This window comes from Ixodes scapularis, unplaced genomic scaffold, assembly GCF_016920785.2.
Source record: "Ixodes scapularis isolate PalLabHiFi unplaced genomic scaffold, ASM1692078v2 PGA_scaffold3__209_contigs__length_174095766, whole genome shotgun sequence".
Taxonomy (NCBI): Eukaryota; Metazoa; Arthropoda; class Arachnida; order Ixodida; family Ixodidae; genus Ixodes; species Ixodes scapularis.
The window spans coordinates 137244670-137388848 of NW_024609868.1; the positions used below are offsets into that span (position 1 = coordinate 137244670).

Here is a 144179-nt window from a genome sequence, read left to right on the forward strand (position 1 = left end):
CTTCGTGAACACTAAAAGTGATACTCTTGAAACTGACCACGCCTAACCAGACGTGCCCAAATCAAAATCGTAAACATATCAAGGGGGGACACACAATCCGTGAAATGAAATTGTATTTGATACCGCGATATACACTGTTGACATGTGTTGTCTTAGTTCTTACAGTAACCGAATTTATGCTGAGCGCTTCTTTTCAAGAATACTTAAGTCAATAATGTAGCCTCACAATCCCATGAATAAGCATCTTAGCGTCGTATTTTTTCAGACGAATCCTCCCAGCCACCTTTTACTAGGGCTTTGAATGATCGTTATACACCTGCGTTGCTGCCAATTTCGCGTATACTTTGTTGTTTCCGCCAGCGCGGAGGGTCTATGGCTACGGGGTTTCATCTGGTGTCAATACTGGGCTCTGAGCGCCGATAAATGCGCTTATATCACCCTCATTTTCCACGTTTCAAGCCGTAAGCTGACAGTACTGTGGGAGCTACTGGCTCGTTTGACCAATCAGCAGCCTTCCTTTCATCACCTCGTCCCGCTTTTTCCGTGCATAAGGGGAGAGAGCGGGCTCACACGGTGAAACAACAACGACGACGTCGCTTTCTCCGCATTGTCAGCTTAGGCTTGGGCTGAATGTGTGAGCCACGAAGAGGTTTTCGTGCAAAGCGTTTGACTCAATAGCCTCTTTGTTTGCATAGCCTGATCAGAAGTCGGCCACAAAGCAGCCCAATGCTGCGACGGAAGGTAACCAATTATCCGTGGCCTTGTATGGCCACTGATAATGAGTTCTGTTATTGTCACATGTGTGTTTGGCTTCTCCTGGCATATAATATATACCAGTATATTATATACTGGTATATAATATATACCAGTGTGTAATATATCTATGCATAACTATTCATTTTATGTTCATTGAATGTGAGCGAATCAAGTGTCCGTGTGCAGCTCGACTGGTCCTGAGAACCTTAGAATGATCCGCTATACTCAAGCCCGCAGGAAATGCACAGGAATCAACGTACACGCAAATAGAAAAAAAATCGGCTAGCAGAACTTTAGTCATATTTAATTATTCGCCTAAAATATAACATCAAAACTGATTTTGTTTGACATAGTACTACTGATATCATTAAGATTTCCTAACAATTGATACGCGAGTGGAACGAAAAAGGAGCTTCTTGCGACATTTTAAGTTTTTTTACAGCTGTAGTGTGTTGAGTTCACTAACTGGTAAACACGAGAATAGTTTGGTTTCAGCTGGCGAGTTTGCGCTTGTCAGCTGAAATTAGGCGATCAGAGCATAAGCGATCGCGATTAATTTGCCTTCAAGAATGCATAAATGGGAGGAGCACTCATAGAGTGGTAAGAAGTGTACTTGAACAAAAAAATATTGGCAGCAACTTTTACCTTTCAAATACTATAATGCAATGCATTACACGGAATTGATGAGTCACGTTCTCTATATTCCCCGCACAATTTAGCGGGAAAATTTAATGGTTGTATTGGTCACGTGACATCAGGTCACGTGACGTTGATTTCAAATGACCAAGGCATTGGTGTATAGGTCACGTGACGTTAATTCCTCACTAACTTTAGCGGAGAAACTGGATTTGTGTCTATGTCACAAAACGTGAATTTTCCCGCTAAATTTTGCGGGTAAATAAATTGGTGTATTGGTGTCGTGACGTCAATGTCCCTCTAAATTTAGCGAGGAAACTGAATTGATATTTTCTCCACAAGACGAAAATGTGCTCGCTAAATTTAGCGGGGAAACCGATTTGACGTATAAACCAACTTATGTTTACAATCAAACAGCAGCAACCTCTAGCGGAGGCAAGGGGAGCCGCGTCCGTTTAGAGATGGCGGCGTGCACTATACCCTCTTTATTTAATAAACCTACATTTATCGATGGTGGTACCAAGGATCTCATCTCGCAGTTCTTGAGACACAGAAACACTACCGTCAAAATTATGAAAGTTGTAAAAAATGAAGGCACGGAAAATAACAAAATTTACGGAAAGTCAACAGGAGTTCTTTGAAAGAAGTCTTGTTACCGTCCCCGTGTTCGCTGTTTTATTCTTTCGAGTATTCGCACCTATTTACCAACACGCTCGTTTTCAGTTATTACAGCTAATATTCCATACTTCATCAGCTATGACGTTTCAACATATATTTAAATCTTCTTTTGTTATCGCCGTCTCTTTTGTGTTTGAAGCTAAACCTACTATTATTACTTGCACATTTTATTTCTTTCCGTGTTTTTTCTACTTTCACTGATAAAAAATAGTTATTGGGCTCGAAAATGCTTAAAACTGTCAATATCAGGAAATCAAGTTTTAATGCGAATTCATAGTTCAAAATAAAAAAAAAGCATAATTTTAACGTGATAGATTTTATTCTGACTAAAAGCCTAACGCAAAGCTTAAGTACCATTAAGCGTAAACTCCAGAACAAAGAGGCAAACTTAATATTTGTATCAGATAAAGTTATCTTTTTTTTTAGTTTTCATGTCATATGTTTCACTCGATGTTTCGGTGCCAAAGGCTAGATTAATCCTTTGGAAATTATTTATAAAGATGAGAACGTAAATGTTTTGTTTAATTATCCAGATGTGACTGTGTAATATTGTAATGATAGGCTGTACATCTTAACGAAGGAGAATAGCACTCAGCAAGCGGAATGTTTGCGTAGTTAGGTACATGTGTTAGCATTCGAAAAACCTTATTGAGACACTGCAACTCTGAAATTGTCATATTAGTATTTTGTTTACATAAAACTGAAGCACAGTATGCCATGCATTCTATTTTCACTTTTATACTCGTCGCAATTCTTCCACATTTTTTTTTAATGCGGCGAATGCAGACTTTTGTAGCAATCTTTTTTTTTTTCCTGTATAGCACCTATAATTGGAGAGTATGACCGGTGGTAAAATCTATAGTTACAGGTGAATTAAGATGAGTAAGGCCCCAGAGCAACTTATTGCCGGCTTAAAGCCAATGGTTTACGAAATTAACCGATAAAAATTCTGAAGAAGGAATCAAGAAGCAAGAAAACTGCACAAAAGTGAACACGGCTTGTGTTTTATACGCTTCATGTGGGCATAATGACATAAACACACGTCAATATGAGAAATGAAAGGGATATCAGAGTAGGAGGAGGCCCTTACATTTTATTTCTGGAACTGCAATAAGCGTACCATGCCGCTCCGCTTCTCTACTAACTCAAGTGATGATATTTAGAGGAAATAAACAAAACACACCAAAATTGGCTCAACTTAAGAAAAGTTTTTGGCAAATCTTATCTTCAATTTTGCGAACCACGGCTTGCAGGAAAAAAATATAAATTATTTTTTTAACTGTGGTTACGGTTCATCCAGAATTTAAATTAAGTTGATCGCTCCGGTGGTGCATGAATGAAGCAAGTTAAAATTAAGTAGGCCATAAGAATCACTCCTTTAGAATAATAAAAATAGCACAAAAAATACAATTCACACTTTGAAACACAAGTAAAATAATAATGTTGGTTTCGTTTGTCGTGCCTTCAAGTATTTGCAATATATTGGGATTCGCAGTCTTTCCGCTTCTCGAGTGCTACAGAGGTGTATAGCCCAAAGGAGACATTTTGTGAAGCTTCGAGAATGAGATTCCTGTGAGGTGTAACAAAGCGAGGAAATAGACAAGCCTGCCTTTGAGCGTCTCCAGGGAAATATTTCTAAGCTCCCTGAAGTGTGAGACGGCTGGCAGAACCGTAAAAGAGAACAGATTGTCTCTCGCAGCTGGGAGACGCGCAAGAATCGATTTAATACTCAGTCGGACACGTAAAGTTGCAGGACGATCCATCTCATTCTCTACGAGTCGGTCTTGCTTTTGTTGGTGCCTTCAAAAAGCAAGAAGCTCAATGAGAGCAAGGCGAAGTGGTCGGCAATTGAAAGTGAGGCGTATGCGATCGTGTGGGCGCTCGGAAAACTTGACACCCTGGCCTTTTGGAGCGAAAATAAAGGTCGCCACGGATCACAATTCTTTGACGTATCTCACCCGGTCGGCTTCCTCCAGTGCCCGTTTGACACGTTGGTTTCTGGTATTGCAGAGATATGACATTAAAACCATTCATATTCGGGGATCTTTTAACAAGTGTGCCGACGCTTTGTCGAGATTGGACAGGCACAACTAAGGTGTGAGGTGTGTATATGGGTAACGCTTGAGTGGGTAAATTTTATTGGAAATGATATAGAATCTTTTGTATTATGAACGCTGTGCTTCAGCCATATTCACTGCGAATAACAATCTACAAAGTAAATGTTTAATCATATGACCTCCGAATGTGCACGAGCTTGGAATGTACAGGACTGGGTTCTACACGTGTGTGCTTATTCGGGAGAGGTCTGGACATTCTTACTTTTGCGTGGCATTGTTTCTTGAGGTTTAGTGACGCGTGTCATTGTGAAGAATGTGATCAGTGCAATATGTACAGACGTATTCTAAGTGTATTATGTATTCAGAGTCGATACCTGGTACCTTTCGTCGCGTTTTTTGTTTTTCGTTTGAGTGTTTTACAGGAAAATGTTACTACTACATCGAGTGCCTCCGCAACATTCGTGGTGGGGAGGAGTTAGGTACAGGCATATTATTCATTCTTTTTTTTTTTGGTCGGTTTGAGTCAAAGCGCCGCTGCGACGTCAGAAGGATCACCCCGGGCGGCGGGTGAAGACGGCGGCCTGGCCAGGAATGGGGGAGTGTCGCGGGAATCTCGCTTTCAGGGTTGCCTCAAGCGGGCGACTGTCTAATTGGGGATCCGGGACGATGGGACGCACTCCCACGGGTGGCTGCCGTATGGGGCTTCTGGGGTAGTAAACGGTGCCGAACATGTCGGCTTTGCTTTCACTGTATGAGCGGGCCGGGTTCGTGGGTGCGCCCATCTTCACGGCGCCTTCTTGTAATGACCGTCGAAAAAAACGCCGGGTCTTTGTGTGTTTTATTTTGGTTATTTGTTTGATACGACAGCATGTTGTTGTTCTGCTTGTGTGCTTTTAGGACCAACGGTCTACCAGAAAGGAAATCGCGTGGGAAACTAGGTGATTGGTTCGGACGATTGGGAGAGGGAACCTCTAAAACGGAAGGGCGAATGATGAGAAGGGTATTTTTGAGACGGATCGAGCTGGGTGGCGGTTAGGTTCCTTGTCAGGGGTTTGGAGGACAGAAAGTGCCGGGTGGCGACGTCTGGTCGCGCCCACTACTGTGAACGTACCATGATAAATAAATCTATCTAAGCCAAAGTCTAATACCACCTGAATGAACTTCCCTTCGCAACGTGTTCGCCATCAGGCCCCTTGTTGCAAGTGGCCGAACATCATCTACAACGACGACCCATTCGTAACTTATGTGGTATGCAAATTTGTTTTTTTTTTGACGCACGCACACTTGACGTAACATTGCTGAAGTCCTCTCGCAGTGAGGGTTTGGGTGTTTTCACATTGCTTGCCAAGATAAAGGCCGCAAAAGGTTTTAGAGCTGCTTACCTGCCGTCCGCAAGACCCGCGTTTATCATCACGATCTTTTATCATAACAAAATACCTTTTCTGTTATTTGTGCTGTATCGAAAACGTCAATCAAATGCCGTTGTGAGATTGCGTAATGCGTAACCTTCAATTAAGTAAGCCTAGGGTAAGACGTACCGGTTTCGTTCACTGCAAATGTATTTTTAAGCTTATTATTTGTATGGGGATAAGCTGATCTAAGAACTCTATCTGACGATTTTTTGGACGGGGCCGACGTCAGCCTCTATTGAATTATGGAGAATGTTAATTACGTTCGAGGTATTCCTAAAAATCAGCAAACCAGACTTAAATCTTCTTGTTCTTTACAAAAAAAGTTATTTGTGATATTGCGGTCATCTCTCATACAAAAAGTAACTCAACTCAAGAAGGAAATTATTGATATGTATTGTTAATAAAAGATCCTAGTTTTAAATATTTTCAGACTTCAGCACGAAAACTTGCAGGTCTGAGAGCATACCCGCCACGAGTTATCTGTTTTTGAATCTTACGTTCAAGTAATCTAAAATATTGCCACACGCGCATGGCAGAGAGGGAACGTTTCTGGTTCCTTCGAAAATTTTCATATTTACACTTAATCCGAGCGTAATTGATAAGAAAGCCAACATGACCTTGCCGGGTCAGTATCCCGGGTGTTCGAAAAACAGAGCGCTGCAACCCCTGGAGGTGGCGTTGCCGCAGAGCAACGGCGCAAAACTTCCTCCACGATCGTCGATTGTTCCCCACTCTAATGCAGCCAGGCATCGGAACGACGCTTGTGGATACGTGCCGATAAACCTCACCGTCATCATCGACGTTAGCTCGTGGACACCTGCGCAGACTGATGGGAACCTCTCCAGCCGCGTTCTGAGTGTTACGAGGTCGTGGGTGACTCACAAATTCGAACCGCCGGAGGGCACGTGATTACGCAAATCGAAGGTGCACTGCTCGAGTCGAGATCCATGGTGAAATCTGCGAATTGAAACTCTTCGTTCTACAAGACTGTGCAAGAGACGTAATTCACGGGATGAACTTTCTGTTTGAATACGGCGCAGACCTCGACGTCGGAGCAAACAGTGTGCACAGCGAAAACATGTCCCTGATCCTGATGAGGGTAGAACGACACCAGCCGCTCTTAGAATGATGGGGGTCATGTGAACCTGCCGCTGCTATTCAGCCTTTTCGTAGTTCAAAAGAGCCTGCAGTCACATTTAAGAGTCATGTGGTGTGCATAAATTTTGAATATAAAGTTGCACCTGGACTAGGCGTTTTTTATGAGTGGAGTAATGCCGCGTTTGTGGCCGAGGGGAACGCTTCTTCATCCTTCTAGAAGAATCGTGTTTACTCTTGCCTAGGGTGACCAGACGTCCCGTTTTGGGCGGAAAGTCCCGTTTTTGAGGCCCACTTCTGCCGTCCCGTCTTTTCATTCCAATACCGAATCATGTCCCGTTTTCGCAGGCGCACTCCTATTGAAAATAATTCTAAAGGGGCCATCTGCCTTGAAAGATTATGGGACCTCACCGGCCTTCAAAACCCTTCAGAAATACCCCACAGAAAAACCCTTCAAGGATACCCCATAGAAAAACGCTTGAGCCCCACAGCCCTTCAACCCGTCAGACCCTTTAGCCCATCAACCCTTTAGACGCCCAAATGACTGTTAACTATAGACAAAAATGCAGTTCAAAACATTATTGAAAATTTATTTTAATGAATGAATGAAATTGGGTTTTTTTGGCACATCAGCAACAAAGGCCATAGTGCGCCAAAACTATGATAAAGAAATAGAAAGGACATGTTGACCACATAGTCAGCTCTCGTAGAGCAGCGCAACAATTTAGAGACGGTGTATAAGGCCAATATTCTTCAAGAACTCATAAACCTGTTTATGTGGTATGAGAGGTTCTTCCCCAAGCTAAAGCATCAGGTGAAATGGATCATGCTCATGGTAAAACAATGCAAAATGTTTGTGACGTTCACCTTCAAATTTCGGGCAGACTAAGAGAATATGTAGAATAGTTAGGGGTTCTGAGCAGAGATCACACTCGGGTGCCTCTTCCCCCCTTAGAAGATGTCCATGGGTGAGATGTGTATGTCCAATCTGTATTCGACACAAAATAACCTCGTAAAAACGCTCACGATGCATGCAACTTTTCCACTCAGTTAGAGTTCTTTTGATGACGTGAAGCTTATTGTGAGTGTCCGTGTCCCATTCCTCTTGCCAGTTCTTTGTTATCTGCCTTCGTAATTTTGCTCTATAATCAGCAGCTGGTATCGGAAAAATGTCAACATTGCGATCAGCCGAAGTTGCGGCAGCCTGATCGGCCTCTTCATTACCAGCTATGCCCATGTGGCTGGGTACCCAGCAGAACTCAATGGCTAGTTTCCGCTCCAGTGCCTTAAGCACTCGTCGGTGTAAATCTGTTACAAGAGGGTTCTTTTTCCTTCCTACAGATTTAAGGGCTCTTATTGCACTAAGCGAGTCGGTGAAAACTACCGTTTTAAGGAATTTATATTTTAAAATGTGCTCAACTGCCATTATTAAACCATAGAGCTCAGCTGTGAACACTGTGGCATCTCTATTTATTCTTCGAACAATCTGAATGGAATCCGAAACAAAAGCACATCCGACATAGTCTGCAGTCTTTGTGCCATCTGTAAACAAGCTACGGTAATTTTCATAACTGGCATGCATTTCGAGAAATGCTTGTCTTATGACATCTGCAGACACTACTTTCGTCTTATATTTGGTCAATGAGAGATTTCAGTTTATATCATTCTTCTTCCAAGGGGCGAGTGGTTGCTGGAGTTCAACAAAAGGACCAGGTGCTTCAAGGCTATGCTGTTCAGTCAGTGTTTTTATGCGTAAAGCAAAAGGTTTTGTGACAGATGGTCTATTCTGAAAGGTGCGTTGATATTGTATATTTTGTATGATGGAGTGGACAGGATTGTTTGGCGAAGAGCGAATTCGCAAAGAGTGCTGAACACTAAGAAACAGCCTGCGCCTCTCAAGAGACCATTCATTTGCTTCTGCATATAAACTAGGAACCGGTGATGTACGAAATGCCCCCGTTGCAAGCCGAATACCATGGTGGTGAACGGGGTCCAACATCTTGAGAGTTGTTGCTTTGGCGGACCCATACACGATACACCTATAGTCCAGAGTTGAGCGTACAACTGCTCTGTAAATGCGCAAGAGACAGACCCGATCTGCACCCCAGGACTAGTGCAAAAGAACTCTCATAATATTTAGCTTTTCCTGGCATCTCAATCTGAGCGATTTAATATGTGAACTCAAAGTAAGCTTTTTATCAAAGGTGACGCCGAGAAACCTATGTTCGGCTCTAACTGACAGCACTGCCCCTGCCAAATGCAGCGAGGGGTTCGGAAATAGGCCTCTTCTCTGGGAGAAACAGACAACAACAGTCTTTGCTGTCGAAAAACTTGAACCCGTTTTGATCGGCCCACTTCGTCATTCTATTGATAGTCATCTGCAATTGGCGCTCACAAATGGAGAGATTACATGACGCGTACGAGATCTGCACGTCGTCGACATATAACGACTGCATAACATTTGGTGGTATCACCCGTGACAATGAATCGATTTTGAAGAGAAACAATGTCACACTGAGAACACAGCCCTGAGGGACACCATTCTCCTGAACAAAAGAAGCAGAAAGTGTAGTTCCTAAACGCACTTGGAAGGTTCTATCTTTTAAAAAGTTGGCAATGCAGTTGAACATTCTTCCCCGTATGCCAACATGCACAAGATCCTGTAAAATGCCATACCGCCAGGTGGTATCATAGTCCTTCTCGAGATCAAAAAACACAGAAAGGTAAAACTGTCTGTTAACAAAAGCTTCTCTGATCCCAGTTTCAAGGCGGACAAGGTGATCAGTTGTAGACCTCGAAGCGCGAAAACCACATTGAAAACGACTTTAAAGGCTGTTGCTTTCTAAAATAAAAATGAGCCTGTTGTTTACAAGTCTCTCAAAAGTCTTTCCCAGACAACTAGTCAACGCAATAGGGCGGTAACTATACTCCGCGACAACTTTTCTTGGCAATGCAGTGGAAGGTACATGCCCGCGTCCCCTCTCCCGTTTTGAGTGAACGCGGGCTCTCCTCCTCCCCCATTTCCGGGGTAAGGAGGAGAGCACGCGCACACTCAAAATGGGAGTGTGGACGCGGGCCTGTACCTTCCACTGCATTGCCAAGAAAAGTTGTCGCGGAGTATAGATGCATTAGATCTGTGTTTTCTTGGTTTTAAAAAGGTGATATAATGGCTTTTTTCCACTGATTGGGTAGCTGCCTTCTCTCCATACACGATTAAAAAATTTAAGAAGAAAATCAAACGATGAATCAGCGAGATGGGATAGCATGCTGTAATGTACTCTATCGGAACCTGGGGCTGAAGGCTTTGATGATGCAAGAGCGTGACGCAGCTCAGCAACTGTAAAAAGCTGGTTGTACCCTTCATTGTTGCTGCCAGCAGTAACAAGCCTAACCTTCTCTGACCTTGCCTTGTGGCTTAAAAAGTTGGTGCTGTAATTTCGACATCCTGATATACCTTGAAAATGCCTGCCCAGAGTGTTAGCCTGCTCTTCCAGTGAGGAGGGGGTATCGCCGTCTGGTGATGAAATTAAGGGAATTGAATACTGACGGTAGCCCCCGTCTATTTTCCTGACCCTGTCCCTGACAACCTTGACACGTGTGGAGCTATTGATGGAGGAGGTATACCCAATCCAGGACTTCTTTTTTGCCCGCTTTCAGACATAGCGTGCGAAAGCACGCTTCTGCTTAAAGGACAAGACATTCAGAGCTGTTGGATATCGGCGCAGAATTCCCCAGAATTTATTTTTTGTTTTCTTTGCTTCACGACACTCATCGTTCCACCAAGGCTTAGGATGTTTAGGTAAATACCCTGTCGTTTGCGAAATCGAAACCCGTGCTGCCTCTATTAAGATTGTTGTGATGTGGTTACTTCATCGACAGAAAGCGTGTCAAGAAGGTCGTGGGGAACACAGCAGTCTTTTGAAAAAAAAAACCAGCTTGCGGTTTTTAGCCTCCACCGGGGAGGACACGGCTGCAATCTCGGCAGAGGTTGCGTTGGGGCCAGGTGAACCAGGAAGTGATCACTCCCATAAGGGTTATCAATCACATTCCACTGAAAAAAGGTAAATATATCCGGGGAATAAATGGAAAGATCGATACAGGAAAAAGATCGGTCAAATGAGCTGAAATATGTTGGTTCACCGGTGTTAAGCACACAGACTTCCCTTGATGAGACGAAACGTTCAATCACTTTTCCCCGACTGTCAAACCGTTGACTCCCCCAAAATGGGTTATGAGCATTAAAATTCTCAAGTATAAAAAAGGGTTCTGACAATTGATCAGCCAACTGTTCAAGATCTCCTGCTGATAAAGCAAATGAAGGGGGTATGTACAATGAGCAAGCAGTAACCAACCGATCAAGTAAAATACGTGCTGCAACAGCCTCTAGAGGGGTGGCTAGAGTTACTTTACAGGCTGCGACATCACTCTTCACAACAATGGCAACTCCTCCTGAAGAGCAAGAGGAGGTTACACGGTCGTTTCTGAAAAGTTTAAATGACTTTAAAAAATTGGTATTTTGATGGTTTTAAGTTTGTTTCCTGAAGGCAGAGTGCTACTGCCTCATGTTTCTGCAGGAGAAAATTTACATCATCTAAATTGTGAAAAAGTCCTCTGCAATTCCATTGCATAAGGCCCCTGGTCATAAAAACCGAGAACAAAGGGATTGTGAATTATGGGCCAGTGATTCTGGATATTGTCTTTTTTGGATCATTTCTCTTGGGTGGGTGTTGAGGCCCCCCTTGAGAGAAGGCACCTTCCGTCTGTGACGAAGTAACCTCCATTTCCTCTACTGATTCCTCCGAGCCTTTCGTACGGTTCGGGGCATGTCCACCTTTCTTTGGTGGGTTCTGCGACCCACCCTGAGAGGAGGTACTCCGCGTCTGCGACGGTGTGGCCTCCATCTCCTCTGTTGGTGTAACAGAGCCTTTACTATGGCTCGGTAAAGCAGCTGCGTGTGCAGCCGAGATGGAACGCCCAGGGAGTTGGAGTCTCAACCTGGGACCTGGGGACTTAAGTGGTTGCGCAAGCTCCGAGAAGGACACTTGCGTTCCCACAGTTGCCGTAGGCGGTGCAGGTCCCCTGCGCACCGCCTCGACAAACGAGCCTCTCTAAAACCCAGAGAGGCGTCGCTTCGCTTCGGTGTAGGAGATACCCTCTTTCACTTTCATGGTTAAAATTTCTTTTTCTTTCTTGAAATGATCGCAAGATGTGGAATATGGCGGGTGATTCTCTTTACAGTTGACACACCTTGGATCTTCGTGGCAATCATCATCGGTATGCTTGTTGCGCCCACATTTCGCGCATGTCTCCCGACCACGGCAGGAACGCGAGCCGTGCCCAAACCGCTGTCAGCGGAAGCAGCGGATAGGTTTGGCACATGAGGGCGGACCCTGCAATTTAAATATCCTGCTTTAACAGAGGCTGGTATGCTATTTAGTTCAAAAGTGAGGATGATGTGCTTTGTAGGGATTTCCTTTCCATCCCTTCGGATGGTGATACGTTTGGCAGCGACAACGGCCTGGCCGTGCATACCTTCAAGAATTTCTTCCACGGGACAGTCCATCAGGTCATCCTCGGAAATAACACCACGGACAGTGTTCAATGAACGGTAAACAAAACCGTTACCTTTGTTTCCTGATTATGGTTAAGGCAGTGCAAAGCCACTGCCTGGTTTTTTTCGAAAACTTCTACTAAGAGGTCACCAGTAAACATCTTTTTGCAGTTGAACTTTTCCCCTAACAGACCTTTCAGCACCTTTGCAACAAGGAAGGGTGATATCTTAGACAGTGGCTTGGATGTGTCTTCAGCATGAACTACAAAAAATTCGGTGATATAGTCGGGTTTGTTTCGTGACTCCAAAAGAGGGAAATTTTCTTCGTTGCGGACCTTTTTGAGACCCGATCAGAGGTTTTTTTTTGCTTGGTACCCATACAGATGGGAAGGAAAGTTCAGTGCCCGGGTGCACCGCGCACCACGGAGCCCAACAAGGGGGTAGGTAATGTGCCATAGCAAGAGGGCTTGGCTGACACAATTACGCTACCAGTGCTGCCCGGGCACTATACCCTAGTGTGGTTGCAGGGACAGGTCCTGTTTCCACTCAAGGTTGGCCCTTGCCGCCTAAGAAGGTGAAAAAGGAAGGAAGAGAGTATAGATGAAAAGAGAAAGAGGTGGGAGGAAAAGTAAAAGAAGGAAGAAGAGGGTAGAAGAGGCGACTGACTGAATCATCCTGGTCGGGCCAAGCCAGGACACCCGTCTACGAGAAGCAGGGGCCGAAGCGGTGTATTGCCTCGCCCGGGGGCCCCGAAGGGTCCAAACATACCCCAGGCTCAGCTCAACCACCAGGGTCCCCTTTTCCCCGGACATGGGCATGCCACGCACAGCCAGACGTGGGTGGGCGAACCCACATGGCTCGGGGCTCGTAGCGACGCCACTCACCAAGCACCTACTAAAGTAGGTGCCTCCTGCGTGCGGGTATGGTGGCTCACGTGGCTGGGGTCCGTGATGACGCTACTCACCAAGCACCTAGCACCTAAGGTGCAGGCGCCCCCTGCGGGGCTCGGGGTCCGTGGAGACGCCACTCTCCAGACACCTGCTTTCACAGGTGCCCCTGCGGGGAAAATTTATTGAAGACATTTAGCTTTACATGCATGTTATAACTCGAAAAGGCAATAAAAAGCAATGTTTGTTCAAACCCGGCGCAAGGAGCTGTAAACGAAAGAGATATAAGCAAATAGGGACAACTGACTTGTTTATCACAAAGAAAAATACATTTCAAAGTTCTCACAATGCCGCTAGGTATATTCATTATGTACGGTAGTTCAGCTAATAAAACAGAGCAGGTGCACCTGACGGACACATACACAGTCTCAGTAAGCACGTTTAGCAAAAACCACTAACTCGCAAGCAGCACCCGCCACCGTTGAGAAATCCTGAGCACAGTCACGGTTTCCTCCGTGATGACGTCGCGCCGGAGTCTTCGGCGTATTTTTCGCTTGCTGGATGCTGCTGAAGCCGGACAGACGAAGAGGCGCAAAGAACAGGGCCCGACAGCGGCCGTCATACACCGTCTCAGTACCAAAGTACCATAATCCCGGTGCGCAGGCACAACATGCGGTGGGACGCTGACCCCGACTGCCAGGCTTTGCAACGAGTAAGCCGACACCGGCCACCACCTCCTTCAATCCGCTGAACCAGCGCTGGCTGAACACGATGGCGCTCGAGCGGTGCTGAAGGCGGCCAACGCCGAATTGTGGTTCACCTGCGTAACCAAAGAAGAATCTGCACGGATCAAAACAGACCAAGGGGCGAGCTCTCAATGCCATGCTTACCTTCCTGGAGGAAAGTGGTCCGCATCCGCGGCGGCGGCGGCGGTAACAAGCTAACCACCCACGAGCCGAGAGAAAATGTCTACACTGGCTTCCCCACTGATTACTCTCTCCCGCCGCTGGAGACGCGTCCCTGCCTCCTCTCCCAATTTCCGGGCGGAGAGAGGAGCAGTGTGGGTTTCTTTTTGGGAAACGTCCCCCGTGGAGGAACCGGTTCCCGGAACGAGTCGCTCCCGCGTCCCTGGGAAACGCACTGCTCTCGGCTTCTCCTTTTATTTGTTATTCATTGTTGCACGGATCTCGCCTCGAGCGGACAGGATTGCGTTTGCCTCAAAACGCCGTTCGGCCAACACCACTCGGCCGCAGGTCGTCAATTCTCCACATGGGGCGGTCGCCCTCAGTGGTCTCCTTTGTGACCGAACACCCGGGCAGTGACAGACGGGTCCAGGAGCCCATTCGTATTTGATAGAAGAGCAGTAATGTAAAAATCTGACCGTACACACATACGATCGGTATTTTCCAAATACTTATTTTTTTTCCCGTCGCGAACAATAAGCAGCTATGTTCTAATTGGGTGAAATGTGTTTTCTCCACCTAAGCCGTGGCCCCACAGACATCTGAAGAAGCCTGAAGGTTTCCCCGACCCCATTAGAGAAGTTCTTGACAGGCTTTCGGACATTTCAAGGCACTGTAAAGGCACTTCAGACATTTCAGGAGAGCCTCTGACGGGGCCACCCAACCCACCAGAAAATATCGGTGCCCCCTTTAAACATCTCAGGAATTCCTGAAGTCCCCTTCACACCTTTTAAAAAATTGCTGAAGTCCCCTCAGCGCGATTTTGAATAGGGACATACTTTCGAAATTGGCACACCGCGAGTAGAAGGAAAGCGAAACTATCCCTATTCGTTACAAGTATATTTTCCAAAAATAAAATTAGGTACTTTGAAATATTTTTGATAGATTAAAATTTAGAACTGTTCTTGCCCACAAATACATTTTCTCTCGCGAAGACGGGTCTGTAGAAATATATATTTTATTTAGCATGGATGTAGAATCACGTAGGCATAGCACGCATGTGGAATTTCATTACATTTTTTCTCCCAACCTCAAACTTCAGTACGCCGCTGCCGCCCCCCCCCCCCCTTTTCCGCTGGGATGTCCCGTTTTCTGCCTTGAAGAATATGGTCACCCTACTCTTACAACGAGTGTAATAGATAAGAAACTCAACATGACCATTAGGTGTCATTTACCCGAGTGTTCAATGCTCGAACACTCTAAGCAGAATGTTCGAGATACCGCGTGCAGTAGACAAGAAACTCAGCGTGTCTTTGCCGAGTCACTCGGACACTCTCCTGCTTACGGAAGTCACGCCGACACGACAAAGCTCAGTGTTGTCGGCCTTGGCGCTCGCTGCAGCTTTCCTGATATTCCTTCGTTATTTTTTTCTGCCACAATCTTATCCATTACACCTTCATCTTTAGTTCTAGGTTTGTTGATTGTGTTGCATCTCCGACGACATCAGTCAGTTATACCAAGTCGCACTCTCGATCAGTATCAGATAGATCCTGCAAAGGCTTCCTTCAACATAAAAAACATGATGTTCTTCTGTGAATCTTAAAATAATGCAATACTTGCTTTCCTTATTCATAAAACATTCCCGCGGTAATGAATATATATAGCATGCCCTTGCGTATGGCAAAAAATGTTGATATTGACGACGGTACATTCCGTGATTCCGAACGATGGTTGATACGACGACCTCAAATATTTATTCGGAATGTATCACCTTGGTGCGCAACATTTGCTGATGGACAATAGAATAAATACTAAATAAAAACTGACCACCCCTAGACATTCAATAAATTTAAAGGAAACGAAACGGGAAGAGGAAAAAACCTCCCCCCTCCCTCCCACCTCCCCCACACGCCACAACCGCCGTCATCCCCCATATCACGAAAATACCCGACACCTCTGAGCGCCTGCTTCTGTATTTGGGGGAATGAGTTTGAGGCCCTTTTTGGTGGCGTGCCGGAAGCCAAAACATTACCTCACGGGTTGTATTCGACATGCGGGCCGCGGGTTGCCGACTCGTGCTTTAGAATGTAATACCGGCAACTTCCCATAATCAAAAGCGAATAAAGCTTTCTGTGGAGTAATGGTCACCGTCAATTATCGGACTTGGCTCCTGTCGCCCGCGAGTGAGTCATCATACAGAACGTTTTATTGTGGGCAGCACCATCTCGAATACAGTAGCGCCATCTCTTTGGCATTATGTTTGACAGCCGCGCTGAACTGGGTGAAAGTCCCCCTGTGTTCGCCGCTGATGTACTGGGTGCAATAAAACGCTAGTAATATTTACCGCAGGGTGGGGCTTGTGTGTTGTTGAATGCGCTCACGTCTTTAAACACTCTATAACTGCTTCTTGCTTTGTAATATGGTTCCGTCGGTGCGGCGATGTGTGTAACAGCGGCAGCAAACGCGGTGGCAGAGAACGCACGGCCAATCGAAATTGGAGTTTATTACTTAAGACTGCTACATCAGTTAACAACAAATAAATTTGCGGTTCCCGTGAGGTCCTTCGTGATTGTAGGTGCAGTGCACCGGGAGAGTTTTGGTTGTTCGATGTCCATCACAACAAGGAAACAAAAACGTGCAAAATAAGAGCATCGCAGACATGATCGTAGAATACTTTTAGAATACCTTAGCTTATTAGTTCATTTAGTTTTAACATTCTACTAATATAACTATCTTCCGATACCACTAGATCTGTTCATATTATGGTGTAGATTACAAGATGAGGTATAATTTATAGCAATTACATGCCATAACTAAAAAAGATAAGCTCGTTTCGAATACCAGAGGAAACGTTGGAAGTTACCTTTGTTTACGACATTGGTGCCTTGTGGTGCAAATGTTTGATGGGCATGGGATGAAAGCCTATAACGAAAGAAAACGCAGATAAAGCGCAGTGTTCTTATTGAATGATAATAAAAAACCGCTAACATGCAAAATAGCAAGTAAAAACCCGGTGAAGCGGTGCGGTTCCGCGATCTGTACAACATAAATAGTTTTGATCGTTATGGTAAACCTGGGGAGCACCGAATTTGTCGTGTTGGCATCAAGTGAGTGCTATATTTTGCTAGGCCTGGTTGCGGGAAGGTTTAGAAGTTTTCAGTTTTGCAGCAAGCACAAGCCACTGTTGTGTACTTTGGGTTTATTATAGTGATAAAGTCGGTGTGTAAATGCTTCAGGACCATTGTGTCACGATCATGCTTTAATAAGACAATTCAAAGGGCTCTACCTCTTTGCTGGCTGCGTGCAATGCGTTGAATTTTTCCCATGTAGCACATAGCTTTGGGAGAGGATTTGGTTTTTGTCTCAAATTTTGGCTTTCAGGAGCCCTGATCAGCCAAAGTAGAGGCAAAGTCTGACCTTCTATGGCAAGAATTTGGGTGGCTTGGTCCTAATTCGCCAAGCAAGTGGCAAGTTTAGGTTTCCCTTCCAAGTAGTTTGGCTCTCATACAGCACCTCTGGACAAACTCGCTACACAAGTCTAGAATCATGGTTACCGCATAGTAATTCGGTTGTCATCTGCCATCTTTGGGCCCAAATCGCCATACAAGTGCCAAAGTTAGGCTACGCTTCTTGATAGTTCGTCTGTCATTTGGCATCTTTGGGCCGAAACCTCCATTGAGTATGAGCTAATTTCACTGCCTGATAGTTCGACTGTTATCTGACATCTCTGGGCCTAAATTGTCAAACAAGTGCCAAATGTAGGCTTTACATCCTGGTACTTCGGTTGTTATTTGGAATTTGGACTCAAATTGCCTGACAAGGGCCAGGGTTAGGCTTCCTGCCTGAATGTTCGTGGGTTATTTGACGTCTTTGGTCGTAAATTACCAAACGAATGTCAGAGTAAGGCTTCGTTGTCTGGTAGTTCGGTAAGCAACTGGCATAGCTGGGCCGTACATCCCAAACAGATGCCAGATTTAAGCACTAAAGGAGGTTAATGCTTGTGCTGATTTATTCATGTCTAGATTGTCTGCGACTTGATTAAATACAAATTGAGTTTAATTTTGCCGGCAACGTTTCATGCTATTTTATTTTTGGTGCCTCCAGGCACGTAGCCAGGGGGGCGGCCCATGGGGCCGGCCCCCCCGCCCCTCCGAAGTCTGCGATATCGGTGGGACCTCCTCTCCCTCCTCCCCTGCATACAGCATTTTGTCATGGGCGGGCCCCCCCCCCCCCCCCCCCCCCCCCCGAAACAATATCCTGGCTTTGCCTGGGTGTCTCGTGATTTCTCCGCTCCAAAGGTTTGCGGAATGGTTGGCATCGGCTGGACCGGAAAACGGTGATTTTGGAAGCATTAGATCTGAAAGGTTTTTTTGTTCGCGCGTAGTAGCACACGTCAATGTCCGGTCGGACAGTTAGACACTCTAACATACGCTCCTCGAGACTGGTTCGACTTTACCACAAGTGTAGCCATTGAGCGAGAGCTGCGCGAGACTTACGTGCGCAGATGTCGTCAACACGTGTCATTATTAGGCGACGCTCCGTAAACGCGAGGATAGCTCTTTGAGTGTCTTGTGTTGTGATTGATCGCTGTGAAAGCCTGTCAATAAGAAGAAAAAAAATGCGGCTGCGGCCTTCTGGTGTTGAGCTCGCTTCACACTCAGCGGATCAGTGATCGATTCCTCGGGGTTGTATATTTTGTTTCTCAATTAAAAGTTTGGACTCTGCTAGTTGGTTTACTATGCTCTGGGGGACTTAGAACCCGAAAAATCACGGACGAGTAAAATAACACATACAACATGAGCTGGCGCTAGCTGCCAACTGGTATAATCGAGGCAGTCAAGCTTGCACTCATGCGTGAACATTCTATCCTTTCTTGCCAACCTCTTGCGAACAAAACATCCTATAAACGCTAGGGTTATGCGAATAGTGGTTCGAATCGAAAAGCACTTAGTGATTCATAGCCTTGACAGTGCAAGGGAAAGTAAACACAGTCGGTTCTTTCAACAGAGCAGAAGCTAGGGGTGACGCTGCACTATTCAATTCGAACCACTATTCGCACACCCCCAATAAACACAAACAACCGATGACAAGTTTTCAAACATTTGTATTGGTTCAACGCGTCGACAAAAAAAAATCTAGAAGAGGAACTTTTATGTTATATATTAAATCGAAATCATGCTGACGCAGTTGTCACCCAAGGACTTTATCAAATACGCTTCAACTATTTCCCTCTCAGTCTTGCTTTTGCTCTCTTAATAAATGTGGTTAATTATCAACGGGGATCACACCCGCGTCGTATTTAGTGCACTTCAATATGTTCCCCCGATTTGTTAAGAACCGCTATACGACATTCACGAGCCCTTTCGTTAAAACACCGCCCAGTCTCTCCAATGAACACGCGCCGCATGTAGGCGCTATCTCGCCAACAACATTCGATGCAAAATCTGTGCACCGATAAACGCGCTTCTTCCAGCATTGAACGAGCTTCTGACTAGTCGTCCTATGACAAACTTTCACCAGCTTGCATGGAGCGGTAAAGACAACGATGCCATCGCGATTAATTTCTATTTGCTTGAGACTGTATGACACCTTGTGGAAATGAGTTGTCGCACAGCCTCAAGAGAGTAGCAATTACGTACGATGAAAATGTTGTTTTCTCCGCTCTGTGCAAACAGGCGAATATTTATCCTGTGATGAGGAGACAGAAGCGTGCTCAATGCTCGAAGAAGCGCGTCATTCAGTACACAGCTTTTGCTTCTAATGCTGTTTACAATATACCGCTAACATGCGGGCGCGTGTACATGGGACAGACTGGACGGTATTTAAATTCAAGAGCGCCTGAACAAAGTCTAGCGGTTAGTAACAAATAGGGGGAAATACTGCAGTACACTGCGTGCGGGACGGGTGTGATTTCTTTGAAAGTTAACCAAATTTATTAAAGGAAAAGAACAAGGCTGAAACTGAAATAGTTGAAGGTTATCTTATAAAGTCTACAGGTGACAACTGCGTCAGTGCTCCTATGATTTTACTAAATGACGGAGAAGTTTCTCCTTTAGATGGTGTCGTGTAGACGCATTGAACCTTTACAAACATCTGAATTGTCCTCGGTTCACATTAACTAAAGAGCGGGTTGGCAGCAATGACTGGCAACAGATAGAATAAAACAAACTCCGGGCAAGGGACAACGAATATGCAACGAACAGAAATGTTCCTTGTCCCTTGTTCGGAGACTGTTTTACTCTTTCTGTTGACAGTCACTGTCCTCGGTTGTCTCTGTTTATACGTGTAGGACGCTTTCATCGCAAGAAGTTAGCAATATAGGCAAGCGTGTTCACGCATGTGTGCTGGGTTGACTGCCTCAATTCAAATGAGATGGAAGTTAGTGCCAGTTTCTGTTTTATGTGTTCCTTCCTCGTCCGTGTTTTTTGCAGTTTTTCATCCTCCAGATTGTTTTAGAGCGCAGCACTTAGGCGACCGTTCCCGCATTGAGCGGCGTCGGTGAAACGGCGCGCGTTGCATTATGGGGCGTCACAGTTTCCCACCTAAATTTAGCGGGGAACTGAATTGGTCTTCAGGTCAGGTGACGACAGTTTTGCCGCTAAATTTAACGGGGAAACTTAGTGCGCAGTGTTGCATCATGGGGTGTCACATATTTACAGACCAATTAAGTTTCCCGCTAAATCTAGCGGGGAATTGAATTGATGTTGAGGTCACGTCACGTCAAATTTCACGCTAAATCTAGCGAAGTAACTGAATTTGTTCATAGGTGACGTGACATGAAGTCACGTGACGTCATTTTCCCCGCTACGTTTAGCGCGGGAATTGAATTGGTGTTGAGGTCACGTGGCCTCAAATTTCCAGCTAAATTTAGCGGGAAAGCTGAGGGATGAGGCGAGGGTATAGAAAAGGAAGAAGAGAGGGTGCGCAGGAGAAGAAGGTGAGGGTACGGGGAGGAGTAGGGAAACGTACGTCAGAAAAGGAGGGGAGGATACGGAGGAGGAGTTTACGAAGGTGGAAGAGGACACGGAAGAGGAGGAGGATGCAAAACCATTATGTGAGAAGCGTATTCTATACTTGTGGCGTATATATACAGTAGTGAACAAAAAGATATGATATTTCGTTTCTTTTACAGAAGCATTGCTCGACGTCTTGTGAATAGCCAATAATATTTTGTTGTGGTATGGTGCACCATATTGCAGCCTTTTTAGCCACCAGGGGTCGGTTGATGCGACACCGGTAGGTGTCGCAACAACCGACCGTTGGTGGCAACATCTACAATTTTCTGAATTCCATGCATCGTCGGTGCCAAGCGGTGATCGATGCAAAGGGTTTCCCTACAAAGTGCTGATCAGCTTAAGCTTATATCTAGGCATAGGGTTTTACGCGGTGTCCTATTTAGTCACAACAGCCAGTATATTGACGACATCCCCTTGCACTGCTGTTACCAGGTTTGCATTAAATATCGATTACAAAAAATTGATTAATATTTAATTAAGCATCAGCTTCTACTCTATAAATACGTTAATGTAGTGTTCCATTACAATTTTTATACCTGTATCACAGTTCGAAGAAACGCTCCCCATGTAAAACCGAAATATCATATCTTTGTGTTCACTACTGTATATATATATGTTTTTCTTTCTCTAATTGTTTAGCACGACGGTTTATTGCAAAATCAAAATACCTCAAGAGCTGCGCTCTAATTTCGCATTACACAGATTTGTAAGCGTGTCTATTTTTTTTTTCTATAGTTGTTTAGCATTTGGCGATATCACCCTGGGGGGTGACGTATGACGATCGCGCTTTGAATGCTTGCTTCATTGTGTTTGTTCAGGAGCGCGTGAAAGTGAATTCTTCTGGTAAACCATTAAAAAGCCAAACTTTGGCGTGCCTTTCGGTTTTCCTTTGCATTTCTGGGACATCTTTGCACTAAACCGGCGAAACAAAGAAAGGTTTTACTGTGGCAATTTCCAAAATTCCCCAAGTAGGATTTACTTCCGCAGTTATTGCTAAAGTGTGACACTATACCTGTGCAAAGGTGGACAAAAAAAAAATACATTGCCATGCTCCTGCATCGCCAAACTATAGCTGTAAACAGGAATAGTGTCTTGGCACTAACAAGCGCCATATAGCAATTAGGCCCAAGTGAGGTCCTTACATTTGCTACAGTTTTGCCAGGTTAAGCGTTTCCCTGTCGTGCAACCTGGGTTAGTGTTCTTTGGTTGTGAAAAGCCTTCTGTAGTAACGAAAGTAATTGCAGGGCGAGGAAGTTCATCGACCCCTTACGCTCTCTACTGACTGCTGTCTGAAGGTTTGACGCCATACGGCTGCTGCGCTATTCTGTGACACGTTACTAAACCCTGTGATGTCGTGAGCCCACGTGGGGAGATGCGCTTTGTAATTTGGCTGCCACATCTCTGCGGTGACGGTTGCCTTCGGGTTATGCAGATTGTTTGCCTTCGGGTTATGCAGATTGTTTGCCTTTTCATTCGGACATAATTTTAGAAAAAACGGGGCTTGGAGGGGGGGGGGGGGGGCTTTGAAAATAAGATGAGTCCCGTTTTTATAATGAGTTTATCAGACTCGGCGAACATTAGTCGAGGCTTGTCGTCATGGTAAGTTGGCTAATTAAGTAAAATCTATAATTTACTTGTTAATTATATTGGTCTTAGGGATCATGTTCAATTATTATTGAAGTCCAGCGCAACTAAACATCATAAGAAAATTTAATAGTTTTATTGATATTAATTGACCAACCATGAAGACTTAGACCGTTATAATGATTGCTCGCAGAAAGAGCGCTGCAAGCCCTGCACGCAATGAAGCCAGGAAGAGCGACATAGTTGCTTGAAACATGTCGCCATGAGCCTGTTCTTGGGGGTTACGCCAGCGACACAAGGGACGACGGTACTGAAGCCGACAACGTCCCTCTACCAAGCATCATTTTGGACTGGGTTTGCGATTTTAATTTTTTCGCCCAATTGTTAAAGCGGGCTAAAAAGAGTGATTATGTCTTGACGAATATATAAAAAATGCAGTAAAATTTTATAAATTATTTAAATTTGCTCGATCTCCAATAGTAAATGTCATCAATAGTGCATCCAAAACGTTATTTAACATAATATAGTATTTAGCAACCTACGATGACAATTATACCCAGATTTAATCTATGCCGGGCCTGATATATACATGGTAAAACACGCGGTTTCACCCCGTGTTTTTTTTATCTGTTTGGATTTAAATTAAACTTCACGTACAGTGTGTCACAAAAAAAAATTACGGGCTTTTTTCACAGCAAAAGTAAACTAGGCATCGCCGAACGCTCATTCTCCGCCCAAAGATAGAGCTAGAGGCCAAAACCAGATGCCAAAGTTTCAGCCGGATCCGCTACCTTATTTAAAAGTTATAAGTGGTTTTCTGAAAATTTCCATAGAAAAATAGAGTCATCTTTTGCCCGTTTTCGGTTTCTGGTGCCAAACCGCCACATGTATTCGAAAACTCCGTCGGACTCCATTTTCCCATTCAAATTTTCAGAAAATAACATAACTTTTGAATAGGTATCGGATCGGGCTGAAACCTTGGCATCTGGTTGCGACCTCTAGCGCTACCTTTGGGTGGAGAATGAGCGTTCGGCGATGCCTAGTTTATTTTTGCCTTCCAACTAAGCATAGAACTTTGTTGTGGCAAAGGGAGCCACACGGCATTGCGTTGCCCGCTTTGCAGGTGTCGCTTCTCCGCAGTGCAGAACTTACAGGGGAGAAGCGCATTAACTGGAAGCAGCAAACAAACCAAAACATAACATAGCCAAGGTACCCTCGGTTATTGACACGAAACTCAACTTAAAGAAGCATAATGTTGAACTTTTAAAAAGGCAACTTAGCGATTTGGAACGTGTAGTAGAGTCTGATTTACTGGTTTCAGTACTGGGAAACAGAAATGAGGTTTTGATGTATTGTTTCCTCAAGTACCTCGTTGTTGGTGAAATATACAAGTATCCAGCAAGGTGAGCAGTTGGCCCAACATGACTGACGATTCTAAGACCGTTCGAATCCTTGTTTTGTGTTTTTTTTATCAAGTTTTGTTTGGCGGCAGCTAACCAAACAGAAAAATCTTTATATAACAACTCCCACATTTAAAAGTCAAGCAGATACCCCCAAAACAGCACAAGTTTAGATTTAATTACCCTAACGATCATCCGATGGTTGTAATTACATAAAGAGTGAGTGAATCAACATGACATGCAATTTGTGTATAGACCAACACGCTGGTTGCAAACAGGCCCGCGTTTGTCCACACAAGGTGTGGGCACTGCGCGATCGCAGGAACGATTCGCGTGAGGTGAAGCTTTTGAGCATGCACCGTGGCTGCAACAGCGCCACCGCAGATGCGTGACGTCAGAGGCGTGTGTAGGTCTATAGAAAACTATACCGGGTGTTTCAGCGAATGGTTTCCGAAATTCCTAAAAATAGGTTAATTGCAAAAAAAAAGAAAACAGTTTTCGAATAGAACATTCCGGCCACCGGGGGACGTTCCCTAGCAAAAATAACGGTTTGAAATTAGTCCGGAAAGTGAAATCAGGACTAAAATCATACCGGAGTCACACCGGAAAGGTGTGAATGCAAATCTGGTACACATGAGGCATTGTGCCAAGTCCCGTGAAGATCGGAACAGAAGCTGCTGGCGGCGTCGGGGCGGGTGGCGATGGAGTCGTCTTCGGCAGGTCGGCGTCGGTTATCGAATCGACAAAGTGGACGGCCCCTTGAACGACGATTGCAGCGCAGCCTAGCAGAGGAGTGTCCACTTCACCGACGACGTACAGCTTCTGGTGTACTGTCCGACCTCGCCATGCCAGGGTAGCCGCGAACGTACCAAGAAGGTTGAGACGGCAGCGTCCCGGACCGACGAGTTGCTCGCTCGTGGGTTGGCCCAACGAGGCAGGACATTCCGGAAAAGAGCGGGGGACGACAGAAACGTCCGCGCCGGAATTCACCTTAAACTGTAGGGGGTAGCTGTTGCCTCTTACGACGACGTGCCGGCCGGACGCTTGCGATGATTCCACGGAGTCCAGTTTGATATGGCTGAGCCGTTTCGTTCTGGAGCTGCAAACTGAAGCGAAACATCTCTTTTTTCAGCAATGGTTGCATGTAGCCCTCCTGGCTGGACACCCAGAACGTGATTGCGGTGCGTTGCCGCAGTAGTCACACGACGCTTTCGACCCACGAGGGTCAAAAGCGAGAAGTTCGAGAAGGTTCTCGAACTTTGGAGGCAGGCGCCATCTTCGTTGACTTTCTTGACGCAGCGTCAACGTTGAGGTGACTCGGCTGCGAAGTCGTTGCTTGAAGTTTGTGGGCCGCTACCTAATCGACGCCCGCTTGGGACGTGCCTCGCTCGCTCCCCAAGAAGTCACTCACACAGTGTCCGTTTTCAGAATCGTTTAATTAAACTCACTCGTTGGTGGTCAGCGTCCTATCCTCGTCCTCCTCGTCGTCGTCCTCGTCGTCGTCGTCACGCACTGTCCGGTCCGCAGGTTCAGAAGCGACCCTCTTTGTCCCGCTTCCCTTTTTATATCCTCGCCCCCACCAATCACGTGCCCACCACGACTCGTCCACGTGTACAGGAACGCCCTTGCCACGGTCCCCGCACGATCCCCGAGGGGGGATGACGAGCCGTATGGCGGCGCTCCCCCGTCCAAGGATCCGGGTGAGCAGGGAACGAGCGGTTTGGCCTTGGCAGGGCGCGGGAAGAACGTGCGAAGGGGCAGGGAGATGCGGGAAAGACGGGACTTTAGGGTGGCGCGGCCGGACGGATTCCCACACGTTTCTTCTCGTTTTCCGCGTCCTCGTGTTTTCCAGCCAGCAGGAGCGCTTCTTGGAGCGTCAATCTCGGATTCCGGCAAAGTTGGTCTGAGAGGTGCGAGTCGTGCAGCCCGACGACGAACCGGTCTCGTACGATGCGGTCTCCCACCTCCGGTTCCGGGCAGTTGCACTTTTTGACGAGGCTAGGCGACGCCGTGAAGAACGCGTCAACGGTCGTGCCCGCCAACTGCGTGCGCTTGTGGAAGCGAATTGACTCATACACCCCGTTGACGGGGTGCACAATGTAGCGCGTGAGCTTGGCTGCGACGTCGGCGTACGAGCGAGAGGTGTCGTTGTCCGGCATCATGGACGAAAGGACCACGCGAGCTTGGGGACCCATGCAGTATAGGAGGGTGCGTACTTTGGTTTCTTCAGACGCGGCGGACCGGCCCGATGCAAAGGAGTATTCTTCGAATTGCTGGAACCAGACAGGCCACAGGCTGGCTTCGTCAAATGTGAACGGCGGCGGGGCCGTAGCGAGAAGGCAGCGGCTCATGGCAGGAGCGGCGAGACAGTGTGAGTTTCCTGGCTGTCCGGCATCTTGGCTTCTGACACCATGAAGAAGGTCCAAGCGCGCAAGGAACATGCGCGAGCAGCCGAGGCGGCCGAGAGTGAGCAGACTTGGAAGCCACGTGTGTCTGTTGAGAAAAACCCCAGGTTTATTCAGCACATCGCTTAAATACGCCATTGCAAAACCCGAAGGTGGCGCCACAATTCATACTTGTCCGGTCGCTACACTAGCGTCCTCTACAAAGAGAATTTGAAAAATCCTGGGCACCTTTAGATTATCCCGAAGGATGCAGGTGAATTTATGTAAGCAGTTATTCTGTTTTGTGAGCAGCGCCCTGTATGTACACAAAATTAGTTTGGACAACTATCGACCGATTTCCATTCTGCCAATTTTTTTCAAAATATTTGAAAGTGTAATTTATACTAGATTAGAAGAATTTTTTTAAGTATAATGTAATAAATGAGGCACAGTATGGATTTAAAAAGCAAAAATCTACAGAACAAGCTCTACTTTACATAAACGTCTAAATTATCCCGAATATTAAAGATAAATTTTATACATTAGGTTTGTTTTTAGACTTTACACAGGCTTTCGACACAATTGAGCACAATATCTTACTGATTAAGCTTCAATATTATAAAATGCGTGGCGTGGCATTAAAACTAATTGAAAGTTACTTAAAGAATCGGTATCAATATGTGCATTTAGATAAATCAGACTCTGATAAGTTAGAGGTATGACACGGAGTGCCCCAGAGATCTATTCTAGGCCCTCTGCTATTTCTTAGCTATGTAAATGATATGGCAAACATGGAGGATTCCTCAGAACTAATTATGTGCGCAGATGACACTAACGCGTTCTTTAAAGCACGGTCTAAAGATGCATTACAAGTATTGACCAATGAATATTTGGAGAAGCTGGCGAATTGGCTTAAACTTAACAAATTACAACTTAATGCTAAAAAGACTAAATACATAATACTTCGTTCAAATGGCAAGCAAGACCAAACTTCTATATTTATTAATTTTGATGGAATACCTTAAGAGCAGGTCAAAGATCAAAAATTCTTTGGCATATGGTTCAATGAAGATCTCAGCTGGTCGACACATATACAAAAACTTTGTTCTGAACTATCTAAATCAATAGGATATATATATAGGATTCATAAACTACTACCTTGATGGTTAAAGAGGATTTATATTATTCTTTATGTTACTCGAAAATATTATACGGTGCACTGGAATGGGGTACCACAACTATGACGAACTACAATAAAAAAATGGTCCTTCAAAAACGAATACTTCGCATGCTCGAATATTTTCAGGGTAACTGGCGAGACTTGCGTAAGGATCCACTGTTTAAAAACTACACTATGCTAAAGGCTAATAAAATATAATACTTTAAATTACTTCAGGTTATCAAAACAAGAAACTATACCTTATCCCGAAGAATTTTAGCTCAGAACATGCACTGAGAAAAAAACATCTGGAGAAAACCCAAGGTAAGAACCAATTATGGCAATTAACAATTGGATTATCAAGTTTTCTTATTGTTAAACAAAATTAAAAAAGGTAAACTTTCAGTGTTCTATTCCAATGTTTAAAATAAATATTAAAGAACTCCTGGCGGAGAGTGATATCTTTTATGCAGGAGGAACGTAATGTGAAAATGTCCTTTTTGATGTAACTAGTACTCTTTTTTCAATCTTGTTAAATGTGGTACAAGAGTTTATTATGAATTTGTTTGGTTCTGCATGCGCATTTGCAGATGTCCTGTTTTGCGCTGTACTGTAAAGGAAGGTAGAGGCCTCGTCAAGCTACAATGGCAGCTTTTTTCTTCATCTCCCTTCCTCCTTTTGTTTGGAGAGAAATAAAACTATAAAAAAAACAATAAAAACAATATTTGCCCGCGATAAAAAAAATATTCAACTTCTTCCCCAGCATTCAGCTCCAGAACGGCCATTTTGCACGATTGTATGCCGCAATGTATTTGAAAAAAAAAATTATAGCCTGTGAAAACATTTCATTTGATCATTACGCTTGCATTTTTGCTGCAGTGGATAAAGGAAAAAAATTCATGGTTTGTTCTAACTAAAATGTTGTGGTTGCCTCGGATACGCATTGTTAATGAATGCCGATAACTTCCTGCAAGCACCACCAAAATTGGCGGACAGCATCTTCTGCAACCACTACGCATGCGCAGAGGCGACCCTGGTAAGGGTCCATTTGGACATTGAACAGTACCGTGAAATGCTTGAAACATATCAGCCCGCAGTTTCTGACGCAAAAAACGTTAGGCCCCCTGACAGCTAGGTCTCCTCTTTTTAAGGAGCCGATGCTTGCTTACTGCATTATATATTTTTCTTTCAATCACATCCTCGAGATTAATTATTGAGAGTATATAATTATGTGTGGTACGCATAATTTCATAACTTTCTTTTTGGTCGACAATCTCAGACAGACAAGCTTTACTTAGGTGCACTCGACGATTAAGAACGATAAGGTATAATGAGTAAACTGCGGCGTGTTGCATGACCCATTGGCTGAGGCTTCAGAAATTCTCCGATCAGCAGATTCCGCTCTGACTAACTGAAATACAGTGTAAGCTAACACAGTATATTCAAAACTGGGACACTGATTCGCTTTTGAGATCCTGTTCTAAAAGCCCAATAGAATTGAAAAAAACATGATTTATACACTAATTCTAAGGTGAATTAAATGGACTTTAAGAGCCGAGCTAGCTGTATCGAGCGATGTCTACCACAGTCTCCTTTATTTTGTAAATCTTGTAGATCAAATTATGTTGAATGCCCTATGCCTGGTTCCAACAAGCTGTTTATCCGGCTATATTTTGCTACAAACGAGGACATCTGATAGACTTTGATGAAGATAATTACTAAAGACTAGTGAACAAAAGGAGATCGGCAACTCCATCAAACCTGGATTCATATTCCCCGCATCTGCATCCATAAGCCATTTTTCGCTAAATCCGAAACAGATGTGAATTTTGAAATTTTATATTGAAAGATCGAACAACAATTTTGAGGCACGCATGCTATATAAGTAAAACACGTAAAATGCCAAGTTATAAACACTATAAATTATAGTGTTTATAGCAACACTATAAAATATCAACGCCGAGATGACTCAATTATTGTATATTTGAATATTGGATGACCTATGAAACAATTGCAATATGAAAGACAGCCGCCGTGGAAGGCTAAAATAATTCACACCTGTAAAATGAGACCGAACCAACTTAGAATTATTCGTTTACAATTTTGGCGTTTCCTTCCTGCAATTTCAAAACGGGATGCCAAAATAGGAAGGTTTGGTAAATTATTGCGGTGTCATGGATAAGGATACCCAATAATCTGCTTGCTCCTTTGAACATGCATCGTTTCGTTATCTGGTATCGCTGTCAGGCCCCCTAAACGGTCTAATAAAACTCCCTGTAGCACAGAATCTGTCTGATTTTTAAATTATGTGAGAGGAAGGCGACAACTTGGTACGGAATGTCGTTATGTTCATTTATTTGCATAAATTGCCTTAGCCTGGCACGGCGGCTATCTTCAAAATTGCAATTGCAACATAAACCATAAAAACTGTAAATCAAAAAGTAATTATTGAAGTTCAGGTAATTAGTCATATTTTATTTCGAATTCCTTTTTGAACACAGTCTACAAGAAAGAATGTCGAGCTGGCCGAATAAATCACCGGCGGAGAGGCTATAGAGACGCCTTGGCAACTTTTTTTACGAAAACTGGATCTAGCAAAAAGGGGCATAATGTAGACTTCCAAGCACCTGAGAAGAAAGAAAAATAGTACAATATTACGTTCTCAGAAATCACATCTGTCTACCAATGTGTCTCCCCAAAATACGTAATGACGCACCAGTTCACTTGGCTTCCATGGTCCCCGGCTGTTGCTAAGCGCCTTCCCAAAATCCTGCCGCGCCATTCGCGTGTTCGCAGTGCCGCGAATGAGAACCTGTAAAGCATTTTAAGAAACGATAAGGAGAGTTTAACTCAAGAGTTTCTTCTTTGAATCACGCCTAATTATACTCACATGTTTTTTACGGATTGTAGTTTCATTTTATATATTTTGTGACAACCAGCCCTGCAGATGCATCACAGAAAGTTTCAATGAACGCACATGAAAGCACAAAACTACACTTCTTGAATACATCTATGCAGGCGAAATTCTTTCGTACATTAGGGGGAACCTAACCAATGCAAGGGAACGAGTAGTATAACATTTTAGTTTTCAGCTTCCCCCGTCCCCCCCCCCCCCCCCCCCCCCCACCATACACAAACACCTTCTCGAAGAAGACACAATGAAAACACGGAAATAGGGCAGGAAGTGAAAACACAGGAATCAAAGTGTAGATTGGCCTGCCGTCTTTAAAATCCACGCTAGAACGGGTTCGTGGGGTTGCGCCGAAAAATGCGTCATCGAAGCATGTCTCGTCGACATTGCTATGTTTCGTCGAAATATTTATTAAACCGGATACTCTTCCAACGTTTCGGTGTCAAATTGCTTTTTCACTAGGTGAACTATATTTGGCTTCACATCGCTTGCTCGAAGTAAACGACAAGTACATATATTGCGTACACCATATAGAAAAAGACACCAGAGCCCAGGTGGCTGACACAGCAAAAGCCAATCCGGGAAAAAACTCGATATAGGGAGGGGTACGACGACCTCCTGCGGCCGCATACACTCACCGTGGGGCGATCCCGGGCAGCAGAGCCTGCAGGAAGTGGGAGGCCCATAGCCGTCGTGCGCGGCAGTGATAAGGGCCCTGAAGGCGTACCGCCGAAACAGTGGCGCATGGCGACCGAATCATCGTTCCGAACTGATGTGCAACGTCACTAGCGACATAAGTTGGCGGAACGTCGGAAATACTGACGATAAAACAAACTGGGCCTCGTTTTTCTCCCAGGCCTAAGAAACAATCTGGCGATGAAACGTCATTCCCCGAGTCAATTATTACCGCGCGTGTGTCTTAGCGTTAACAATTAACCTAAAACTTCGAGCGCCGATGAAAAAAAAGAAATAAATAAACGGCGTGAATTTGTTCTACTGCTCCGTCTAAGGCTTTGCTCGCTCGGTTTGCACCTACGGAAGAGCCTCCCTCAACCTGGAGTGGCCTCCGTTCTTGGATTCCACTGTAACACCTGGGCCTCCATCTACCGCATCATGCAGATATCGAGGAAAGAAATATCCCTAGAGCTCCACCTTCTGGGGAGGGTCCTTCCCAGCCGCATGACAAACTTGTTTGGCCCTGGCGTCCGCTCGCACCCTTCGTACCTGTTCATCGTCGACGCCGCTTCTCGCCTCATTGAAGCTTCATGGAAAGAAATGATTGCTGCAGTGACTGCCACCTGTCCTAGGCTGAACGAGACGAAGTTTGAATCGCCAGTCCTGTTGTGAAACACTGCTATCTCGTCCGACACCATGGAACTGCTCTCCAAAGGCCCCAAGTTCGCCCCAGACCTTCCTACTAAGAAGATTGATCAACCCGCCTCAGTACATCAAGTTGCCGCCGCCATCCCAGAACCACAGATACAAGATTTTCTCGGCTCCGCCATCCGCGCCGTGTGCTTCCACCCACCCCCCAAGCCAGGAAAGATCTCTACTCGCCGCTGTTGAAGAGCTTCGTCAAGAACACCTAAAGCTGTTAGAATCCGATAAGACGGGTGTGTTTGTTGTGTTAGAGGAGGGAGATTTTGGAGATAAGGTGAACGCCGCCTCTTCAAAGAATTTTCTCAAACTGAAATCGCGACCGTCCGGGACCCTCAGGTCAAGAGCTAAACAGCTCTGCTCGTCTTTGAACCTGTCGTCCCTAAAAACCGCCATTAGTAGTCCAGCGAAGCAATACCTTTCAGCTTTCTTCACTGCAAAAACACATAACACTGGAGTTCCCCTCCAAAGTATTGTGTCGGAAAAGGGTTGTTGGCAGAAGCAGCTCGGGCTCTTTCTACAAAAGCATCTGTCCTGCATCCACCTCCCTCAACCCTTGAGAGTGTCTAACTCAATAGAACTCATCTCTCTCATCAGTTCCCCAACATTTCTTCTCCTTGCCCCACTCTATCTTTTCACTTGACATGGAAGACATGTATTTCAATCTAGACCCTACCGCATTGCTTGCCTCGATCTCCGACGCCATCTTTGAGCACGGAGCTGTGGATTTTCCGAATTCCTCCGGTGTCTCCGTTGCTGGATTCGTGGACCTGATTCATCTATATCTCCAGTCCACCTTAGTTGAACAAGAGAGAGGAATCTACCGCCAAAAAAAAAGGAGTTTGCGTCGGTTCATGCCCCGCCCCTGTTTTCTGCGAATTATTCCTTTTATTCACTGACAGAGCTATAAAAGCACAACTGGACATCTCCGCGCCTGGCTGCCATGTTTTCAGATATGTAGACAATTACCTAATCATTCATCCTGCTGGAACTTCTCCAGATAGCATTACAGCTGTTTTTTCCGCTTGTTCGTCAGGCCTTACATTCACGAAGGAAGAACCATCGAATGAAGGTCTTGAGTACCTAGATTTGCGGCTTCATGTCAGTGCCACTGGACTCTGCTGGGCCTTTCAACAAAGGTATGCTAAACCTGTCTTACCATTTTCTAGCGCCCATTCGAAGTCGGTAAAACATGGTATCATCAAATCGTTGTTTTCTTCATCCTTCACGAAGTCTTGCTGTCATCTTCCAGAAGATAGCTTCAAATTGCAGCACATGAGGCTCGTCAGGGCAGGGTTTCCCGTCGACCTTCTCCGATCAGTAATAAAGGATGATTCGCGGGCCTATCGCCAGTCACCAGCCACAAAAAAGAAAGCCCGATTCGCCGTCATTCCTTACGTACACAATTTAGCCCACATTATAAAATCCACTGCCTCAAAGTTTGACACGAAAGTCGTCTTCTCGTGCCGCATGCGTCTTAAACAACTCAGTCAACAAGTGAACAACAACCGGATTCCGACTGGCTTCACTGATAAACACGAAAAGAAATTCATCCCAAGCAAAGAGAAGGAAGTGTACTCCATCCCCCTGGAGCTGCGGCCATCAATACATAGGACAGGCTGGCAGATGCACCAATCACAGACTCCGCGAACATCACAACGAAGTTTCTAAGGCCTCTTCAGATTCTTATCATCCCATAGTCATACATGCCCGTTCGTGTTTGCGTTGTCATCCCGTCTTTGATGAAACAAAAATGCTGGGGGGCATGACAGCAGATTCGGCAGGGAAATCATAGAATCATTCGCCATGACCACAGCAAAAAACAACGTGTCAAACCCTTCCCTCCTGTTGAAGAAAACTGAGGTTTAATTTTTAAAATCCGAGATAAGCCCACCACCCTGACTTGCACTTCGCGTTTCTTATCTTTCCTTCTCCCCCTTCTCCTCCTGGGTATAGTTGGTTGCTCGCTGTTGAAAGTTTACTCGTCAGTTGCTAGTTGAAAGATGTGGTTGGTGTTGCCCCTGTTTTAATTGCTTTGTTCTTTCTTCATTCATGAGTTTGTTCTACTTCCCAACTAAGTTGTCGATGTCGCAAACCGAATCCCGGCCGTTGCCAACGTCAAATCGACGGCGCAAACAGAGGACGGCGACGCTCTTCTCTGACGGTTGACCCATGGTACCTACTTGCACGCGCGGCAGAACATTCGAGTGATGGAACTGATTAGAATATCTCACAGAAAAAGTACTCGCGGTTATGCTGGCTTTACTAGTCTGAACCTGTCTTCCAAAAATGCGCAGACAATGAATCGGCGTCTTCGCGCTCACCGGCGCTACGACGCCATGTTGGTTTGATGAAACGAGTGTTCCTCTTCACTTGTTGCATTTGTTCGCGTTTCAACAGTCCAAACCAACGTTACTGAAACCCTTAGTTGGGAAAATGATCCCTGAAGCTTGGGCCACTGGCGTCCACCAAGACCGAGCTAAATACGATAACAGCGCCACCCTTTAGCGACGAGTTGAAACATGAAAGTTGCTTTACATAGCTACTGCTAGATGGCCCTGCGAGGTGGCGCCACCGACCCTTGCCCGATTCGACGTGCAGCCGTGCACTTCCCGGAGTGGACGCTGCGGGAGAAGTGGCGGGGTTGCAATCGCCATTAGCTCGGTTCTCGAGTACGGAGTGGAGCCACTTTTTTAAAGCAGACTGTAATGCAGTATCCCAACTGTTTGGTTCTAGTAACCTAGGTTCAAACTAAAGCGATTTCCGTTTTCCCAAAATTTATCTTAACTTTAAGTATTACTTTGGTAAAGTAATATTGTAACGTGAGCAGCATAAAACTGTGTAATACTGGCCATTTTAATTACTTTTAATGCTCTAAATGAAAGGCTGCCACAATCGAGCCACATCCAATCCAGACAGCTAGTCGGTCGAAGCCGTATAGGGGCGTAGGTGTGCACCCGTCGATCTTTTGGGAGAAGGATTCGAATGATAGGACTACAAGAACAGCATTTGAATGGCCGCCATGTGTCTCTGCCTGGAAATGGATGTGAGCAGGACACACACACACACACATATACCCTTTTTTTTTCTTAAAGCGCGTCTGTTGTCTGCCTAAACCGAAGGGGCCCAGGACCGCTGGCAAAGCGGTTGTCTTGGAGAGGATATCGAAACATAGAAAGGCGGCAAAAGTGAGCATTTCTTTGAGCTTTGTGAAATGGTGCACGAGCCTACATTTAGCGAAATCGGTAGATTTAGTGGTTTTTGCTGATTCTCGACAAGTCTCTAATTGAAAGAGTGCGCTAAAATTCATTAACGGTAATTAATTGAATATAATGATTCACATTATCATTCTGTACTTTATTTACCTACATAAAGAGGCCCTTGCGGAGGCACCAAAAGCACAGTTTTTTTGTTTTTTTTTGTGCGATGCGTTGTTTTCGCGAAATCGAATTTGACGGGGTTGTGACATATTCTGTATTGGTAACCTTTCCGATGCGAACTTGACTTTCTGCAGGGCATTCGATGTATCCGAGCATTCGGAAAGCTGTTCCTTCAGGGCAGCACCGTTTTGTTGCGTAATAGAAGTAATGATTCTAGATTCCAACTAAAATCTGGAATCTCTCTCCTGCCAGTAGCATATTCATTTTCACTATGGTTCTCACCTGCGTGGATGCAATTCCGCGATCTTTGCACTAGACTTTGCACGCCGTCGCAGAAAAATGTGATTGGCTGTTCACCAAACTAGGGCCGCACAAGAGGAGCAGCAGTTGCAGCATGTCTCACCGCACCCACCTAACAGCCCGGACCTCGCGTCATCAGATTACGGTTGTTTTCTAAAATAAAAAAAAAATTAAAATTTTTTTGAGCATACACGTTTCACAACCTACGATGAGTTTACCAATGCAGTTTGCGTTCGCTGTCATAAACAGCCGAACTCATTCTACAATGGCATGCAGCGATTAGTTCACCGGTGGAGGAAATGCATCCTCGCTTGTTGGGAATATATTTAGAAGTGACATGCTCCTGACGAAGAAGAAATCCCAAATTGTGATTTGAATGTTACATACATATTTCCATCATTAAATACAAAATTTACAGCCAAGGAAGAAAAAAAACGGCACACATGCGTTAATCCACAGTACAGGGAAAGCGAGGGCTGCGACACGTCACGGAAAAGTTGTTGGGCATCGGCGTCACGTTCACGCACCGTAAGGCAACACTTTTGATCAATCACTTGGGAAGCTCCACGGAAGAGCGGCGTTCGAAATCGGTTCTTCTCTGTTGCTTCCACGCGATCCAATACGGTCGAATAGCGTTCCTAGCGCCACTAGTGCCGACGCCTCCATGGGCAACGTAGGACCGTTTTCGAACCTCGTTCTCTTTGCGACGAATTTTTCGCCTACTTTTTGTTTACCATAAAAGGCACGATAGAATTCCTTTCCATCGCAGGTAATGTGCATCCACCCTTGGGCGGACTGATCGTTTAGGAAGTGCCACTTGAGCGCACGTGCCACGAAACGTTGCCAGGCGTTCTAGGAAGCTTGTCGACCTACTTTAATATAGTAACGTTGCCGTGATGTGCCTGAACAAATGCGTTCGGGACAAAACAGTCATCTTACCATTTTGTTTCAAACGCTATTGCTTTTTTTTTTTTTATGAAGCGCGTGAAAGCGAGTTTTCCGTCACGAGCTCTTGGCATTTGCAGTGCTACAACAGCATTTAGTTATGGGATTTTTTTTTCTTGAGAAAGCAGGTGCAAGGGTCATCGAAAACTACAAAAGTTCAAGTATCATACGGTTCGTTAACGCTGAGACGTTGCGCTTGGAGTTTACTCTCGGCTTTCCTTCACAGCGGATTAAAATGGCTGGCACCGACGGAGCGGTTATAAACGACCTGCTTCGGTGGGGGTTCTACTGATCTAGAAAAAAAAAAAAAGTTAAAGTTTTGTTATTTATTCTGTCTTATTTTGCCGCTGGTTGTATTGCAACAAACGCCACTTTACGACGTGAAGCAACACTTCTGCAGAATGCAGGAATTTCGTTATATACTGCAAAAACTCCGCGTCCTCAAAAATCTGGAATCGGCAGGTGCGTCTAAGATGATCCACGTATGGATTCTCAGAGTGCACACGTAAGCAGCGAAGCAATGTTTGTTTTCTAGAAAAAAGCCCAAGGTGAAGGGAGGGCGGTGCTTGTATTAAACTTGGCAAACACAGAAGACGACATAACGCTGCGTTGGGTGACGTACGATGTCCCCAACTTTAAAGCAAAAAAAAAAGAAAAAAAAGCACGAGCGATATGGTAAGGTTTTCGGAATAATCAGGGACTGCTTTTCCGACCGGTGATTTGAAGCCGTGGATTTGAACACGCGACTTGAGCGCATGACTTTCAATAAACGAGCGACCATCGACGACACCCCTCATAAAATTCAGCTGGAGTCAGGCAAAGTCTTGGTCCTGGTGCCAAGGAGAGCTCCCCTGTTCCTGTGGTGCAGGAGATATCCGGCGGGACTGCCGTGTTCCGCGTTGTGCCCGTTGAAATGGTTTTGAGCACACAACTGAAGAATGCGCGAATAGGTTTGCTTCCGTGGCACGAGATCACGGGGCTCAGGAGGACTCTGAAATATTCATAAATGCAACAGAGTCGGAGGAAGCCGTGCAAGAAATTTCACTGTAACCATTTATTAAGCCTTATGAAGATTTCGTGAGTCATTCCGTTGAAATGCCCACCCAGGTGCTTTTTTTCTTTTTTTTGCTGAAAGTTTTTTGAGCTTACTGTTTTGAAAGGCGTTACTGACGATCGGAGCCGTGTCATAATTTTTTATTTCACACAGCGAAGCGGATTAGTGCTAGTGTTATGTTTACATGCCCCAAATGAAGTTAACAATGTGCAACGTTTTTTATAGATTCTTTGTAGTCATATATGCAGTTTGACAGACTTCTCGCATTATTTGAAGATTTTAATTGCCTTTGTAGCGCATATGATATAGCGACTTTTTGGAGGCATTTCGTTGGAAATGCTGAAGTATTAATTTACTTTGTACTAACTTTAATTTAGAGAATAATGCCATTCTTTAGGGCGCTCAGAACGCATTTTGTTTTACTCAATATCAGCCGTCCTCCCACGCGCGATTATATATAATTAATGTGTCTGAAGCGATAAAATGTGGCGTAATAATAAACCACGTGAAACCGCTCTTCCATTGTGACCACTGTCTTGTCCCGATGACGTTGGATGGTGGAAAAATCAAGACACCAAAGTTTCAATGAGTGCTATAGAAATTAAACGTAAACTTCTTGAGAGATGAGATATTTCGCAAAGGGGTGCAAGAAGCCGTTGAAGCGCTTTGCGCGAATACTGCGCTGAGATGTATTGAGCAGTGGGAATCCGTTAAGCAAGAAATTCAATGAGGAACAATAGAAAGGTCATCCATTTTAAAGTTCAGAATAAACTAGAAGAAAGAATGAGGACGCAAAAACAGCCCGGTCTGTATTTTAGTGGATAAAAGAATACACGCGCAATGAAACAGCTTCCACGAATAACGCTATCGGTCTATGATAGTCCGAGCAAAAGCGCAGAAGTTCCATTTGGGGGAACAACCCACTAGTCGCTCTGCGGCCGACTATAAAAGTACGCTCTTGATCAAGAAATTTCTGGCATTAAATATGCCGTTATCACCGTCATTAAAGATATGAGCGGGAGGTCAGAGCGCAAACGAGCTGTTGATGTTTGAGCATTATCGGCTAAAATTAAGCTGGTACTAGAAGGGACGTAAAAGCAGAAACTCTCAACCACGGCCACGTGACCACGGCTGAATTTTATCCGCTCACAAAATAATAGAAGTGAAAAAGTGGAAGAAAAAGGAAGACAGGGCGATTCTCCCTTCTCCTTTTTTTCTTTCTTCTTTTCACTTTTATTTTTTTGTTTGTGGAGCATGAAGCCTTTATAAGAAGAGTCATTTGTCAAATAAAATCTAGCTGTGTTTGAAAAATGGTGTTTGCCTGTCCCTTCTCGTCCGAGTCGCAGGGGTTTAGTCAATAATGATAAAGATATCATCGAACTTACAATCAACGAACATTACAACCAACATTTTGGTGGACGCGATATGCCGCAGAACATAGAGACACCAGGAAGCTGCTTCGGAACACACCGAAGCTATCGACTGAGGAAATAGAGTGGTTGCAGAACCCGCCAGCATGAGAGAAGTAGATAGCACGATTGATGACTCAGCGCCGAATAAAATGCCTCGGGCCGGATTTTTTTGGAGGAGAGTTCTATCGAAAAATCAAAAACCATCTGTCGTTATTTATTCCTGAGGTCATGCGCAGAACTAACGAACTTAAGACGTTGTGCCTGTATTTTTTTTTTTATCTCACACACTTCCAATTCAAAAACCAATTCCCTCGAGTTTACGACCGCGTGTCACTGGGTTTAGGCACATAGCCTTCTCTAATGCCGATGATAAGATTTTGCGACTATTTTACCTCTATGAATACAACGTGTAATCTGCGGACTAGTCGGTAGACACCACACATGTGGTACTAGAAGCAGGTCGATTCAGAAGAACATATATGTGGCACGAAATATACTGAAACTCTGGTCAGCTGTAAGATATCCTGTGGCAATGCTGCAAATCATTATATAGAGGGCATTTGACAGGGCTTGCCAATATGATAGCCGCCTCGGTGGCTCCGAGGCGAGAGCGCTGGCCTACGGTTCCCCATGTGGCGGGTTCGAATACCGGCCGAGGTGCCCGCAATCTGACGGAGGCTTATTGCGGAGGAGGCGCCGTGTAACCGAGCTTTCAGCTGCACGTCAAAAGATCCCCAGGTTGTCCAAATTAATCCTCAGCCCTCCGCTGGGGCGTGCCAGATGCCCGTCGTTGGTTTGGCACGTAAAACCCCCCAAATTTGATTTGCCAATATGCTATTTGTGACATTTTGGATTGTGCTAACGTGGGACAAATGAAAACAGAAAAAGCTAAAATGTACAAAGTTGCACGAAAATACTTGTTTTTAATAGTTGACAGATTCACATCATTAAAAATGTTTTTATGTGGCGCGGCAAGGCTGCCCAATATCAGCTATATTGTTTTCACTCTAACTGAAACTGTTTTGTTGGAGCGTTATTCTTTCAGACCGAGTTAAATGTGTCTTTTCTTTGTTGGCGATATTCCATCAAAGTGTTTAGCGTATGCAGACACCAGCGCTGCGTTCTGTACTCACAAAAAGTGTGTCACAGGTGCTAAGCGACGGTGTACCGATTCTTGTAAAGAAACAGGAGCTGTTGTCAATGTGGTTAAATGTAGCGAATGGTACATAGTCTTGCTAGTTGGAACTTGGACATAATTCATAAATTTCTTAACGCTTTGCGATGGCAATGTATGCCGAGTACACACCCTGGCGCCCCGTTACGATCCATGCAAACTAACACTGAGTACTCGGAGATTGTTTTCAATAATTTCAAGGTGCGGGCTATCAAATGATGTGGGTGCGACCTGTCAATATTTACTAAAGCCACAGTTGGAAATGTTTTTTTTTTGTTTTACTGATAAATTTTGATATGTACTGCTGCTCATATATTGTGCGCGAACCATTATTCAAAAAATTGTTCCATGCCATAATAGAGAAGATCAGGAAAGAACCAATGAGATGTGATAACCTTTTTCGGCGAATTTCAAACGGAGGACTGGATTTGTTTCACCTGTACGTCCGGCACATTATTTCGCCGTTTTTTTTTTTTCTTTTTTTCTTAGGGTTGACACGCATTTTTTTCGAATTATGCTTCAAACTATAGCAACACGTGCCATGCGGTCGATTTTGGTGTTTCTGATTATTGCAACTGCTCCTAACTGTAAAAAAAAAAAAAAAAAAAAATCTTGGTGGATTCTGCGGGTATGAAATAAAGTTAACTCAACACCTGCCCGAAAAGTCAGCGAATCTAATTGTATGCATTAAATTAAAAAAAAACAACAAAAAAAAAAACACGCTCTGGCGAACCATTGTTGTAGCACCTGTATTTCGCACGCAGCGGACCCAGATTTGATTCCCGTTCGCGGAGGGCTATCGTTTTCCAGAATTTGGTAACATTTACGACGGACGCCCTACTACGTCAACTACAACAGCAGATGTCACAACGCATACAATTACAACATCAACAACGGATGTCATTTCAAGTGGTCGTTAGTTCCGTTAACAGCTATCGCTGTAAAATTCAATAAACACTTCTCGTAAGTATAATCTACGCAATCGGTGAGGTGTTCCAATATCATTCGACCATTAACGTCTTTGCTTACTGGTGTTTGGTGTCATGTTGTAACTACACCTTTTTAGAGGGGTTAGTACTACACACAAATCATATACTTTGACTCTGATAAAAAGTCGGGGTTTTGAGCTTTCTTTTTTGCTTATTTTAACGTTGAATGCATTTGTGACGCGGCCATCATGGTTAAACACTAGACGTAAGTTGGAAACACAAAAGCGGTACAGCCTAGATAACGCTATATACATCCCCACGGCATAAGGGTTGTACCTCCCCGCGATTGGCAAGCCTAAGCGTTAAGGCTTTGTTATACTTCGACGCTGTGCGTCGCAAACCGGGCGTGGCCCAGCAAACACAGATACTGATTGGTCGAGTTCCTGCTCGCCCGCCTATTAAATGCGTACATTCTGCTCTACGCTGCGTTCACTGCACTCAACGTTGGAGTATACCAGCCCCCTAAACGTGCTCATAACGGCGTTTAGAAGCAAAAGGTGTGCAGTTCAATTAAACGTAGATCAATACGAGCTGAAGGAAGAGATCAAGCTTGAGTTATCGGGTCCTAGGCGATTGTATAATCTCATAATTACGACCATTTTTGCTTTGTTTTTGTCTCCTCGACATTCAAATCTCATGTAAGTAGTTGTTATAAAAAGTTAATTTCACACGGACTGGCACCGTGCCAGTTCTCTCCCAGAATGCATTGTCCTCGCGGTCTGCCGCACAAAAAAAAAAAGAAAAAAATGGCAAACAAACTTTACGAGGATACCGAGTTCAATCTGATGGTGTCTGCCTCTTAGTTATATAAATATCACAAACGTGAAACCGAAACTAAAGTTATGGTGTTTTTCAAAGGAGGAGCGGGAACGCAGTAATGCCGCCGCCACAAACTGTAAATTTATTTGCGATGACTTCAAACAACTTGACTGTCTCATAGATATTTTCAAAGGGCGTAAGTCTTTGCAACCGTCTGACTACAAAACATCAGTAACGGAGTATCAAGAGTTGAGCGATCATTCTGTTTTTGACCATCTACACAGGCAAAAATTGTCCATAATTTGTGCGCAAATACTTAATCAGTTTCAGGCATGAGCCTTTTAAAAGATACGGCTTAAAACTTGACGTTGCAATCTTCAACAATACGTTTCGCGTTAGTTTCAATTTTGATCTGCATACATAGCGGGATCAGTCGTATTTTTTCTCTGATGAGATCGGCGAGAACGAGAGCTTTCTGAAGCAAAATACGACGGTGCGCGATAGCTGGCATGTGAAAATGTGGAACATCGTGATTTTAACCATTCCTTGGGTAAAATCACCATGCTTACCTTTCTGGGCTGCTGATTAGACGCGTAAAATATCTATACTGTGCAAACTTTGTCAAAAAATGTGGGCCAACATTTCACCCGCGCACGGATGTTGAGAGATTTGTCGGGACCGCTGATGTTTCCTTGCCGACCCTTGCTTTACTCACAAGGTAAAGTCTCGCGTCTGTACGGCAACAAAGCAACTTAAAACTGGAAAATGAGGTGCGGGTTTTGAATTTTTTTTTCGTGAAACAGCAGACGCTTTCAGTCCAAGCTTGCGTTCAAGATCGTCGCCCGCATGATGATTTCCTAGCAAAAAAGTGCACATTTTGTTCGGTCTCTCTTGGTGTAAGTGAGGACTCGTAGCAGACGAACCTCCCTCGTCTGCTCTCGCTCCTCGCCTGGGAAGTGCATAACGAGTTTGCGATCTACCGCTCGCTCGATTCCCTCGCGCAGTGTTCCGAAATTTACTCGATCTTATTCCAAGGTACGGGTTTTGTACCTTGGCGTTCCTAAACCTACCCGCGTCCGGCGCTTTTTAATTTGTGTTGTCACGTGACACAACCCGCAAGAGTAACTCGGATCCATTTTGGTAAGGTTTGGAACACAGCCTCGATGTACAGAGTGTATGCAGGCGTGGAGTGCCGGCGTCGAAACGAACTCCGAGTTTGCTGCCACTCTTGGAGTGCCGGCCAGAACGACCTCGTTTCACAATGCGAGTGGGCACACGTGTGCTCGCGGAGGCACGAGCGCAGTCCAACCAACATTTATTAAGCAGTGCGCTTCCGCCTGAGAAGTCACGGGACAATTGCGGGTTCACATTAAAATTACTGGATCCTGGCAACGTCCCGGCAAGCCTCCTTTTTGTTGCCATTTTAGTTGGTGGAATTAGCAGTTTCTTCTTGACATTTTCATTCTTGGTGAGCCGATCAAAAGTTTCGGTGAGAAGTGGCGTGATGAAAAAAAATCAATTAAATTTTCATTTTATCTTTATTTACCCCCGTGTCACAACTGGGCGATAATATCAAGGGAAAAAATCTGCAGAAGTGCAGCTTGACGATGCCCCTACTGGGGCCCTAAACTCGTCAAACGCAAAGTTGGAGCAGAAAGTTTGTGGAGCGCGCTGATTGGACGCCAGCGACAAAAGCGCAAAGTCATCGACGTAATAGTCCAATTGCTGCACTCTGCAAACTTCGGCCCCAACTTTGTACATGATGGAGAAAACAGCTCAGAAAACACGGACTCTTCGTAGTTCGTGTTTTCTGAGCTGTTTTCCCCATCATGTATAACGTCAATCAACTGGCCCAGCTCTCCACCTTATTACCCCAACTTTGTGTTTGACAAGTTTAGAGCCCCAGTTAGGTTTGTCGACAAAATAAATTCATACTTATAAAAGGGAAACACCACTTGGGGATATATAGTTAAGACAGTCATCGGCAAGTTAATAGTTTGCGTATTGTTTTCTTATTAATCGCATCAATACAAACATTTTAATATTTTAAGCATGAAAATACATTTTGAAGCGTGTGCTGAAACTTGGAAGTTAAATCACGTGAAAATATGTTTCTTAAATACTGAGATTTTGTTATCCAGGCACCGGCGGAACAAGCCAACACCATCCCACCACCACCACATACGGCTTCGGTGATGGCGGAATTGAAAAATAGTTTTCATCTCTTGAAATACAAAAAGGTCATAATACCATTGTAAGAAATCTGAGGAAATAAGCATGATTGATGAGTTGATTGCAGCACAGTGTCCAATACGTTTATCTTGGTGACGAACCCTTTCAGTTCGATGATTCTCCATGGCTATATTGGCGCGACTGGTTCATAACGACCTTCTATATCTTTGAAGATTTGAATGGAAACAAATGACGATTCCTATGGCAACTAAGATGGATCAGCCTATCAGCTTGAGATGTTTGGTAGTATGTATATTAGTATATGTTCGTGTCCTGGTAGCAGGTAGGTCAGGAATGGCAGGCAGGCAGGATCTAGCTACTTTAGTCTTGGTACATAATAATTGCTTCAAGATTTACCGACTCTGCATATGACGACATTGCGAGGAAAGAGCACAATACTATCGCATTTGTGTTCTTCTCTATAGAACTTGACTTTTATACAGTATGCAAAATTATTGCGTCCAGTCACCCCACAATTATAAGTATCCGCGCACGTTTTCGTTTTAATGGCCCGGTGCCTTCGATGCAAGAAGTCAATGGCTGCGTTAAGTAGAGACTTCACGACTACGAATCGAGACACTCTGTCGGAGTCCCCACTAAACGGGCCTTTAGAGCATTTACGGATGCAGTTCGCGCACGCTATGTGAATTTCAGGGCTTTCCTTTGGTTTTTGTTTTTATTGGGGAACAATGCAAGATGGCCGGCAAGCCGACAAATCAGAACACAGAACACGCTAATCTAACGCTGAAGCTACTCAAGCGTAAGATTTTGTCGTTGTTGGCTTTTATACCTTTGAAATTGGGACTGAAACGAATGCAAATTCTCAGAGGCCCGCTGGAATTTAATTGACTATTCATATTGCCTATAAAGGTAACGTTTGGAGCTCTGTTTTGCCTATTCGCCACTTTATTTCAAACTTAAAAGAAAACAGATGGTGTAGTTTAGTACATGTAGTGCGTTCCGCATCGGATTACAGAAGCTGCGTTGCTTTCTCAACTAAGCGGCTGTGGAATCATTTAGTGAAACTTCCCGAGAAGCAAAGAACGATTCCAATAAATGGTGCGAATAAACGAAAAAAACGAACGCTGCGTTCTTAAGGTTTTGTTTGCCATAAACACACATCACACGAATAAGATTGAAAGAACACAATAAACTTGGTAGACATCAGCAAGGGGAAGTAACAAACAGCTCTTAGAAAGCTATCCGAGCTTACACGTAGCAACTCCAAAGAAAAAATCGGCATTAGGACACGGACGATTAATTTCAAGTTTCACAAGATTACAGACACATTCGCAGTTTATCACAAAGCCTTGCAATTATATGAATGATATTTCGTTGTTTCTGCGATGATACATCCATTATGAAGTCCGCCGGTTTATCGGATAAATTTGCCGCACGGTCCAGCGGTGGCGAAAGTACTGCCCAAAACAAGCGCGAGGCGGCGCGATCGGCGTCTGCTCTCGACGGGATTGGCCGAAACTGTGTCACCTTTCCTGAAGTAGAACTTTCTTAAACTATGAGCCGAAAGTCTGAGAAAGAAGCTCGGGAGTTTGAGTCGAGGCGGGAGCACCGGAAGTTCGCGTGGCGCGTTTAGTGGGTGGAGTGACTCGAGTCATGATTCCCAGTGTCTACTTTTCTCACCCAATGCCGTAAATAGAACTGCGCTGCAACGCCCATAATTCGTTGATCTTTTTGAGATAGCGACATGCTCACTAATTCAATCATAACACGTTAATAAGCCGTGACATTAGCTTTTATTCATTATGTGGTTTTGTGTCTTACCCCACACATGATATGTAGCAGTGTTCGGCAGAAAAAACAAAAATGTCTTTGGAAAAACAAATACTGGGGTACATGAAAGCAGTGGCTAAAATACTGAGACTCAAATATATCCGTAAAAATGTATTGCGATACGTATCGGAATTGCATTTGAAGAGGAGTCAACAAGTCTTTGGAAATACAAATGCAGGTCTACATTTTAGTAAGGGCAGAAATACAGATACCTAATGTGCAATACATGTTTCGAATTCGTTTGACACACCAACTGAGATTAAGTTTGAAGTTTGAAGTGAAACTTTTTGAACCCGAAATTGCTTTTCCCCAGGCTTCGCACTTCGCCTTAAAAGTAGTGGTTCCTGACGAAGAGGAGTTTTCAATGGGCTCAAAAAACGTTCCATCAATGATTGACTGCGGTCTCTTCCCCGACATCCTGTCTATCTGACGAGCGATGTGAAAAGTTTTCGACCTCTTAATAAATTCTATCTCACTCTAAATCTAATTAAAACGTCGTCATGCTCCTGTCCAATAATGGCGCCCCTGTTGACAGTGATCACGTGACGTCACGGTGGAAGGAACTGGTACTCTTGTATCTGTAGGTGCGGCTTCGAACATGAAATTTTATCCACGTTGATGTATGAGTGGACAATACGTAATTTCGTAGTAGGTGACCTCGTTAAAGATCTTGTAGGCAGCTGTATTTGGAATTTTCGAGAATAGTGGAACACCTGATGCATCCTCGAACCGGGGTCTTTTTGTTGCGGTTCATAAAACGGTATGGTAGCATCCCTGTTTTGACGGCCCTTCCTGCCGACCCGCCGATGCTGTGACGCATGGATGCAGTCCTCAAGTTTTGCCTACCGTCCTCCAAACAAAAACACTTGTGGATTGCGACCTGTAACTGCCGGCACAGGTGCGAGGTCTCCAAGAAAGAGCACGCTCAAAAAGAGTCGCAGGTGTACGAAGTCTGGGTCGGCACTGCGAGGCCACGTCTGGCCCCCTGGTATCGATCAGCAGAGCAGCGGGTCATGTTCACGTCGACTGACGACGTACCCTTGAGCCATGCAAACAGCTTCTCGAATCCAACGCTTGCTAAAATTTTTAGGGTCGTCATCTATCACAGGCGCAATACACCCGTCTTAACTAATTTCGAATTACAGCTGTCAGCCTTTGCTTATTCCTTGCCGTACCTCCAGCACAAGCCCTTTTCCGTGCGCAACAGGAGGTCTAAGTAAAAATTTAGCCTTGAAGGCTACTTCGCTTTGTGAACGTGGAATCCTGGCATTTGTAGACTATATAATTTGAACTGTCTCTCCAACAATAACTGGAATGCACAAATCAAAATATCGACTACATAGCGAAGGACAACGGCTTTTTCACTTGGAAAAGACCGCACAACTCTGTCAAAGTGAACATCCATCTCGTTTAAAAAAATCTCGGACAACACTGGCGCAATTGACCATATCGGTACACACCACCTTTATTTGTATGAAATGAGAACCGTGAAATTTTACTACAGCAGACTCTCAATAAACTAGGAAATGCTCAAACACCTGTTTACATCAATCCCAAAGGCTGACTGAAACTTCACTAGATTACCATCACACCACGTTTAGACCCCTATTAAAAGCTCCGACTTATTCATTGAGTAGTAAAACTTCTTGGTGTCTTAAGTGGTCACATGACACATTCTTGCATAGTGCCGATTCAATATTTTAATGAATTTCCAGATATTTCTTAGTGACAACGCACTCTTGAACACCACTCCTGTCAGCATTTTGGGATAAAAACTGCCACCTTCTGCCAAGCTACATTTTCATTCAAAGCCACTCTCAAGGGAAAACCAGCCTTATAATCCTTCAACAAAACTTTGAATTTTAAGGTTGCCTGTGACATTTCCCCTGATTCCATTCCCACCATCGGAACATCACACGCCTTCAGTACTGCTAGCACCTTCTTTTTTGCAGGTTTCATGTCCCCCTCATACGGTTTAAAAAGTCTATAAACCGCTTCAAAAGCTCTTGCTCCAAACATACCATTGTCCAGGGAAACAAACTTTCCTGATCTGTCTGTTTGAAACAAGGTGAGCTCCTTCTGTTCTACCCCATTCTTTACATTCCTGAACCTACAATTTACCCTGTCCTTCAAAATAGACTGATCTACTAACCCAGAAACTTACCTTATCGAATCATTAAGAATACATTTTTCTTTTATTCTGGTCAAAGATTTTTCTGGCAATTTCGAACACATCAGATGCGATGTCCACTCTAGAAGGTCTCATGTTAACGGAGAACTTCGATCTCTTAGCGAGACAACTTCCGCTTTATTGTCCAGCCGCTTTCCCGACAAGTTGAGAGGCTTTTCTTGGCGATGAATTCTAATATTTTCTGGGATGCATGCACTTCGCTTTGTGATGAACGCTGACGCTTTCCTTCTCATTTTTTTTCCAGTGCAAGATTAAAAGTTAATGCTGCCCCGGAACACATAGTGATAACCAATATTGTGCCAACCTAAAGAGTGCAGTTACCAATTTCAAATTGTGTCAGGTTTATGTATTGTGTCTGGTTAGACAATATATTTTAGTTTATGGAAAGTTAGATATCTTTTTTAATTTTATACCAGCTCTGACTCACACGCCCAAAATAGCTTTGGTGAGCAAGAACAGAAATAGTAAAATTAAAAGAATATGACAGAAATGTATATATAAGACGAGTTACTATATTTACTCTGAAGAGAAAGTGGGATGTCCGGTTTTTAGTATATCAGGTTTTTGTTACAAGCGGCAGTCGTTAAATTATGCTTTAAGTAAGACACCTTGGTTAATATCTCATCATGTTGTAGAGATTTTCTGTGGAACACAATGCTTTCGAGATAGAATTTTCAGTGCAAATATCAACCTTGTGGTTATCTTTGTGCCAAATCGAAATCATTTGAGATGCATATTTGATGTAGTACGGAATATTGCAATCATCCAAGTTTAGAAAGTTGTCTCAAAATAATTGCTTTCCTTTTGTCATGTCTGGGCGCGCGCCGCCGATAACAGAATATCGTAGTGCGGCGTATGCGCCACTAAATGATAAAAAGCGGTGCTCCGCTGGCTACCGCCTTCTTTTGCTCAGTTACCCCCCATCCATGAGCATGGTGGAATAAACCTGTCCTTTCACCTTTGGAAACCTGCTTGTTCCTCGCTTCTGGCCGACACACAACAACTGGCGACGAGGTTAGGATAAGGACCGTCGGCCGAGAAAAGCAGGTGTTTCCGCAGAGGCGGGCGTAGCATCGACAGCCATCATGAGCGAAGAAGCCAGGACGCACTTCGCCGGTCGAATAGGTTATCTGGAACCGTTCGACGAGTCTTCCAGCGACTGGGCTTCTTACGACGAAAGGTTAACGTGGTTCCTGATCGTCAACGGAGTTCCAGAAAGCGACAAAGTTCACGCCTTCCTCAGCATCATCGGTCCGAAGACCTACGCGCTACTGAAGTCCCTGACTGCTCCGGAGCTGCCTTCAACGAAGAGCTTCGAGTACCTCAAGAAAACCCTCGGCGACCACCTGTCACCCAAGCCGTCAATCATCGGTGAGCGAGCCAAGTTTCACCGGAGAGCGCAACATGAAGGCGAGTCCATTTCCGAGTACGTCGCCGAACTTTGAAAACTGTCGCAAACGTGCCACTATGGAAGCGTTTTGGACGAGTCACTCCGCGACCGCTTCATGTGCGGATTATTAAGGGAAGACATACAGCGCGTGCTGTTCACGGAAGACAGCAAGCTAACGTTCCAGAAAGCGGTGGAACGCGCCCAAGCCATGGAAGCTGCGAAGCAAAGCGCGGCTGAGGCTCGCGTCGGCAACTCAAGCGTCACCGACGTGCACAAGGTGCAAGCAGGAAATGAGCAGCAGAGGGACAGCTGCTATCGCTGCGGGTCGTCACGGCACCGCAGTCAAGAGTGCCCTCATCGGCAGAGCGTATGCCACAAGTGCGGCAAGAGAGGTCACATCCAAAGGGTTTGCCGAAGCGGGACTGACGTAGGGGGCAAGAAACGTCCGCCAGGAAAAAGGGTAAAAACGCTGGAAGTTGAAGGAAGACTCTCCGTCGTACACGGCGTGTCTTCGCCCAGCCTTACACCAGTGACGGTGCAGATGGTGATCAACGAATCTGCGGTTGAAATGGAACTAGACACAGGAGCAGCGGTAACTGTAATGTCTGCTGAACAGTTTCACCAGTCTTTTCCGTCTGTGAAACTGACGCCAACTGTAGTCAGGCTTCGCACCTACACGGGAGCCCTGGTTCGACTTCAAGGCGTTGCGACAGTCAATGTGCAACATGGCGAGGCGTCAGTACAGCTGACACTGTACGTCGTCGATGGAGCCGGGCCGCCACTACTGGGCCGGGAGTGGCTTCGAGCGATACAACTCGACTGGAACAAGATCTGGGAGCTGAATCACCTCTCAAGGTCAGACGTTTTTGCTTCTAAACGTAAAAAACAGAAGCTTGACTCTTTGCTGTCAAAGTACGAGCCATTGTTCAACGATGAGCTCGGAACTATAACTGAAGAACGAGCAGAACTTTTCTTCAAACCGAACGAGAAACCGAAATTTCTAAAAGCGAGAAACGTTCCGTTCGCGTTGCAAACGCTGTTGAGGTGGAGTTGTCGAAAATGGAAAATATGGGCATTATCACTCCGGTGACTACAGCAGAATACGCCACGCCTGTCGTGCCGATTATCAAAAAGGACGGGGGCATTCGTCTTTGCGGCGATTATAAGACCACTGTCAACCCGTGTCTTGATATTGACCGTTATCCACTTCCAAAGGTTGATGGTCTATTCGCGGCTCTATCAGGAGGCGAACTCTTTTCGAAGATAAATCTTAACCGAGCTTATCAGCAGGTGGTGATGCCCGAGTCGCCAAAACGCTACTTCACGCTGAACACGCACAAGGGGCTGTTCATTGTAAACAGACTTCCTTTTGGAATCTCGTCAGCGCCCGGAATTTTTCAAAGAATAATGGACACCATGCTGAAAGGCTTGAGCGGCGTTTGTTGTTATCTATATGACATTTTAGTCACGGGCAAGGCTACGGAAGAACACATGGCCAACCTTGAAGCAGTGTTGAAGCGTCTGCTTGAACGAGGAGTTCGAGTCAAGAAAGAAAAATGTTTGTTTTTTCAGCCTGAGCTTCGCTATCTAGGTCACAGGATCAGCGCTGACGGCATCTCGACGTCGTCTGACAAGGTGGAGGCGGTGCTCCAGGCTCCCGAGCCCAAAACAAAGCAGCAGCTCCAGTCTTTTTTGGGTGTCGTCAATTACTACGCCAAGTTCGTGCCCCGTCTTGCAACGACAGCCCAACCGTTTTACAGATCGCTGCGCAAGGACGAGCCATGGTGTTGGGACCAGCTTTGCCAGGAAGCCTTCAACACCATCAAGGCCGAGCTGGCGTCGCCTCCCACCTTGGCACACTACGACCCCGACAAACCGCCAAAGTTAGCGTGTGACGCTTCTCAGTACGGGGTAGGTGCTGTAATTTTTCACGTTTACGCAGATGGCAGCGCTAAACCCATCGCTTACGCTTTGCGTACGCTATCGAACGCTGAAAAAGGGTACAGTCAGCTCGAAAAAGAGGCACTAGCCATTATTTTTGGACTTAAGAAATTCCACTCGTATCTTTATGGTCGGCTCTTCACTTTGGTCACAGACCACAAACCACTCCAGACCATTTTAGGTTTGTAAACTGGAATTCCAACCATTGCCGCTGCGCGATTGCAGCGTTGGACAGTCACATTGTCGGCCTACACCTACGATCTTATCTTCAAGAGATCAAGCGAGAATGCCGAAGCAGATTTTTGCTCGCGTCTTCCACTACCGACTGTTGGAAACAAGACTAAAGAAAACGAGGAATCATTCTACTCATTGCGACTGCAATCACTGCCGGTATCTAACAGTGATATAGCACGTGCAACAGCGCGAGATCCAGTTTTGTGCCAAGTGAAAGAATTCACAAGCGCAGGCTGGCCCGCGTCTGTCTCTGACGAGAAACTAAAGCCTTTCTTCGACAGACGCAACGAGTTGACCATTCATCAGGGCTGCATCATGCACGGAATGCGAGTTGTCGTCCCAGGGAAACTGCAATCCCTGCTGCTGGATGAACTTCACGAGGGCCATCCGGGTATTGTGCGCAGCAAGGAGCTCGCGCGCAGTTACGTTTGGTGGCCGGGCATCGAGGCGGACCTGGAGCGCAGCGTAAAAAACTGCGTAAGTTGTCAAGAGCAACGTAGTGCGCCTGCCAAGGCACCCCTCCATCCGTGATCATGGCCCACAACGCCGTGGCAACGTGTTCACATAGACTTTGCTGGACCTTTTCTTCAGTCTATGTTCCTTGTTGTGGCAGATGCCCACTCCAAGTGGCCAGAAGTATTCATGATGCGCTCAACCACGACGGAGAGCACGGTTAACACTTTGAGAGAACTTTTCTCTCGTTTTGGCAACCCTGAAACTATCGTGTCAGACAATGGTACTCAGTTCACGTCACGGGAGTTTAAACAGTTCACACAGGAAATTGGCTCCCGTCACGTCCTGACAGCTGCCTACCATCCAAGTTCAAATGGTTCAGCCGAACGCTTTGTACAGACCCTCAAGAACGCCCTCCGTAAAACAAAGCAGAGTGCGCCTTTGCTTATGAAGTTGCAGATGTTTCTGCAGAGCTACCGCAACACGGCTCACGCCACAACGAACGAGTCACCCGCCAATTTGTTTTTGGGGCGACGTTTGCGCAGTCGCCTAAACGTTGTAAAGCCTTCTGTGGGGGAAAGGGTAGCCCGAAAACAGTTCATGCAGACTGCAAGCCGGCGTGGGCACGATCGTGACTTTGCCGTTGGTGATCATGTGCTCATCCGTAACTACTGTGGCAAACCCAAGTGGGTGCCTGGAGTGATTCTTGCGCAGCATGGCCCTGTTCCCTACCAAGTACGCGCCACCACCTCCAGAGGCAGCTTCACCTGGCGTCGGCACAAGGACCAGCTGCTAAGAACTCCAAGCCTTGCCGACGAGGACGCTGACCAGGAAGGCACAGAGTTCTTGTTGGTTCAACCGAGCGACAACGCACCCCAACCATCGTCCTCGTCATCTACTGGCGGAACTGTCCCAGCCGAAGCAGCACAAGCGCCTGCTGCCCGACGGTATCCGGCAAGAACCCGGAAAGCTCCCGAAAGATTTCAAGCCGGATCTTAACCTTTTTTGAGCGTGTTCAAATAAAGAGGGAGGAAATGTCATGTCTGGGCGCGCGCCGCCGATAACAGAATATCGTAGTACGGCGCATGCGCCACTAAATTATAAAAAGCGGTGCTCCGCTGGCTACCGCCTTCTTTTGCTCAGTTACCCCCCATCCATGAGCATGATGGAATAAACCTGTCCTTTCACCTTTGGAAACCTGCTTGTTCCTCGCTTCTGGCCGACACACAACACCTTTCTTTGCCACGTCTCCCAAATTCGAATTGCGAGATTGACTTTAAATATATTACACTCCATCGATCTTCACTATCTTCACGATCTTCACCATAGGCTGATTGCAAAGCCTGGTCTAGACAGTCACAAGTTTTTACCGAATTCAATAAAATTACGTGTCCATACATTCATATTACTTTCCTCCACGTTTACGAAGTTGTATCCGAATTCTAGATCACCCTTCTTCACCACGTGTCCCAAATTCAAAGTGATAAAAAATTAGCATAAATATATTAACTCGATATAAAGAAATGTCCCTAAAATCAGGCTGATTGCAAAGCCTGTACCTGACAGTCGTGAATTTTTATCGGATAAAATACAATTACGTGTTTCAACGTCCAAGGAATATTGTCACGAAGGAACAGGCGAGGAAACAAAGAATAACTGGAGGAAACCGAAGCGTTTAATGGGACGAACTTGTGCCCAAGAATAAAAAAAAAGTAAACAGAAGATAACAGAAGAGCGCCGCCGGCCTTGAAGTCGGCGTAACAGCAGAGTCGAACGCTGGGCCGAGACTGACGCAGGTCGCCACGCGGAGCCCCTTTTGTACACGCGGTGGCTTCTGGAACAATCGACCTAGAAGATGCGGCAACTAGAACATTCGCACCTCGAACAAGCAAAAGAGTTCTCGAATTCACCAGAACATTAAACTAGAAGGATATTGTCACGGATGACAAGTGACGAGGCGGGGAAGGACTGAGTAAACTGAACGTTTAATGGGGCGAACTTGTGCCCTAAAATCAAAGGAGAAAGAAAGATAACGACAGAGCGTCGCGGGCGCCGAAGGCGGCGAAGCAGCATAATCGAACGCTGAAGCGAAAAACTGACTCCGCTCGCCTGGCGGAATCCCTTATGTACCCTCGTGGGTTTCTGGATCGTTCGGCGTAGGGTGCGCACAGGTCCTGGAAACCCTTGAAAACCCTTGAATTTAAAAATTGGGTTTTCAAGGCCCTTGAAAGTCCTGGATTTTTTGCTAGACCTTGAAAACCCTTGAATTTGAAAATTTGGTTTGCAGGGCCCTTGAAAGCCCTTGATTTTTTTGGCTAGACCTTGAAAATCTGTGAATGGCTATCTATTAAAACAAATTCGGGTATGTATTGTTTATTTTTATTATGCTTATCGTTTTTGTTTCGTTTTGGTCTAAGTTATCTCTATTTGTTTAGATTTAGCCGATATTCATTGGATGGTTGGCCACATTGGAGCAGACCGAATCCAATCTCATCCGGGCACTGTTTCCGCCATTGGCCTCATGTTTTGTCGTCGGTCGTTGCAAAATGCCCGGCAAAAGCAAGTTTCAAGGTGCGTGGCTGTGCAGTGATGAATATAAGGACTGGGTGGCGCCAGATACGACAAATCAGCATCGTGCAAGATGCAAGCCGTGCGGAAAAACTTTCGATGTCGCCGCAATGGGCGAATCGGCATTGAAGAGCCATATAAAGAGCGCTAAACATACCGGCATCATGAAGATCGCAGCCAACAGCTTGGTGCACAATTACCTGGCTCCGGGCACGTGTGAACGATCCGCTGTCCCGCCTCCACCGCAGTTGCCAAACATAAACGCTGCTTGCAAGACGCACGAGTTGGTGACAAACGCCGAAGTGTTGTGGATTCTGAAGGTCGTCACATCCTACTGTTCTTACCGCTCATCATCACAATCGGGCAAGTTGTTCCAACACATGTTCCCAGACAGTGAGGTGGCAAAAGCGTTTTCTTGCGGAGAAAAGAAATGCGCCTATGTGACGTGCCATGGACTGAGACCTTTCTTTCTAACGGCCTTGCAGCGGGAAATCGACCAGTGTGAGCACTACGTGGTGCTTTTTGACGAGTCTTCAAACGACTATTTGCATCGCAAACAAATGGATGTGCACGTAAGGTGTTGGGACTCGTCTCACAAGGTGACAACAAGGTACTACAACTTGGTGTTTATGGGGCACTCCACGGCCGAGGACATACAAGAAAAGCTGTTGAGCGCACTCGAACCTTTGCCTCTTGAGAAGATCCTTCAGATATCGGTGGATGGTCCCAATGTCAACTTGAAGTTCTTTAAGAACTTCCAAGTGCACCTGCAAGAAGCGTACCAAGTTCTGTGTGTGGACATTGGCACCTGTGGCCTCCACACAATGCACAACGCCTACAGGGCAGGCGTTGCATCAAGTAGGTGGGGATTAGATTGCTTACTGTCTAGTCTGAGCGCACTGTTTGAGAGCTCTCCAGCAAGGAGGGAAGACTTTACAACAGTCACTGGGCAGGAAACATCTCCCCTAAAGTTTGTTCCTCACCGCTGGGTAGAGAACGTCGCGGTAATTGAGAGAGCCTTGTTGTTGTGGTGCGACATCAAAAAGTTTGTTGAGGCTGCAAGAAGCAAAGAAGTAAACCTGCCAAAATGTGGATCTTTTCAGAACTTGGTTGAGTTCTGCAGCGACTCTTTGGTGCCGGCAAAGCTCAACTTTGCACTGGGTGTTGCCATGGCACTCAAGCCATTCCTAACAGAGTATCAAACAGATAGACCGATGGTCTTCTTCCTTGCAAGAGATTTGGAAACTGTTGTCCGGAAACTGCTAACAAGGTTTCTGAAGTGCTCAGTCTTGTCAGCATCAAAAGGACTCACCGGCCTCCTGAGGGTGGACATTGAGAACCCGGACAATCATACTCCAATTGAAAAGGTTGATGTAGGCCATACAGCTGAGCAGATCGTCAAGAAAACCAAAGCCAGTTTGAAGGACGTGTTTCAGTTCCGGATGGAATGTAAACAGTTCCTGATCGCCGTGGCAAAGAAAGTCCTAGAGAGAAGCCCCTTGAAATTCCCAGTGGTTAGCGGCCTCTCCTCATTGGACCCACGACAGATGTGTTCAAGGCCAGATGAGTGCCTTCCTGGTTTTAGAAAAGTGTTGGACGTCCTCATCACCGCAGGGAGGATGACTGATCACCAACGAGACACGGTACTGGCACAGTACACCGAGTTCTTGCAGGAACAGAAACATCACCTGCGACTCTTTGAAAAGAGCGTGAACAGGATAGATGAGTATTTCTCTGAGCTCATGAAGTTTAATCCATCGTATACAGAGCTCTGGAAAGTAGTTAAACTCTTGCCTGTCCTAAGCCATGGACAGGCAACTGTGGAGCGAGGGTTTAGTGTAAACCGCCAGCTTTCGGTAGAGAATCTGAAGGACCTTTCCTACGTCTCTCAACGGATTGTGTGTGATGCAGTGGAAAAGGCAGGTGGTGTCCTCAACATCCCACTTACGAAAGAACTGAGGACTGCTGTGTCAGCTGCGAGACAGCAGTACAGTGCATATTTGGAAGCAGAAAAAAAGAAGCAGCGTGAAGATGTGAAGCAGGCAAAAAAGCGCTGCATTGATGAAGAGATAGACACCATGAAAGCAAGAAAGAGGAAACTTGAAGCAACTATAGCTGATCTCACAGCCTCAGCAGATGCCTATGCAGAAAAAGCAGAAAAAGCAAATGACCTCACATACATTGTAAAATCAAATAGTCTTAGGAAAACTGCAAAAAGCAAGGGCGAGGAGCTGCTTAGCATCAGCCAACAAATACAGGAAAAGCTGCAGGAGCTTCCCTGAAGTTACCACAAGTGGTTTTGCAAACAATATTTATTTTGGCTTAGTGCAATGCAAACAAGTTTGCAAGAAATATTTTTTTCTTTTTGTTTAGTGCAATAAAAATGATACCTACGATCTTTTGACATGAGTGCTTTATTGAAATCTGTCATGTGTGGCACCGAGTTAGGTCCTTGAAAATACTCCCACAGGGCCTCGAAATTCCTTGAATATCCTTGAATATCTTTCTTTGAATCCCGTACGAACCCTGGTAGAAGGTTCGGCGCGTAGAACATTCTAACCTCGAATCAGCAAGACGGTTCTCGAATTCACCAGAACATCACATTACAGCGTCAACAAAAATGTGTAGCCGCGGCCACGATTTGAACCCTGGCCTTCTGCGTGGAAGGGAAGCGCGATTACCGTTAGGCCACACAGCGCTGCATACTTGGCCAGCTGCGCGCGCGGCAATATGTAAACAAAAGCGTATCTCCCGGGAATAAAACCCTGACTCTTCGTATGGTAGTCAAGTATGATAAACGTTGGGCCACGGCCACACTGCCTACTTGGCTAGCTTTGCGCGCGGCAATATTCCTTCTCCGAACGTGCTTTTGAAGCTCTCTTACCATTGAAGCTTAGCGGCCACCGTTAAAAAGATCAGTAAAATTGTCATAGTAAAACATCTGATATTTAGTGCTTGCTTTTTGTGAGTAACGGGTTTCAAACTGTTCATTGCGAAACTTGATAGGTATGGGGAAGATTTGTCCTTCGACTCGAATATTATTTTTGAAAATATACTTTATTTACATGTAAAGCAGAAAAGTTACAGTTGAAATTATCTTGAACTGTTCGTGTTAGATTCAATGGTTTACCTTTGACTATCGATTAATACTGTGTATTATTTTGTTGTAATAGAAAGTCTAGTAACCGTGGCTGCAATTGCTCACGGGTATTGCAATTGAGCAATTGCTCACTATACCCTTGAGCAATTGCTCACGGGTATAGTATTAAAAAATGCACCATTCTACCTTATGGGATTCCTAAATGTAGTATTTTGGTAATGGTTCTTACCTGCGGGTTACAGTACAAAGTCTGTTGGTCCTTCTTCGACAAGTGCAGTACGCTCTAGACATCGTCGCCCGATCGGTCCCTCAAAAATCGCACGATGGTTTAAACGGTGACGAGAGTCTTACTGTTCCTGGTGCTACAGCGGGCACGCGGCGGCCCCTGCTCGTCGTTGGCGGCCGTCCCTGAACCGGTCACGTCGTCTCTGGCTTGGTCCTCACCACAGGGGTTGGGAGCATCGTCCATGCACGGCTGGTGTTGAGCTCGTCCCTCGTGCACAGTTCCCTTTCGCCCGCCACGCGCTTTCTCCCGTGCGACGCAGCCGTTCGACACAGGCTCCGGAGCCCGGACTGGGAGAGGTCGAAGAATCAGCGAGCGAAGTAGATGGAACTGGGGCAGCCTCGATTCTGGGTATGACGGTGGAACCGAGACGACTGGTGTGGTGACAGGATGTTCGGGGGGATCGGCCGGCTGGAAAGCGCCCAAAGCGGCAGGCGCTAGGGGGTCAGGACTATCCGTCTGCAACAGCTGCAGTTCTGCGACCATGTTCTTAGGGGGTGACCTTGCCTCCAGCAGTTCGTGATGGAGCCGTGACGCCTCTAACCGTCACAACACCTACGTATTTGTATATACGTTGTTGAGGGTTATTTCGAATTGAGAAGCCTTGTGAATATTAACAGTTTTAGTTACAGGATCAGGTTTGAAAAAACAGGGCGAATAGCTCACGGACAAGAAGGAGAGAGCACACAGGACGAGGCGCTGACTATCAACTATATATTCAGAAGACAAACAGAGAAATTCACGCGAGGACGACTTCTTTGTCCTCTTCCACCAGTCATCCGCCATTAAGCACGCAACATTGTAAATCATATCAAATTAAAACACACCAGTAGATTAAGGTGCAACCCCACCGTGCATTACGTTTTGGTGCTTTTCCGACGGCTTATAACTTTCTTTCTATGTATCTTACAATTATAAAGTTAGTGTCAATTTAAAGAGCAGTTTTTCAACAAAGCTTTAATGTCTTGATATCACGATTATTCTTAGTTGTTAGTTAATTATTTGGATTCTAATAGACCACGGTCTCTAATATTGAAAAAATTATTTCTCGAGTTATAACGTCCCATCGTCCACGATATTTTACGTAAGCGTTCGGTTAGATGTAATAAATTAAAAAAAGTAAGCAACGAACTTTACAGATAATGTATATTTTAAAATAAAAAATAAAGTTTAAAATTGTAATATTTTATGGCGCTATAAAAGCGGAATCACGTCAACTAATCAAAATAACGAGACATTAAATTATGAAGCATCCTTCGATATTACATTTTCCAGAACTTCCATATCGATATATTACACGTTAAGAATGTTATAAGACCTCAAACTTTTCCCATTCAGTTACGGCGAATTGTAGTTTCTTTATATAAAGTACAGATGGCGACACGTGTTCAAGAACAGCTTGATGTGCATTTTCCGTCGTGTGCCGCTTGGAACGCCACCTGAAGGACAGAAAAAGCGCCAGACGTCACGGTGTCAGATGCCTGGATGCCTGCAGTGAGCGAGCCCGAGATGTGAAAACAACAAGCGCGAGGCTGCGGGTGCACCACAGCTACTTTTGCGCGCGTTCTACTCTGCATCGGTACACATGCCCGACGCGATCCAGATGAAATGGGCGCGATGAAATGCATTCTGTCATTTCAGATTCCGCCACGTATGCGAAAACATTTTAATGTTTTCATCACTTGCATAAATCATTTACGATATCAAACTATGCTTGTCGGAATGGTTCGATTATATTTTGTTTCGAAAACCACCTCGGTGTGGCAATGACATTAAAATGTCTCCGTTCCTCTCAGCCAACGTCGGGTTTAAATACCGTCGGGTTTAATATCGGCCGAGGTGCCCGCAATCCGACGGAGGCCAATCTGAGATCTCGGTTGCACATCAAAAGATCTACGGTTACTCAAAATAAACCCGCAATAACTTTTTTTTTATTTGGGCGTGTTAAGTGCTTTTTGTGAGTTTGGCTTGTGAAACCCTAAGATCTGAATGTTTGCTTTGCTTTACCTTAGTTCGGAGCGCAACCAACGCTACGGGCTGATGAAGCCACTGAAGCAGCGCCAAGACCGCGCAGTTAAGCTGTTCGTTCTCTTTCTGTGCCTATGCGGTCGGGCTAAACTAGACCCACTAAATACGCTACGCTTTATACAGATATGGATGCTTAAAATGATGGTTGTCAGTTATCTGAAGCTTTATCTGAAATCGCAGAAAACACTTTTGCGTCCTCCACAAATGTTTAAACAGTTGGCGACAAAGCAAAGCAATATTACGTGAGCTTCCTGACACCAAAACTATTGCTGAGGAAGTCGCACTTTTGAATCATGACGACCGGCAGTTGCATGTGATTTATACTAACCACCAACATGGCGGCGCCCAAAACAATATCTGGGGAAAAATTTCCGATACTCTAAGTGTAGCTCATTTGGTCTAGCTCACAGGATAAATCAAGTGGGGTGGGGGATCGTTGGCCAAGTTAGAGCCACTCTAGGCCAAGTGTGTTGTGGCACCGCAGATCAGAGCATGCACGTGGAGAAATACTCGAGTGCGAGCTCCGTTCAAAGCACGGAGCTCCCGCTGCAGATCGTGTAGGGACTAAATCGCCTCGATGTATTTGCGTTTGTCTTTCAAATAACCTCAAAGGTGCCAGTCCACGAGGCCCGTGTCTCGACCGGCCCTTGGACACAAATGGCGACGCAGCAGTAATACATTCGAGTTGCTCGTGTGGCACGCGTGCCACACGGGCACCTTGAATATTATTTACAACGAATGACATTCGTGTGATCAACGAATCGGCTCGCGATCTGTCGCGCGTGGAACGCCCCACGCTCGGAGTGTCGCGTGCTGATTGTCCGATCCTTCAAATGTCATTCGTTGTAAATGGAATTCGAGTTGCCCGTGTGGCACGGGCACCGTGGGCACGGGTATATAATGACTGACCCTTGAAAGCGAATGGCGGCGGAGCGCCCGCGCGTGGCACGTGTCTTGCGCGTTTTCACAATAATGGTTGGCGGTATTTGTAAAAAACGCCTTCATCAAGGGGCTTTAGCAAGGACCCTCGGTTCAGTCGCCCATCTGCATCGTACTGTCGTGCGATCGTGTATCACATATACGCGTAATGCACGTTAAAGACCCCGAGCTAATAGTTGCACTGCACTTTTTATAACCTTCATCAGGTAACAATGTCGTCCTACGAAATTGCTGCTCTCTAAAAAAACTAACGACTAATTTTGAATGCGCCGTTACATCGCATTTTTAATGTGTGTTCGCGTTCTTTTTTATTTTTATTTTTTGTCTACATATTTGATTATGTGGCTCTTACTTATAATGAAACAGACTATAGTTGTCAGACTTCTGGAAAAATAATATATAACTAAGAAAATGGCACGTGAACGTAAAAGTAAAAAAAAGAAAAACGCATTGGCGCACTTAATAAAAATAATTGAAATAATAGAATTGATTATAATTGTGTTTTCAAAGGTTTGAGCGCCCCAAACGCTATAAAAGCTTTGGATGGTGCGCTTGTTCAGTGGAAGTGTAGTTCAGGACAGTATGCTCGCACTTGTTTGTTCCGCTTCGCTCGCAGGATAAAACCAAATACTTTATTGGTAATGTATTTAGTGAAACAAAGCTTACCTTCTGTATTTGTGCAATGCCCTCAGTTTTAGCGTGATTACACGCTTGCGTATCATTATTGTTTTCGTTTCCCACAGCGATTTAGTTCGTGCTCTTTTGTGTGCTACATGAATTATTAGAGACCAAGGTAACCCAAGAGCATTCTTTTTCGCAATTTCTAAAAAAAAAAAAAAAAAAAAAAAAAAAACTTGCCACGTGTGCCACAACAAATAGAAAATATTCTAAGCTTCACATATGACCGCTTGCCTGACTAAACATTGTTGTTTGTCAAGGACAATTGCGATCGTATGAAATCACGTGGGAAAAACTCGTTCTAAGCACGCGACCGTTGGCATGCAGTGAATACTCATAATCGGCGCCGAGATGATTGGTGGCCGTCAGCAGGTGGAATTTTTCTACCAACTCAGAGTTAGAATGTTTCCTTCTCTCTGTTGTAAGCAATCAGGAGACACTTACACCAAATCTGAGGTTAATAAATTACTATGAGCATTCAAACACAATGGCCTAAGCAGTATATGTGTACAAGCTTTAGCTTTTGATGCACCCTTAACTTTCGACACGCTCGACGCTAGTGTAAAACGTAGGGCTGTTTCGCTCTTAATCAGCGTACCATGTGCGTGCTTACACTATATTTTATACAACGTCAAAGTCTACCCGCTTGCATCGTTTTTCATTTTTGCACACCACTACTTGCGCGCATGAATCACCAAATTAAGACTGGAACAGGATGTCATAAAAATAATTTACAGGTTGTTTTTTTTTTACCGCGAAAATAAATTACTTATTGCCTAACGCTCATTCTCCGCCCAAAGGTAGCGAAAGGTCACAACCAGATGCCAAAGTTTTATCTCGAACGGACACCTTATTCCAAAGTTATAATTGATTTTCTGACAATTCCAATGGGAAAAATGGAGCCCATTTTCGCCTGTTGTTCGTTTCTGGTGCTATAGAGCCCCATGTATTCGAAAACTCCGTCGGCCGCTATTTCCCCATTCAACTTTTCAGAAAATCACTTATAATTTTTGAAGAAGGTATCGTATTGGCCTGAAACTATGGCATCTGGTTGTACCTCTAGCGCTACCTATGGGCGGAGAATGAGCGTTCGGCTATGCCTAGTTTATTCTTGCGGTAAAAAGAAACCCTGTATTTTTTTCTTTTGCGACACCCTGCAAGTTGCTTAAACTATGTGCAAAAGCTATCAACAGACCCAGAATCTTTGCCTGGTCAGTCATTGCATTTATCACCAAATTCGCATCAAAATTAATAATTATTCTTTATTGCTGTGAGTTTATTTCTAACCTCGGCATTTTTTATTATGACCCCGCACAAGTCCTACTTTGGGTTTACCAAACTCAACATCTAAACCTGAGTGTCATTTTTTGTGTTTTCCAGTCTCGTGGTTTGGGTCAAAATAAACACCCAGCTACCTAAATGAGGCACCTGACCGCCCAAAAATGGTCTTTTCTTTTAGGTAGTTAATTCCTCAAGCTAGAATTTTGGAAACCAGACTATGACGTCATCATGTTTTGCTGGAAATCCACAAAGATCCTAACACATGCACGATAAAAGGGCCGGCCCGTCATATTGCCGCCCGCAGAGCCGAGAAAGCAACGCTCGGTCACGGACTTCTGGAAGATTCGCGTTCATTCTTGCACCAGACGGAACTTTCGCCCTATTTTCTTGTGCTCGAAAGTGCCAGTTCATCCTCGCCCCGAACGCGCGACGCTCGAACCTTCTTTGTCGAACTTTCAAGATGGTGACATGACGCACTCTAGATAAGCAGCTGCCAGCGACCTTGTCGAATCAGTCTCGCTCTCACTCTTTGTTACGCTGCCGAATCGCCGCCTGCTTTTCTGCTGCCTCGACGCTCTTTGTTTACTTTTTTTGTGTGTGGAACAAGTTCGCCGATTAAACCTTTATTTTTCAGTTCACTGTTCGTCCTCTCGTCACCTTCATTCGTATCAGTATAAATCTGATCCCATTGTAATATGTGTCATTGGCCTCTGAAATCTCCGATAACGGCGCACAGGCAATTTTATATTTTTCAACGCGTCGGTAGTTTTGTTGTGCATGTCTCTCGCCATTTGGTTCCGATTTTTGCGTTTTCTTCTGCCTACATTTGCTGGAGACGTGAGCGCGGAGCGTGGCAACTGGCCCCCTGCACGGGAACTGGCGCAGCCGTGCGCGTTCCAAAGAAAGCTCGTGCAGAGAAAACCAAGCAAGGGACCAGGGACGTCAAATTCTGGATATAGAAGAATATCCAACTGTATCGAAGCGCCACCACACACGATTTCTCGCATTGATGTACAGGCCTGGAAGGCGATCTCACCGCCATCTGTTGGTTCAGAATCACACTAACCAGGGGTGGGGTTGCACCTTAAAGCACACCAGCACAAGTATAAGTCATCGCGTCTTCGTCCTCCTTTCTTCTTTCTTCGATCTTCATTCTCGATCTTCAATTCTCTGGCCAACCTATTTAAAAAAAAAAAAACTATCGTACTGTTCACTGGGCTAATGGATGGTTGCCTCACGCACCTGAGTTTTCGTTTTGCTATATGGTAAGCTTCTATTACCTCCCTCGATAGCTGGTCTTTGTGTTTAAACAGCACGTTTGTGTCACTAAATCTTGGCTCACATCAACAAACGTGCTTTTTGAACACAAAGAGCAGCTATCGAGGGAGGTAGTGGAAGCTTACCACATAGCAAAACGAAAACTCAGGTGCGTGAGCCAACCATCCATTAGCCTAGTGGACAGTGAGATAGTTTTTTTGGACATGGGTTGACCAGAGAAGATCGAAGAAAGAAGAAAGGAGGAAGAAGACGCGATGACTTATACTTGTGCTGGTGAGCTTTACTGTACTGGTGTGTTTAATTTGATATGATTTACAATGTTGCGTGCTTAATGGCGAATGACTGTTGGAAGAGGACAAAGAAGAAGTCGTCCTCGCGTGAATTTCTCTGTTTGTCTTCTGAATATATAGTTGATAGTCAGCGCCTCGTCCTGTGTGTTCTCTCCCTTGTCCGTGTGTTATGTGCGCTGTTTTTCAAAATGGATTCATACTAACTCGCCCATCTTTCCATTCTATTTACAGGATCAGAATAAAAAGAGAAAGAAAACCTCGAAAACAATAAATCAAATATATAATATTATTTAAGACAAATTTAAGAAGGAACGACATTGGCGCAGGTTAAGATAAATAGTCTGTGGACAATAGGAGTTCAAAAAAGATGTATGGATATAAGGTTACTGGAGTTTGCTCCCTCATGGTCTACCATGCTTTGACTTTATCTGCAGTCTTTGGGAAGTATGTCTTTGTAATTAAAGAATTGAACGTGTAGGTGATCTAAATTGACTTAGAACGAGAGAAACACACAAGAGGACGTCCTCTTGTGTGTTTCTTTCGCTTTAAGTGAATGTCTCCGTAGTTCCCGCTAACTACATAAAAATTAAATTAGCTTCAATTATAAACAAGCATTCACCCCTAGAATACAACAATAGTTATCTATTGTACATGCCATTTTTAGAGCGCAGCTCTTAGGCGCCCGTTCCCGGCTTGAGCAGCGTCGCCGGCGGCGTAACCGTGAGGTTACATGACCCCCGTGAGGTCACGTGACCCCATAAGGTCACGTGACCCGCTTGAATCACGTGACCACGGTGAGGTAACGTTACTTCCGTGAGGTCAAGTGACCCCCGTGAGTTCACGTGACCCCCATAAGGTAACGTGCCCCCGTGAGGTCACGTGACCCCCGTGAAGTCACGTGCCCCCGTGAGTTCACGTGACCCCCGCGAACTCACGTGACCCCAGTACCGTCACGCGACCCCCTCGAGGTCACGTCGCCCCGGTGACGTCACGTGACCCCCGTGAGGTCACATGACCTCCGTAAGGTCACGTGACCCCCGTGAGGTCACGCGACCCCGTGAAGTCACGTGGCCCCGTGAGGCCACGAGGATCACGTGACCTCATGGTTACGCCGACGGCGACGCCGCTCGAAGGGAGGTGTAGAGGGCAGGGTGAGGAGGTGAGAAGGAGGAAGGAGGGGTGTACCCTCCCCTCAGTACCCTTCCCTCTTACTCCTCAAGAGCTGTGCTCTCATTTGGCGTTACAGGGAGTTGTAAACGGCTTTCATTTTTTTTAATTCCACAAAAACACCCACGAACATACATGTATACATATCTGACAGTATAAAAATATCTCCTCAAGCTGGTTCACGACTGCGAATCGAATAAGAATGGGGCATTCCATAGTATCCTTGGGTCGCAATCGCATGTTCTTCCACTACCTAAACTGCAAACCTTGGTGGTAGTTTTTTTTTTTTAGATTAGTTGGCATTGCTCCAGTCATCTCGAGCTCTTCTACTACTCCCGGTGCTTTCGGTTTCTCAACTGGGTGACCAACAGTCGGTCCTTGACTTTCGTCAGGTTCTACTGCTGCCAGATCACGCGTTCTTGATCAGAAACAGTACTCTTTATCGTGTTTCTAATGGTTTTCCGCCAGCTCTGGATTTCTAGTTTTCCCGGTCGTCATTTTTCTTTTTCTATTCACATCGAGCACTTTCCTCTCCCTAGTGGGAACACTCCTGACGCAACAGGCACCATCAAAGCACTCTTCAAGCTCCTGATATGCACCTTGCCCCTTAGAAAACAGTGGACGTATATGACATTCCTCACTTCACGGCAATTACTTCGATTTAACCAAGATTATTCTACCATAAAAATTTGTCTTCAGGTGTGTCAATCGTAGAGAAACATTCTGTCCCACTAATTTAGGTAGCTTCCCACATGCTGCTCCATGAGTCAGTGTATTTTTTTTCAGAAATATTGACTTTAATTTTAGGGTGTATCGTATTTCATCAATGGTGGCTAACATAAGATATGCAGCAAATAAGTATCACGTCCGTATAGTGTAGTCACACAGACGTTGCGTTTTTCGTTTTCTTATAAAAACAAGCGGTTTATTTCGACGATACCCGTTCGTCACCGAGACGGGTACCTACCTTCCGAATCTCGTTCATCTCGAGTCTACCTCCCCTTCTTCTTCGTTGTCCACACACAGCCTATCTAGGTGACGTCACACGCCGATGATACCACATCGCGTGGACCGGTTGCGGCATGCGTTCGCGGTTCTCGCGCACACGTGCCGACGGCTCCTGTCGTTGACAACACGGCCATCCTCCATCCCAGTCGCCCCGGCTGTGTCTTCTCATCGCTGGAACTTGGAACGTTTCGGCGAAGTGATCATCCAACTCACGCTACCTCTTGCTGAGGTTCTACGTCTGCTATATCTGTGTCGCTCTCCGCTCCCGTTGACAGGCCGTCGTCGCTGCTCTCGGTGCTACTCTCAGCGCTGGCCGTGAAGCGCTTCATCTGGTCAACAGCGGCAACACCTTCGTAGAAACGTTGCGCCCGTTGGGTCTCCGGTAGATCTTTCACTTTATACCTATCGGGAGTTACCTTTTCTACAACGATATACGGGCCTCGGTATTTAGGGCGAAGCTTCCGCAACTCGCCCGTTGCGATATCCATTTCTTCAGGTACCGATGCAGGAGCCCTACTGAGCGCGTCGATGTGCTTCATCTTTGTTGCCTTCGCGCACCCCAATTTCGATAGGGATGTAGCGAAGCAGTCGCGGTAGTCATTAATCGGGGTGACGAGGGCTTTCTTTTGCGAGTCAGAAATAGATGGACTGACATCTGCGTCCTCTGCTCCAATCAAGGTTGTCGGCTTTCTTTCGCTGTAGTTTACGTACGCGACGAGGTTGGTGTTAGCGTCTTCTTCCGTGCACCATGTTCCTCTAGCGATCTGTTCGTTTTCAGCGAGGACCAACGGCGTAGCCGATACGTTAGTTACGGGGATATACAGTTCTTCCAGTTCGTCTTTTCTCAAAACACAAGTCGGGATGTAATACCCACGCGATTCGTGGATACTGCTATCAATAAAGATGTCTCCGTGGGTTCTCTGTGTCCCTTCTCCGGAGCGGAGCGCGATAATCCCGACGTAGCTTGGAGGGATTACGACCGCTTCTTTGACCCATAGGCTTACGCGTCGTGGAGGCAGGACCGGTATCTTAAGATTGGCCAAAGTCCCGTCCTCATCATCAGACGTGTCACGCTCTTCGAAAATGCGTAGGGTGTTCTTGCGACGTACCACCGTAATATGCGGTTGTTCACTAAAAGGCTGTCTGACAAGCAGCGGAACAACCTGCACTGCGTCGCGCACCACGTACACCTTGACATTGGCCTTGGCTTGGTCGACCGTCAATGTTGCTTGGAAACTGCCTAAAGGCGTCGTTTTTCCAGAGCCAAACCCGTTGATTGTGAATGGACGATCCAACGGTTCGTAGGTCACGTTCATCAGCTGCGCTTCGCTTTCTCGTAACGTTACGCACTGGCTTCCCATGTCGACGAAAGCTTTGATTGGCTTGTCGTTTAGAATCGCCTGCATGAAATACTTCTCGTTTGGCGTCATGCAGCCGTACGTCTGGTTACCTTGTTGGGTTAGAACGGCTGCTTTGTTGCCAATCGTGTTCGTTGAGTTTATTTCTTGAAAGCAGTCTTTCGTCTCGTGCCCAGATTTCCCACAATTGGTGCATCTTGGTTTTCGCTGAGGTTTCGGGCATGCGGCCGAGAAGTGTCCGTATGTCGAGCAATTAAAACAAAGTGGCTCGCCTTTTTCGTTGAATCTTTTTCGTGGAGCCCTGGTCGTCGGCTCGTTGTTGTCTAAACCGTGATTTTCACGTTGACCAGTCGGCGGTTGATGGAGGGTTTTGGCCCGAGTCTGTTTGATCACATCGACTCGTTCATGCAGTCGCTTCATGCACCGAAGCAGCTCGTCTGGGGTGGCGTAATCTCGCACGCTCAGAGACCGCACTAAATCTTCGTCTTCTAGTCCAGTGATCAGGTACTCGATGCACGTCCCGTCATCCAGGTTGCTGCGTCGTGCTTTCGCCAGCTTGTCATAAAAGTACCCTTCGATGGTCTCGTGGCGCCCTTTCTTTCTTTTCTCCATGTCCCTAAAGACGTGTTGAAAACTCGATGCCGACGGAAAGGCTTTTTTCATTTCCACTTTCCACTCGTGCCAGGTTCGTTGAACAGAGGTCAAACCGTCATACCATGTTTTTGCGACGCCGTGAAGCTTAGTGAGAGCAAAGCAGGTCGTTTGTCGATCACTCCATTCATAGGCCGCAGCTAGATTGTCAACCTTGTTGAGCCACGCTTCCACCGTAAGTTGGGTGTCCGATGAAAGATCATATACTGGCACCAACTGGGCGCTTGTTGTAGCCAGCCGTCCGTCCATGGCGCTCGAAGCCTCCGTTGGTGGGTGGCGTTGTGGCGACTGCGTCGTTTGAAAAAGCTGGGCCGCTCCTTCCAAGGCCTCGCGTACCGCAGTTCGTATCGCGGCCTGCATGAGCACTTGAAAGTCAAGGGCTCCGGACGTTGCACCGTCAGGAGCTAGGCCGTGGTCGTTCGACGTCGCGGTGTCCCCGGCTTCCGTCGTCAAATTGTCGTGTTGGCGATCGTCGTGATCCGAGTGTCCGTCACGCACCTCCGCACTGCGAAGCATATCTGTGGTCGTCGGATCATCCTCTCGTGGGGTCCCCTGCCCTTGTCCTCCTGTCGTTAGCTTACGTCTTCTCGACATCGGGATTTACGTGGACGAAGCTCTCGTCGAGGATCTCGGGTAAAGCAAGGATTCGTAGAGCGCTACTTACGTTGTAGCATTCAATCCGAACGGCTTCTCACGTCGGGGCCTCTCGATCCCACTTCTGAGCTTTTCTGTAGTCACACAGACGTTGCGTTTTTCGTTTTCTTATAAAAACAAGCGGTTTATTTGGACGATACCCGTTCGTCACCGAGACGGGTACCTACCTTCCGAATCTCGTTCATCTCGAGTCTACCTCCCCTTCTTCTTCGTTGTCCACACACAGCCTATCTAGGTGACGTCACACGACGATGATACCACATCGCGTGGACCGGTTGCGGCATGCGTTCGCGATTCGCGCGCACACGTGCCGACGGCTCCTGTCGTTGACAACAATAGTAAGTATAATACCGTATAATTATTGCTGCCATGTTTGGCAGTGCTCTATGCGAACATACATTACGTTATACGTTGTCGCAATCTTTCTAGTCAGCACGAGTATATTGGGATAGCGTTTATACTAAATCTGAGTAAGTCGCTCCACCGCTCCGTAGCAATGGGTGTGATATGCGGATGTCTGGAGCTTTCGAGTTTGTATCAGTTGGCATGCATTCCTGAACAACCTCGATTTAAACTTAGCGCATTGATCTGTCAAGGCGATAAGTTGAAATCTCTGGAATTGCTATGGTCTCTTCATATTTGCTAAGATGATCACCGAATACCAGAAGGTAGGAATTTCCTTCCCTCGTTTTAATGCGGAAACATTAACAGTCCCATGGAGAGTACCCGGCATTGTCTTTAATCGCGAAAAACCGCATTTAACTTTCGGCTGCCGACGTACAAAAAACCCTCTTCCTGGCACTGCGGCCCGCGCGCCAGTAAAAAGGACGAGGTGCCGCGCGCCGGTCCGCCTCTCGTGTCACGCGTAAGGCGTGGCCGGACTGGGAGGAGAGGGAGTCCCAAATTCCCCCTCTCGTTCCCTGTGCACTACTCTATCATCTGTTCTACTCTGCTTTCAGCCAGGTATACCGCCGTTCGGCCGGCCTCTCTGGAGGACAGGGGGCGCTCTGATTGTAGGAATGCGCTGCGTGTACGAATTAGTAGCGCAAAACTATTGATAGTAAAAAAACTATCGATAGTACTACCGATAGTCGACTATAAGAAAACAATCGATAGTACTATCGGAAAATTATCGTTAATCAACTATCGGAAAACTATCGATAGTCGACTATCATAAACCTACCGAAAGTACAGTCGACGGTTTACTATCGACAGTTTTGCGGCACTAATAGTTTGCTTCGCTCCCTCTTTTTTCTGGCTTTATTTTTTTTCAAATGGGGCACCAACTAGCCCAAGGACTTAATATGCCAACTTTGGTTCAGCTTCCAGTGATGACGAAGACGGTAGTCCGGGCGAAAAGAGGAGGAAGGGAGGCGATCGGCGGTGCGTCAACTGTGTTCGTTCAGTAATGCAAAACGATCGATAGTGTCGATAGTCGCCAGATATCTGACTATCGATAGTAAAAAAACTATCGACAGTACTATCGATCGTCGACTATTCAAAAACTATCGATAGTACAATCGATAGTCGAGTAGCGAAAAGCTACTATAGTACTATCGATAGTCGACTGTCGAAAAATTATCGATAGGCGAATACTGAAAAACTATCGATAGTAGTACTATCGCTAGTCGACTGTCGAAAACTATCGATACTACTATCGATAGTCGACTATCGAAACACTATCGATAGTACTATCGATAGTCGACTGTCGAGAAACTATCGATAGTCGACTACTGAAAGATTATCGATAGTAGTGCTATCGATAGTTGACTGTCGAAAAACAATCGATAGTGCTATCGATAGTCGATTATCGATAGTTCTGCGACACTATTGATAGCTTTGGGAAAAAAACTATCGAGAGTATCGATAGTCAATTAATCGATAGTTTGGAAACACTAGTACGAATGCTTTCGCATTCCTACACGTAAACAGTCCTAAATGTCCTCCAGCAGTTTTACTTCCCATCGAAGGTTCGGGAAAAAAGCTGAAAAATAAAGTTGACGAGCTCTCTCCTCCCTAAGAATAATAAAATTAAAGATCGTAAAAGCCTAGAGTGCACACCGTACAGTACGAAAAAAAAACTGCACAGGAAAAAAACCAACCTACAACACATTTAAAAATAAAACAATATACAGATTACAATGCAACAACTCAAATGATGACTTCAAATGCTAATCAAAACTCAAACGCTGAAATCGTTATATACGGATATTCGCGTAAAAACAAAATGACCTCACTTTTTGTTTTTCGATATGGTTTTACAATACTGTTTCGTCTCCTCTGAAATTGTCTTCCATCTCTTCGAAGATTTACTGCTCACAGAAACGCTTTCGAGCTAATAAGGTCGCTTTCACCCTTTAATATAAGAATGCCTTCACGCGGAAGGATATTGATGCCATGATTTCGCGCATTATCCTGACCACAAATTTCCGCAACTGGAAACATCACATGATCCGAATATGCAAAACAAAAATGTAGGAGCGTCCTATCGTGAGAGGACTCTCCAAATAGGTGTGACAAAAACGCTGTTTTGTTATAATTTAATTCTCCGTCTCTGTCGTCCTGTAGTGGGCTGGTGAAAAATAAGAAATTAAAAAAAGGAGGAAGAAGAGAAAGGAACATAGGGAGCAGAAAAACTGGTTGGGCAGAAGTTGGAAAGACAACCTCCAGGAAGCCCATAGGCGTCGCCACTGACCCTGGCAAGTCGAGGTGTAACCAGCGATGGAGAGGGTATCCTTCGCGACGACGAAACATAACATCCTTCCCGACGACGGCCAAAAAAGTCAAAGGATAGCCGACCCTTAGTGAGGCGAACTACAGTGACCTTAGATTCACCCACCTTGCACTCCCGTTGTCCACAGACTGAATGTTTATCTCTCCCAGTGTAAATAGCTGTCCTTCTTAATTTATCTTAAGTCTCTTAACGTGCTCTTTTAGTTTAGACTTTTTTTCTGATTTTCTGTTTAAATCTGTTCATATTAACAAAGCTTCACAATTTGAAATTACCCTCTACGACATATATTCTTATACGCCCATGTTGTGACGGTCAGAATCATCAAAAATACTGGCAGCGGAGGGGCATTTAAAATACCTTCGACCTGCAATAGTAGTATGAGCAACCCTCTTTCTTGTGAGCCTTGTAAAAATAAACCAGTGTACCTTTCAAACTTTTCTAACAGTGGCGGGAAAAGAATGTCGAAATCCCCGGGTGCAACTGTTTTGGATTTGCAGGTATGGTGCCTTTATTTTTCGGAAATGTTAGAGCAACCTGGTTGAATTATTTTAATTGCTTGAACAAGTCACACACATGGGTTGGTCTAAGAACAAGGAGCAAATATAAATTACCTAGTATAAAATGATAGGCCGGGACTCTGAGTTCGCGTGGCCCGAAAAGTGAATGATAGTTGTCTTATTATTTAAGGACTTCAAGCATTTACTCTGTGAGATTCAGTATAAAGTCACGAGGCGGTGGACTGAAGAGGTTTTAGGGAGTTCGTGAGGAAGAAATTGAGTTTGTCAGGGCTTTTACGACCCGTGTGCAATTAATGGTACGATAAACTTTGGTTCCTTACAAAGGTAAACGAGAAAAAGAGAAAAGGAATGCTTAATATTTATTGTTTGGAGGTCAAGTACTTACACAATACGTGCATAGTTTCAGAGATCCGGTGAGATGTCTTATGGTGAGTTCCACTCGGAGATCTGGAGCGCATTCCAGCATCCGCAAGGGAGGCGAAATTTCGCTCCGTGGGACCCGCTTCGTATTGACGAGGAGAAGATGGACTCGCATTTTCGAAGCGACTCCCTCCCCTTCCTGCTCCCTCTTAGGCCGTTCAAAAAAGCCGTTGCCCGAACTTGACAAGTCCACCGACGTCTCAGCCGACCGATCGTTCCGACGACCAGTGACAGCTGTCACTGCTTGACTGCAGAAATAACACGCGACAGGACGGGCGAAGTTATACGTACCACGGAGGCCGTGTCACAAGTAACGAAGAAGACGTCCGCGTTCGGCACTGTCACATACCTTTCGGTCGCCTCGAAGCGGCGGGGCACGCACGGCGATTGCAATCGGCGGAGTTCAGATTTCTGGTACCAGTTTAATAAACACAGAGGTAACAAACCACCACTGGCACGGCGTTGCATAATATATTCTTGCTTTGTTGAACAAGAAAACGACGGCGGGATGCAGTGTAAAAAAGCAAGCAATCAGTGGCGGCAAAATTAACAGGCCTACACTTGCATCTGCATCTTCTGATTTTCTGCCGTTATCTTTCTCGTTCTTCCTCTCATGGTCACAGATGTTAGCGCTCACGATTTGCCATGTTTCAGTCTTGGCTTTGCATCCCTGATCTACGCTAGGTGGAAGCATTCGAGCCGTCACAATCCCGCGTGAAAGCCCTGACACATCCGAACAGATTCAGCTCGACCGACTCGACACCGCGGACGACGCGGACGGTTGGCCCACCGACCACGTCGCGCGCGCGACACCCTCCGAGTTAAAGAAAATGACGTAGCGCGCTCTGTCAACATCCGCCAAGATCCCTAAAATGGCGCGAATCAAGTTCGGCGGGGTTGGAGGCCCTCCATAAAGCGAACGCTGCCAGAGGTCTACGAGCGGAAAGATGACCAGCTCAAGCCAGATCTGCCAGCGGAACATGCGCGCTCCCAAATGAGCGCTTTTGGAGCGCTCGAGATCTGCGAACGGAATCCACAAATATTTTGTCAAAAGATCCCAAAAGTTTTAGGGATGTCATTCTTGCACATAAAATAAGGAATGACCAACAAGTTATATCAAACCAGGAGGTATGCGCAGTGGCTGGAAATTACTCCGAATTCTAAGAAGTTCTAAGCCGTCTCGAAAGAAATGAAACAATGCTGGTAGATAATAGAAACACGAGATACTAAAAACTTAAGTACTTCTTATGCACAGAGAACTTACCTTCCCAGGTATTTCAGTTGTGAGCAGCTAGGTTAGATTGCAAGAAACTGTCACACCTTTGAGTTTTGAAGTGGCGGAAGCCCGTGTTAAGGACGGAGACAGAAGGAAGATAAGCAAGTCCCTTATTGGTGTCCGGAAAATTACAACGGTCCATTCCGGACAATCCCAACGAGAGTAAAGCCAATTCATAAGATGGTTGAGCTAAGTTATGTGGCGAGAGCAGTCTAATTGTTGAAGGCCAAGTAGGAATATTACTTACCAACGTAATGATCCAGATTATATGTAAAGTAATCCTTATCAGAAAATCTTTGTTACGAGGGCTTTAAGACGATGTTCCTCTGAATGTTTTAAATGCGCATGCCCCCACGCAATTGATTAGAATTACGGCAAAATCGTTGAACCTTTTGGGCTTTTTTAGATTTATTTCACGGTAGGAAGCACGACTTTTCAACTTCCTTGTTGTTTGCATGCGCGGATGGTGTCATGTGTCCGGTTACTGGCATTTTTGAAAACGATGTTCGAAAAAATGGTATTTATATTCTGTTGTCTGAATGTGTTCTTAAACTGAAATGTTAAGGAGTCCCTATTTATAACCCGAAGAAGGAGTACAGACACCATAAACTATTTGGTGTGCCACCTCAGAGAGTTTACGATATACTTTATTTTTTTTTTTCGAAACAATGCGCGAGATAACCGATGTCGGAGGCATTGGCTCTTTCAAGATAAAACAGTCTGAGGCGCACAACAAAAGAGGATGTTTTAGAGATTTGTGAATGAGCCACACACGATATCTTCCTAAATAATGTGATTGATCGAATCAGCAGTGAGGGAGAGGTACCACAGCCTGACATTGCAGAAACTTGATGCCTAAAAAAGCGGGTCGCCGTTGTTTGCCTCGTAGCTCGCCAAATTGATTATATGCGGTTTATACCTTAAAGGCAAAGCTTAAGCGTCCTCCACATTTTTTCGCGTGACCCACTTCTTGTTTAAATGTTTTCACTAGTCCTAAAAGGTAAAAAAGGAGTCGGACTTCGCCAATAGATGATGGTGAGTTATATGTGTTGTGTAAGGTTGGCTTCCTTCACAAAGCGTAGTATAAAGTGAAGTAGGTTTTTTTGTGCTTGGGTTAGCCATCCTGTTGTCGCCAGTCTTCCCCGCACATGAATTTGCTGGCTGAGGGGATTTCGTTAAGAATCTTCTTGCACATCGGTGTGGTGGGTTGGCACTCCCGGAAGAGGCGTCTCGCGCAGGCGGGGACCTGTTGTGGTGCGTGGCAGGTGGTTTACCTCCGCAGTTCCTGCACTTCAGGGATGTTGCCCCAGTCTCCGGAGTAACTTTAGTTGCTGGGGCACGCGTCGGCTTGATGTCCAATGTGATGGCCATTGTAGCATATGAGGGGTTTTGGGCGGTACTCGTGGACCTTGCATGCAAGCGCGCATCCCTCGACATATTTCAGCAGGGTCTTGCCCTCGAAAGTGATAAGGACGTTAGGCCTGCCCGGTTCGATGATATCGGTGTACAAAATATTGTAGGTTCTACATCACAGGCCTGTCTTGAGAAAGTTGTTCCTTTCGCATGGGTCGAGCTTGAAGCAGGCTAATTCCTTGCAGTAGTTTCTCTCCTGGGTATTGATGGTTTGGAATTTCATGGGTCGCTCCGGTTTCCGGTTTTCCAAGAACCGGACCTGGGCCGTGTCGGGATCAGTCATGATGGCTTCTGCGGTACTCGCCTTGGCGTTGAACTTCACTGCAACCTCTTCTGTTTTTGAAATTCCCGCCTGGGCCGCCGCTTGTTGCAATTGCTTCGCGGTAAACTCTTTCACGTTGCGCCGGCACGTCGGCAGGAACACGAATCCGTGCTTCACTGCCGTCGAGGCTGCTGCGCTCATTGCTTCATTCCCTCGTCTCCCCGAATCGGCCTACAGTGCGTCGATGCTTGCGAAGGAGAAACCAGTATTCTTGTAGATTCCGTTTTATCTTATCAATCAGCTAGCCACCTCGGTGGCCTCACTGTCTAGCGCTTGCTTCGGGAATCCTACCGTTACAATTGCACCCTTTTTTCTATACAAGGAGGCGTGATACCCCGCACCTTCGGGTTCCTGGCCCCGATCTCATATCTTCATGTTCTCGATCGAAGCCCTGTCGGTCACGCTTTTTTCTTCTTGTGTGGCCCTAGCTCAGCGTGGTTGTTTTTACCGCTTCCGTTCTTCATTTAACGATTCTTCTTCGGGTCCCTTCAAAAGGTCAAGGGCGGCCAAAATGTCGTGACGGTGCCTTGAGGATTCCTCTATTTCGATCTTCACGCTCATCATGCTTATGATTATAGCCTTGTTGGTTAGGCACATGCAAATAAAATAATCACTCACGTTCAGGGCGTTGGGGCTGGGGCTTTTTGGGGATTTGGCCTGAGTTTGGGAGTATCCGGAGAGGGGTCCGGGCTCTTATTCCATCTTGCGGCGTAGTGCGGGATAGTCCGGTGCCGTCCGTGAAAGATGGTGACGCTGTTGATGCTGTGCTTGGTTAGGCGTCTTGGTACTCACTGCTTGGCGGTGCCGGGCTGCGGAACTCGTCTCGGTTGGGCGGTTCTCCCAAAAGTGGGAGGTGCTGTGGTTCATTTTCAGGTGCGGATCGGGGGAACCCACCACGCTGCGTTTCCCCAGTGGGTTGGTGGACGAGAACCGGCGTGCCAAGGCTTCGAGGAGAGCTTTTGTAAGTTGTGAACGTGACTCGACGGGAGCGCTCCGCAACCACGCTTACTCTCTCCCGAACGCCAGAAGCGGAATCCGTATATTCCTGCATCCGGTTGCGTCAAGGAACCAAGATAAGAAATTTAAAAAGACGTTTCTAATGGCGCACGTTTTGCTCTGAATTCTCTTTGCGACAGCTCATGGCTTGAATCTACTCTAATTGTAACAGTCACTAATACGCAGTCTTCTTTCCAGCATGATAAGCTAAGCATTTTCGTAACTGATAGCAAAAAATTTATTCTAGTACTAACCCAAACGCTGGTAAAGCCCGAACCTAATGACAACGAAGTGCTTGATGATAATATAAATTTTATTATATATCTCCATGATCTAAAATATGAAAAGGGTGGAGGAGTTCTGATTGTGACAAATAAAAACTTTCGTTCAAACATTGTTCACGTCAATAAATCTCTGGATATACTTTCCATTTCGCAAATGAAACCGTTACTATGCGTCTTCTTGACGGATGTTATAGGCCACCTGACTACGACTGGAATTTTCGTAATGCATAAAAAAGTCTTATATATTTTTAAAACAAACTGACTTTTCCAGCGCATTTTTTGTTGCTTTTTGATAACTTGTATTATTCCAGTGTAGATTGGTCAACTTTAAGTAATAATATTATTGCCGAGCGCAGCTGACCAAGTAGGCAGCGCGCTCCTGGCCTTGCGGTTATCGCGCTTGCCTTCCACGCAAAAAGCCAAGGTTCGATGCCTTGCCGCGGGTACACATTTTCGTTGACACTGTGATGTTCTGGTAAAATCAAGAAGCGTTTTGACGATTCAATGTTCGAATGTTCTATGCGCCGAAAGTGCTACGCCGATTGTTCCCGAAGCCCACGCGTGTGCAAAAGAGGCTCCGCGTGGGGAAAGCCGCAGTCAGTCTTCCGCTAGCACCGGATTCTGCCTCTGCGCGGACATCGTCACTCGCTTACGACACCTGTTCTTTTAACCCTTCGTGTTGGGCACAAGTTGGCCCCATTACACGTTTCCCCTTCGTGTTTAATTTTTGCTATTTTTGTCACCACCTTAACATTTCTGGTAGAAGTGTGTGGTAGCACCTCAAGTCTCTTCACTGTACACCTCCGAGGACCAGTTCGGCAAGCCCCACTCCAAGGCGTCCGTTTGTAGAAGAGACAGGGCTCCGGGCAAGCCAGAGTTTCCGAGGACAACCCAGTGAGCTTGGTTACTGCCGGACAAGACAAAAAATCTACCCAAGCCGACGATGAACTCGACGGCCTAGCTGACGGAAAACCTCTAAGCAGCATCGTCCTACGACTTCCTGCCTTTGGTTCTCCATGTGCCGACGCCGTTCTGCGGTGAAATCTACGTGGACGTAGATTTCACCGCAGTTTCACGACACTGCATTCGGAATGGAACGCTCATGCATATTCCTGCTCCAGGTACTACTGGGGACCCTCTTCGGAGAAGGCGTGGACGCTGGACCGCTACGCAAGGACATCACCGGTCTAAGGTCCGCCTGGCGCGGGAAAACTACGGCGGAAAAACATCGTATGCCACCAAACCTGGAGGATTTTCATCACTTCAGCTGGCAACATCGATCACCGACCACGGACGCCATCGCCGCGACAGCTGGACTACAAAAGCGCGCCCACTTCGAGCTACCTTTGGGGCACGACACTGCATTGGGAATGGAACGCTCAAGCATATTCCTGCTCCAGGTTAGTTATTTGGAGTTCGCTGCTTGCTATCGTTCGAGTTACTATTGTCTGTTAGCAGTGTCGTGCCCCGACCACTGGCTTGGACCTTCCCGGCGCGTTCGTTTTTGGTGTGAAGGCTTGTTGCCCGCTGGACTGAGGGGTATTATGTTGCTTATGTGCGGCGACGTAAAGGCCAATCCGGGGCCGGATGACCTGCCCGTTGTCTCGACTCTGAGCACTGACGTCATCTTGACAACGGTACTTGCCACAGTTCAAAGAATAGAGCAAGGTCAAATTAGTATGTTCTCAGAAATGAAAGAACTTAAAGAGAAACAAAAGACGACGGACGAAAGAATGCAGGAGCTGTATTCAAGGGTAGTAGCGCTGGAAACAAAAACTGGTAACGTATCTGACGTTCAAAACGAAGGGGCTTCAAATGAGTCCCTTTCTCTAGCTCATGAAAAGCTCAGTGATATTGTGACCGGATGTGACGACGCAGAAAACAGACTAAGGCGATGCAATTTATTGTTCTTTGGTCTTTCTGATGACTCCAACAAAACATGGAGCACATCTGAACAAAAAATCGTGAACTTTTGCGCGGAGAACCTCGGGATTACCATCGCAGCCGATAATATTGAACGAGCTCACCGCCCAGGAAAGTTTGCTACTGGAAAAAACCGACCTATAATTGTCAATTTTCTTCGTTTTAAAGATAAAGAGCAAATACTATCGTCTGGGTTTAAACTAAAAAACACCCCCTTTGCAGTAAGAGAAAACTTTTCCCTCGCTGTACGAATAGCAAGAGCTAGGCTACTCGCATTTGGAAAAGAAAAAAAATGTTCCTTTTAAGCTACGTTTCCATAAGCTTAAGCTCGACAACAGAACATACGAGTACAATCATGACACTAACTGCATCACGGAAGTAAGATAACAACACGGGAGATTGCGCAGTCACGCCCGCGTCGTTTTTCCGCCCTCCATGAACACGTGCAAAAAATATAAACCACCCCTTTCTTTATCGTTTACCAACATTCGTAGCATTCCTTCTAAACGCGATGAATTGAGTGCATTCCTCGAAGATAGCGACTCGGACATAGTTGTGCTGACAGAAACGTGCCTAAAGCCTGATAACCTGAATTGCGAAATTTTCCCGGAGAGTAATAACTTTCAAATATATCGTCAGGATCGCCTAAACAAACGAGGCGGTGGTGTCATGATAGCGATAAAAAACCACGTGCCCTCGTGTGTTATTATCCTAAGTAGCAATCTAGAGATACTTTGGATCTGCATATCTTTGTCTACCGGCAAATATGTTGTTGGTGTATGTTACAGGCCCCCAAATTATGATACAAGTTTCTGTACTGAGTTAAGAAGTGTTCTTTCCGTTATCAAAAACAGGTTTCGAGATTCTATTGTGCTGCTATTCGGTGACTTTAATTTTCCAAATATTGACTGGACGACGCTTTCATCATCATGTCAGGAGGAACAGGCATTCGTTGATTTGTCTCTCGACTTTAACTTTGAGCAAGTAATTGACCAACCGACACACTTGAACAACATTCTTGATCTTTTTCTTGTGACTCATCCAAGCGTGATAAACTCAATCAAGTACATAAATGGCCTAAGTGACCATAGACTAATACACATAACCCTAGATATGTGCTCACCGCAACACTCAACAACTTCAAAGATTATTTTTGATTACAATAAAGCTGATTATTTTCAAATGAATGACGAACTTGATGTGTTTTTAAGCAGCTTTTCTGTAGATTTCTGGAGCCGCACAGTAAATGACAATTGGATGCTATATAAAAACAAAATGATTGAATGTGTTGACCGTTATGTGCCACGCTTTAAAATACTTTCCGATAGCAACAAACCTTGGTTTAACAAAATAGTGAAAGACTTGCGCAACAAGGAGAAACGGTTATTTCGAGCTGCCAGGCATGTCAACACAGAACATGCTTGGTCCAATTACGACACATGTGCTAAACTTTATGTTAATCGCCTACGAGAATTCAAAGGAAAATTTTATAACTGTGACCTACCATCCGTCCTCAAACACAACCCTAAAATATTCTGGAAGCTTATCGCACCAAATGAAACCACAAATAAAATATACTTGGCTAACCAGGAAGGTGACACCATTTCTGACGTTGATTGTCCTGTTGTTATGAATAACCATTTTACATCTATATTTACGCAGGAGGATACGTCAACACTGCCCGTTATTAATGACGTTAGCTATCAATTCATGAGTCCTATTTCCGTATCATCTTCGGGAATTGAAAATATTATAGATAACCTAAAAATTACTACATCGGCTGGCACAGATAACATTAACTCTAAGCTTCTTAAAAACACAAAAAGCGTATCCAGTGAAATTTGCGGTCTACTAGTTCAACAATCATTGTCCACCGGTATACTTCCAGACGACTGGAAGATAGAGAAGGTCGTTCCTGTTTTAAAAACGGAGATCGCCACCTCGCAGAGAACTACCGCCCCATCTCTTTAACTAGTGTTGTGTGCAAAGTACTTGAACATATAATTTTTTCACATGTTGCGTCGTATCTTGAGTCTAACAATTTTTTTATAAACATCAGTATGGTTTTCGTAAAGGCCTTTCCTGGGAAGCACGACTGCTTGAATTCACCCATGACCTACATCTTAACATGAACTCTAACTCTCAAACCGATGCAAAGTTTCTGGACTTTTCTAAAACATTCGACCGCGTTCCCCACTGTCGCCTTTTGTCTAAGCTTTCGTCACTTAATCTTGATTCTTTAACCCTCTCATGGATTCGCAACTTTCTGTCGTTTCGCTCTCAGTATACTCTCTGTGGTGATTTTCAGCCTTACATTAGGGAGTTTTCGTAGACCGCGTTGCCTCCTCCGCTAAGCGTTCCGCAGCAAAGAAGTTGCAACTGCGCCTGCGCGCCGATAGCCTTGACTGTGGAGTTCCCGCTATCGTAGCAGGTTGCGGAGGGCCTTGCGGGACGGCGAAAACGATATACGAAAACTCCCTATTACTAATGTAACCTCTAGCGTTCCGCAAGGCAGCGTCTTGGGTCCTTTGTTATTTCTCATCTACATAAACGACCTCCCAAATGCATTGTTTTCTAATGTACGTTTGTTTACGGATGACTGTGTCTTGTACAGAAAAATAAACACTCCATATGACCACGTACTACTCCAGCATGATCTTGATCGCGTTAACAACTGGTGCGAAGAATAGCTAATGACACTAAATAGATCCAAATGCCAAGTAATGAAGTTCACTCGCAAACGATCTCTTTCACAGTTCCCATACACATTAGGCGCTTCGTCCCTTAGCGTATGTTCATCCTACAAGTGTCTGGGTGTCCATTTTACGTCTAACCTTTCATGGGTCACCCATATTAACTCTGTGACCGCTGACGCATCTAGAACGCTCGGTTATATTAAACGTAACTTAAAAGCGGCCCCTAACCATTTCCGCAAACTCACTTACGAAACATATGTCCGTCCTGAACTCGAATATGCTGCCGCGATTTGGAGCCCTCATCAGAAATACCTAACCACGCACATTGAAAAAGTCCAGACTCGAGCAGCACGCTTTATAACATCTTCCTATTCATATAGCACGAGTGTCTCTCTCCTGAAACATCAATGTTCCCTGCCATTGCTCGAAGTGCGTCGAACCATTTTTACTCTGTGCCTAATTCCCAAGTTCTATTATAACAATCGTTTTTCAAGCGTTACTTTCCTTAAAGCCCCTAATAGATCATCTCATCGAACCACTAACAGTAAAAGTTTTCAACACCTCACTGGGTGAACCAACGCGTTTATTAACTCAGTTGTACCACGTGGCATCCGCGCATGGATCGACCTTCCCGAATCCATCGTCACCATTGCCGAGACTACACTGTTCCGTGCTAAACTTGAATCTTATTTTCTAACCAATGCTCTTCCGCTTAATTCTGTTTCTGTGTAACTTGGCAACTTTTTATATCAGTCCAGTGTTTTTTGTTATTGTTTTTTTTTTCTAAATTTGTACTTTGCTGGGTTTTCATTGTATGCTGTGCCTACATGACAACTTTGTGTGAGCCTGTATGTGCGTTAGTTCTATTTTCTTTTCTGAATTTATGTGTATAACACCCCCCTTACGCAATGTTCTAAAAAAGGGCCTGTAAGGTATTGTGAATAAATAAATAAATAAAGACTAGCTGCAGCATTACGAACGCGCGGCCTGTTACAACTTTTGGACGGCACAACAGCGCCTCGAATACATTTATTTCACAGTGGAGGGAACGGCAAGGCAATGGTTTGAGAACCGAGAGGCTTCACTTACTACGTGGGAGACATGCGTAGAGGAGCTGAAGCGCACCTTCACAAACCAACAACGACGACAGCGAGCCGAGGGCATCCTTGTAACAAGGTGCCAAGGCCTGAAATAGAGCGTGCAAGCATCACTCAAGATATCCTGCCCTTGTGCGCTCGTGTCGACCCTGGGGCCACCGACGATAAGAAGCTGCGTGTCGTCATGAGAGGCGCGAAGAGAGATTTTTGGCGGCCTCGATTGCAACTTCCCCCCCCCCCCCCAAACCGTGAATGCACATGTTGCACCGGCAGCATACATTAAACGAGTGCAGTCGGCCAGAAAGGGTCATTATCAGAGACTCGCAGGCGTAAGTGCCACCTCATCCCTTCCAATTTGCCACCCTAACCTTGGCGACGTTGGCTCAGAGAACCTTCGGGAGGTCATTCAGGATGTGGTTCGAGAATAACTGAAACATTTCCTCCCTTCTCCATAACGATCTACCGCTGCTTCAAGCGCGGAGGCTGTTCGCGAGCAGGTACACTTGGCGCTCTTGCCAGAGGTCCCCATCGCAGTGGCTCCGAACCGCCAACCCAGGCCTACGCCGCCGCCGCCAAGAGAGCACCTCTTTTTACAGAACACTACCAGCAGGCCCCCGACCTCAGGCACCGGCCCCGCAGTATGATCCACACCCAGAGCAGCGGGGTGCGAGGAAGACCGACGTTTGGAGGACGCCTGACCAACGCCCTCTTTGCTTCCACTGTGGGGAAGCCGACCACACCTACCGCCAGTGTCCATACCGCCAACTCGGACTGCGCAGGTTCCACCTGGACAACCCGCACCCCCGTTACCGTGAACGCCCTCGTGAGATCGACGAGTACCTGCGACGAGCTAAGTCCACCGAGCCTGCGTACTGCCGAGAGTCTCGGTCACTGTCGCCACGACATCTAGCTTCCCCGACGCACCAACCTCGACGTGAAAGCTTCTCGTTCCTCGCTCGTCGATTGGGAAACTAGGCGAGGACCTCTGGAGGCGCAGTTGCCGAAGACGGCCGACGCCAAGATCCTCCATGAACTTCGGAGGGCTCCCACTCTAACGCCACCAGGAACCGAAATGAAGCTCATGCAAAGCTAAAAAATAAGCTAAATATTGTTATCGACGGCCACCAAGCGTCGGCTTTCGTTGACACCGGAGCAAACTACTCCGTCCTGAGTGGGAGGCTCTCCCAACGCCTTCGGAAAGTGACGACGCCGTGGGATGGCCCACAGATACGAACCTCCGGTGGGCATCTTATCACGCCAGTCGGAAGATGCACTGCTGGTGTCGAGATTCACGGCGAGACGTGTCCGGTAAAGTTGGTCGTTCCACGAGACTGTGCGAGAGACGTAGTACTCAAAATGGACATCTTGTGCGAATACGGCGCCGCCATCGACTTCGAAGCCAACAAGTTGAGGCTGTGGAGACCTGTCGCAATGCCGAGGATCATACAACTACGGCAGCCGCGTTAGCTACAGTGCGTGTGCTTTCCGACCAAGTGAACTTGCCAGCACGCTCGAGCGTACTTGTGCTTGTCGGGACCGAAAAAGGCATTTGCGGAGAAGCTCTGCTGGAAGGTAGCGTCCAACTGCCCCTAGGAAGAAGGATCGGCGTCGCAAAACGCAATGCGGAGCTCAAAGACGGACACACTGATGCATAGGCGTAGCCTTCGGGGGGGCATCGGGGCTCCCGCCCCCCTGGTGAGATTCGAAGGAGCAGAGCCCCCCCCCCCCCCCCCCCCCCGGGCCCGTGCCATGATCCTTACGGAGGCGCTGTTTACGTGCCATGTAACGAGCTTCTAGTAGTGGCATGTAAACAAAATAACGCCCGCGTTGCCTTTATTGACGAAATACATGGGAAATAAAATCTCCAGTTCTGGCGAAAAAATGATGTGCAGCATTCCCCCCACCCCCCAGAAAGCTTCTCAGCCTGCCCACCCCCTCCCCCCCCCCCCCCCCCTCCGGGAAAATGGAAAGTCTCCGCCGCTGCACTGATGCACTCGTAACAAACTTCCGACAGGAGACTCAGCACCTTACGAAAGACACCGCCGTGGGTCACGCCGAGGAGCTTCCGGACTCAGCCGCAATCACCGGAATATCAAAAGACCTCTCTTCGTGGCCACACGAGAGAACATTGCATTCGCGGTTCGACATCGATCCGACCCTGCCTACCCAACAATGGCGACAACTCAGTGACCTTTTCGACGAGTTCAATGAGGGCTTCTCTACGTCGTCAAAGGTACGCCAAACGAGGGTTGCGAAGCACCGAATTGTTACTGATGACGACGCGATTCCTGTTCATCGGTCGCCGTACCGTGTCTCAGTGAAACAAAGAGAAGTCATCCAGAAGCAAGTTGAAGAAATCTAGACGACGACATCACCCAAGCCTCAAGGAGTCCCTGGGATTCGCCGGTAGTCCTGGTGAATAAAGAAAGACGGGACTCTTCGGTTCTGCGTGGACTATTGCCGACTGAACACCGTAACAAAAAAGGACGTCTACCCGCTGACCCGCATCGACGACACTCTGGACCGTCTGCGCCACGCCCGATACTTTTCGTCGATGGACCTGAAGAGTGGGTACTGGCAGATCGAGGTCGGCGAACAAAATCGCGAGAAAACTGCCTTCGTCACGCCGGACGGATTGTACGAATTTAAAGTGATGCCGTTTCGACTGCGCACAGCACCAACGACGTTCCAGCGCGTAATGGACACCGTCCTTTCAGGTTTGAAATGGCAAAGCTGTCTCGTCTACCTGGAGGAGGTTGTGGTATTCGTAAGCGACTTCGGCGACCACCTGAGTCATCTGCGAGCCGTACTAGAGGCTTTCCAGAATGCTGGACTGATACTAAAGCCATCAAACTGTCGGTTCGCTTATGGCAAACTCAAATTCCTGGGCCAAGTCATGGTGCTCAGAGTGTAAGCCCTGACCCTGCAAAGGCATCCGCTATCGCCGCATTTCCGAAGCCTTCAGACATGAAAGCCGTACGAAAATTTCTTGGGTTGTGCGTTTACTACATGCGTTTCGTTCGCGATTTTTACAATATTTTTGCGCCGTTCACGCATCCGACGAAGGACAACGCGAACTTCCTGTGGGGGGAGGAGAAAGAACAAGCGTTCAACGAACTGAAGAGAAGACTTCAGTCGCCCCTATTCCCGGACACTTCGATTCATCAGTGGAAACGGAAGTTCACCCGGACGCCTGCAACACCGGACTGGGCGCGGTACTCGTCCGAAGACAGGACGGAGCAGCGAGGGTGATCGCTTACGCAAGCCGGGCGCTCTCCAAGGCAGAGCAAAATTACTCAACGAACGACAAGGAATTCCTTGCTGTCGTTTTGGCGTTAACCAAGTTCCGCCCGTACCTGTACCGGATCCTGTACCGCGTTGTCACGGGCCACAACGTTCTCTGTTGGCTGGCCAACCTCAAGTATCCGACAGGACGCTTCACTCGCTAAAGTCTTCGACTCCAATAATTCGACGTCACCATTGCGCACAAGTCTGGCCGCAAGCATAACGACGCCGACTGTTTGTCTAGGGCCCCATTCCAATCTCCTCCCAACAGTACCAACAACCGCGATGACGCCCATTTTCTCTGAGCAGTTACAGATACCGACATGGGAGCGCCTCAACGAGACAGCTCGGAACTTTGTGCCATTATCGACCACCTCGAAGATTAAGCAAGTTCCGTTCCACGAGGCTTGGCCCTAGACTTGCCAAGCTTCGTTCTGCGGCAAGGCGTGCTCTTCAAAAAGAACTTCGTAACCAGCAACCCCGCCTGGCTGCTGGTTGTTCCTGCCAGCCTGCGAGAAGAAATAATTCAAGCATGCCTCGACGAACCGATGGCTGGACACCTTGGCTACAGCACGACGCTTGCTCGGATTCGTGGCAAGTGCTACTGGCCGAGACTCCGGAAAACAGTACATTTGTACACACGGTCTTGCCATGAGTGCTAATTCCGTAAGAAGCCTCCGACGAAGCCAGCAGGACTCCTGCAGCCGATGTCTGCCCCGATGACGTCGCTCCAGCAGGTCGGAATGGATTTACTTGGGCCGTTCCCAATATCCACGCAAGAAAACCGGTGGATTTCTTCTTCCTGTTCATTTTTGGTTCGTTTGGTCACCACCCGTGACGGATTGGTCCACTTTAAGTTATAATATTATTAATAACTTTATTTTTTCCTTCCTACAAGGACAATGCTGAAAATCTAAGAGGGATAAAAAAGCTGTGAAAAAAAACTTGACGAACCCCGAGCCCCCAAACCAGCAGTCGCGATGGAGGCGCCAAATAAATTATAAAAAAAAAAAATTTTGTATGCGCTCTTCATATATGAAAACAGATTACAAAGCGAACTAACGGTATACAAGATAAGTCGCTTATTGGTGATTTAAACAAATTCATCCTAAAATCGCGAAGATGTTTATTGTCAACTCTTGAGTTCAGCCTTAACCAAATATATAATCAACCCAAACATGTTAACGAAATTCTTGAAATTGGTCAAGCATCTGAGACTTTAGTTCTTAAGTCGGTCTCACTGATCACCGGATTTATTGAACTCATGCTGATTCATATGAATGTGTCATTTTCATATGACACACTTTCACGTGACACATTTTATATGACACATTTATATGAATGTGTCGCTTTCACCCATCAGTTTGTGTGGCTGTTGTTGCTGCACTTCTCCGGTGCGTTGGTCCCACGTCACCTGATTTTCTTACGTGTTGGCCTTGCCTACGCTGCATGGGGTTAGTTCCTGCCGGTTGTGTTGTCGACCGCCTTGGTATAGGCTTGGCATATTTTCTTTACTCTGGCTTTGACTTGGTTGCGTTGCATCTGTGCAGTTGGGGTGGCTGGTTTGGAGCGGCTGTGGTGCGTGGCGGGACGTTTCCCTCCGCCATTCCTGCTTCGGTGGTGTGATGCACTCCTTCTCTTTTTCGTGACTATTGCCGCAGGTTCCGCAGTAACTTTAGTCGCTGCCACAGACGTCGGCTCGGCGCCTCGGGCCCACTTCACCAGATTGTCTTATTTGTTGGCCTTTCCTACGCTGTAGGGAAGTAGTCCTAGGCAGTTAGTATTTATGAAAATATAGATCATAGTAAGGAAGGCTATGCAAAAATTAGCTCTGCTCTTTCCGGCTTCTTAGACTCCCATGCTGTAACATTTCTTTATTATACACTTGAGGACAACTGGCTATGTCTCAAAGAAAAGTTAATCGAGCTTACCCCGGCCTTTATTCCGCATGTCCGTATTCAAGACGACAACAACCAACCACGGTTCAAGACTTCCTGGCATACACTTCCTGAGCAGAGTTTAGATTAAACATTTGGTTTTTAAGAACACATTTTATAGCTTCGATTTCCCGTCTTTCCTGTCTATAGGAGGGAACAACCCAAAAAGTTTTAGAAGCTTATTTCTTATAATACGACTACCCGTTCAATATGGCCTGCCAGCAATGAAGGCATTGTTATTCCGGATTACGAATGTCTCTTTATTCCCAGCAAAATATTTTCATCAACGCTTACAAACGAGGATATTTCTAATGTACCATTTGTAAAAGGTTAAACTACCGATAGTATTATATATAATAGATAACTTCAAACTTTTCTCTTTGGTTGGACTCGACACAATTATATAAAGGTCTTAAATATACTAAGAACGTAACCAGTAAAATATTTTGTTTACTATTCACTCATTCATTGTCCACCGGCTGCATTCCCTATGAGTGAAAGGTTTTGAAATGCCGTTTAAATCCATAAGTGCGACGGCCGTAACACTGCGGCTAACTATCGTCCCATATTATTAACTAGTGTGGTGTGCAAGGTATGAGATCCTAACCATTCTCTCATGTACCTTCGCATTTTAAATCTAAAAATTAACTTGGATACTAACTCCCACAAATTTGCCATTTTCCTTGATATCTCTAAGACCTTCGATCGTGTACTTCACTGTCGTTTAATATCAAAACTGTCTTCACTAAAGCTTGACTCAATTACGCAGTCGTGGATCCCAAACTTTCGATCGCTTCGTTCCCAAATTACTGTGAACGGAGACTTCCAGCCTAAAATTTCGAATGCTACTCTTGGTGTCTCTCAAGGCACTGTCCTAGGCCCTCTTCTGTTTCTTGTCTACAATAACGACGTTCCCACTTCCCTGTCCACTAGTATACTTTTGGTTCCATATAATGGTATGTTTTACCGCAAAATTAGCCACCAAGATGACCATCTACTTCTTCAGCTGGACTTTGACATAACTCATACCCGGGGTGACAAATGGCTAATACCCCTTATCCCGTCAAAAGGTAAACTACTTAATTTTACTGGCAAGTAAACCATTACCTAATTGAACCGTTCCATTGGTAACAGCTATTTACAAATATCCGAGTAGTTCACCTCACTTTTTATCTCTAGTAGGTCACGCACGTTAACAACATAATTGCTAATGCATCTAGAACCCTGAGATGCATTAAGCGTAACCTCAAATCAGCACATCCTTGCTTTTGGAAAGTAGCCTACAAAACTTACGCTCGCCCCAAATTTGAATATGCTTCACCAATCAGAAACCCCCATTGTAGCTTTTTTCATCAATCCATCCGAAACAAAACGGCACGTTTCATAACATCGAGTTATTCGCTTAACACAAGTGATTATTCTTTAAAGCGTGAGTGTTCTTTCCCATTTCTAGAAAACTGCCGCAAAATTTGTTTTGTCTTATTCAGAAAATCCATAACCATGGTGCAAATGTACCTTTTCTTAAGCCTCCAAAAAGATCTTCACATAGAACCACCAACAAGAGGAGTTTTAAGTGCCTGGCCTGTACAACTACTACAGTTTGTAATTACGCTGTTCCACGAAGCATATATGACTGGAACGGCCTTCCCAACTCCATCGTAGACATCAGTGACACCAGCCTTTGGCCTCATTCTTCAATAACTAGTTTTTTGCATCTAGTTACTAGTACTGAAGTTTCTTCCAAGCTTTTTTATTGCGTTACTTATAATCATTTTTGAAAAAAATTATTAGCCTACTGTACAGCACGCTGGAACAAATATTTTGGTACGGTTCCTGTTTCAAAATTTGGTAATATACGGGGCGTCCTATTGTCTTCTTTTTTGTTTCTGATGCTTTTTATACACAGTGATTTGTACTGTGTTGAACTATGCTCACCCTCTTATGTAATGCCCTCCTGGTGCCTTTAAGGGCCGAATCAATAATAATATCAATGAGGAAAGAAATTTATACTTTTGGTTATGAAAAAACCCGCACCTCGATGACGAGTTATTGGAGGTGGTGTTTTACATTTTTTTTATTTTTTGGAAACGAAAGCAACACAAGGATGGACTATATTTCTATGAAAACTAATATAACATAAAAACACCGCTGAGTACCAGACAACATCATACAAAGTGGCCGTAAACAGATGTATCGGCAACCTATTCTACACCGACGTTTTCTTTTTTTTTGGTAATAAGCGAAGGTATTAGCTTGACAGGTGTATGATCTGATTTTGTGTGGGTGGTTTGTTTGTTCTCACACAAAAAATGGTTCATGTAAAAAAGTTTCAATTGATTACGTAGTAGATTATTATTGCAGGTCTCACCTAAATTTGTTAATAAAAAGCTTTCTGCATTTACTCAGTTCCTCCCAGTGTAGGACCTTCTCCATGTTAGTGACAAACGGCCCAATTTCATTTTTGTTTAATGAAAGTCAAACTCGTTTATTTTGTTATTTTTAAGGTTTGTCTATTAAATAAATTTATTTTTGAATCGCTCACAACAAAGCTTATTGAATGAACGGAAGACTAATTGTAAAGTATGAGGTTTCCTTAACTTGACTTGAAGCCAGTCGCAAATTTCTTCTTATCAAATTTTCAACGCGTATAGCCTTCAGGGCTATGGTTTTTACATGCCCCTTCATTTATAAATCAATAGATAGCATAACACCCATATATATTAGACATGAGCTAAATTGAATAATTTTATTATTGTTTATTACGTAAGAGAAGGAATGTAATTTTTTTCCTCGTAAATTTGGGTGTGCACCTATCTGTTAACCTAAAATTCATCTTCACCATACACAAATTTTGCCCGGATCCCCTTGTAATTTATTACATCTCTCGAAATATAAATAAATAAATCATCTGCCAAATTACCATATATATGATTGCATGCCAATATTAATGTCATTTACTTGGACCAGGGATAGCATAGTACACAGCACAGATCCCTGCGGGACACCAGTCTCAAGTTTTACATATTTGAAATTTTTTCAGCCAAGTACGACGCACTGATTTCTTTCTCTTCAATCATTTTTAAATCAAAGCCAAAACGTTGTTGCCTTGTAACAGTAAACTAAGTGTATGAATTAAATGGTGATAATTTACAAGGTCAATCGCCTTACTAATATCTAAAAATAAGCAGTCCACTTCGACTCCAAGTTCAACGGCTCCAGCAATAAAAAAAGTCCAATATTAGAGTGCTACAAGATGCTCCAGTGCAAAATTTCTTTTGAGTCCGAATAGAACATTTATCAGTTTTCGAAGACTCAATCAGGCTACTAAAAAATACATGCTGCATTAATTGGAGCATATGCAGGTTAAAGAAAGAGGATTTTAGTCTTCACCGCGTTTTTTGCACGTGATTCGTTCATTTCCACATTTGCCATCTTCAAATGCAATGTAAGTTTTTTTTTTAATATTTAGTGATTCATTAGACCGAAAACATAAATGATTTGCCAACTATTCAAAGCATTTATTCAATTTTCGCGGAGATAAAATGTGTGGCCATCTTTATTTCTGCACATCTAGTACTCGCAACAGCAGGGCTTTTCCTTTGCATGTTATCTAAAAGGGTGACATAACATGCTTCATTGTCTTTGCCGGTTTGGGTAGCAAACTGATGTAATAAGTTTAGAAACGCAGATTAATATTACTCATTGAGAAGCGTAGCCCATTTTGTTTTCTTCATCGTTATTAGGCTCGTTGTTTATTAAAAGATGTCTGACAGTTGTACCATCCTTCATATTTGGTCTTACGAATCTATACAATTATTTTGGCTTCATTATAAGTTTAGTTTCTATTTGTTCACAATATACGACTTGACAATCCTTTATTTTAGTTTTAAGAAGAACGCTCATGTCCCTCAAGCTCGCACTACTGAATGCGCTCCACTTGTTGCTATATCGGAGATAAGCTCTTATTTTTATCTTTATATCTCTATCACCTCTATCCTCACTTAAGGCTTGTTCTTTGTTTGTGAGGATTGAATTGCGGAGAAAAAGTATTGGTCGCATGAATTTTAATCTTTTACTTGAATATACTCCAAAGTGCAGTAATATTATTTTATCAGAATGTTCTAAAAAAGAGAAAAAAAATCAGCAAGTTTACTGCGTATATCATCATATTTTCCCCTATCGTAATACACTAGCTTTTACCTTGAAACTCCGGTTCGTTTGCCGTTGGCAGAACCAAATGAACTGTCACAATCACATTATCACATATTCCTGCTATCAGAAGAAAATTTTCTATGACACCCTCTAAGTCGCATAACAACAAATCCAGTATATTTAACAGCCCTGTACCATCCATGTTAATTTAAACGTTTTCACAATAGCATTACTTTTAGTCTGAAGCGTGTTTCCTGAGCTGGTTGCCCCACCATATTCTCAAACTAAATAGGCAACTTTAAAACACCACCCTCCCTCCCCACTCCCCCGGAGGCCATACTTTTTCGAAGCAGCAATAATTTTATCTGCTAGCTCCTTTAAGCCGTAACAGTTCTCTATTGGTGGACGATAATAGTCGTCAATCGAAAAATGTTTCCTGTCATTCAGGTACATCTAGTACCACGCTGTCTGAATATTAGCGTCTGGTATTGACAGTGGTATTAGGGAGTTTTAGAATAACGTACGCAATTTCAGCGCACGCTGGCGCTAAATTTAGCGCTTGTATTAGCGCACGCGACGCAAAAGAGTTTTAGAATAGCGTTTCTCCGTCGCGACGCAAAAGCCCAAGCAACTCGCGCTTGCGACGCCCCCAAGATACAGTCACAATTTTTATTTCACACACGATATGCTGTATATTTAAAAAAAAAAAAATAAAGTTTTTTTTTTTTTTTTTGGTTGAAAGTATTATTTTAGATTTGTTTAAACATGAGAATGCGACGCGAGCGGTTGACCGATCGTGTCCGCTTGCGTCGCCTCGGCAAGAGAGGTCTCGTGTACTGACCTTCGCACATCGTACCTTCGCCGAGAAATGTTCGCGCGTCGCAAGAATCAAGTTGCCGGTGATCGTTGCCAAACCGAGAACAATGTCGTCCCGTATTGAAAATCGCAGTCGCGGGGATGCTGCCGACGTCGCACTCATGACGCCGCCAAAGCAGCCGCCGACATGATCCTGGAAGCCGCCATTTTTTTAACTCTGCCCGTCTTGGCTTTAGCCAACTTCTCATCACGAATCCTCCTTGGAGAAGCGCAAAGACTCTGCGTACGCACGCTATTTCCGAGAAATAGCGCACGCTAAAATTGCGCACACAAAGCGCAAAACCTGGTTTGCGTTCGGAGCACGCGCAGTGGCGACGACGCTATTCTTCGCGTACGCAAAGCTTTAGCGTGCGCTATTCTAAAACTCCCTATTGTCAGAATGTTTTGTCTACAAAGATGAATGCGCTCCCACGTTGAAAGTTTGTTTCCGTAACGTTGACTGAATAATTATTTGGAAATACTTCAATTGATCCAATGATGTCGTGTAGCCATGATTCCGTAGCCAAGACAATCGTTTATTGGGCGCTCTGGAGTAGACCTAATAATTGATCTACCTTATTTCTAATACCGTGACAGTCAATAACTATGACTGTAACCAGTTGGTGTTTCTCGTGGCCATAAAGTTTGTGTTTGCTCACTTTTTATGAAGAGTGCTGGAATTTACGTCGACGCTTCCTTAGATAGGTGCCTGCTCTGATGTCGATGAGATGCCATTAAGTTCTCTGGATTCTCATTTGTCAACCTCGCCCACATTCTCAAATTCATAATCAAAAATGAAATACTTCTTGTTAATGTACAGTTGGTCCATTCTCAACCTAAAAAGACAGTTTTGTGCTTTCGCATATTTAACCAGCTTTGTTTGTGCCAGTTGAACTGGTTTAGGAAAGGCTTCAATAGCGTCTAGGCCACTATCTTTACGCCCACATCCGGAAGATAGCACTGACTCTTTGTGCTCAAATAAAATTCCAAGAAACGTCACTACAATGGGCCTTTCCTAAGTTTTGTTGTATGCAAGAATGCTGTAATATTGTCAAAATATATGAAAGTATTATTAGTACGTTCTAATCCGCCTTTGTCAAACCTGAATTTTACTCAAAATCTTTAAAGAGCATCAACAGATCGTTAAACCGTTTCAACACTGCTTTTCGGCGCTTCAGCACTACCAGACATATCTTTTTTTTTGTTTCAACCAATGTTTCCTTATCTTTACCTTGCAATTAAAAAAAAAAAAAAAACAAGGTTAGATTTACGTTAACGGTTTTCTGCACCATTGCAGCGCGATGATATGACAGCGAGTTCAGCATGCTCTCTTTCTTCTTTAGAATCCCTGTTTTGTGCAATTCTTAACTTTTGACTACGAGGTTTTAAGTTATATTTAAAGCGTGCATTGTCAACTCTAATATTTGTTTGGCTGCAGAGCCACGCTCTTTTGAAAGTTCCGAGACTTTCTGGGCTAACTTATCGTGCCCAGTCTGTAACTGTGTGACAACAGACTGTAGCGCGGTTATTAGTACGCCATAATCCGCCTTTGTCAAACCTGAATTTTATTTAAAATTTTTAAAGAGCATCAACATATCTTTTAACCGTTTCAAAACTGCTTTTGGGTGCGGCAGCACTACCAGACATAAGTTATTGCTTTTTACAAAGGAATGCTGCATATTACTACAAATGTGAATAGCAAAGAGGAACGGCATGTATGTGAACCCATCGTGGCAGTTCAGCGGTACCCACTAGTACAGTGCAGAGGTGTTGGCATTTTCATAGGATTAAACTGAGGTGATGTCGATGTCCGGCAAGAACGAGGAATCCGGCAAGTCGTTGAGCAGGAACAGGAGGTGTATAGCAAAGAGAAACGGATTGTGATTGGACCACATCGTGGGAGTGCAAGCATACCCACTATCCAATGCATTGCGGGCCTTTACCTGTTTCGGGTATTTATTTTGCAACAAGCACACCCAACACGCTCGCAAAACTAATATAACGTAGTAATGTTTTCACTATTACACTTTAGATCACACCAATGGGCACGGGTTGTTTTAGACATTTTGTTTGCTTCGTTGATATCTGTCCAATATTATGTTGCTTACAAATAAATTACTTATTGTTTTTTTTCTTATTTATCTATTGTGATTCCAGTTTGACATAGCGAATATGGTACATTAATTAATTAACCTGAGTAAAAATCAGTCGCAGATTGTAGATAATAAAATGTTGGTGATGGTGCAATCACTGGCCAAACAGACAATTGATTGCCAAGAACGGTGACATAATATCTTACATTCACTGTGCTCTAGTTTCTTTCCCAGTTTTGTTTTTTCATACAACCTCTAAGTGTTAATAAATAACTGTGCACACATAACTCATCAGAATCTAACTGAAACCTGGCCAACACTTAACCATGTTTTTATGGATTTTGCAGGCAACAGACTGGGAGTAAACATGGCCGTCGTCCATTTTAAGTAGAAGCTGAACTGCGGTCTGCCATCAGCAACAATTTTCATTTAAATTTTTTTAGAGTACGTGTCAAAGCACCAGAAACGTAACAGAAGGGAATCTCAATAAAGGTTATTATTTTGCAGTCATGACGTTTTTTCTGTGTTCTTACATTAGAAATTTGAGGCATTGAATGTAAAAAATGTGGCTCCTTTAGCTGTTGAAACAGCCTAAGCGTCTGTTCAAGTATCTGCGATCCCTGTAAGGATTGTTTTAACGGTTTCTAAAACCCGTTGACAAAACAATGCTCCCAATATAGGATGGCGATAGCTTCTTCGCATCTCTTTGTAGTTGTTCGGCTGTTTTGGCAATATCAAGCGCGGCAAAGTGGAAAAGAAGAAAGCCGGAAGTAAAATGACGAGGCACGTTCGCGTAAAGTTTTACAGGAGTTTTAAGAGCCGGAGTTAAGCTTCACAGAAATTCTACAAACGACCCTCGAATATAGGGCCATTCTACCATTTCTTATATCTCACTTTTTCTATTTGCACTAACAGAACACCACTACGAGTATTTCGCCGTATCTTTGGAATGCGACGAACATAAAACGATAGCTTCTTATGGCACTTCGTGGTTGAGAATACACATCGAATTATCGTCATAACGTTATGGCCTGGTCTTGTTCCCGTTTCCTACCAAGGAATAGCTTTGATTTGGGATTACATCATTGTAGAGGATGGCGCATTTCCAAATAGCACCTTTGGTCGGGTAAATGTATGATCAAAGTGTTCCGCATTGAGTCAATGGCAAAACGAATCACAATTGTGTAAACAGAGTCCCGAATTGCACGTCAAATTTAAAGCAAAATACCACAAGTGTCTTCTAATGTTGGTTTATGCTAGAACGAATTTCATCGAGTCGATATTAAATATTCTTACACATGTGCTTTTCAAACATATAGCATTAGCTAATGATTATGTTCTTAAATCTGGGACTTTTTAAACGGGCGTTTCTCTGGTCACATTAAACGTACTTTTTTGCTCTACATATTGTTGTCTAAAGGAATTAGTGCTTACAAAAACTTTGACATGGAATTTGTATGGTTTTATTTGGAGTCAGGCTATGCTCCAAATGGCACTGCCTTCGGTTTATTTAGCTTACCATTGCTAACTTAATGACTGGTTTAATACGGTCTCATGCAGCACATGAGGTGGGGCTCACTTGAACCCTGTGGACAAAGTGGGCTGGGACAGCCCTTACATTACCCCCTTGGGTCTTACATGGGTTCGAAGGGTCCATGCCTAATTCGGGCTGCCCATGCAATACCCCGTGGGTCTCACCTGGGTTATGCGAGGGCAAAGTTAGCGCAGATGCTGGCAAAGCGAGAGCACGCCCACTTGGGCTGCCGATGCCGTACCCCCGCGGGTACCACTTCGGCTATGCGTAGGCATCTTCAGCGGGGCTTCACATGCAATGCCTTCGTGGGTCGCACGTTGAGATAAGGGGTGGCAGAATTAGCGCTGAGTTTGGCTCCAGGGGGGCACCGCTTGGGAAGACCCATATTGGTCAGTCCACGCAATGCGTCCGTGGAACCCACCTCCTTTATTCAGAAGCAATAATTAGCACATTGGTGGTCTCAGCGGGGGCACCTCGTGGGCGTACACAATACGGAAAGACCGCGCAGTGCCCCCGTGGGTCCCACCTCGGCTATACGGGTGCAGAGTTACAAAGAGGTGGGCTCCTTGATTGCACAGTTGGGGCATGCCCAATTTTAGCAGCCCACACAATGTACCAGTGTACCCCATGTAGGCAATATGGCGCACCTTTACCACAACGGGGGGGGGGGGGGAGGGGGGGGGCTGCTTATAGTGACACCGCGTGGGCTTGCACAAATAAGTATACCCGTGCCATGCCCCATCGGTCTCTCCTCGGCTATAGGTGGGCGAAGTTAGCCAGGTGGTTGTCTTCTCGGGGGCACTGCGAGAGCACTCGAAACTTCGACTGCTAGTGCAATTTCCAAATTGACACTTCCCGCCGATATTAAGAATACTTTGTGAACATTGTAAAATTTATCCTAAAAAAGTTATTTCAACGCGATGGCAAAACAAAAACTAATATTGTAATTAAAGGCTTGAGCGTTTGAAGTGAAGATTGTACAACTTGTGAAGCAATTTTTTATTCATATTATTGAACGTGAGGTTGGCATCTAAACAAGCTTGTTAAAATATAGTTATCTGCTCTAAATTTCGGTTTCTGTAGCCTGCTGAAGCAGTTATTTATATCAATTACGTAACTAAAAATAAATATATTGAAATGCTTACCGTTTTCAGGGCGCAGCTCTTAGGCGCCCGTTTCCGGCTTGAGCGGCGTCGGCGTCGCCGTCACCGTTCTAGAGGAAAACTTTCCATTCCACGAGATTTCACAGATTTCACGAGGAAAACTTTCCTCGTGAAATCTGGTGGAAAAATTTCCCCGCTAAATCTAGCGGAAAATTTCCCCGCCAGATTTAGCGGAAAAATTTCCCCGCTAAATCCAGCGGGAAAAATTTCTCTGGGGTTCACGTGACACCCCCCCCCCCCCGAGGTCACGTGACCCCCACGTGATTTTGCGGAGGGGCTCACGTGACCCCACCAAGGTCACGTGACCTCAGGCGGGTCACGTGACCTTCGTGGCCTTGGCTCCTCCTCCTCAAAAGCTGCGCTCTAATTTGGCGTTACAGGGAGTTGTAAACGGCATTCATTTTTTTAATTGCGTTCATTTGATTTGCCCAATTTTTTTTCATGCTCGTCTTCTAGATGTTTCTTTTGATCTCTCAAAACATGCACATATACATAAGAGTGAAAATAGTGATAGTTTTTTTTTTTTTCAGTATGTACACGGCAAAACTAAGGCATATACAATAGGTGATATACTGCAATACCCCGCACGGAAAGGAGGTAAAGGGTACTCGGGGAACTCATCTGAGATGACCATGTAGGCCCAGTGTGGGTTGCATGAGGGAAGTCCTTGCGGGCTGCCAATCTAGGCTTCCTTTGGGCCCCAGGGGGCGGCCCACAGGGGCTGCCCAAGTAGACCGACCTTCGATCCCACGTTGTGCAGCCCATGTGGGCTGCACAAGTAAGCCTCCTCTGGGTCCCCCAAGGGCAGCCCTAGTAGGCTGCCGTCGTCGGCCCCCACATGCACCCGACTTTAAAAACCGACGTTAGTACCACGTGCGCTTTCAAAGGAGACCCACGTTTTTCAAAGGAGACGCACTTTTCAGAGCCCGCTTTGTGCAACTTGGGGTACTGTTATAGGGGTTCTTCATTTTTGGGGAAATAAAAAAAACACGCTGGTATAAGAATTTTTTTATTCGAATTTAATCGAAAAACTTTAAGTACGGGATACACAATTGTAAAAGTTAAAAATTTTTGTTTTACAATTCACAGAACTATTGTGCAACACTTACTTGTTTTAGTTATTTTTGTGTATAAATATGAGGCAGATTGTATTTTCAGTCCAGGAAAAGAAGGCAACCTTTCTTGGTAAAAAGTACCACATTAATGGCTCTCCCTGCAGCTCTACTTGGACCCTTTATTGTGAAGGCGCATATCCGAGACATTTATTCGCATTTATCTGGCCTTCGTTTATATATGATAAACATTAATTGGCGTCCGCCTTGGCAAATTGATTTCGAGGGATTTATTAATATTCTGTGGTATCTTCAAGCGACGGACAGGAGGAGGAAACTTCCTGTCAATAAAAGAATAAAACAAAATAAGTAACCTCTATTTTGGAGTAACAGAGAGCGTAACTTTTATTGCCTACGAGTTTTGTTGCGTATACGCTAACAGGTGAGAAGAAAGGCGCTATTGCAATAACCGATTACCTCAATTTCGATTGGCACATTCATTTGATGAGATATCGTCTCGAGTGTGGTAAGTGTATTAAAAGAGAAACGGTTGTTTCCTAGAAAAAAATAGTGTACATCCTGAAAAGCGTCTCCTCGGTCGTCTTGAGTAGGAAACTATTGCATTACTAAGCTCGATAATGTGTGCCCTACATGGGCGAATATATTTAAGCAACCGAGAGACTTCAAATCCCGTGTCCAATAAACGCAAACTTAAAAAAAGAAAATAGAAATACTGAGGATTAAATTAATAGCGATATTGAATTCTGCAAAAAAAAATGTAACCCTCCATTGAGCCCAGGAATGAATTCTCATTATACAGAACCTTAGCTAGATGTTTTATTCATGATTTATTATCACACGATGTTTTAGAATCAGCATTTACTTTGGTTTAAGAAATCAATAAAAATGCTATAGCTCTGCACTGTTTTTTTAGCCGGCTTTACCTATTTGCTCGACCTTCACAAGGATGTCGCATACATCATAATATCAACAACTTTGTTCGACTTGCAATTGTTTATTATAAAATATAGTGTGTCTAGTTTTCAGCGTCTATTATATGATATGACTAATTATCCCCTATGCTCATGAAATATATACATGCACAGGCTTGTCATAGGGCATTTAGATTTGTCGTTTTTTTTTTAGTTACCTTAATATATTTTTTTATATTGCCTTCCATCAGTAACTGATAAGTTATAACCTAAATTCACGAATATGTTCTAAACTGGGGTTTCACGGTTGGTTGTTCCGGTTATTATGTGGCGAGCTAGTAAAAAGCAATATAAAAGCCAAAAACTACACTGGTCGCTGCGGCTCTGCGACTGGTTTTCTATAAGTAGGTATTTTGCCGCAGAGTTGGTGCGATCTCTTTCTCGCCTTTCATTAGCCAGCTTTCATCCGCGATAGCTGCGTATTCGTAGATAAATTTAGACACCTAAATGCTTTAGGTTTGATGCTTAATTATTAGAAATTTCTTGTTACATATTGTATTTGTAAAACATTTGTGTTTATTAAGAATTTTTTGCTGTATTTGAGGCAAAGTCGAAGGCATCACGTTCGTTTCCAAAGAGCCGGCCGCGTCGACAAAAATCGCGCGATTGTTGGAGCATTAAAACCAAAAATTGCGATCGCACTCGCTGCGTCGGCTGTCGCACCGACTTTTTCGCACAGTTGCTGCATGTGAAACAGGCTTAACGCGCAAAAAGCTAACGCGCGATCTCCTTGATGTGCTTTTTCCTGTCTCTATGTATGGAATTCCTCATGTTTCTTGCGCTGGACAAAATGTTCCTTCTTGTGTTAAAAAATGTGACAAAATCGTCTGTCGAATTCTTTTTTTCCGCCTCCATAGCAAAACGTTCACTGTGAAAATGTGGCTTGGAAGGCGTGGTATCTACGCCCCATGGAATATAGATTGCCTTCTTTGTAAACAGACAGGAACTATTGAACACTTTTTTTATATTACTGGGTCGCTGTGTTCTTCTAGAAAGTTTTCATCTTACTTAAAAACAAAGATATTTCAAGCCAACATTGTATGGATTTTTTTCCGGTCCCGCTAGGAAAGATGAAAACGTGCCCTGCAACGCGTTTCTGGTTTTTGAACTACATAGTCTTTGGAGGTAGCGTATAGAGGTACGCCCCACTAGCGCCCTAAGTCGGAGCGCCCATTTTTTGTTGAATCTGTCGGGCAAGTAAATACCTTAAATGAGCATTCTAAACGCCGTCTAATTGTATTAACCTTTTAAAAACACTAACAATATGGAAGGAATGTTTACGCTTCTAACGGCTCCAAGACGGGGAACTTTGTGTTTTATATGCGATCTGTAAATTCGCAAAATCAAATTAAAGAGCTTCTGGCTTTAAGCAAAGATGCCATACTGCGAAACGTATGATCCGTGGTTCGATCCCCATAAAGCCCCTTAAGTGAATCCCGCTACTAACGATTAATTGTGCCTAGTTATGAATAAATATGAATTATAATGACTAAGTTTGTCATCTGTATGCCTTGGTCGCTTATCTATACCCTGCTGGGGACTATGCATTATTAATGTCGCCTTGGTCCGTCTGTAACGGTTTAAATTCGCACTCGAGCAAGACGCGTTCAGCACAAAATGCAACAAATAAACACGTTTCATGCTAAAAAAAAAAAATAAAAAAAAAAAATAAAAAAAGTTTTTTTAAAGATAAATAAGGAATGCGTTTTATATTTATATCACTTCCAGCTCCGTTGCCATCCGCTTCACAGATTCCCAAGCTTGATTTCATTTTCACTTCCTGCTACATTCTCGGCTTAGCTAGCTTTTTATGCACCAACTCAACTCTCCTACGTCACGCCGCGGTGGTGGCGCGCCGGACGCACTTCCGGTCTAGGGCGGTGGGCAGAAGTCGCCGTGCCAGACATGCATTCCTGTGTTCCTTTGGAAGAAACGAGACAAAAAACCTGCCTTTTTGTAAAAATACTGCGACGGGGGCTGTACCAAGAGAGTCTGGAAAGGTTTGAAGATCAGTTTTCATGTGTTTTTGCCCCCTCCGTTCGTCCGAGAACGAGGATAGTAGCCGTGAAAAGGGCAAACCAGACGCTGTCGAACTAGGATTGCGTGTGCGTGCAACACTTTGTGGTCGCCAGATGTATTTGCTTTGTTCCAACATGAACGAGAGAAAACCGCCAAGTTGTCCGAACCACCCGCGGGTTCAGTGCGTCTTCAAATTCACACGGCCGCCTGATCGTCTGCTTTTTCAAACTTGTCTGCTTTTTGTCGTCTGCTCGTTCAAACAAAAGCGGCCCGTAGAACAAACTTTGACCCGGTGATTGCAATAAGAAGTAATTGCAGGCCTCAAAAGACTTAAGTAGGCTCGGTGTAAACAGTAGATACAAGATGTTGATCATTGGTACCGGTGGCCATCACCGACTTGTTACGCTTGGTCTGTTCCCGCTTCCGATTTTCAGTATCGACGTCGTTCGTAGCCCTACCTTCTACACTTTTGCAGCACGAGCGACGTCGCTACCTAAAATAGCTGGAAGAATCTCATCATGGTTTTGGCGTCCATTCTGCGGCGTTCATGCGAATGAATCGCCGCACGTCAAATTATTTACGGAATGTTTAGCGGCGTAACGAGCCTTGATAATTTCGCTCAGGCGATTAAAGTGGCAAGATATTGCGACGAGGACGTAGAATCGATAATTCCAACGCGAAAAAGAGTACGCAGACTCACACAGACGCCGGCAACGTGACATTCGAATGGCTTGTTGACACGGGACGCGGTGCTTCTTGCCCGCACTCCATTACGCATGCGTTCGAACTGTCGTCTGCTCTTTCAAACTTGGCTGCTTTTTGTCGTCAGTTCATTCAAACGACAGCGGCCCGTAAACCAAACGTTGACCCGGTAATTGCGATACGAACTAAGTACAGGCCTCAAAACACTTTTGAAGTTTAGTTGGGGTAAGTGCTAAGTGTAACCAGATACAAGAAGATGTTGATCATTATTGTTACGAGTGACCATCACCGATTTGTAATGCCCGATTCTACTTGCAGTTTTCAGTATCGACGTCCACCATCTCAGATACGGTTCACGCATTTGCAGTCCGAGCAACGTCGCGTCTGAAAATAGCGAGCAGAATCTCATCGTGGGAGTCAGGCTTTAGCGCCCATTCTGCGGCGTCCACGTGAAATGAATCGCCGCGCGTCACATTATTCACGCAAAATTTTGCCTTGTTAGTTTTGCTGAAGCCGCTCAAGTAGTCAGACATTGTTAGGAGGACCTAGAATCAACAATTCCAACGCGAAAAAGAGCACGGGGCTCCCACCGACGCCGACAACAACGCAATTCAATGGTTTGTTTATGGGCGACGGCGGGCTTCCTGCCCACCATCCACCGCGCATGCGCGGCGCCGGTGGCGTCCGCTAGGGGCGCTTCGGTTTGTTTGTAAACATGAGTTGGTGTATATACTTCTGAGACAGTCGTCTTTCGGAAGTTGGCACTTGGACTAATGCAGACGCTCAAGACGGGAAAACGCTCAGGTACTCCTGTGGCATCGGTCTTTTAAAACTAAAGATTTAGAAATGGTTTACCCTCAAATTATCTATGGCTGCTTGTACAAAAATCTATCATTATCGAACAAGTGCTACTGTTAATTTGGCTGATATGATACCTTACCAAGCGAGGTAGACGTTCACTTACATCCCTCAGCATCGCTCGGCGTTGCCGGCACTCTGTTGCAGACTTGGTTAGTAACCCGTTGCAAGTAATAAGTAACTGCAAATTCTGTATTTTTTTATATTTTACCGCAGTGCGTTGCTTTTTTTTCTGAAACGTAAATTGTGACGGTAGTAGTTTTCTTAAGTAACAATGAAGGTAATGATGTTACTTTTTGATTAATTTGCGCATATCTGGTTTCCGAAGAGTCAGGACCCGGTTGTTGCCACCTGCATATGCGATGAGAAAAACCTAGTCTTCGTTACGGTCCCGGTTGTCCTATATGACCGATCACTTGCATGTAGATAAAATCAACCACTCTCATTATTACGGGTTTATTATTTCTGCAGAATCATCTTTGTCACACCAGCCATGAACTGACATAAGCAGTGACCAAACACTGTAACTGAGGGGGATGGTAATAAAATGAAGTAGTAACGGCCGTCTTACTTTTAATACAATCAAACTGAGGGGGTTCTACTTTTTCGCGATATTTGTAATCTAGATAAGTAACTGAAAAGTAGCGCGTTTTTTGTAGCGTATTTGTCACAGTAAAGAGGCATATTTTTGTTACAATTGTTTTGCTCTAACTGTACCTTAAAGGGGCCCTCCGGAGCGTTCTGCGATGGTCTATTTATGGCGGTAACTCAATCTACAGGCACTAACGATCCTAAAAATCATAAAATTACGGTCATGCGCGACGGATTTCCCTATTAAAATTGCTATCAAAGTCCCCGGCACGCCCCCCTTTCTGAGATGACCCCGGAAAACGGGAGGGGCATCTCTTTACGCGTTAGCCAATTGCAAGCGAATGATTCCGGCGTCACTGTGCGTCACCAACACGGCCGACCGCCGACCCGCGGAGGAATCTCTCCGGACTTTGTGCTCGGCACTCGTCGTTCGTCCCACCGCACCGTCGCGCTGCTACTGCAATACGCAGTCGCATTCCACAGATGACAAGGAAAAGTGTGACTTGTTGACGTGGAAGGATCGCAAAGCTGGCTTCGGAGTCAAGATCCACGGGAAGAAGGAACACGTGTCCCGCAAACGCACGCCTGCAGACGCCCCGGGAGGCAGACGAACCGAGGCGCCGACGCATCACGCCCTAGCAACAAGCTTGCGGGGAGAAAACATAGTTCGCTGGTTTTGGAGCGATAATTGCGAACTATGTTTCCCGCACCACAATCAGCTTAGGTTTTTCTCAAACTCTAATTTACAACGAGCTTCAAAAGTGTTGCAATAACAACGTTCGCATTCACTGCGAGATGCAGCATTTCCATTGGTCAAGTTTTAGCGATGATCAGGGAATGGGGGATTGTCTTCCAAGAGAAAATAGTCCCGATATATTTCTTCTTCCATCTGCTTAATAAACGGTTATGTAATCTAAAACTTTGTATACATATTAACTTGCACCTACTACGCAATATAACAACATAAACAGACGATCGCAGAAAGCTCCGGAGGGCCCCTTTAAATAAAAGATAATGAAAGCCCTTTACAACTCCTTGTAACGCCGAATTAGAGCACAGCTCTTCAGGAGGAAGAGGGAAGGGTACTAAGGGGAGGGTGTATCCCTCCTCCCTCCTCCTCACCTCCTCATCCTGCCTGCTAGCCCTCCCTTCGAGCGGCGTCGGCGTTGCCGTCGGCATAAACGTAAGGTAACGTGACCCTCGTGACGTCGCGTGACCCTCGTGACCCCCCTGTTGTCACGTGACCCCCCTCAGGACCCCCCCCCAGGGGGGGTCACGTGACCACCGTGGCTTCACATGACCCCGCGAGGACATTTCGGCACGGCGCCCAAACGTCACCATGCCGAAACGTCGCCGCAATTGCGCCGACGGCAATGTCGCTCAGTCCGGAAACGGGCGCCAAAGAGCTGCTCTCTTATAAGCAACACTACTTTTTTTTTAAATGATTGTACCCCTGCTCCACGGCACGCCGCGATCTGCGGCCAGTCTGATTTTTGGGGCTAACTGCCTCGCTTGTTTTACTCAGGCCGCCGCTGGTTTCTACGGCACCCTTACTTGACGGACTCTCCTGTCGCTCCCTGGGCAGCCTACTATCAAGTCCGCTGGATGATAACCAGTATACGGATGCTCCAGGATTGTACAACGGGGGCACCAACATCACTGCAGCGTCACGGGGCTGCTTCGTTTCGATTGGTGCCTGTGTAAATGTGTGCCCTGGACGCTGCCGACTCCACTACAAAAGATGGCCAGGAGTGGCGCGCGCCGGAATCTGCGGCCAGTCTGAACTTCGGGGCTAACTGCATCGACTGTTTTACTCAGGTAATACCTTACTACATTTGCCCTTATCAGTGCTATTTTGCTCTGGCTGCTGATCCCAAGCTATGAGTGTGGATCTGTCTATGTACCCTGTACGCATAAATCCTTTTCTCTTTCCGGCGTAAATCAAACACAGCATCGTTGAGCGGAAAGACGTGACTGTTCGAACCGTTTTTATGCCTCACGTGTTACCTCGGCCCGCGACCGAGCTCCTTGCTCTTGTTTCGCCTGGCATATCTTCTAATGATGTCGGGTGTCTTGGAACTTAATCTTGGATCAGACACTGGTGAGTCTGCTAAACTGGTTGCTATCATGCAGTCTCTCGATATGTTGACGAAATCACCCCGCGACTAAAAACTGATAACACTTCGAGATTAAACCGAATTGGGGAAAATGTTTTGCAGATTCAGCTGAGGGTAGATACGCTTGAAAATAAGGTTACTGAACTTTCCAAGACGACCGAGGATATATCATCACTAAAATCGGACCTCGTTTTTGTTAAAGCTGAACTTGAATCAGTCAAAAAACAAAAAAACAAAAAAAACTGGTTAAAGAATTAATCGCGACGGTGGATAACCTTAATAAATGATTACGACGAAACAATATCCTCATTTTGGAGATCGCGGAGGAACCAACAGAAGCCATTGAACAGCTGGGAAAAGCGGTCAGAGCATTCCTGTCAAATAATCTAAACCTAGCGCTTGGCGTATTTGAACCTATCCACGGCTTAGGGCAGAAGCGCGGAGATTTCCAACAACCAATCATTATGAAACTTTTAGATTTCCACGGCAAGATGGCTATGTTCAAAAACACTCCCAAGCTCAAAAACCTTGACACTAAGGTATGGACAGAAAATGACTATTCTTCGAAAATACGCATCGCACCTGTAAAGCTTTGGCAATATGGCGCTTCGTTTTGAGCACACAGGTTGAGAACCAAACTAGCACATGACAAATTGTAAGTAGGTAATAAGGTGCTTGTTTACGACTTTCAAAGCGAAAGCGTTATAGAAAAAACAGTGTGCCAGCGGCACGCAGCCTTGACTATCAACCGCGAGGTCAACCGATCGTGCCTCCCGAGCACGCCAACTTTCCTTTTCGCTCACAAAGTTTCGAAGCATTTTTGATAAACAACACATTGTGCTTGAAAATGCCCGCATGTCCTATTCACATGATATTTTAGGTACAGAGACATTGCTGAATAGTGACGTTTCAAGTGAACAGCTTCTTGGTTCAAATTGTTCTACTATATATACCGTAAAGATCGAACTGATCGCAGGTTAGGAGGTGTTCTCATTGCTATTGAACATCTCGAGTCCTCTGCAGTGGAAGTTAAAACTAATCTTGAGCTTGTGTGGGTTGAATTGGGTTGAATTTAAAATATTGCATCTAAAATGTGCATAGGGCGTATGTTATCGTCCCCCCAGCTACAGGACAGACTTTCTTGAGAAACTTGGCACCAGATTGGAGGAAGTGTTTCCTAGCTACCCTGAGCGCATTATTATTCTAGCAGGCGGTATCAACATGCCTGGTATTCACTGCTCAGATGGTACTGTTCTTATTACATGTAGTAACCGTTTAAAGTGTCTGTACTTTATTAACCTTTTTCTGCATTTGGACTCCATAAAATAATTACTGAGCTAACCCATGACGATGCAACATTAGACCTGTTTTTATTACCCATCCTGAACATATCTCTTCCATACATTTCCTATTACAGATTAACGATCATGCCGTCATAACCATCATTATCTCGGTAAAGGTCCCTGACAAACAGAAGTCCTCGAAAACCATCTGGGACTACCCAAAGGCAGATTCAAAGGGTCTGAATTCTTCTCTCCTCTGAGCGTTTGCAGGTTTAAAGCACTATTTCCATGATCCGTCAGTACAGGCGAATCGGATTATTTTCAGGAACACGCTGCTTAGCTCCGCGAGTCAGTTTATTCGCACCCAAAAAACTTACCGCCGACTCATCTCCTCCATGATTCGCAGTGAATCTAAAGCAGAATTCAAATAAGAAAAAAATGTTTATACCACAAGGCTCTAAACTCAAACACTGATGACATATGGCTTCACTTTCTTGCGTTTTCGAAAGAGTATAAACTTGAAATCAAGTTAGCGGGAACGCAATTTTTCCAACGATGACCTGAGATACTAACTGAAAATCCCCCAAAATGTTGGTTTATAATCAATTCCACTCCCAGGGGCGCTAAGTTCCCTATACCGTAAACCCGCTAAATTACCCAATATCACTCGAAGTAATTGCTTCGAATTTTAAGGCGTATTTTGGTGAGATTTTTACAGGTGAGACTCTTTCAGCACCCCTCCTACCTAGTTTCGAAATCCCGACGGACATGAAGGATATTTTCCTCTCCATAGACGGTATTTTGAATGTCACTGAGTGACTTCCACTAAGCTCTTCACCTGCTGTGACAGAATTAACTTCAGAATTTTAAAAATGACGAAAGCTACATTTGTCAATTTTCTACTCCTTATTTTTGACCAATACGTAGCTTTCTCAACTGCCAACTGATTGGCTAAATGCGAACGTAGTACCCGTCTTCAAATCCGGTAATCCGAATAAGATAAATAATTACAGGCTTATTTCATTGACTAGCGTATCTCTCAAACCTTTGAAACGCATCGTGTTCAGCAATATAATGTCACATTTGGATAGTAACAATTTGTTGTTCCCTAATCAGCATGGCTTCCGTAAAAACCTATCTTTCATTACCCAACTATTCGAGCTCACCTGCGATCTCCATAGTAACATGCACTCTTTAAAACAAACGGATGCAGTGTTCATAGACTTTTGAAAAACTTTTGACCGTGTTCCTCATAACAGACTATTATCCAAACTCTCCCATCTGAATGTGAATAATAATATTGTCTCCTGTATTCCGGCCTTCCTGTCGCATCACACTCAATCTGTGATCGTCGATAATACCCCTTCCTGTCCACTGAATGTCTTCTCCGGCGTCCCTCAGGGTTCAGTTCATGGCCCACTTCTTTTCTTAGTTCATACAAACGATAGTGCTTCTTCCTTAACCTCCACCGTAAACTGTATGATGATGACCTTGTGCTCTATCGCAAAATTTCCTCCATTGATGATTTCGTCATCCTACAGAGTGATTTAGAAACATTAACAAATTGGTGTGACCTTGGCTCATGACTATTAACCAGGTTAAATATAAAATTATGACATTTTCTAGATAAAAAAATACGTTTTTTCCATATACTATTTTATCTTCCGACATTGAACGGGTGGTCACATTTAAATATCTAGGAGTTTACTTTTCTGATGACTTATCTTTGACGTATCACGTCGTCTAGATTTTCTCCTAAGCTAGGAAAACATTGGGATTTTAAGAAATAATTTTTATCTGGCAGACTCGTATGGTCCAACGTTTATTATGTACTACGTTGGTCCCTACTAAGCTGAAATATGCATTCATCACACGGAACCCACATCACATGCATATCATTAACCGACACGAAGCTGTTCAGAATCGTGCCACTCGTTTTTTTACACGTGATTATTCGCAAAATAACATTTCTTCTCTAAAACAGTCCCTATCTCTCCATACTCCCGACACTCGCAGAAAAATTGACCGGCTCCCTTTCATGCATAGACAGTTCTGGGCGACCCATGGTCGCCCAGAACATTATTTTCCCCAGCGCATCATATTTCGTCTCGCCTAGATCACCCATGTAAAGTTTAACCTATTTTCTCCAGGAATAAGTCCTCCAAGTACTCACCTCTTCCATTATGTATTTCGGATTGTAACATTCTGCTCTGAAGCTCGGCTACAACAAATGAATACAACAAATTTGTTTGAATAATCTATTGTGTTATCATGCTTTTTCCTTTCTCTTGTTCTCATCAGTGTTTTCTCAATTGTATTTAGAAGTAATGTGAATTTTATGTACCCCCTTTATGTAATGCCTCAAAAGAGGTCCTTAAGATAATAAGCAAAATGAAATGAAATGCCATTTCCATCGAATGATATTTTGTGAATGGCCAATCAGGGCACGCCAACCCCACGGAGCCGTGAATTCGTAACGCTCGTAGCCATTATCCCATAATGTCATTCAATGGAAATAACATCAACTTTGACGCGTGGCAAGGACAAGGGTTTACGAAAGTTCTCTGTTTAAATATGCCTGTAGCTGTGTAGTTTGGGTAGCGCCTCTAGTGAGCAATATCGAATATTTCTTTGCCACGTTTAGAACGCGAACCATTGCCCTTCACACGTTGCTCGCGAACGCTGCGCTCAAAAACTCACTGAAAGAAACAATTTGAAAAGACAAATGAGGCGTTCTGCGTTAATTTAGTGTACAGCTACAGCGATGGCTGCGACACGTCACGCCAAATATTGTTAGCCATCGGTTTCGCATTCAGACAGCAGAGGGTCTTGGCGGCGAAGTCTGAAGGTTTTGTTCTCCTGAGCACGGACCTCGCAGTTCTCCTTGCGACGGATGGCGAATCGCTTCAGTGTCGCTTCCATTGCGCCCGCAGCGTCTCAAACTAAGCGCGGCGGTAGCAGGCGGCGAAGGCAAGTTCACTTACACGTTCCTGTTCAAGTGAACCGTCATTGGCGCTGTCAGCCAAAGAAATTTCCTTCCTGCGGCAAAACATGAGTCACGTAGTGAACGGGTAGTTTATTGACACGCTTCAGGGTTGGCGAGAATGGTCCTTTGTTTTTGTGCAATCTTTTAAGATACAGTGTATGGTTTTTCTGTCTTTGTTTCCTTTATTAAAATTCTTCAGTTGCGAGTACAGCATTGTCCTGTCGTGTGTGTTTCTCTTCGTAGTCCGTGTTTTCCGAGCTGTTTTCCTCATCATGTATATATATATATTTGCATAGGAGGGAGAGAAACGTGATCCTATTGCTGCGCCATGTATTTGTAAATAGTGCTCATTCATAAATGTGAAGTTATTAAGCTCTAAAGCTAAGTGCATAACAATATTTAAGACGCTTTTACTATCAGTGAGGTCGTTTTCGTTAACAATATTCAGAGCTGCTTGGATGCCTTCATCATGCGGTATATTAGTGTAAAGAGACACTACGTCCATTGTAACTAGAAAGGTACGTTTAGCCATAAAATCTATTTAGATGCCATTAATCAAATTGAGAAAATGGGAGGAGTCTTTTACGTAGGACGGGGCATCGGCTACAGTACTTTTAATTTATTTGCGAATGAAGTCTGAAATGTTTTCTGTCATGTACCTATTCCAGAAATAATTGGTCTACCTGGGTGATTTTGCTTGTGTACTTTCATTAACATATAGGACTGCCCTGGTCTCGGATTTTCTTGAATGAGATACCTAGATATATTTTCGTCTATTTTATGATTATCTACTCGGTAGTTTAATTGTTTTTTTATTGTCTCTCGAAACTTAAGTGTTGGATCATAATCTAGTTTTTTTTTATAGAACTTAGTGTCGTTCAGTTGTTTAATTGCTTCCGATACATAGTCGGCTGTGTTAACTATACATATACCTCCACCTTTGTCAGCCTGGACTGTTATGATATCTCAATTATCAGTGAGGTTTTTTAAGCATTGTCGATCTTTATAAGTTTAATTATTTTTAAGAGGTCTTTGTTTTTTTATAAGCCGATAAATCATCTTTCTGGACCGCTTCTATGTATTTTATGACATTAAAAATTTGCTTACTCAACGGTGGAATCCAATAGGATTTTTGTTTATTAAAGGCTCTTCATGAGGTGCTCCTTTGAAAAAAAAACCTTTACAGTGCAATCGCCGTGCAAATTCATTTAATCCTTTCTGCAAGTCGGAATCATCACTATTGTTGCGAGGAGTCGGGCAAAACTTTAATCCTTCATTGAGAACTAACCCTTCGTGTTTAGAAACTTTATAGGAAGAATAATTGAATATTTCGGACTTTTATCCACCCATATCAGTAGAATGTTTTGTGTTACATGTGTTAGCATGCTGTGTTCTATTAATTAGGCGTAAAAAAAAGTTTTTCCATTTTTCTAATAGGGGCGAGAAAAACTCCAAGAGCACATTATCTCTAAGTGCCTTACCTCGTTTACTATTAGTTACTTCTCGCTCCTTTTTATGTATGTAATGGTGCAAGTCTTTCAATATTATTAAGGGCAAACCAAGGGAAGTTTTTAAAATAATATCGATCCGGGACTCTAAACCACGAATGTTTTCGGTTGACTGCCGAATGATAATGTCCAGTGAAGACATTCTAAAAGTAAAAATGGCGCAATCCCATGTTTGTACAGTGACATGGGACCACGGTATGGTTAGAGCTGTATATATGATATAAAAACCCTTTGGAACCTTCTTTCGAGTGTGGCAGTTTTGCATAAAATAATTTATGGGATTCAAATCGAATTAATTTATCAAAACAAGCAGGAAGATTAAAAAAAAGTGGGAGAAAAGACTGTGGGAGTCAATTTGAATCCGACGAACGTCGACGTTTATTTTGTGGGGCGCGTCGAAAACGACCCGCTAAGGGATTTCTATTTCGTGCGGAGCCATCGCTCACACTTTGCCGTGAAACTTGTGGGAATGACTCCGGCAACGATAATGGAACAGAAACTGAAGACGTGCCCACCGAAAACGGAACGCCCCCTGAATCCTGCCCACTAGGTACCCTCTTTCTTTGGGCAATATCTTTAAGTTCAGAGTACCTAGGAGCAAAGGGACACTTGCAAAGCAAGTTGGTAACTAAAAAATCTTTGAAATGGTTGGCCAATTCACCTCCCTACTTACGTGTAACCCATCCAAAGACAAAAAACGATGAGGGGTCTCAAAAAAAGAACGGTGATTTAAATATACTACATTTTCGTAAATAAAAGAGAACTCTCTGAGGAAAAAAGATTAATTCAAAGAGTTTTTCGTTAATCCATCGGATGTAGCCTGGTCCACGGGGCCTAAAATTATCCTCCAACCGCGGAAGAACGCTAGGCATAGTTATATTCACACCCGGTCAATGGCGCACTGGAAAGGCAGTAAACGGCAAATATAATTTGACCCGATTTGTAGAAAAGAATTGTCGTGACGAGAGGGACTGTCTACGATAGAAAAAAAAAATCAGAAATTACACCACCAGACGTCAAAACTGCCGTCGGGCCAGTACCATTAAAAATAACAAGAGTGTGCAAATACTTAATAATGGAGGTTCCCACGATGGCAACCGTCTCCAGGCCTAGGAGGGCAGGGGCACGTCCCGAGGCCATGAACAAACGAACAGCACCTGGGATAGAAAGAAGGCACCAGAGAGAAATATATTCCAAAAAGTATTGCCCTTAAGGAGATGGTCTTCCGAATCGAGGAGAGAGTCGCCAGAAAGTTGTGTAACGGATACGTTTCGAGCCTGGTAGGCTCTTCGTCAGTCTAAACAAGAACGCTTCGTTTTCCTTTTCTTTCAATAAGAAAAAAACGGCCGAAAAGACGTATAGGTAATTGGAAAAATGCTTACCGTTTATCGGGTACCTACTCAACTAAATTCTCGCTTAAAAATTTAATATATCCCGATAAAAACGGTAAATAGTATTGAAGTAATTAAATATAATATTATTAACGCCATTATTACCACAAAACAAGTTTTCGGGACATGCGGTTGGACATAAGCCAACTATACCTGGTGGCATGTGAAGCCAATGAGAGGCTCAATGTTAAGCATTTTCTCGTGTCATATTAAAGGATGAACATAAAAATGAAAACTCCGCTTGATTCCGAACGTTTCGGCATAATTAGTGATTTTGCATTAAAAAGCTCTAGTAAAAGACACCATGTCGTTTGCTTCGCGAAAAATGGGATATATATTTTTAAATCTAACTTTAAACATGAGCGGAAATTCAAACCGAAACTTCGGCCCCGTCCGGCAACATTGGCCTCGGGCCGCCAAGAACATGGCCGTCACGCGGTACGAGATGTCACGTGATCCTCTACGCAATGACGGGCGAGATTGGTGGCGGGCTTGTGCCAGGCGCAAGTGTCATCTGCTCCGCACTTTTCGCCACGTTTTGGTGTCTACGACATTCGAAGACGACTGCGCAACTGCGGCATATGTCTGCGCACGTAGTGTCCGTAGTGTGGACGCAACTCCGAGAGACAGTAATCACAAACAGCGAGGCGACGACGGCGGTTGTGACACGGGAGCAGGGTTTAGGATAGACAGGTAGGGAAACGGCCCATAGAAGCCTACCGCAGCGCCGTGACCGGATTGTGTACTCGTCTGCTTGCGGGTACCGCCGATTTGCGACAGATGGCGCTGCGGCGAGAAGAAAAAAATCGGAATCGGATTTGCATGGAACTCTACGGGAAAGCGCCCAAAATAAACCGAGAGCACGACAGTCCTCCATTGAAAATCCACGAGAAACCATCTCCGTCAGTTTAGCCGGTCGCCCCCGGTCGCTCATTTGGCTCTCGTTTCCCCACCTGACTATCTTACACCCTGCACGAGAGATGGCGGTAACGGTGGAACCCCGGCAGGCTCCCAAGAAGCGCGATGCGCAGGCGCGTTACGTCAATCACATGGACACCGCTGAGCGCCGAGAGGAAATGTTGCTGACGTCTTCCCCTACACTCGTACAGAGAAGTAAAAACAAGGAAAAAGGGGGCAAGGTGTGACGTTTAGATCAATGATGGCTACGCCCACGCCGCAGCCGCCTTGACTACGGTTTCGGTTGCACCTGAATTCGTCCGCTCAAGTCAGCCGATTTCAGCAACTTAGCGAGTTGCTAAGTTTGCCGAACCGTTTAAGAAACATTTAGACAGAACTGCGTCGTAATAATTGACGTGTGGTCTTCCTAGGGGATACCGAAGAAGACTGCATTGTTTTTTCAAAACCAAAAAATGAAGCGGAGTTGCCCTTTAAGAGCTAATGTAGTTTTTGGCAAAAAAGAGGAGCTCGTGAAGGATAGATGCATATACTTGTCAGCATTCAAATGCACTTTTAGGTACGGCACTAGTCGGTAATTTTTTAAATATCATTCTGAAGAATAAGATGGTTGCTGGGAGTTTTTTATTCGTCAGTAAACAACATAATCATCAGCAAAGAGGCAAATGGATGACTAGAGTTGAAAAGCGAGTTCGGAAATTTAACTTAAAAAAGCAAAGAGCCTAGGACAGTTCCTTGATGAAAGCAAAAGAAACGTGAGCTGAGAAGAGTTTTATTAGCAGAAACAACTCGTATAAATGGCAAAGGAGATACTACATTCATACTAAAACATGGAGATCTTTTTTTGGTGTAGAGAGCTTAAATCGACGATTATATGTGATTTTGTTGAATGCTTTAGCGAATCAATGTTGCGATGCAGGCGAGTTGGCTCATGATTACAATTGGTAGCAGCTCGCACAAAATTCACGGACAAAGGGCTTTAGCAAAGCCAATCAAAAACTGCGCCATTAGAAAAGTCAGGGTCAAGATTTTTAAGAAAGTCACTAGTAAAATAAAAAGTTGTGTCTCAGATGAAAGATGTTTTCGGAAGCCATGCTGAGCGTTGCTTAAAAATTCTCAGGGGTCTAGAAAATAAATAAGGTGCTTGTATATAGTATGCTCCAGGATTTATCGGAAAAGGCAGGTTTGGTGATATCGGTCGGTAATTTAGCGGATACGATTTACTGCCGGAGTTTTGGACTAGAATAACATTGTCAAATTTTATATCGGAGGGTACCAGTCCTGTTCCCAGGGAATGCTGAAAAAGCTTAGTGAGGAACAGTTCAGATAAAAACTTGTCTCTGATAACTAGTTTCCTATTAACATTATTCATTCCACACGATTATTTTCTCTTGAGTGATTCTAGAATGTTCCTTACGCAATTGAAGCATATAGCAACAGGATCCAGTGGGAACACATTATAAGTTACGAAATATGTCACAGCTATTCGCGTGGATACTGTGAATACACTAGAAAATGCACTCTTAAAACATTTGCACACTGTACAATCAGTATGTGTTCAATACAAATGTCGGCTAGTTTGATGAATGAAGGTTTTATTTTTATTAGTTACATTCCAAAATCGACGATAATTGTTTATTAACATATTTGGTGAAGTGTGTTCAAAAATTATCTGCTTGCGCTTCCTCAGCATACCTTTGAATGAAGATGAGCATGTAGCATGCTTTAAAAAGGCCTCTATTGTATTTACCTTTTGAGGGTATCTGAGCAAGCTTTTTTGTTTGTTTGATTGGCGGCGGCGTGAATGGTTAAACCACGGTTTAGAAGTAATAGCTCGAATAGTTGTACACGGGATGTATCGTGCGACAATCTCAGATAGTTTCTGTTTAAGCATTTGCCAATTTTCTTTAACATTAGGGTCACTAAAGCCCTTATTGAAAGCAACAAAATAGTCCGAGAATTTAGAATTTATCATGTTATAGTCTTCCTTTTAAAACAGTTTTTGTTGTTGTTGTTGTTGTTGTTTTTTTGCTATTGGGCACTGATTTTGGCTGCTTAATATCAGTAGAGCAACGCTGTGCTTTGTGATCGCTTGCGCCATCTAGAGGAGACAGGATTTATTATATATATGTACGCAATAAGAACCAAATCAAGAACATAGAGCTGATATCGGTGACTCAGGAATGAAAAAAAACTAACTAAATTAGTTTGAAAAAAAAAAGATTTCAACGAAATCACTGCTAATATCCGTGCCGCCCAAAACAAGTGGGAGTCAATGCTTTCCAGTCAATGCATGGTAAGCTAAATTCACACACAAAAAAACTTTTTATTATTGTGGTGCAATGCGGCATGGACAAGTCATCAGAAAAAAAGAATAATAAAATCAAGAAAAGCGCCAGAAGAAAGGTAACACGCCAAAATAAAACAAAATATCCAATATAGCTATTTACGAAAACTCAAAAAAGCTCTGAAGCACTGGAAGCTAACGCCCTCTGACTTAAAATTATCTCGTTATCAGCAATAAGAATACCACCGCCTCGGCGGTCTGTTCTGTCACACCGATACATATGAAAATGTGGATGACCCGGCATTATGTCAGTATCATCAACATCAAAATTAAAATAACTTTCCTACCGTAAAACAAAATCAACTGCACATGAGAAAATCAAAGACTACAACCATCACGCTTGGGCAAGCCGCTACGGGGATTTCATATAAGACAATAATCATGCTCTGCAATCTGGTTTCATCTGTTGGAACATTCCCCCGTCCCCAAATCACGAGCTATTTTACGGTCTCTGAAAGGCTATGATGCATCAGTCTCTTTGGGGCCGATGTGAAGCTTGTCTAGTCGAGTGAACACGTAGCTAAACCAAATAACAGTAAATAGCACAATAAATCTTGGGTGTTGGCTAGCTGGTTTTTCATTTTTTATGTCAACCATGCTTGTTTGGACGAAAAAAAAATCACTTCTTAGTTGCGCCTTTCGTTTGCGAGTGTCGTCCTTCTTCATCCCAGATTGTAAACTTTAGCAGCGCAGAATAAAAAACAAAAAAAAAAATGGTACACAGTAAATTGCGGGGTTCTGTGAACCGTTAATAGTCGTCAGTCCAATCCAACATAGTGCGGCTTCAGATGAACGACGTGCTGTAATTTAGGTCACGGCTGGCGGCGACCTGATTGTAGGGTTCCGTCGGCGAGCACTACGTAGTTCACGTCCACAAGCTGCAAATATCCCAAGAAGTACGGGGTTGCACAATCACTGGCCAATATCTGGCAATGGTCCTTTGGCCAGTGGCCAGACAGTGGCCAGCTATTGGCCAATGAGTGGTGACCTTTCTCTGACTGGCCATCAGCCATATGCCAAGCATTGGCCGGTGAATGGCCACTCTTTGGTCATTGGCCAAAATACCATCGCCAGCTATTAACCAAGGCTTGGCGAAATTTGTGCCGCTTGGAATGCTTCTAGGGGCCGAAGTACCGATTTAGTAGTTTCTCGCTAATACCACTCTGTCGCCGTACTGGAAGTGGACGCCACGACGGTGAAGGTTTTACCTTCCAAGGTCTACATATTGTTGGTCTCTATTCTCAAATTGGGCAAGGTGGCGAACCTATTCTGCCCGTTGAGTGTCCGTCTGGGCATTGTTGCTTGCTTTGTCAACAAGCTCATTGAGCAGCATTGAGTCGAATTTCGTGTCACCTTTCTTCCATGCACCGGCTGGAATGGTGTCACTCCGATGGCCCGAATTTGTTGATCATTCAACGACGTCCCACTTAGAATGGAATGCTCTGCTCAGGTGTCGATGAGCGCCATCCCGTCGTGTCTGTGAATGACCACGATGGGGTCATTTGACAGTTCAAATAGACGTCACTTCGATTTGTCTCCCTGTTAGTTAGGGAGCCCTCCAACGTACGTCAAACATCTCTGCTTCGTTCCATTCTTGGCAATTCCCTCGCCCCTCGCCACCCCCCCCCCCCCCCCCCCACCCCCGACTATTGCCGCACTTAGTTTTCCTGGCGAGGACGGGGAAGACACATTTTTTTACGGCGGGACCTAGGAAGTGGCGACCAGGGCGTTGCGGTGTAGGAGAACGAGCTCCTCGGGGTGAAGCGGGCGCAGGATACGGTGAACGGCGAAGGTGATACTCGATTTCTCTTTGCTGATTACCGCACGGTGGGAAAGGGCCGTTCAGGTGGAACCAGCTCAATCCAAGTTACTTTTAGCGGCATCGGCGATCAGCAGGAAAGGCTTCACAGCAGGGGTCGCATAGCGGTCGTCGGTAAGGCGTGCTCCCGACGTACGTCTTCCTTGGCGCCGACTCTTCTTGGCATACGTACTGGGGTCATACCTCTTGGCGTCGAGCGTACTGGTGTACAAGCGTGTCGCGTCGAGAAGGCGCCGTGTGCTGTCGGGCAACTGTTGGCAGTAGTCGGGTCAAGGCGGCGTAGGTCAACTTCGGCTCTTCCTGGCCGGCCACGCGGATGGGGGCTTCCGGCTGTAAGGCCCGCTGGACCCCGTCGCATACTGTCCAGACAACTGAAAGTTAGGCCGGGCACTCAGCAGCAAATGGCAACATTTGGAGCGCCTCTCAAACGACATTTTGCATGATCTCGCGTATATAAGATATACTCGAGCTAAGATAGCAAATTGACGATAAGGATGCGACAGCGCCAGGTTGTCGCTGTATAGTGCGAAGCTCATCCCTGGATGGCACGTTCAGCGTCTGTGGCCTCCGTCATGAGCTTTTTTGCTGTGGTAGGTTGACTGCGCGCGAGACCCTCAAATATGTTTTCTTTGACCACCCGCATAAGGATCCTCCGTTTCTTTGCTTCAGGAGCTTCGGAATCCGCTCGGCTGCTGAGCCTAGCACGTCCACGTCCAAGCTGACGATGCTCTCCTCGGGGCATTGAACTCTTGCCTGAAGCAGCACCTCAACCTGTTCCCGCAGATGGTTTGTCGCAAACGCTCGGTGGAGCTCATCCCTGCATTCTTCACATGTAGGTGGCGATCGCCAGCTCGTAGTTTTCATACCAGGAACGTTCCCTTCCCTTGAGAAGGAAGTAGACGTTCAGTAGTAGACGTAGTAGAAGTAGTAGTAGAAGCTGACGTCCGTCATCCATCATATGTTTATTTACCCGTACTATTAGCCCGTTGGGGTTGTTAAAGGAGTGCAACAGTACACAAAATAGAACACTAGGTAATACATATGAAGGTTCATTTTGAAGACTACAACTCACGAAAGACAACACTACACCATCTTGGTAGATCACGCTAAATACACAACAAAACCAACATTGTTAAGTATAATATCTTCCCTTTGGCTAAAATTTACAAGAGCGTACGCTGCTGAGCGCGCAAAAACAACATCGAACAAAGTGAAATAATAAAAGACAAGAAAGAACGCATGAGCAGAAAATAAATAGAATCACGGAAGTCCAAATCCATTCAAGTATAAAAAATATATAATCGAAATGATGCACTGCCAGAGGGCAATGTTCGTTCATACCGGTTATACAATATCGATATGCATGTTTCGAAAGACGCTAGGGTATCACTTAATACTGTTTCTTCGGGGAGGTTGTTCCACTCTGATATAGTTAAAAAAAAAGAATACTCAAATGTATCATTATTTGGCTTCTCTAAATTAATTTGACATGAATGAGTACTTCTTCGAGGCCTAGATACGAGGGGTGTTATATCGTTACTTGTACTAAGGTTAAACATTCGATTTCTCAATAGCAATAGAAATTTTAAACGAGCTATTTTCCGGCGATCAGAAAAGAGTGGAAGGCTTGGCTGTTTAAGCATTTCATTTACTGATTCGGTTCTTCGATAATTTGATACTACAAACCTAGCAGACATTCTTTGTACCATTTTAGTTTGCCTATTTGGTTACTTCTAAAATGATCGCATATAAAAGAAGCGTATTCTAAAGTCGGCCGTATTAACGTTTTTGTATGCACTTAATTTTGTTTAAGGCGTAGCGTACTGAAGGTTCCGTTTAGGGAACCAGAGCTTTCTTTTGGCTGCAAAATGTGTCCGTTTCAGTTTAGATCAGAAGATATTGTAAAGCCAGATAATTAAATTGAAGAACTTGAGTCAGAGGTCGGTTATAAAATTCGTACACAAATGGAAGAACGTTTTTTTTCGTAGTTATCACAGAAAAGACTGTCCTGTCACAGTTACTTTTCATTTTCCGTTGCTTGCACCATTCTTGTACTTGCTTTAAAGAGTAGTTTAACTCTACCTGATCATGGCGGCAAGAAACATTTGTATACAACAAGCGTTAATCTGCGAGCAACCGAACAATAACATTAGGCACTATCATTTCCGTAATATCGTTTTTATAACACCAAAATAATACGGGCCCCAATACAGGCACCTGGGGAACGCCGGAGGGTAGACTTACAAAATATTAATTCTTCTTCTTTACCTGTAAAAACTGTATTCGATTTGTGAGGAGGGCTTTGATTAAAAAAACAATGCTTTTATTTACCCCCGGGTTTTTTAATTTATTAACAAGTTCATAGTGAGGCACCCGATTAAAGGCTTTCAATAGATCTTGACATAGCGCATCGATTTGGCAGCAGTTATTAACAGACTTGGCAAAATCGTGCACAGTTTTATCAAGTTTCGTTAGGGTCGACAGCGTCTTTAGAAACCCATGTTGGTTAGCAAAAATATGTTTGAATCCTCAAGAAACATATACAGCTCCTTAGATGAAATATGCTCAAATATCTTACAGCTAGCACACGTCAGCAATATTGGCCTATAATTCCCAACTGACTGCTTATCTCCAGAGTTGTGCACAGGTACGACTCTCGCTGTCAGCCAGTCCGAAAGTACTTGATGCCGCTCTACACTTGCACTGAAAATAACGAATAGATACTTGGAAACCCACTCCGTGTAACGCTTTAAGAATGCGTTGGGATTTTCGTCTGGTTCCGGTGATTTTTTTGTGTCGATCTCTAGTAGTAAAGCAAAAATTCCTCGCTCAGAGATGATCAGATCGGGCACAGCCGAGAGCCTCGCGCCTCTTATGTTGGCAACGTCTTCATATGTGTTGTCACTATCTACAAAAAAAAAAAAACAGGTTAAAACAAGTATTAAACACGTTTGCCATTCTGGCGGGATCAGTAATAATACGGTCAATATCGGTGACCTATTCCGCACCCGCCCGTGACGGCGCGAGATGAAGCCAAAATGTTTGAGGTGATGTCCTCGTAAATGCGAGAATAGATTCTGAAAAATACTTCTTCGCATCTTTTAGTTTACATTTCAGGGTACGCGACAGTTCTTGGATAACTGTGGTGTTACGCGCTTTTTTCTTGCTGTTGCGGCCTATTTAACGTTTTAGGTGATTATTTTTCGGATCACCCACTGGTTTTGTCTTGCCACGCGCTTAACCCTCTTCGGAACAAATCTAGCAACACAGTAGAAAACTACTTTTAATTTGATTCCATATTTCATTTAATTCTTCCACACCTTCCAAAGAAGAAAGTTTTAATTCTATATGGTCGAGAATGCTACCGTCATCGGCTCTGCTAAAATTATTCACTTCCGTGGTTAAGCAATCGCGGTTCTGCACGTTGTTGTGACTTCGTGAGAGAGCAACACCATCTTTTGATCTGACAGGCCGTTTTCAACGCTTACTTCATAATTTGTCAATTTTTCTGAGACAAATATAAAGTCAAATATAAAACTAGATCACCGATTTATTCTAGTAGATTCTTGAACCACCTGCATGAGATAGTTACAGAAAGCGATGTCCGATAAAAGTTCGCCATTGTTGGTTTCGGTTGGTTCTGGTTCTAAGTCATCCCATTTAACTCCGGGCAGGTTAAAATCACCAGCAATTATGATCTTGGATTGATTGGTCACATTTTGTCGCAGGTGAATATGAATAGCCTCCAGAAGCGCATTCGGAGAATCACGAACTCTATATAGTCCACCAATCACATAAGTATGTCCGCAAAACGACATTTCGCACCACAAGCTCTCAGTACCTGGGCTGCTGCGCAGTCGTTTATCAAGAAGCAGGCTATGCTATTCACATAGACAATGGCAACTCCACCTACGCGGGATCCTCGGTCTTTCCTGATTATTTTGTGTTCTTTTTTATTTATTGATTTGATTTTTTATTACTTCCTGATTATATGCGATGGGCAACTCGCTCCTAACGCTGCATCCGGTCGTCGACGTCCTCGTAGACGTCGCCGTTGAAGGGCGTCAGAGTATACGGTGTGCGACGGGCAGGACGACAACAGATGGACTGGCCGAATTCTGCGGCGGCTGGGTGATCATCGTCGTCTTTGACTTCTTTGGCATTTCTGACAGAAGTTCAAACTCCTGGTATTAATCTTGTACACGGTGGCTGGACGGAACTTTGGGTTCCTCGACGAAAGTTAACCTCCCAGGAATTGGGATGGCCTTGTTTTGCGGGGCTTCGGAGGGCTCGAGTTCCTCCACCAAACATGTGGCGATGGCAAAAATTCGGCGAGCGTAAAGTGGAAATAAAGTTCGATTTTTAGGGGCGAAGCTCCTTAGGGGCTAGCCATGTCCGTATGTCCATCCGCCGTCGGGTGCACGTGCTCCTGCTCGTGAGCTCACGTGCTCACGACCACGAGAGCATGTGCTCCCTTGCCACGGTGGAAGAAATACATTTAGGTGGTGACTCTGGCCGCTCTTCTCGTGGGGAGCGAGCGACCAGATCGTGTTCTGAACTAGCCTCGAACAAGGAGTATACTCGGTTTCACCTTATGATGTACCGCAGGAAAGGCTACAAGCGCGAGCCCCTTGCTCTGGGGCACATCCCGGCGGCACAAGCTCTCGTGACTTAAGAGCAGCTGCCAACGCTATGAGCTCGCGCTTCTAGCCTTCGCTGCGGTACAACATAGGGTGAAACTAAGTGCATTGTTCCGTGCCGCCGCGGAGGGCGCTGAGGTGTGAGCACCGTGGGTATGAGGTCTCTCCTCGGCGGCCACGGTGTCAGGGGCGTAGCTTGCTCGCCTTTTTCGCGGTGTGGTGGTGGTGTGCGGTCAGTCGCTGGCCTCACGTTTTGCTTTGGTGCTGTGTCAATCACCGGTGCCACCATCGTGCACGAAGATGAGCATTAACCCGAAGAAGTTATGCTATAAGGATGGGAAAGACGTGCTTCGTTCCCAACTGCAAGTCGGGGTACCGGAACTGCGCAGAGCGAGCGTCCTTGTTTAAAGCTCCATCGAATGACGCTCGCCTGGAGCAGTGGCGTCGTGCAATCCCGAGGACCGATCGCAAGTTACTACCTAGTCTCCTCATCTCGTTGGGAAGTGAAGACCGAGCTTGACAGTCTAATTTCTGTCAAAGACTGGGAATGCGAAGATGTCTGGACAGAAAAGGCTTATGAAACCAATGCTTCGGACTGCATGCTATATTATATAACTGTTTTTTTTAGCGTGAAAAAAAAAGAAAAAAGACGCTACACGCTGCCCTGCATGCCGATCCCCTTTCAGCATCGACAAGGACACTTCTACTGAAGCAGCACTGACAAACGTGAAGAACAGAGGAGGCCTTACACACCCCAACAAGAACCTTTTCCAGCTAATGAAGAAAGCGGAACAGTTCTTCGTGCAAAATAAAAGCCACAAGACTGTCTACTGGGACACAATCGGCAGTGTTCTTGACACATGCACAATAACGTTTCCATGCGCTGAACACAAAGAAGAAACAATTGCCCGGTTGCTCCACTACTACTTCAGCATGCGAATGCGGCAACACTGTAAGCATATTATGATGAGTAGGAACAAACAAGCTCAAGAGATAAAGAAATCAGCAAAGCAGCGCTCGCCTTAGTTTAGGGGTATGGGCGAGAAACACAGGATGTAGGAGATGGCGTTCTTTAGTAGTTTGCAGTGAATTCAGATTTTATGTACATTTTAAAGCCAAAATATTTGTCAGGTATTTTTTTACCTAAGACGGGGTGACACCATATTGTGCGAGTATAGATGGAAAGTGATTTATGTCTTATAACCACTGCTATTGTTTGACTTTCAGTCACTCTGTCATCATGTCAGTCAGTATGTCATCATCCTGTGTCATCGTCTCAGTCACTATGTCATCATAAATAGGAATTTTTTCCTATTTATGTTTGTAAGTGGGTCCGGACATTTCGTCGAACGCCGTTTCATCGAACGCCGTTTCATCGAAGCCGTTTCATCGAACACCGTTTCATCGAACGCCGTTTCATCGAACGCCGTTTCATCGAACGCCGTTTCATCGAAGCCGTTTCATCGAACGCCTTTTCATCGAACGCCATTACAGCCTGCAATATTTTGTAATTTATTTTAATGTTTATACACAACGTCATCTAATCCTCCTTTTTTTTGACACAGGGTGCTGTGACGAGAGAAGTTTCATCGTGAACATATCCTGCTTCAAGAAGAAAGCCTCCATGAAAAAACTACCCCTCTCCATGTCACATAAAACAATTAAAATGAGACAAAAAAAAAACAAACAGAAAGCACGATGTGTTTCTTCGGAAGCGGGTAGTGTTTTATTGTCTGACAGCGTGTACGGTGTCAGACAATAAGACATAACCTTGGGTTATGTGTGGATCCGAAAGGGTTCTGTCTTCTTCTGCGACAGAGTACACCCAGGGCTTTACTATTGTCTGGTGCGGGTTGGCCTTCCTAAGAAAGCGTCCTGAAGATCATTCATAGGCAAAGGGTCGGTGATAAAGGTTATAGTGAAGGGGAGGTGGTTCCAGTCCAGATGTAGCCCGATATTATGTTGGCTGACACTTTGTGCAGCTTTTGTCTCTGTAGAGTTTGAAAAAAAAAAAGAAGCAGAAACGTTCAATCTGAGCATAAAGCTGATAATCAGAGTGTCGTTATATTTTATTTCGTGTGCTCTCCTGGCAAAGTATCGTTTTATTATAAGCGTGCTGCCCTGGCAGTTGAATGCTTTTCGTGAATAAACCTTCAACTAAGAGTAAGTGTGCAAACGAGCTGGTGTGACTGTGAATTGCACATTACTGAAACCCCCAGACAGCCGGTAAAAAAAACGACACAGACATTCAAAAGTGTTTTAAGTGTCGGTCCTTTACCGCCAGTGTCATGTTTTTGTCATGTACATGAGTAAGACTTTTCAGTAAGTCGCATACCCATTTGTTTTTACACCAATGATTTTATTTCTAGTAATTTGGCTCCACCCCCAAAACAGTTTCACAAGTGACTACCTTAGTCTTAACAAATGCAAGGTAAAACATCTATAAAGCACTGTTATGCCCCAAAACTCGATACAGAGAAATTCGATGAAACGGCCCTTAGCGATTCGATGAAACGGCGTTCGATGAAATGGCGTTCGATAAAATGTCCATTCATTCGATGAAACGGCGTTCGATGAAACGGCGTTCGATGAAATGTCCGCTACCCGTTTGTAAGGTTTGTATGTTCTACAGTACAAGTTGACATTGCATGTATAAACCATTTGTAATGTTATAACCTTTATGCGCATGTAAAGAATTATTTAGGCCCCACTATGTAACATTAATAAAATTCATTTTTTTCAATAAGGCAGGAGCAGGGTGCAAAAAAATCACCCGACCTCATATAAAGCCACGCAATGTGTGCAAACAATTTATGGAACTGTCACCGAACATGTTGTTTGACAAAACATTCGAGCATGACCCAGGTGTTTACTCTAAATTATTGAAGGCCCAGTTGATCATGACGGGAAGTTTTATATTTATACGAGTATTTTTGTCACGTTGAGTCATCATCGCAATGTTCTCGTCCGGAAAAAAAAAAAAGAAAACAGGAACCGCACGAGGGAAAAGGCAATCACTGCCAGTGCGCCAACATAAATCCATCATTTCACTACACAGCACACAGGGACCGAGTAAAGAATACATAATTTCCTTCACAAGCCCCTCTATGCGGACGGCAAGTTCGTCTGCTTCTTGCGCAGGGGGTAGCGGTGACGTCAGAATGCCGAGCCCTGATTGTCTGATCGCGACCCCGTATCTGAGCGTCGTCTGCTCCTTTGCAACGTCGTCTGATCGCAACGTCGTCTGCGTCTGTCTTACCTTTCCTGCGGCTTTCGGAAGTGCAGAGGCCAGATTCACAAAACGATCTTACGCCAAAAATATGCGTAAGACAAAACTTGAGAACAAATTCGTATTCACAAAACGAAAATTTCGTAAGTTTTGCGCAGGTTACAACGAAATACTACGACAGCTCCGAAGCTGTCTTAATGAAATCAGCATGGCCGACAGCGTCGCGGTCGCGACGACCAACGGACGTTTATTTTTCTACGTGCGCTTCTCACGCGTCCCGACTTCAAGCAGCAAGAAAAGAGTAAAAGGTACTTAAAACAGACCACGACGAACAAGAACACTGGATCCACAAACACCCGGGAAAAACTCCAATGGCCACGATTCCACCGACAACGACCAAGCGAGCACGGCAGATAGGCCCAGGCACTCCGACTCGGCGACCGTCTGCCCGCGACCGGCTGACGTGCTGAATGGAATATGCCCGCGCGACCCGTGTGAACCCTTTTCGTCTTATACTTTGATCGCTGACCTCAATTTTAGATTAAGAGGTCAATCTCTTCCTCTTGTCATCTCCTTGTTTTCCGAGGCAACGGTGACTCTCGCCGGTAAAAAGCGGTGAATCTCCGACAGACACAGGAAAGGTAAAAAAGCAGCCATCGCTTTGAGTAGCAGACGTAAAGCAGACGACGTTAACTGCGCCAACCCGCCAACGCCGTTAAAGAGTGAGAAGTCTCGCCGCACACGAAAGGAGGGAAAAAGTATTTGGGAGGGAACTTGCGGACACTAGGGAATTGTAGTAGACCGTTTTTCTCCTTCGCTACGGTATCCCCGAAGAAAACGCCGCAGCTGCGCATGCGCGCCGCCAGCCTTATCTGCATAGTTCAAGGTCTTGGGGCGGATTAAGGAGCGCTATCCGGGTGCTTAGCGGGAAGCGGAAACGCTCTACTACAATTCCCCACTAACACGCTCGCCTCTCCGTTCTTAGCAAACAAACCTCAGCGCCTTGGGACACCCCGCCAGTGAGTCCTTTGACTTCCCTCCTTGATGCGCGTCGGCTAGTTGTTAGACAAAAGCAACGTACCGCTCGAGTTATTTCGTCTGCCCCCTCTGAATGGCGAAGTCGAGCTCGCTCGACTTCCGAAAGTCGCAGGAAAGGTAAGACAGACGCAGACGACGTTGCAAAGGAGCAGACGACGCTCAGATTGGGGGTCGCGATCAGCCAATCAGGGCTCGGCGTTCTGACGTCACCGCTACTTCCTTTTTCATGCGCAGAAGACGAAAATGAGCCCACTTGCGAGGGGTATACAAGCCTTCACAAGCGCCTCTATACTTGCGCGCCATCTATCCCCGCGCGAGTGAAGCGCGCTCGGTGCGCCGAACATAATGTGGTCGCCGCGCGAGACAGAGAGTCATCACCTAAATGTATTTCTTCCACCATGTCCCGTGCTCGTGTAGGGCAAAAAAAAACAAAAAAAAAACAACCGCATCTCCATGTGGTGAATGATGTTGATTAGGGCGAAGCTCTGGTAGTGCTTGTCGGCGTAGACGGTGAGCCGCAGCATGCCGAGCCTTTCGTTCGTTTTCATCCAGGTCAGAAAGAGAGTGTGTGGTATGGAATGCGGTTATATACGCATTTGAGCATTTGACCGCATGGTGACATGGATCAAAACGAACGAAAGGCTCGGCATGCTGCGGCTCAGCGTCTACGCAGACAAGCACCACCAGAACTTCGCCCAAACCAACATCATTCACCACGTGGAGATGACAGTTTTTTTTTTAGTTTGTTTAGACAATATGTATTGTTCGCAGCATTAAGGCAAAATGCTAAATGGCCTGACGAGGACTCGACGCGGCTATAAGGTTTGAATACAGCAATTTATTCCTGTCAGCCGCCTTAAAAAAATATATATATAAAACACTCCAAATAAGTAGAGTCTGAATGTTAGGAAATAATACATCATTTCAATAGCATAACAATAGTGTGAAATATAAGTTCAGTTTTCACTTATTTTTCTGATGATCTAAGCTTTTTGTTTTGTTTTTTATCAGAGCTTAATTAAAAATGCTTAGATCTGCTCGTTGAAAGCCTACTTGTGATGAGTGAGTGAATATAGCTGCGGGTGTTAAAATATTGGTATTTGATTTGCTAATGCTTGTGTTTACTTATTTTAGGAATAATGAATTTATCATGACGTGTGCTTAACGATGGCCAGGACGAATGCAGAGATGCAGAGGACGAAGCAGAGTTTACAAACCTGAGAATTGTGGATTTCAAGTTTATATGTGCATTAAGTTGTTTTCGCGTTATAATAAAAATTATTTATTGGGCGGAGAAATTCATTGTAGTAGGTGTAGTAGGGATCAAAGGTTTTACGGAAATTTATAAACAAACCAATCGTGAGAAGCTGATTCTCAATATTGTGAAATATATTGTCTCAAATGTGCAGAAGTGCAAGGTCAGTTGTTTTTCCCTTCTTGAAATCCATATTGCGATTTGGTTATGATACCATACTTCGTATACGATCTCTGAAATTGGACCTTAATCCATTTTAAAGAAGGTTATAAAAGAAAGGCAGTACCGTTATTGGTCTATAATTACCTAGGGAATTTTTGGAGCTATCCTAAGAGGGCCGTTGAAACCTTCGCTATGTTTATTTGCTCAGGAAATATACCACTTTCTAGTATGCAGTTGCGTATGTGAATTAGAGGCAGCGTAATAAGCGCAGATACAAATTTGATAGGTATATTTCTAAGATCATCAACACTGCAAGATGTTTGCGTTTTGAAAGGCGCTATAAGCGTAATTATTATTAGTGAATAGGTGTAAAACGATATTTTGAGGTTCTAACCCGAGATGTTGAGGACGACCTCCAGATTTCTTTATTGACGTTGATTCGCCTTGTGATGAAGAAATATGTGTTAAACTTCGTGGCAGACTCTATACGAAAGAATATTTCCCCGTCTGTTTTTAGATGAGGAATGCAGGTGTGACGGGGCTTTAGTCTGACAATCTCATTTACTGTTTCCCAGACCTTTCTTGGATCAATCTATCCATCTTCTAACTAGCGGTGAATAAAGGTTCGTTTTAATTTTCGAATATCGAAATTCAAACCATTTTTTAAATGCCTGAATTTTGATAGAACGACCGGATATCCAGTTTTAGCGAATTGTGCCTATATCTTATATTTTTGTTTTATCCTGCGAAAAACTTATTTCGTAACGCACGGTTTCCTAAGCTTTTTTTTCTTTGTTGTTGAAATTATAACTTGTTAGGCTCTTTTATGACTGTGAACAATATGTCATAGGTTTAATCCGGGTTCGATTCAGATAAGACATTTTCCCTGTTACCTACAGATAATGAATCATGAAATAAATTCAATGTATCTTCTAGAAGCAAGAATACCTTTATGCTTGTTGGTATTTGGCAGAATAAAAAATATTGGCAGGGGATCACTTATCCCCGCTAATATGGTTTCTGAAAACATGGCCTCCAATTGGAACTTTGTTATGCATGGGCCTAGCATTATGCATGAGGTTGGTGTTATAGTGGTGGGGGTGTCAATTACAATGTCACCTGCAAAAGGCTGTGAGTGATATGAAGTCTACTTGTTGCGCGTTTTTCAACGAGCAAATCAAAGATTATGTCCCGACAACAATCCGTTTAAGACGAAAAAAAGCGCACATATTGCAAAACGGAACTGCATATTTGAGACATTCCCATCTATTCCTGTCAGGGGTGCGATGGAAAGCAGTAACAAGAATCATTGAGCACTTTACAGCAATCCAATTAAAACCGTTGGTAGTCACACAAGAATCGTCTGTCAAAACACAGTCAACATTATTGTTGATGCATAAAACGACCCAAGCATCACACCATTGTTGGACCAACATGGGCCCGCCACTGGCAAAACGTGGCTCCAGTACTGGCCGAACGTTAGTTTTCTCCAAAGCGCTACCCGATGCATTGGTGGACCATTCACTGATGCCTATGTTGGACCAAGATCCGACCAACATTTGAACCAATATTGGACTATCATTCATACCATCGTAGGGCCGCCTCTTAACCGATATTTAATCCAACGTTGGGCCACAATTTAAACAACACCTAACCCATCATTGGACCACTGTCGGTTGTGGGTCTTAGAACCAAGATTGGCATCCAAGTTTAAGCATTGGCTCATTCATTATTTGGTCCGAACCTTATGCTCTGGATATTTCGACTTCGGCATCCGATTTTAAGCTCGGGGTGCACTATCTTGGCAGCCATTTTAGCGGGCATACAGTTTTATCTCCAGATATGTTTATAGTGTTCAGTAGAAATCTAAATATACACACCTGAAAAAAGCTGCTGTAGACAAGGCCACATTTACTGAGGAAAATATTAAGTCAGTATTACATGCATGGAAATATAAAAGTCTGCAATGCAAAGTGCACCATCAATGCATCTTATTAAAAATTTCGATTGAAGGAAAATTAAAACTACAATGATTGCCAGGCAGACTTGTACCGTACGCATTACAAGTAATCAAATTACTTGTAATCGATTACTTTTTGGAGTAATTTTGTAATCAGTTGATTAGTTTTAGTAGGCGGTAATCAGAAGAGTAATCTGATTACTTTTTGAAGTAAGAAAATTACTTGTAACCGTTACAATTTGTCCACGGAGCCCCCCCCCCCCCCCCCCCCCCGCACACGCCTTTTTTTTATACAATGACAAAAATAAAATTTGCTTTTTTTTTTCTCGAACGGAAAAAAAGAAAGATTTTTGCGGAGCTGCAGGAAACAAGGTCAATATCTTTCTATGTACAGTTTCTGTGGAATGTCCGTTTTTTTTTGTTTTTTTTTTCGATCTGGGACTGGGAGTGGGAAGCCCCAGCGAAACCACAGTGCGTGACAAAGGCCATTCAGGACGAAGTTTGAGGAAGCAGAATGTAGCTTTGTGAGTCCTTCGTTCAAACTGGCCCCCTCACGCACACACGCACAGAAATAAAAAAATAAAAAAAAATATCATGCTTAGGGTACCTACTCGCAGCCCGTAGAAGAACCAGAACCGAAGAATGCCTAAAGCGGATCCAAAATATGAGAAAGGCAGCTGAAATATTTCCCCGTTTTCCCTACGTGGTCTTTCTGACAAGCAGTGTTTCGAGTTGAGAACTGGTCGGGCAATCTCTTCCGCAAATGGATACAACACATGATCCGTTTCAAATCCTTGAGCTGCTGCTCTTTTTTATAACATGCGAGCTCATCCACATGTGAATAATAAAATGAGCGACGCAAACTTTGAGCGACAACCCTTGCTCAAGCTTAACAAGATCTAGAACCCCCTCCGCCCCCCCCCCCCCCACACACACACACAGTGGCGAACGCCCAAATCATTAAACGTCTTCAAACGAATTCTATGCGTGTGTCCGCATTGTGAAGGTGCAACGACCACGAAGAAGGAGCCAGTTTTTCTTCTTCAATACTTGTGCAAATGTGTAATATAGTTTGGAAGTAGTTCATTGTTATGAGCGCAAAAGATCTGTCTTCACACAATAAAGCAATCGGAAAAGTAACGATTACTTCTTCAAGTAATGTCCAATTACTTTCGCCGTCGAGTAATCAAGTAATCTAATCGAATCCCTTTTAGCCAAGAGTAATAGTAATTGTAATCGATTACTTTTTTTTAGTAACGTGTACAAGACTGTTGCCAGGGTCCATCACTGCAAGCTGTGAACCGGGCAGGAACTTGATGGGATTCCACGCAGGGGCCTGGCGACAGGATTCTGAAAGAGGCAGAAGCGGGGATTTGGATTCAAGTGAGGGTTTTCGGAGGCTCTCAGTTCTCTCTTACGCATGTCAATAATTAATATCAAAATTAAAAAATGCTTTATTAATCGCTGCCTTTTAATTACCTATTCGATTAATCGGCTTATTGCTCTTCAAGTATAAAATCTCGGAAAGGCCTACCGACTTTTTGATGTTTATTTTTCATATTATAAATTTTCTTTTCCTTCGAAATATTTTCGTTATTTTGTGTATAATAAATTTAGTGCTGCCTTCTAAAATAACTAGATGCGCAGGTAAAACACCTGACCCGGCTTGCTGGACTCATCGTCTCAGCTGATACTGGGTGAAAGAAAGCAGTGTAAAGGCTAGGGCGCGCGACCGTCTTGAGTCGAGGAATTGTGTCCCGTTCAGCTCGTACGCTAGATTTGAAAGTGCTTCCCCCCCCCCCCCCCCCCGTCTCAGCTGAGACGCCGATTCTAGCAAGACGGCCCAGGCGTTTACTTTCGTTTTGTTTGTCAGACTTGTCCATACTCAGAGCTCGATCGATCTAGATTAAAATACTCATACTAATTTAAAACAAAATAATCAAATAGTAAAGAGGTAAAATGCATAAATTGCTTAGCTCCACTCTTGCAACATCATAGCATGCCTCAACCCTTCATCTAGCCTTAGTACCTGTTAATTACAATTTTTCTATTATAATTAACACCAATATTTCTACTTTTTTTTTAAGAAACGGTTTTAAGATTTAGGCTGTTTGCCGCTCGTAAATATGTTGTTATAAATACACCCATATTGCCGCCATAATATTTACAATTTATAAATCCAACCGCTGGCCTCCCTCTTCAACTCACCAGTGTCAGAAACACTACTAAATTAACAGTCCAATAAATACCACACAATACGTAAAAACATGACAGTTAAAGAGAACATGATTCTTAAATCAATCAAAAATTTAAAATAAATCACGCACATAAAATAACCTCTCGTGTAAACAAAATTTAATGCAAATACATTCACAAAGCATGGTGACATAACTGACACTACACTCCCACCAAACAAGCCGAGCCTTGGCAAGTAAGAACTGTTCAACGCTCTGAGGTATTCGGCTTTGGACGTACTGGGAAGACATTTTATACGGAACACATCTACAGCAAAGAGGACAGCCATATTTTTACAGTAAAAATAAAATAAAAATGACTTTGAACACAGAAATAATCAATCAGAAGGCCTCTCATGGACTGATAGAATGAAAAGCACTTACTAATAGCGCTGTGCGAGGTCTTTCGGGCCGATCGCTGTGGATTACACGCTGAACTCGCCGGAGATTCCTGGCACAGAGTTCGACACGATTCAAACTCATCGGATAGTGACAAAACGTACATTGCGTAGCAAGGATGCCTATCCCCAATGGTCAGGAGGACATCTCCTTGTCACTCACGTGGAAGAGAAGACGGTCCGTCGTGTCTTCGGTCCGTCGAAGCTAGTGGTCACATGTATGCCCACAACAAAGGAAGACCACCGGTGTGTAGGCGCTGCCGAAAGAATATCCATGGTCTAGGCAGTCCGCAAGTTGAAGATCGCACTTGGCACTAAGACGAAATGCGCTGCAGGGGATCGGAACTCTAGAACCACCGTTCTTGCCGGTTCCACTATAGGGTAGTGTGGATGGCGGAGATGCCGAGTCGCTTCGCCCTTTTAAAACTGTCCGCTGTTGCGAAAAGCCCCGCAAGACAAGTTTCGCTGTACAGTTCGATTAGTACAACTGAATGGCCTGGAGCGTCGTCGCAAGGTGGTGACGGTCAGCTGTGCCTGGAACCAAGGCAAGAATCGCCTTGTGGTCGCCAACACGACGTTACCTCCAACGAAGGATTATCGAGTTGACGGACGCCAGTGTCATCGAGACTTTTTATTTTCCGGTCCCCGCAGGGGGCACCTGTGAAAGCAGGTGTTTGGAGAGTGGCGTCTCCACGTACCCCAAGCCCCGCAGGGGGCGCCTGCACCTTAGGTGCTTGGTGCTTGGTGAGTAGCGTCACCACGGACCCCAGCCACGTGGGCCGCCATACCCGCACGCAGGGGGCACCTACTTTAGTAGGTGCTTGGTGAGTGGCGTCACTTCGAACCCCGAGCCATGTGGGTTCGCCCACCCACGTCTGGCTGTGCGTGGCATACCCGTGTCCGGGGAAAAGGGGACCCTGGTGGTTGAGCTGAGCCCGGGGTATGTTTGGACCCTTCGGGGCCCCCCGGGCGAGGCAATACACCGCTTCGGCCTCTGCTTCTCGTAGACGGGTGTCCTGGCTTGGCCCGACCAGGATGATTCAGTCAGTCGCCTCTTCTACCCTCTTCTTCCTTCTTTCACTTTTCCTCCCACCTCTTTCTCTTTTCTTCTACATTCTCTTCCTTCCTTTTTCACCTTCTTAGGCGGCAAGGGCCAACCTTGAGTGGAAACAGGACCTGTCCCTGCAACCACACTAGGGTATAGTGCCCGGGCAGCACTGGTAGTGTAATTGTGTCAGCCAAGCCTTTCTTGCTATGGCACATTACCTACCCCCTTGTTGGGCTCCGTGGTGGGCGGTGCACCCGGGCACTGAACTTTCTTTCCCATCTTTATGGGTCTGCAAAACAAAACCTTCCTCGATCGGGCTCCGAAAAGAGTCCGCACCGAAGCACATACACTTTAAGTTCCATTAGTAGCTACTCCGCAGTATCCAAAGTTTTTGGTGCTGCACTCAGAGACTGAGAAACCACTAAGTAAACTGTCCCCTTTTCTTGTCGCGAAAACTTTAGAGGGCGTTGTGGGAAATACTTTTCAGGCTAAGAAGTTGATATCAGGTGACCTCCTCGTAGAGGTTCACACTAAGATCCAGAGTGATGCTCTACTAGCATTGAACTCAGTCTCCGATTACAAAGTCACCGTAACCCCCCACCGCACACTGAATACAGTACAAGGCGTAATTTCTGAAGAAGACCTGTTAGAAACTCCAGAAACGGAAATTGTTGAGGGCCTCTCCAGCCAGGGTGTGATCGCCACACGGCGCATCACACTTCGACGTGACGGCGTGGAACACAAGACAAAACACATCGTACTGACCTTTGCAATGACCACCCTTCCACCAGCTGTCAAGGCAGGTTACCTGCATTGCCGCGTTCGGCCATACGTACCGAACCCGCTGCGCTGCTTGAAGTGCCAGCGTTTCGGCCACGGCTCGCGGAGCTGCCGTGGATCTGACACGTGTGCGAGGTGCTCTAGCAAAGAGCATCTCGCAGATCACTGTGAGAACGATCCAAAGTGCACTAATTGCGAAGGGAAGCACGCTGCATACTCTCGGTCTTGTTCTCTCTGGAAGCAAGAAAAAGAGATACTTACGTTGAAGGTCTAAGAGAACATTCCATACCACGAGGCAAAGAAGGGTGTCTTGTTTGCCTCACGTGGCTCATATGCAGAGGCTGTGCACAGGGGATCTGCACGGCCACTGGTGTCCACGGGGACGCAGACATCTTCGGGTGACCTGCGTGTCCCGTCGGGGTCCCCCTCCACCTCGGGAGTGGTGCGGCAAACACCGCTCCGAGCTCTAGGAAAGATGTGGGCGTGCCCACACCCAGTAAGGAGCAGGGCTTGGCGACCCCTGCTCCTCCCACTGTCCTGCCTCCCAAAGGACGGGGTATGGCACTCCGCCCTTCTGGTACCCAGAGGAACCCTGGCCTGCCAACCAAGGCAGCGGCATCCAAGGGTCAGCCATTGGTGACAAGCACCGACGAGCCAATGGATCAAAGTGGGCTCAAGTCCGACGAGGACAGGTCCATGTCGGAGTCGGAGTGTTCCCTTCCTGGCACTGGTGGATCCACCAGTGAGCAGAAGGGTGCCACTAAAAAGAAAAACTCTCCTCGTATGAAGATTGATTTTAAGACCTGAAAATATATCCCTTGTCTGTACGTACGTAAGCTTTCCTTCATTTTTACGTTTTAAGCTTTTTAGATTTCGCCCTTTTTAAGAAATGGCTTGCATTATGCAGTGGAACTGCAGATGTCTTTTCTGTAATTTAGACGATGTGAAGCTCTTGCTGCAGAGGCATGAACCCTCTGCATTTTGCCTGCAAGAAACTTACCTCAAACCTTCCAACAGCAACTTTCTTAGATCATATCAAGTCTACAGGAAGGACCGCGTGACTACCTCTGGCGCTTCCGGTGGAGTTGCTATTGTTGTAGACAATGACACTCCTGCCTGTGTGGTCCCCCTAGACACGCCTCTGGAGGCTGTTGCGGTGAGGTTGCTACAGTAACGCCTTATTACAATTTGCTCCATTTACATCCCCCCCTCATTTGTCCTGGAACTCGCCCAACTTGAAGCTTTAGTCGATCAGCTACCTGAACCTTTTATTTTAATGGGTGATTTTAATGCACACAACCCCCTCTGGGGCAGTGTCCGAACTGACACTCGAGGTTCTGTTATGGCGCGGTTTTTATCTCTTGGAGAGGTATGTGTACTAAATACAGGAGAGGCAACATAATTTAGTTCTGCTAATCACTCCTTTTCTTGCATTGACCTCACTATTTGTTCAGCTGCACTTTTTACAGATTTTATTTGGAATGTATTGGATAACCCTTATGGAAGCGATCATTTTCCGGTGTATCTTACTCCCTCGGAAGTCCTGCCCAGGCTGCCTTGTCGTTCCCCCCGTTGGAAGATCTGTTCAGCAGATTGGAACCTTTTTCAGTCAAATATCCCTTCCTCTCTGGATCTTTCGCAAGCAGCCTCCGTGGACGAAAAAAATGCTCTAATAACAACAGCAATTGTTGAGGCAGCCCGTCTGTCCATCCCACAGACATCCGGCAAGCTGCCAAGACGTCCAAAACCATGGTGGGATAACGAGTGCAAAGAATCCCGAAACCGCCAAAACTGTTCTTGGGCAAGATTAAGGAGGTATCCTACTTCCAGAAACCTCTTGGCATTTAAGCAATTACGTGCAAACGCCCGCTATATTAGGAAACGGGCAAAAAAGAGATCCTTTTGCTCGTATGCATCTTCTATTAATAGTTTCACGCCAGCGAAGATTGTCTGGGACAGAGTAGGTAGAATGGATGGTGACTACCATCCTTTCTCAATCCCCTTGCTATTAGACGAGAAGGGAGAAGCATTTTCATCATTATATGAACAAGCCAACGCATTGGGTAGGCACTTTGCACAAGTCTCAAGTTCTGTAAATTACACCCCAGAGTTTCTGCAGTTTAAGTCGAAGCGTGAGAGACTTCCAATTCGTAGGTCAGAAGATTGCACTGAAGAATATAATTGTCCTTTTTCCCTTGTTGAGCTTCGTCGAGCCCTTGCTGCTGCAAAGCCTACATCCCCTGGGCTTGATGCAATTCACCCCAGCATGCTCTCTCATCTACCTGAAACATTTCTAGTCATTCTCCTTCAGTTTTTTAATATCATCTGGGCAAAAGGAAAGTTTCCTAGCACGTGGAAACAGGCTTTTGTCATCCCCATCTTAAAACAAGGAAAGGACAGAAGTAAAGCCAGGAGCTAAAGGCCAATTGCCCTTACTAGCAGTTTGGGGAAAACATTTGAGCGGCTAGTTAACAACAGGCTAGTCTACATACTAGAAAACAAGAAACTACTGAGCAATTTCCAGTGTGGTTTCCGCACTTCCAGGTCTACTGCTGACCACCTGGTACGTCTTGAGACGACAGTCCGCGAGGCTTTCATAAATAAGCAATTTTGTCTGTCTGTATTTTTCGACCTTGAAAAAGCTTACGACACCGCCTGGCGGTACGGCATACTCCAGGACCTTATCTCGATGAACATAAAAGGGAGAATGTTCAACTGCATTGCTGACTTTCTGCAGGATCGTAGCTTTCAGGTACGCCTGGGAGCTACAATCTCCGACCCTTTCCCCCTGGAGAATGGCGTGCCGCAGGGCTGTGTCTTAAGCGTCACTTTGTTCATTATAAAGATAAATTCTCTATCTCAAGTAATTCCGCCCACAATCACTCATTCTCTTTACGTCGACGGTGTCCAGATTTGTTTTTCTTCATGTAACTTAGCCATCTGTGAGCGACAAGTTCAACTTACGGTAAACAGGATGAGTAAGTGGGCTGACCAGAATGGCTTCCGGTTTTCTGCCGAGAAGACTGTGGCTGTTTGTTTTTCTCGAAAACGAGGAATGTCTCCGGAGCCATCATTGTATATTAAAGGTACACCCATTCCGGTTAAATCGGAGCATAAGTTTTTAGGCCTAATATTCGATAGTAAATTAACTTTTGGCTCACATATAAAGGAACTAAGATTAAAATGTCAGCGAAAGTCGAATCTTCGTAAGGTCCTTGCACACCATTCTTGGGGTTCCGACCGTGTCTGCCTTTTGCGAATCTACAGGGCCTGTGTTCGCTCAGTTTTGGATTATGGAAATATTGTTTATGGTTCTGCCAAACCCTCTACACTTAAAATGTTAGACCCAATTCATCACCAGGGAATCAGACTGGCAACCGGAGCCTTTCGAACGTCCCCCGTGCCCAGCTTGTATGCCGAGTCAAATGAGTGGTCGCTTGATAAACGTAGGTTTTATCTAAGCACGCAGTACTTTTTAAGAGTCCGTACTCTTTCACAGCACCCAAATTTTTCTTTGATTAAAAGCATAAAATATGAGCAGGCCTTTCAAAACAAGCCCTCCGTAACGCGTCCCTTTGCACTTCGTGTGAAGGATGCTGCTGCGACTTATAGTTTTGACATATCATGTTCTCTCATGGAAACTGAACAAAGACTTGCTCCTTGGGATGACCTAACTATAACATGCGACCTCTCTTTGACAAAATACAACAAGAAAGTGTCCGCCGCTAGTGTTATAAAACAAGAATTTTTTGAGATTGCTAGTCGTTACGAGACGGACAAAAGTTTTTTTACTGATGGGACGAAAGGTGCTGGCTATGCTGGCTGCGCTGCGGTTGGGCAGTCCTACCAACGTGTCATTCGAATTAATGCCAATGCATCTGTGTTTACAGCTGAGCTTCATGGACTCTTAGTGATTGTAGATGAAATAATCAAACAAAATACAGATTATCTGTGATATTTACAGACTCGCTCAGTTCCCTTCTTGCCCTTAACTCTGCAAGATCCTGGAAGCATCCCCTGGTTTGTCTGCTTCGTGTTAAATTAATGAATGCTATAAAGCAAAACATCACTATTCACTTTTGCTGGGCTCCTAGCCATATAGGAATACACGGCAATGAGGAAGCCGACCGAGCCGCAGGTGCATGTGTAAACAGGTCCATTGAAATTCACACCCTCCCAGTGACAGACTATAGAACCACACTACGAAATAAAATCAAAGATTCTTGGCAAGTAGAGTGGGACTCTGACCCTCACAATAAGCTATATAAAGTTAAACCTGTTTTGAGTGAATGGCGCAGCGCCAGACATCGAGAAAGATTCTATGAGGTCATCTTATGTCGACTGAGGATAGGCCACACACACCTGACTCACAGCTACGTTCTAAGAAACGACGACCCACCGATGTGTGACTACTGCTCAGAAACTTTAAGTGTACTTCACATCCTTTTAGTATGCCCACAATTTAATAACGAACGCCGCTCTTGCTTTTCAATCTTTTTCAGAAAACAAATCGCTTTCCACTTGGCACTTTTGCTTGGAGACGAGCCTGTTACTCCGTACAGACAAGTTTTTAACTTTTTAGAAAAGTTTAATATTTTACATCGACTTTAAACTACAGTTTTCTTAAGTGATATTTTATATTTTGATCCGCTGCAATAATAAACATTTAGCCTTGTGATATTTCCTTACCTTGTGTTTGGCGCACTATGGCCTATGTTGCTGCTGCGCCAGAAAACTCCAAATTCATTCATTCATTCATTCATTTCCCGGTCCCTCTTCTTCCTGCTCCTGTGTGGTCTCGACGCACGGCGCCCCACTAGCCGTGGAACGCCCTCGACAAAGGAGGGGGCTTTGCGTCCTCTCCCCAGCTTCGAGCGTCGATGAGATTGTCCCCTCAGAGCACGGAAACCAAGACGCCTCCGGTTGTGGACAATTATATCTTTGCCCCAACCGGACTTCAATGGCGCCGGTGACCGACGAGATTGACAGGCGACACCGTGACCAAGGTCGTCTGCCCTTCGGTATGCGTGACGCGAGTGCCGGTGTGTAAGGGAAAGAGGGAGAGGCGTGCCGGAACGTTACAAACAACGGCCCCACCGTTTTGGTCAAGGTAGGGTGCCTTCATGAGCGCTTCGCATAGAGTGATGCCAACTGCCTGTTTCCCTTTCCCCCGCCGCCATTTTGTTCCTCATTGTTTCCCCGTGCGTTTCCCGTGCGCCGGAAAGTGGTCTTTGTGTCCATCGGTCGCCCCATCCGAGGGGGGAAATGCTAATCCTCCCTCCGTGGGTTCCACAACGCTGCTCCGAACTTGTGAGATAAGGTGCTTGTTTCCGGGAGGGTTATAAGCCCCACGGATTATCGCCGAGACCAAAATGGCTGCTGGTTTGTCCGCTAGTGGTATTACAAAGGGTGGCACCACCCTAGCAAAGCGCACATGAACGCTCCCTAGGTTAAGGCATGGACGATAGGGATTCCCTGCGAGGAAAATGGGAAAATGTGACGTTATAAAAGGAGGAGCAGGCGGCTGCTAAGTGGTGTTCTTTAGGGTGTTCTCTTCTAGCGTTCTAGATTTGATGTTGAACCAGTGGATGTGTATATAAAAAAAGTTGTGCGAGACAACCCTTCCGCTCCCTGGTCTTCATGGCTCTGGCTTCCTCATGAGGTACTGCTCTGGCTCAACTCCCCGCCGCAAACAAAATGCCCGGACAACCGCTCGGTCCCAACACCGCTAAGCATTCAAATGCGCTCAGACAACTTAGAAACTGACATCACGGTGTCCTGATATGTGCAGGATTATTTTGCCATTCTTGTTCCTTAAAGGGGCCCTGCAATGACTTTTTTACTAATTTTTAATTTGCACCGAACCTCAGCGCACTGAACATAGTAACTTAGTAAAACTTTTCTTTTCTCGAAATTCCCTTTATTTTAAAAGTTATAGGCAAATTAAAATTACAAAAACAAGCAAAAAATAACCTCCCTCATGACGTCCTTGGTTGCTTCAGAGTGGCCGTGAACTAGAAGAGAAGTAGTGAGCTCATCGAGCGCTCACGGCTGCCGTACTCCGTGTCGACGGCGCGAGAGGGCGCCATTGAAGCGTGTTCTGGATAGGCTGTATGCAGCGGGCAGCCAGAGCGGCTCTCATTGCATTTTCTGCGCGATTATATACTCATTCGGCATGACACTTCATCGGCCACAAAAGACAGCAAACACAGGGTAAAGATCACTTTAGAATGGGAGCTGCTTTGCGCTACCATACAGCGAAACGGCCAAACCGCAAAACGAAGCTTATCGCCGAAGGCCTCCGGAACGCTCGGAGCCGGTCAGATCCTCCTGCCCATACGACCGCAGCGCCGCCGCGTACATCCGGGACCTTTTCGTATCGGCGCCTGATCCCACTATTCCTTTCTAGTATGCGCCGTCCTTTCCACCGCTAGGTGGCGGGTATGTCGACAGGTCATTTCTTGTTTCCGTACTTTATGAACTGCATTCGTTTCTTTTTTGATCTAAAATACTGAACAGAAACTACTTTTATAAATAATTGAAACGGTTCGCGCCACTTATATTTTGTATTTCGACTAAAAAGAAGCATTTAGCGGCTCTGACCAATGGTAAGCCCAGGACCAAAGACGTCACATTTTGCGCGCTTTCGGTACCGCGGGTCGCCCTCGTCGGTAGAGGAGGTTTCCGCGTCGTCCGGTTAAAATATGACGCACTGATATTTAGTTACTCTCTCCGTGCCCGCTGGCTTGCCCGAACCCCAAGAGACGTGAAAACCGCAAAAAAGGTAGACGCTTAAATATGATTGCAGGGCCCCTTTAAAGGACACATGCAAAGGAAAAAAACATTTTTTTTAAACGGCTTAGATGGAAAAAGGACGCCATAAAACGATTTTACAACTAAGAAAAAAAATTTTTAGAGCTATATTTACGGCGCAAAACGAATTTGTAGTTGGCGCCCGCGGGCGCCGCGGAAATGTGGTCCGTATTTATCACGTGACTGGTCTTTATTTATCACGTGGTGCTTGCGCTCTTTCGGAAGCTTCCTATGGCCTCTAAAAGTAACTTATTCATCTTTGTTTGAAGTATAACAAAAACCAAGACGAATAAGTAACTTTTAGAGCCCAAAGGAAACTCCTGAAAAAGCGCAAGCAGACGTGATAGACCTGTGCGCCGGTCAGATGACGGCGGCGGCGCCCCGAAGCAGACGAACTTGTGTGGCGGCGGCGACGGCGGCTTGGAGAAACGCGTTGAAGCGGCGTTCGCACAACGCTCAGCGTGCGGCGGCGACGCAGCGCGGCGGCGCGCGGGCCTATCACGTGACCAGCAGCGGCTCCCGCGAGCGCCAACTACAAATTCGTATAGCGCCGTAATTCTAAAAATTTTGTTTCTTCGTTGTAAAATCGTTTTATGACATCCTTTTTCCATCTAAGCTGTCTAAAAAAATGTTTTTTTTCCTTTGCATGTGCTCTTTAAAGAAAGTAACTTTTTCTGCCACCCAAAAAAACTTGCATAAATTCCGTAGCGAGTTTGCCTATTCGCAGTTCGCGGATCGCGTGTTGAAAATTGAGGAGACCGTCCCCACCGTCTTCCGGTCACTACCTTATCGTGTGGCCTTGGTGTACGCGATCCCACTTTCTGTGTGTGTATCTGTGTTTGTGTGCGTCTTTGCGTGTGTTTCGCCGACTGCACTCCATCACTCCTAAGCTGAGATGTAGAAGAAGCTAAGGAGCTCGGTGAACTAATCGCAGGTCTGTCTTTAGTCACGTGATCACGCTCTCTCCCTTAACCACGCGCAGATAGCAGTGCAGGTGAATGAACAGAGTCCTCCTCCCTCAAGTACGCCGAGTCCTCTTCGCTCACTAATACGGCGTGGGGAAAACGGGAGGGGAACTGCTCTCTCATCACCCTCTCTCGCCCATTCCGAACCCGTTCCGAGGCCGTCGGTGCGACCCTCCCCTGTATACTTCCCTCTCGAATTCTTCCGTTTGTCCCTAATGGTGTCTGCTGTCCGGATGTCCAAAAACCAATGTGGTAGAGATTGCTTAGGCATAATAACTCTGGAGCAAGAGGACAAAAAGGGACTGACAGACACGAAGCTTCGAACTCAGCTCGAAGCCTATTGTCGAAACTAAAAAAGAGACAATATTAAATCAAATACCTCCCAATGGAAAAAAGGAGCGATATAAATTTCCAGAAAATCGTCCGCCACTTTGGCGTTCCCTCAGGGCAATATTGAAACTAACCAGCTTATGCTTCAAAATAAACGAAACTGGAAAGAATGCACACAAAAACATGCGCAAAAAATGTGGATTACGCCACATCGATAGTCTAAAATACCAAAGTCATGTTGGCGATCGTACGTGTGTAGAATGATAGACCGACGTGCAGGATTCCTTTGCGCGCTTCAACCAGAATTGTTCCACGTCATCCTAATATGTTCAGGGTCTACAAATGTCGATATGATTACGTTACACACGCTCGCCTACACACTTGCTGCCTCTTAATTAAAAGTAGAATACTCCACCGTCACGCTGTGGACCCGGCCACGTGATCTGAGGATTCGTATCATCGGCTTCAGATAAAACTGGCCTTTTGAAGGCGTGGCAAAAGGGTGGGGTGTCAGTCGGGGAACACTTGACACGGGGCTTTTGAATCGGAAGCTTTCGTGCACGACGCGATGGTACATGGGACACCAACTTTCTTTAAAGCGGTATTTTTCGGGAAACTTTGAAGTCCACTGTGATAAGTATTGGTGTGATCCTTTGCTGTGTAAAACACAAATTCCGGGCAACTAGAAAGCGAAAACAGAGGAGAAACTTTTCTTG

General features: G+C 45.0%; 2 protein-coding genes across 2 annotated transcripts; both read left to right on the top strand.

Moving 5' to 3' along the window:
- Positions 1–52506: 52506 nt before the first annotated feature.
- LOC115325255 lies at positions 52507–53049 on the top strand (the record flags this gene model as incomplete). The annotated part of the gene is made up of 1 exon (XM_040222115.1): positions 52507–53049. A coding segment is annotated over one exon (543 nt), but the record flags the coding sequence as incomplete, so codon positions are not given.
- Positions 53050–54596: 1547 nt separating this feature from the next.
- LOC115310213 lies at positions 54597–56900 on the top strand. Its single transcript, XM_029968517.2, has one exon. The coding sequence runs from the start codon at positions 54597–54599 to the stop codon at positions 56898–56900; it is 2304 nt and encodes a 767-aa protein (XP_029824377.2).
- The last annotated feature ends 87279 nt before the right edge of the window (positions 56901–144179 follow it).

What these genes read in the sequence shown, in the direction of transcription:
- LOC115310213 (XM_029968517.2), top strand. Translation starts at nt 54,597, where the DNA reads ATGCCCGGCAAAAGCAAGTTTCAAGGTGCGTGGCTGTGCAGTGATGAA.